Here is a 144179-nt window from a genome sequence, read left to right as displayed (position 1 = left end):
CATTCATTAAGGGCACTGTAGCATTGTAATAAATGCCCATTTTTTCAAAGATGCTTTTAATACATTTATTTGTTTCCACAACAAGATTAAAAGCCTAATCTTACGCTTAGAATCAGGAAACCTAAATGTGCTGTTCACCGTATTGCTGACCTGCTTTCTGACATTGGACAAATCACATCAAACTCTTTAATGAGCTCATATTTCTCAATAAAAACAGCAACAACCATAAAAGTTAAACATTTATTGCATGCGTATTCCACACCAGCTGCTCCATGTCTTAACTGATTTAATCTTCACTAAACTCTAATGAGGTCAGTAGCGTCGTAATCCCCATTTACCAATGAAGAGACTGTCACACAGGGAGGCCAAATGTCCCGGCTAATAAGTGATGGAGTCAGGATGTGAGCAGTTTGGCTTGAGAGCTGGTGCTTTCAACCGGACCCCTGAAAACGCAAGCCACGAATAAGCCATTGATGTACTTCCATCTCTTGCTTTAATCTTACTCTCCTCTTTCTTTCATCTTATTCTCTTCTCCTTCTGGTTCTCTCCTGGAATCTTTGGCTCTAGAAAAATGAAATCCATTCTGTTCCCCACATATCTTCTAATCTTTGCAGGCTGTGGATTTTCGCTAAGATTTGTCCCTCTGACTACAAAGGACACCGCTACTGCTCTTAGTGTCCTGCTTACCCATCAGGAGCTAGGCATCCCTAGCAACAATCAACTAGAAGATAAATGCTCTTTATAACAAGACCATAACTTTTAGCTACCAACTAAACAAAATCAGAATCATAGGAGGAATCTCAGAATCATAGGAGAAACCATAGGAGAAATATACACAATCATAGGAAAAATTTTGAATAAAAAATGATAAACTATATAGAGGAGGTAATATATCATGACGATGATGTCAGTTCTTCCCAAATTATTCTACAAATTCAAAGGAAACCATAAAAATCTTCAGTCATTGTTTTCAGAAAATTGATAAAATGCCTTCTAATGTTAACTAATGTATAATAATACATGTATAATATAACTAATGTATAATAATAATGGTCTGTATATAGTTATGTCAGTTTTGAAAAAAGAGAACCAAGGCTGAGTTAGGTTGAATTACTTCACCAAGTATTGAGATATACTATATTGCTATAATAAGATAACCAGTACAATGCAGGAACAAAACTGTCAATGACACAGAAAACATAGCTTATAAATAGCCCTATTTATACAAAAAAGCTGTGTCATACAATGAAATGTGTGATAAGGATGGTGTTTCAAAGCAAGGAGGACAGAATAGGCTGCTTAACACATGGTATTGTTAAAATAGTCTCCTTCGATGGAGAAAAACTAGATACAGTATTTTTACCTTACACAAAATGCAAAACCACACTCCATAAAGATTATAAACAATAAGGCAATGCTACTGTTATCAGAAGAAAATGTTCATAAATATCATTGTAAGTATTTCTCAACTTAGTAAAGATAAAAAAAAAATCTTAAGAATTTGTATCTAGTAAAAGACAAGGTAAACATTTAAGTTGACAGATGAGACTGGAAAAAGGTATGTGAACTATCTAAAATAAACACACTATTGCTATCTTTAATATAAAAAGAACCCCTCATTTTAATGAGAGACAGAAATCTAAATGTTTTAAAAATACCAAAATAGGAAATTCTCAAAAGAGCAAGTTCAAATACTATCTCTAAACAGAGAGATCCAAACACATTAGTAAGTCATCAGATAAATTAATATTATAATAAATAATGATGTTACTTTATATTCATTCAAACTACAAAATTGAGTAAGTATTGATAATATGTGTAGTGACACAGGGGTAGGTGCAGAAACCACAACAGCCAATCTGGAAAGCAGCCTATTAACACTTGACTAAATAAACTGAGCATACGCCCTATGAACTGAAGCCTCCCTGTTCCTTCCCAGAGGTCTGTAGAGGTATATATGTATGTATATTCTTTACGGCATTATTTGAGGTCATGATTTGGGAGACTTAACTAGGAAAATGAACATCAAAATGTCAAGGAAGCATGCTGTGGGTTATTATATATTGGAAATAATAAACAGACATCTATGCCAAATTTTTTGCCATTATCTTGTGTTTAGATTAAAATGACATCTGTACACATCTGCGTGTGTGTGTGTGTGTGTGTGTGTGTGTGTGTGTGTGTGTGTGCGCGCTCAGTCACTGAGGCATGTCCGACTCTTTGCAACCCCATGGACTGACCGCAACCTACTAGGCTTCTCTGTCCTTGAAATGTCCCAGGTGAGAATACTGGAGCAGGTTGTCATTTCCTATTCCACGGGACCTTCCTGAGCCGGGGATTGAACCCGCATCTCTTGCATCTCCTGCATTGGCAGGCAGTTTCTCTACCACTGTCCCTCCTGGGAAGTCGGTATTTCTGCAGGTACAAAATCAAATGAAAAGTGCCTTATTGTCAAAGCTCACTGATTGTCAAATGTCTGCCTGAATTTGGAGCGTCAAGTTAGAGGAGTAAAAAACATTTTTAGGCTTTATTCTTTTATACTTGATTTTAATCTTTCTTTTAAAATTACAAACTGCTTAATGCCTCTTGACCAATGTTTCCCCATTTGTGGATTGCAGACTCTCTAATGGATCTTAAGATTCTTTCTGGGTCCGATATGTATAATGTTAAACAAAGCCAATTGACATGGTGTCTATTGTCATTTTAATTAAATACCAGAAGCCCACATACAGAAGTGTACAGAAGTTCCCGTGTACGAATGCTCAGTCACTAAGTCCTGTCCAAATCTTTGCAACTCCATAGATTGTAGCCCACCAGGCTCCTCTGTCCATGGGATTTTCCAGACAAGAATACTGCAGTGGTTGTCATTTCCTCCTCCAGGTGATCTTTCCCACCCAGGGATCGAACCCTTGTCTCCTGAATCTTCTGCAATGGCAGGCAGATCCTTTACCACTGAGCCACCTGGGAAGCCACAGAAGTTCTTTGCATGTACCAATTTCCCCTGAATCAGCCAACTTTTTTTAAAAGCAGGAAGTCAAGTGAGAGAGGTTGCTGTCTAATTTCCAGCTCAATATTTGAGATTCATGATTCAGGAAGGAACCTGATTATTCAGATAAGTTTCATATAAAGAACCAAACGTTTGGATGTATTTGAACATCTTAAATTCATCCCCTGCATCTAAAGTGGGAGTTGGGTATTTGTGAATAAAGCATAGAAATTGCCGATGCAGATGAAGAATGTAGACAAACATCAAGGTTAATGATAAGTAATGTTGTTTAGAAATTTTTATAAATAAAATTACAAATAGAATCATCATTATTTTGCTTGGGGACAGCTAGAAAATTATAATCAATCTTGTTACGGAGCCAGGAAAATTAAAGGCAGAGAGTGCCAAAAGTAGCTTATACTCACTTACGAATCATCTCAGATTGGGAAGTGACTCAAAAAAAAAAAAAAAACCACTGTGGTGCAAATGCAGAAAGACGCCTGCATGCCAGGCTCAAATGCTTATAGATGACAGTTCAATGCAGACAAACAAAATGTAATTATGACTGTGATGAGTCTTCAAGTCACAAGACAACTCTTTGTAAGAAATAAAAGATGAGTTTTTTTTTTTTTTCCTTAAAGGATAAAAAAAAATAAAAACATCTCTGGAGACAAATCACGCTGTACCATTAATGAAAGAGAAACAGAAAGAAGACAAATCAGTGTAGTTAACGAGTCTCAATGGCTCAATTGTGTATTCACTTCACCAAATCTGAAGACATGTGAGAACAGAAAACAAAAGACAACTTCTGTATAACAAAATTCTAGATGCGAGAAACACACTTCCAAGGTCTGGGTAACCTTTGAACGGGAGAATCCATTCTGACGGCTCTCAGGTTAGACTGATTAATCTAAAATTAGAAAAGAATAATGCTCATAAGATTTCCCAAATAACAGCATGCTCTGAATGTCTTATTTACTTCTTTAAAAATGTTTTTTTTTTTTTTTCTTTTTTTCCCTGTCAACTACAATCAAACCCTCACGGGACAAGTAAGAACAATTCAATTAGGCTGAATTCAGAGGCTATTTGGTGACCATGGGACAGAGAACAGGGAAAGGAAAACACTTGATCTAGAACAGTGGTTCCTGACTTTAGGTGATTTTCCCTCCTGGAGATGTTTTTGACGCCATGACTAGGAGGAAGGTAAGGGTATTAAGGGTATCTAGTCGGTAAGAAGCCAGGGATGGTGACAAACATCGTACGATGCACGATGCAGGGAACAAACAGTCATCCAGCCCAGAACGTCAGTAGCACAATAGTGGTCTTTGAGCTATATTTTAAATAAGAATTTGAGGGACTTCCCTGGTTGTCCAGTCGTTAAGACTCCCTGCTCCCTATCGAGGGTGCATAGGTTCAATCCCTGGCCGGGGAACTAAGATCCCATATGCCACATGACTGGCTTAAAAATAAATATAGGTATTTTTTATAACAGAGATAAAGACAAAGGCTACCCTTGCCTGAGGGAATGAATTAATCCAAAGCAGAAATATGCAAACATGAATGAGAATGTCAGTGACTGCTGAATGACAACCAGGGAGACTGGGGGTGAGGAAAGGCAGATTCATCCTGCAGATGCCCAATGTTTGCAAAGTAATACTCTTTACCTTGCCACTACAACTGACAAAAATAAATTTCAGAGGAAACCTCAGGCTTTGAACTCAATAGTCAAGAGCTTGAATTTATTTTATAGTTACAGTAAAACCACTTAAGAGTTTTTGAACTCAGGGATGACATGATCAAACGTGTAATTTTAGAAAGACAGTTTTGGTGGCAGAAGAAAAGGTGTCTTGAAGGTAGAAGTTTGAGTAAGGAAACTGGCCAAGTAATTGGAGAATTTCCCAAAATGTGTTCTCAGGGTTTGTTAAAAAGTGTCATTGGTTTAAAGTTTTCCATGGTTAGATAATTTTTGGAAATGATTGGTTAAAATATATCAGACAGGATTCTCTACTATAGCACTTAGAATCTTTTCTTAGCTATTACACATCTTTGCTCTTCACAATGAGCTATAGTATGTAGAAATGCCCAAGTATATTTGCCTAAGGAATATTTTTCATGACATATACAACAGAAATCATATTCCAACTAGCACTTTATAGAAATGTAAGGTACTAAGGGCTTCCCTGGTGTCTCAGTTGATAAAGAATCACCTGAAATGTAGGAAACCTGGGTTTGATCCCTAGGTCGGGAAGATCCCCTGGAGAAGGAAATGGCAATCCACTCCAGTGTTTTTGCCTGAAAAATCCCATGGACAGAGGAACCTAGCAGGCTATTTAGTCAACGTGGTCACAAGAAATGGACATGACTTAACAACTAAACCACCACCACCAAAATCAGAAAAAAAAAAATTAAATCCAACAGATTCATCGAATTATCTATATTTTGATAATAGAATTAAATGTTCAGACTTTTGGCTCAAGATGTTGAGCACAGAATAAACATATTCTTACACATCAAGATAGGCCTGGAGTTAGGAAGTCAGGAACTCTAAGAGAGGGCTAGATTAGGGATGACAGTGCTTTGAATTAAACTAATGTGCTGAGACATCACTTTACCAACAAAGGTCCATATGGTCAAAAGTATGTTTTTTTCCAGTGGTCATGTATGGATGTGAGAGTTGGACTATAAAGAAAGCTGAGTGCTGAAGAATTGATGCTTTTGAGCTGTGGTGCTGGAGAAGACTCTTGAGAGTCCCTAGGACTGCAAGGAGATCCAACCAGTCCATCCTGAAGGAGATCAGTCCTGAATATTCACTGAAGGGACTGATGCTGAAGCTGAAGCTCCAATACCTTGGCCACCTGATGTGAAGAGCCGACTCACTGGAAACACCCTGATGCTGGGAAAGATTGAAGGCGGGAGGAGAAGGGGACGACAGAGGATGAGATGGTTGGATGGCATCACTGGCTCGATGGACGTGAGTTTGAGTAAACTCTGGGAGATGGTGAAGGACAGGAAAGTGTGGTGTGCTGAAGTCCGTGGGGTTGCAGAGTTGGACACGACTGAGCGACTGAACAAAAACAAGATGTGCAGAAGCTAACCAACAACTGTAGCTCTCTGAAATGTGGTCATAAGAAGGATTCTGAGGCTCATTGGGAATCAATGAGGATAGAATGAATGTAGTGAGAACTTCTGGAAGGAAGGGCATAATAAGCAGTCCCCATGTTGTGTTTGTCACATGTGAATCAGAAAGTAGTTAACTCAACATGATTTGTGTTATGGTTTAAAAAAATTTTAGCTTGTGAAAATATTCTTCAAAGGAAACCTCACCTAGAAATGTAAATAGACAGAATACCTAAGAGCAAAACTGTCTAAGGATTGTCTAGAAATTCCACCCACTCTCTTCTCCTTCTAGACCTTCCTCCCCATTGAGATCACTATGCACGAGAGTTTCTAGAGCTATTAACTAGTTGAGTAAGATAAGGCTAGCAGATGCTAAAGGAAGTTAGCTACTATAGACACAAATATTTCTGCCTTATCAAGGGAAATATTAATATTTCTCTCCTTTAATATTTCAAAGGAAATATTAAAATTTTCCTTTATTTTATACATTTAGTTCCTATTCGTTCTCTATTATGGAAAAGGAAATGGCAACCCACTCCAGTTCTCTATTAATACTCGGTAAAGATTTGAGAATTCCCAGACTAATTCAGTTTTACCAGTAGACAAGCAAAAAGAGGGCCTTTGGTTTATAAGGAGACATTAAGGTAAAAGGTCAGAGTTTACAGCTGAGGGACTCAATGGGTGTTAGGAAGTAAATTGGCAGCAGTAGCTGGAAGTGGGAAAACCCAGGTGAAAGATTTATCTGTGTCAGGCACAGTCAGCCTTCTCCTCTCTCCCTGACTATTACCCTTGCTGAACCCTAGAGGTTTTGAGATTTATTAAATTACTGGGAAATGAGTTCTTTGCAGCTTCCATTGTTAACTTAAAGGTATGTCATGTAAACTCACAGTGAAGCGCAAAGCACAGGGACAACATATTTTAAAATCATATTTTGTTCTGGAGTCAACAGAAAAGTTCTACACGAATAATGTGTCATTTTTACAAGTGTTAGATAGCTAATGAATTTAGGAGATACCTGTTTTTAAGAAAATTAGGTCTGGAACAGAAGCAAACTGATCATTTGAAGTTGGACACCCATTGATGGGCTTTATCTGATCTTTGCATAAGATTCTTGTTGACTAAAGCATCTTAATGTTGTCTCTTCCAGTTTCAAACTCTGAAGGGTCACAGCTAGGAGAGCCTCCTATTCAGCTTTGCATCCCCAATATCAATCACAGATGTCTGGTTCCTGTGGAGTAAATTCTCAGTTATTATTTGCTGAGGTTAAGTAATTGATTTATAAGTATCTCGATCATGTTCAATTGTAATAGGTGTGCCTCATCTGAGAGACTCAAAAAGGAAGAAGACTGACAAACTGCACTCTTGTTTTTGGAGACCTAGTAGATATCTCTGAGGGCATAAGCCCTGTGTTTAAGAAGGTGCAAGTCTGGGGCAAACCTGAAGACTATGCTTTCTGATGGCTTCTGAGCAATGGGTCTAGTGATAGCTATGCCTTTTCATTTATATATTAGTATAATTAGCAAAGCTGACATGAATGAGGTGATTTTTGCCGCATTAAAAATTCCAACCTATTGTAATGTCAGTTAATAAGCATACTTTAAGTAGTGAATCTCTGAACTTTATCCAATGCCTTTGGTCGTAACTTCCTGAGATAGGACTTAAAAAAAAAATTAGGCATTGATTTCTGCATTTTGAATTCTCTAAAATGTATTCCATGTACTGTGGCTATGAACTTTTGAAGAGTTACAATCTTGGTCACCTACTGTGGATTTGTTTCAGCCAAAGGTAATAAGTTTTTACAACTAATTGTAAATATCGCCTTTCAGTGGTTTTAATGAACCTAATAAAGAAATATGGTAATTTGCCTGCTCTCTGCAGACACTTAGCTGTGAGAAAATTAAATTAGGATTAAGCCATATTAACCTTCATTACTTAGTCAGAGTAATGGATATTTTACTATAACTTAAGACAATAAAACAATGCTATAGATGAATCTTTAGAAATTTTAAACTCAATGTATGTGATAGTCTTTACAGCTATATTTTAGATATGGTAGAATTGAAATATTCTTCACACTTTGAATACAATGAAGCACCATCAAGGATAGATCCACCCTCATTCTAACAATGTACTTGGTAGAAAGCTAGCACTTTTCCTTCCTTTAAAAAACAAAACAGCAACAAAACAAAAACCCTATTCCTTATTTTATTAACATGAAACACATCTTTAAAGAGAAAGACTCAAGAATGTGTTATGAGACCTGTGTACTTGTTTCCACATGACAGACAATATAACTAGGAGGGTCTTTCAGTTCCGTTCAGTTCAGTCACTCAGTCGTGTCCAACTCTTTGCGACCCCATGGATTGCAGCACACCAGGACTCCCTGTCCATCACCAACTCCCAGAGTCCACCCAAACTCATGTCCATTGAGTCGGGGATGCCATCCAACCATCTCATCCTCTGTCGTCCCCTTTTCCTCCTGCCCTCAGTCTTTCCCAGCATCAGGGTCTCTTCAAATGAGTCAGTTCTTCACATCAGGTGGCCAAAGTATCTTTAGAAGTTGATAAAAATTTTTGAAAAGGTAAGTCTTAGGATCTGCTTTTTGGAACATATATATATATATATAAGCATGTATACACACACACATATACCTATATACAAGTATACACTGAAGGTTTTTAAATAAGTCATGAGATCCAATTTGTGCCTTTGCTACTCAGCTGAGCCATAGAAAATGTGTAAACAAACAAACATGTGTGTTTCAATAAAGCTTTATTTACAAAACAAGGCAGCTGGCGGAAGTTGACCCACAGGCCACAGTTTGCAGAATTAGAGAGCCCCTGCTGAAGTAAAATTGCAAGAGTTGCTCACTGGCTACAAATAAGGGAGAGGCAGACGCCAATGAAACATTTCCTTTTCATGTACGTTGAGCCACGTCAATGTGCTTCTTAGATCTTGTACACAGGCTCTGAATAAACAGCTTTCAATTGTAATCCTCCAGGTTCTTTTTCTGGACAAGTTAAATGAAACCTTATCTGCAGACATCTGGATATAGTCAGGACTTGTTATGCTGGAATTAAGAACTTGGGATGGCATCAACCCTGCTGTCACTGGTTTTTGACATTTGTATCAATGCCTTCCTTTAAAATGGTGGCATTTAGACAGTTCTGGGAGGGGTTCTCCAGATCTAAAGCACACTGACGTGACTCAACGTACATGTAAAGGAAATGTTTCATTGCTTGGCGGTGGTTTCCATGCCAAAAGTCTCTAGACATTGAAGACACTGACACCCAGTTTCCAAAGAATGGGGATTGGGGAGGTGGCAAGGAGGAGGGGTCCAGGGTGGATATCTGGATCTTGGATGCTAACACCAATGAAAGGTTGACGTTCCCAGTTATATTTGCCAAGAGTTTAAAAGCTCCATCTTCTTGCATTGATGCTCTAACTGTGATTGCCCGAGAGGAGCATGCCAAAAAGGAGGGGTGAGGGGATTGCCTTTATTCATGATATATAATATCTCCCAAATGTCTTGCAGAACCAGCAATTAGGAGTTGCCAAAATATCTTAACTTCACATTATGGTGCAACCTCACTGACTTCATGCTTATCTGCAGAACATATAGGATGGAAGCAAAAATGGTGATGGAGAGGATAAGAAAAATAAAATGGCTTGAGAATCTTAAGTCTTTAAGGTAACATCGGTGACATTAGATGGGATACTGATAACATTCCAATCTTGAAGAAAGATGAATTACAGAGGAAATCACTCCCAAAAGAAAAGAAGTGGAATACAAAATATAAGTAATGTAACTTTTTAAGGAGAAAAGGCAGACTCCTCACTCCTCTTATCTCTTAAGAATGAGATATTGCACCATCTGCTCCCCAAACAGTTATTTCATTTCACTCTGGATTTCTCTTGGTCTCCTCCCTACGTTTTTCTGAATTTTCAGATTGGCTCTCTTCCTGTGAGTCACATCCTTTCTTTAACTGTTTCCATATTTATTCCACTCTCTGCAGCTTATGTATGACTCTTTGTTAAGCTTTTCAAAATATTGCATGTTCCTGCGTCATAATACTTTGCCTGTATCTAGCACCTATTATTCTTAGAACTCATTGGTGTTCAAATGCTGTCTTCCTAGCTCCTATGTTTAAAAATGATTATTCATTTTACAGGTATAAACTTGCATCACAGTTTTTTTTACAAAGATAGAATTACTACCTTACACTCAGGTTTTACAGTGCTTAATTTAACTCATGTTTGTATGACCATTGAATGATATCATCCAAGTTGTAATCACTTCTACTGCGTCATTGCCTTCTACAATATTCTACATGATATATAATTTTATACGCCTTTAACCAATTTTAGTGTCATCCACTGGTAGTTCTCTCTGATACATTGACCGAGCCAATAACTTGGCATCCCCCTATCCCTTATTTCTAGCCCGTGACCAAACTCTTGCAATTTTGCCTCAACAGGGGCCCTCTAGTTCTGCAAACTGTGGCCCGTGGGTCAATTCCTGCCAGCTTCCTTGTTTTGCAAATAAACCTTTATTGAAGCACACATGTTTATTTGTTGACATGTTGTCTATGGCAAGGTTGAATAGCAAAAGCACAAACTGGATCTTATTATTTATTTAAAAACCTTCAATGACTTCCTCTTTCCTTCAGTATAAAACTCAACTTTTTAAACACAAGTTGCAAGCCATGTTATTAAATTCTGTCTCTTCTGTTTTTCCTCTCCTTGACAATAGATACGCCAAGCAAAGTAAGCAGCTTCACATTTCTATCATATTTCATACCATATCAGAAAGGATGCTTGACTCCAAAAGACTGAGTTAGGTACTTACTTTTTCTATGCTCTTACACAGAACATCATGTTTCCCCTAGCTAGCACTGAACACAATTGCACTATAATTCCACTTACTTGTCTGAATCCTCTGCAATAATCTACTTCTTGACACTGTTGCCAGGATCAAATGAAGTGCCTGGCACACAGTAGGGCTTCAGACGTATTTAATAACCTAAGCAATAAAACAGGAACACCTTGCAGATACTTAGCAAAAGGAAAAAAAGAAAAAAAAAACTATGACAGGAAGCTTGTAAAAGTCAAACAGAACAACCAAATATAGAGCAATGTAGAAAAAGTCCAAGAGTGATAGAAGAATATAGACTTTTTTTTGTTGAGAAATTAGCTATATTTGTACAGGTAATATTCTATGAGAAACTATGATGGAATAACTCAACATATTTACTGGGTTATAAAATACAAGGACCAGGAGAAAATTCCGTAGTCGTAATTCACAATGCTTAGTCCATTATTCTAAGCATGTTGACATTATCACATCATTTATCTTGTTATTAATGATTCTAACTTACCTCTGCAAATTATTATTACTTTAATAATTGTTTATTTTGAATCTCACTATTTTGAAATAATGCAAAGTATTCATATGAAAGGGAAAAAGCATTTAGAAGTCAGAGAAGGAGAAATATTAGGAGCACTGATAACCTTGAAGAAACCCACTGTTATAGGGAAAGTAAACACATGCTTCATTTTTCATTAACGTTTTATTACTTACTGGAATATCTTCTGTCTTGAGCTGTGGTTATAGATTATCTTAGATCCAGACAAATGCTCTTTTCTTGTTCAAAATGTCACCCTACTGTAAGGCTTATAAAGTTTTCCATGTTACCTATAATGAGGGATAATATCTTGCTTATTATGTAGACTCCAGCATTTGCCTCATTAAACCAGTGTCCAATCACCATAGTCATGGCTTTTCCTGGGATATGAATGAACAGTGGGCGTCAAAGGCAAGAAAATGAGCCAGAACTGAGTGTTTTTACTCAATCTACTGTATTGGATCTCCAAAACAAGTTGGAAACTGGGACTTCAATGAATTCTTCTTCAACTAAATTGTAAAGTTAATAGTATTAAAATATGCATTTCTATGTATATCTATGGGTTTCCCTCGTGAATCAATGGTAAAGAATGCACCTGCCAATCCAGGAGATGCATGTTCAATCCTTGGGTACAAAAGATCCCCTAGAGAAGGAACTGTCAATCCACTCTAGTATTCTTGCCTGGGGAATCCCATGAACAGAGGAGCCTGGTGGGCTACAGTCCATGGGGTTGCAAATGGATCAGACACAACTTAGCATCTAAACAACAACAATGTCTCTGTACCAATTTCACACAAAGTACTATTTAAATGATCTTGTTTGCATTAATTCTGTTGGGTTTTTGCTTTCACAGCTAAAAAGAACTATATTCCAATGGATAGATATGCTTTAAAACATTTCTGTGAAGGAAATTATTAATAAAATATTAATTAATAAAGAAATAAGAAAATCTTTAGAAACAAGAAGACTTTACAGACTTTGGAAGCTAAGTGTAACCAAAATATAATAAGGAACTTGGAGTGGATGAGTCCTAGAACATACCCCAATGTTCTCTGATTCATAGTCCCAAAGGTGACCTGAGTTTCTATATTGTTTCATAGTCACTCATTTATTTGAAGAAAAGACTTTCCCAATAGACTAGATAAATCTGTAAGAAATGGCACTTGCCTTTTAATCTCACCCAGAGTATCCGTAAGAAGGATGGTCAGCATTCTTTCCCTAACTGTCACTTTGTGACATGGGTTTTCAAAGGCAGTAATAATGTGGAATATTATGGGATCCGCATAAATGATTTGACTCATCCCCAGGAAGGAAAGCCCCCTGCTGTTCCCAATGCTGATGTGAGGAGCACAAGCCCTGCTTGTGATGTTTGAATATGGATCCCCTTACCCCCGCCTGGCGGGGTTCAGAGGCAGCCTGCAGGCAGGTTAACTGATGACTGAAATGAAACCCAGCCATTTGAGGAAATCGCAAAGGCTTCCCGGAGCTAGGTTGGAAAGATGTCCCCTGTGAAGGGCTGTGCTTTATGCTTTTGCACTGTTTATAGAACTTGCAGCCCAATGGAGCATGATTAATGAGGCTCTCCAAACGCCAGGCCACGCATAGGACTTTGTACTTGTCACAGCTGAGGATCAGCCCTTTATCCCCCTCATAACCTAAGAAATGCAAACCAGAAACTGATCATTTCCTAGAGGAGTGACCCCGGCTGTCATCTTCAAGCTAACCAAGGGGTTAAAGAGAAGACATTCTCATTTTCTCATAAGAATGATGCCTTAACTTAGGGAAATGCTTTTTCTCTGAGATACTCTTACATTTATCATTTTATTCTATGCTTGCAAAATGATGTAAAGCAAGTTTGCCAGAAATTATTATCACCTATGAGATGAGACATCTGGGCCTTATGAAAATTGAGTGGTTTTCCTAAATACTCAGCTAGTTGGAAACATATTTGATACCAGAACTCAGCCTGGTTCTAATCCAAATATGCTGCAACCCACTTTTAGACTTAAACACCTCCTATGAAGCATTGGCAAAGAATCTGGACCATTAAGAAATATTCTTAATACCTTCAAAACCTAGGCTTTTCCTAGAGCCTGAGAGTGCAAAATGTGAAAAAAAAAAAAAAATGTGGTTCAGAGCCATGATAAAATATTTTAAATACTTCTCATTGCATCCATTCAAGAAGTCAATCTCAAAACCTTCAGACTTGTGTTTCTCTCTCCCTTCAAAGCTCAGACCTCATTAAACGTGCTCATCCCCACTTCCCTTCCAGCTGGGATACTGTTGTGAATGGGTGATGGATGGCCCACAGGTCCAGCAGATCTGGTCACAGTTCTAACCTCCTTCACTCTATCAACAGTTTCCTGAGGCCTGAAAAACAAGGTCTTCCTGGCTTTAAATAAAAGGCCACGAGAGCACACTCAAACTCGACTTCACCGCATCTGGTGTGGCAAACTCCTGGCTGAGAAAAATGAAGGCAGAACACCCCTCAGGGCCCGTTTTCAACTGAGAGCAGCTATGTCAGCCGTCCTGAAGCTCCTCACGTGAAGATTATCAGTCTGTCCTTTGAATCCTTTTATACTATTTGGGGTAGCTTATTCTTCCTGAGCATGATCATCAGTGGTACCCAGAAAAGCGTGATGACAGTTGATCCCAGTGTCATACACGTGGCGTGCTCCTGTTCCATTTTCTTCTTTTTCCTTTGTGTTTCCTTTCTTTCCTCTCCTATAGCTATTCCCCCCCCTCCCCTGACCCCAGGTAATCCTCCCAGTAAAATGACAGGTGTATCTATTCCAGACATTACAGTAGAAACCATGGAGAAACACTTTCAGTGGTTTGGCTTATTTATTTTCTGGTTATGCACAGGTCTGGATCTGTCACCATTTGAGAAAAGAGAGACTCTTGATCTGAGCTACTTGATGGACAAGATGTTGTCTTTATTTTATTTTATTTTTTTTCCCCTTGGCAGCCGATACTGTGTCTGACTTTCTTCTTAACCCATCTGTCTTATGCTTTCTTGTTTTGCCAGAAAAAAGAAAAATTTGACATCTCCACAAAATGATATTTATATTGCTGCAACTGGACAGAGAGAAACAAGATCCCTGACTGATGAATCTCTGAAGGAATTTAGCTGTTAAAGAGATACGTTAAACTAATTGGTAATTCTATTTTGAAAGATAGGTTTTTATTAATAGAAAATCATGTTTCCTTGAACCATAGTAAACAAACGTATTATGGGTTGTGAATATAGAATCTTTTGGCAGAGGAGTCTGGTAAGCAGAGAACTTAATACAAAGAAGAATATTTGTTTTTCCTTAGTGATTCATAGACATTTTTCAAATTTAGTTTTTGTTTTTTTTTTCCAGATAAGGGAGTGGAGAGGATATATCACTCAGTATTTTGTTTATTCTACTTTTGAATTTTACGGACCACATGCATAGATTTACTGATTGCAAATGACTTGCTGTTTTAAAGAAGGAAGGAGAATGAATTATTGAAGCTTGAATATTAGTTCGCTATTTCTAATACCATCATGTTCTTTATTTATCACTCGAGATAATTCAAGTCCTATTTACTGGTGATGTATGAGGATCTAACAAGAATATTTACAAGATTAAATATTCATGGATGTTGACATCAACCCTCTTAGCTTTTAAAAAATAATTTTATTGAGACATATTTGCATACCACATAATTCACTTTTTTCGAGTGTACGATTCATTGATTATTTTCAGTAAATTTACCAAGTTATGCATCTCTTAACCATGAATCAGTTGTACGTTTACTGCCAATCTCCATTTCTTCTTCTTTTTTTAAATCTTAATTTAATCTAATTTACTTGGCCGCACTGCACAGCAAGTGGGATCTTAGTTCCCTGACCAGAGGTTGAACCCACGCCCCCTGCGGTGGAAGGGCAGAGTCTTAAGCACTGGACCGCCAGTGAAGTCCCTAATTTCTCCCCTCTCCTCCAGTTTCTCTTCATTCTGGAAACTACTGATCTGCTCTCTGCATCCATCAAATTTGCCTCTTCTCTCTATTTACTATAAATTAAAACATGGAATAGGAGATCGCTTGAGTATGCCTTATTTTACTGAGCAAGATGTTTTTGAAGTTCACTCATGCCTTAGTATGTATCCCCACTGGGTTCTTTTTATTGCCAATTTGTGTTCTATGGCTTGGACGTGCCACAGTTGGGCTATCCATTCACCAGATGATGAACACGTTAGTTGTTCCCCATTTGGGGTTACTGCAAATAATGCTGCTAAGGACAGTCATGTGAAAGTATTTGTATGAATCTATGTTTTCGTTTCTCTTGGGTGAATATAAGTGAGAGTGGAACTTCTGGGTCACGTGGTAAATTTATGTTTAACTTTCTAAGAAACCTTCACACCAAACTGTTCTCCAAAATGGCTGTACTATTTTACATTCCCATCAGCAACATATGAGACTTCCAAATTATCTGCTTTTCCGCCAACTGGTTATTATGGGGTTTGCTTTTTAGGTCGCACCTTGAGGAGTGTGGGATTTTCGTTCCCCAAACAAGGATGAAATCTTTGCATTGGAAGAATGGAGTTTTAACTACTGGACTGACAGTGAAGAATTGGAGTGGGGGTGGGTGGCTTTTTTTTTTTTTGCTGTTATAGTGGGAGTGAAATGGTATCTCACTGTGGTTATGATTTGAAATTCCTTAATGATGTTGAGGATTCTTTAGCTTTTATAAGTTTACTCCTGCAATTTTAAGCCTGTCTGCTTAGGACAGATATGTGAGGAATACACTGTGTCTTTAAAGGAATCTGGCTTTTAAATCATAGGGGAATGTTTAAATAATCTTTGATTTTATCCAAAGTGACAAGAAAAAAAGTTTCCTGCTTACGAGAGAATATAACATACAGTTGGGCTGGGCTAGGGGCTAAACTCTGAACAGGCTTCTCGAGACCTGAAATATATCAATAGTACTAGGTACTTCTCTGGTTCTGTGACCTGGGACGTGGGCGGGAGGTAGGTAGTTCTCTTATAAAAATAATTAATTTAGAAATGCTGTGAGGGATAAAGGGCCCAGAAATGAAGGTATTCTTTATGTTGACTGCTTGACTTTCCACCAAGTCTGATCTGATAATCCTTATTCTTATATCTGTTGCACTTAATAATCCAACGCTCTAACATGTATAAAGCACTGAAGTGAAAGGGAAAAGAAATCCCACTATACAAATGTGAAAATACATCAGAATTCCTAAAAATAAAAATTAATACATTATCCAAGAACAGAAGAATTTAGGTCTTTCTGTGGTTTGACATCATGTCTGGGGTTTACTAAACAGCTCGTTAAAATGCCAAGGAATGGGAAGACCTTTCAAACTCAAGCTCTTAATGACTTCTTTGGAGAAACTAACCTCATGGCCTTTGAAGGCAGGAGAAGGGGATGACAGAGGATGAGATGGTGGGATGGCATCACCCACTCAATGCACATGGGTTTGGGTGGAATCTGGGAGCTGGTGATGGACAGGGAGGCCTGGCGTGCTGCGGTTCATGGGGTCGCAAAGAGTCGGACACGACTGAGCGACTGAACTGAACTGAACTGAGCTGAGCTGAGCTGAGCTGAACCGAACTTTGTGCTGTTGTTCCATTGCTACGTCCTGTCCGTCTCTGCAGCCCCACGGCCTGCAGCCGGCCAGCCTTCCCTCTCCTTCGCTATCTCCTGGAGTTTCTTCCGTTAGTCGGGGATGCCTCCAACCACCTCATCTTCTGTCACCCCCCTCTCCTTTCGCCTTCAATCTTTCCCAGCATCAGGGTCTTTTTAAGGCCTTTGTCAAAACCTACAAAACAGACTGATGAACCACGGTGGCTCTTCAGTTTTAAGGGAGTAGAATTTATCTTCTGTTCCGTACAATTACTGATAAATAGTGAAAACCAAATTCTGATAAACTTACTTACATTCATGATACATGATTTTTTAGCTTTATCTGTGACAAAGTATTTCTTTAAAATTTTTTATGATCAAGTTTTATTATTAATTTTATATTTCAAAAATGTTTTAAGTGGAAAAGTGGAAACATGAAATCCAAGTTGTTCCAACTGAATAAGCAAATGAGATGACTAAACCCAGAAAATCAAGAACTGAAATAATCCAACCATAAAATGAAGGAAAAAAATTTGACTAAATAAAAGAATCATTTGAAAAACTTTTAGTTTACCTCTATTAGTTAAGTGGAGAAACTAACAACTCTGAAAGAAAATTGGCCAACAGAATTTTATGGAAACATTTTAATGATACAATGGGAAGATAAGCTAAGAATTTCCTAAGCTGAGAAAGTTTATTTTTCGAGTAGTTCAACTCAGTAGCAAACAGTGGTACCAGAAAGTATTGTTTAGAACAACTTTACAAAAACTTAGCAGTTCTGTATGTTGAAGCTTGGAGACAAGGCTACCAGAAAAGCAAAAATTACAACACAAGTAAAACCCATGGCTGAAGGCTATACAGAGTAAAATATGAAGCATTAATTTTTGTCAGACTCTTTGCTACCCCATGGGTTATAGCCCACCAGGCTCCTCTCTCCATGGGATTCTCCAGCCCACTGGAGTGGGTTGCCATTTCCTCCTCCAGGGGATCTTCCCAACCCAGGGATCAAACTCCTGTTTCTTGCATCTCCTGAGTTGGCAGGTGGCTTCTTTACCACTGAGTCACCTGAGAAGTCTGGCGACTTAAAGTACCATCTTACAAACCCAAGTTCAGGGCTGTTGCAACTATACAAAAAACTTAAGTGATAAGATATTTGTTCTCATAAAGACTGTCTCTGACCTTCTAAAGAATGCAATTTTGTTTTTCTAATATGTTAACAGACCGTAGGAAGTATACATATATGTGCATGCATGTATATGTACAGTGTACTGAGAAATTATATATAAGTAAATATAAATGTATGCAAATATATATTCCAATCAGAATCCTATATACTCATTCAATTAAGTTTGTGTTCTCAGATTAAAATAGCACCTCTGCCTTCATCAATACTACCGTCAGATATGGAAGGCTGGGGAACATTTTCCACAATGGTTGTGACCAGGTTTGAATAAATCCCTGAGTAGGTCTTTCATCTCTTCTTAAAATGGCTTATATCTTTACATCACTCCTATAGCGTTGCTAAAAGGGCGTCTCCCTCACTTATTCTATACTAGTGTTGTTGGAAAGTGTTTGCTTCAGGGTTTTTGCCAGCTTCCCTTGGAACAGAGAGCAACTGCTTGACAAATGGCAGGTCTATGTAAGAGGAAATCTCCATGGTTTAATGTACTTTTGTTTCCTGTCAGTATGCACCTTCTGTTTTTGTTCACTTATAATCATCTTGTAACCCGCGTGGAAAGTCAAAGAAACCAAGGCTTGGAGAAATGGATATTCAAGCAATTACTTCCACACCGCTTTCTCAATTCTTGGCCCAAAGAGTTTTCCATGAGACATGAGAGTCGAGTTGGTACCTGGGACTGCAGTATGCAGACAGCTAGATATAAAAGAAAGACAGAGAATCCCCTCTAAAGTCAAGACCTTGTCAAAAGATCTTCCTCATCACTTCCATGAGGTCTTCCCTCTAGAGAGAATCTCTTTCAGGACACTGAAGTACTTTGCACATACCTCAGTTGTTATATTTACCTCGTGAGTATATAATTATTTGGCAATGTGTCTCTACCAGACTGAAAGTTTTGACAAGATTGGAACTGAGTCTACTCAGCACATACCTGCTATCTGTTTTGTGTTCTCTGTAGATGTCTGTTGGATGAATAGATGAACCACATACTGTAGCGTGGTGTTCCAAAGTCAGAAAGATGTTCATTTTATTAATGTCACTGAATCCCAGAAACCAAGCCACACTCATAAAACAAGCGTCACACACTGCTGTGCTGTTCTGGACTTAGTCGCTCAGTCGTGTCCGACTCTTTGCAACCCCGTGGGCTGTAGCCCACCAGGCTCCTCTGTCCATGGGGTTCTCCAGGCCAGAATGCTGGAGTGGGTAGCTGTTCTCTTCTCCAGGGGATCTTTCCAAACCAGGGATCAAACCCAGTTCTCCTACATTGCAGGCAGATTTTTTACCATCTGAGTCACCAGGGAAGCCCAAGAATACTGGAGTGGGTAGCCCATCCCTTCTCCAGGGGATCTTCCTGACCCAGGAATGGAACCAGGGTCTCCTGCATTGCAGGGAGATTCTTTACCAGGGGAGCCGTCACATGTTAGGAGTATTTTATACTTAATGAAAAAAGTGGAAAGTCACTTTTTTGCAGTATGTGAATCATGGATTTCCTTATGTTGGTTTTCAATGTAGGAGAAAGAAAGCATTTCTGTCTACCTACTGGAAGAACTAACTCATAAAGTCAACACAGGTGCTCTGAGTATTTACCGGGAAAATAGAAACCAACCCAATACTATCTCAAGTTTTTGAAACAACTAGATCTCGTCCAGAGACAAATGTGAAGACAGCTACTGTCACTTTAAGGGAGAATGAAATGAACACCATACTATCAGAAAACCATGAAAGAAAGATAAAAGTAAGAAGTCCTGAGTGTCATCTTTCCATAGGGAAGTTGGAATTCTGAACCAATCACACATGGCAGGAAGGATTGAAAAGGAAAGGGATGTTAGAAAAGAACAGGATTTGGAGAATGACTGAATTTGGAAAGATGGGTTAAAAATACGTTCCCAAGAGGAGATGGTTGAACACTTTTTTAAGGACATAGATACAGGAAGAATTTTTCCTGGGAGAGAATTTCTGGGTGAATTTGATATTTGGGGTGTTGATGAGCCCCCTGCACACTTATTTTGCCCTTTCAAAAATTCTAAATTCATGAGAGTGGGCAGGAAATCGTAACTCATTTCCAAACAACAGAGCATGGAAATGGACAAATAATCCTATCGTGGAGAAATCTTGCACATGATATCTTAAGGAGTAATGACTTTTGCATCAGTGATGTCATGCTGATATCTTCTCTCACCTGATAAGACGTGATGAGAATGACGTTCCACCTCCATGGTATTCATTCCCCAAGCCCATAATTAGAGACTGATCTGGGGTCTGGTCATGAGAAAATATCAAACAAACCCAAACTGCGAGACAAAATACCCGACTTACTCATTCAGAACTCTCAGGATCATGGAAAACAGTGAAAAACTGAGAACCCATCACAGCACAGGAGAGGTGATTGCTAAGGGCGGCTTGGTACCCTAGCTGAGATTCTGAGACAAAGGACGATAGCAGAAAAACTGATGAATAGGAATGAAGACTTGAATTTAGTTAGTCGCAATGCAACAGTGTTGGTTCTTCCTTTTGATAAACGTTCCATGGTGATCTAAGATGATACCATCAGAGGAAACTACCTTTAGGTTGACGTGACTTTCCTATGTTCTGAAGGCTAACACTGTACGATGTGATGATAGCACCATTACCAACAACAGCAACTGAAATTTCTGAAGCAGTTTCACAAACACTGACTCATGATTTGACAGTATTATAAGGCTGGTAGAATACGTATTGTGATGTCCATTTCATAAATGAGTGGACAGTGGCTTGAAGCTGAATTTACCCAGGATCAAAATTTGTAGTGCCTTTGGGCTTAAACCATGATCTTGCGAATCCAAATTCTATGTTATCTTTACTTTAACCAAGTAGTAGAAAGAAAAGTCAATGTACATGTGAGGGGGCGGTGGGTGGGTGGGGGGGGGATAAGAAGCATGGAGAGAAGGCCCTAGGGGATTTGAAACTATGAAGTTTCAATTGAAAACTCGACTGAAGATTGAAGTCCTAAGCACAGTTAACAGCCTTTCTGATTTTTGAAGCTCACAAATTTGCTTTTTGCTTCTCTCCTTCTCTATACCTACGTATTAGTGATAGTTTCTCTATAAAATAACCTAACTATCACAGTTTTGTGAGTCTGCAAAACTACTATACTCTGGAGCCCCTGAACCACATTAGCTATTTTTTTTTTTTTTTTGCTTCCTCTGGCCTCACCATCATACTTTTCTGGAGCTGACTCATGGGTCATGTGCCTAAGACATTTCTTACAGTGATTCGGCTCATACATTTGGTGTGGTATTTTCCATACTTCATTTTCCTTGTCCTGATTAAATAACAGCACCAGCAGTTTTAGTGGGGAGTATGTTCGCACCACAGTCTCTTCTTGTACTTTAGAAACAGCAATCATCGATATGCAAATTCTGGACATCTGCAAGCATCCCCTCTCTCTCTCTCTCAGTCTCATTCATTTTCCAGCAGCATACATCAGAAAGTAAAACCAGAACTGGGCTCCGTTTTGCATTTAAACAAAAATGCATCCTTAAAGATGAAATAATTATACTGCCATATCACACTGAGGTTTCCAAAGAACCACCTCGAGCGGATACTTATGTACACTCACACACACACACGAAGATGACTGTTTAAAATAAGTAGATGAATATTCGTCCTAAACTGTGGTCTCCCGAGTTGCTGCTGCAGCCTGAGGAGTTATTCCTATGCTTTGCTGCCACCTTGGCAAACTAGAAGGATTTACAACGGAATTCTGTACCCAGCGGGCTGGAAACAGCGTTCCCATTGACGAGGCGGGCTGGCCTGGCTCAGAGAGGCGGCTGAAACGGCTTTTATGCAGCGGAGAGAAACTGGGAACATCTATCCTCCGGTGGATTTCCTCTATTTAAAATAACTCGGGTTCGGCAAGATTCAAGTGTTCTTCTCTGAATGGCTTTAAAAGGCTCGGTTTCTCTTTAGTTCGAAATGGAGATGGGGAAGGAAGGAGTCGTTGGGGACGTCTGAGTGTGCGCTCTGAGTGGCCCTTTGGGGGCCGACGCTGACAGCGAGGCGCTCAGCTCTCCGTTTTCTCTCGTCTAACCTTCCATTCCTCCTCCACGGGATGCCTCGCCTCCAATTTCAGTTAACTTCTTGGGAGTCCGGAGCACTTACTGGAAGATGTTTACAAAATGCGAAGCATCTGGGTGGCCAAGGCGGAGGCTCATATTCTTTTTATCGCTTCCAAAGAAACTGGGGAAATAAGCATTAAAATCCAGGTTCTTAAATTTGACTGCTTTCCATGTCGGGTCTCATATATTTTTTGCATCGTCATTCTCTTCCGTGTTTGCCTTGTTGATTCCATTCTAAGGCGCGGGCTCTGTCTGTGTCTCCCCCCCCCCCCCCGTCCCTCACCTCTTCCCCATTCAGGTCTCAAAAATCCCTTACCCCCACCCCACCCCCATCTTCCGACCTCTTAATCATATTTGAATATGTTGTGGTCTCTGGGCTGCTGCAGACACTGGGTGGCTGGGAGACCCCTTTCCTTGCGGCTTCGTTTCAGTTTGGCGTGAGTGGGTGGGTGCCTTCTACAGTTCGTCTTGCACACGCCAAACAGTTAAAAATCCAGAGTCAGAAGGACCAGAGAGTTCCACACTTCAAAGCACCGTCTAGGAAAGGAAATAATCCGGGGGTCCCGAGTAGGAGGGGGAGGGGGCAGGAAAAAAAAAGGAATAAAACCCAACTTCGCTGGCAACTCCAATAAATCTAGTAACTGTTGGCAAAAAAAAAAAAAAAAAAAAAAAATTAGATTCCAAGGGAGGGCTGGGTCTGGTCCGGATGAAACGCTAGGGCTCCTTCCCATGCCGGAGACGGGCGCTGGAAGCCTGCCACTGGCGTCCTGCCACGCGAGTGCCCCCAGACAGGAACACGCCCACTGGAAACGCACGTGAACAAAGCTCGCAGCCCGGGAGCCGCCGCCTGCGGTTTCCTCGTGGCTCGCTGCTTCTCCAGGGAGGAGCGCAGGGCGCACACAGGGTTAAATTAGCGCCCTCCCCGGGAGGAGGGAGAGGCGGCGGCGGGGGAAGGCGGCTCTCAGTCTCGGGCTGGGTACCTGCGAGTTAGTTGTACGTTCGAAACCCTTCGCCGTCGCTTGCGAGTGTGGCACCTTCCAGCCTCACCGCGGAGGAACCGGGGCCTCGGAGATTATCCCAGCGGCCGCGCGGTCCCCGCCCCCGGGGGCATCTCTGGCCTGCGGTCCCGCGCGGCCAGGAGCCGAGACGCGCCAGCTCCGCGCCCGCCGCCGCGTCCACCCAGCCCGGGTGGCAGTTCTCAACGATGGGCAGGAGGGACCTTGGCGGCGACCCCTAAAATAATACCATGCCCCGGGAGCCCCGCTGCTGTGGAGCCAGCTCCTTCCCTTCCCACCTCCCTGACCCTGTCGGATTCGGATGAGCGCGGTGAGAGGAGCCGCGGCCGCCAGGTAAAGGGGCTGAGGTGCCAGGTGGACTTTGCCAGAACCGGCGGGGCTGCCGCTCGCGCACCCCACGCGGCCTCTTAAGGGGGACTGTTATTACTATTATTTAATCCGCTGGGGGTGATCCTTGGGGTAGGATGCTTTGGGCTTTATCTTTCATCCACCGAAAGAACAGACTGCTTAACTCCCGATTTCAGAGAAGGGAAATCTAGCTGCACCTAACCTCCCTCCTCTAAGGAGTTTCTTTAACAGCTCTGGGTCAAGACGCAAGTGAGCTAGTCCCCCCGGAGCATCGATCCTAAATTAGGGTTTCTAGATCCACTAAGCTTGCCTGAATCCAACCTCTCATTTTCCCCAGGATGAATGCTAACTTCAGAGAGAGCAACGCTCCTCTAGGCCCCCACCCCTGCGCACGCTCCATCTGCTGGTACTGTCACCAGCGTTACCATCAAGCGGTTGCATCTAAAACCACCAGCTTGTCCCCTGCCCGCACCCGGGGATCCATGAGTGGCTAATAAGATGCGGAGGGTGCTGGTTCGTTTTCCTTCGGGTTGGGCCATAAGTTACTCCCCCCGCCACCCCCCAACCCCAAAGTCTTTCTCCAGCCGTGCTGGACTCCAGCGGTCTGGCATTGAGTTCCCTCCAGCGCGTCTTCTAGGCGCGCCACTGGTGACGGCGAAGGCGGGAGGAGCCCACCAGGCTGAACTGGGATTGCGTTCCCGACTCCGGGGGCGCTGGGCGCGGGGAGGGGGGCGGTTAACGCCTCCCAGCACTGGGTTGAGAGGCGAGGCGGACAGCAAGGAGCTCGCGAGTGGAGCCTCGCCAGCTGCCACCGCGCCCCAGCCTGGAAAGATGCCTCCTCCGCCACGCCGACCGGTCTCGGGCTAGTCCCCGCGCTTTCAGGGCCGGCGCGGTCACTTCTCGTTTGTAATCAGGCCCAAGATCAAGGTTGCCGGTTGAGGTCGGGGCACTAACCAGGGAAAGGAAGTATCCAGAGAGGGCGCCTGGGCGGGCTGAACCCACACTTGAAGCCGGGTAAACTCCCGGAGCGCCTGGGGCTCCGGCCGGCGGCGGCGGCGGCGGGTGGAGGAGGAGGCCACCAATGCTGTGGTCCCTGAGGCTCTGATGCTGGCACCTCCCAGCAAGATGGCACTCACTGTCAGCCTTGGTCCTCTTAACTCCCCCAGCCAACCCCCAACCCGGGATGTGTATGAATCACACGCTGAGTTTAGGGGAGGAGGGCGGTTTTGTCATCTGTAAGGCAAACGCATTTTCCTGGGCCACCTTCTCAGAAGGCCACGCGGGAGCAGCGGCCCGCGGGCACGACCCCGGGTCGTGCGTGCGTGTGCGTGTGTGTGTGAGCGCGTGTGCCAGAGTGCGTCTCGAGCTTGCGTCTGGGTGGATCTCGGCGCGACTTGTGCTTGGGAGGCACTTTGGGCCTTCCTCCAAGTCTGCCTAACTCCATGGAGGCGCTCACAAAACGTGAAGGCGGTAGACACAACAGGGATGCGAAGGAAATAAAAACAATTAGGAAAGTGGTGCCAAGTGACTTAGACTCCGAACCGAGAACGGGGAAATCAAACCCGGATGGTCACCTCCCCCGCCTAACTCTTCTGCCGCGATAGCCGAGCGGGTCCCTCGGGAGTTGTTCCTAGGCCGCCTTCTAGCTCGCGGGCTGCTTCCCGCCCGGCCCCACCGACGGCGCGTCTCGGCGCAGCCCCGCGCTTGGCGCGAACTCGTTCTCCCTCTTCTGTTCAGCTTGAGCCTCTCTCCAGACTTGTTAAAACATGACAGCAACTTGCTGGAGGCAGGAGGAACAGTAATGAAGTGAGAGAAGAGAAGCAGAAGCTTCCTCCGCCCCCTCTTTTCCATGAGAGACGTGGACCTGGTTTTCTTACGTTCCTCTTTAACCTTTGCAAGAGATCGCCGAGTGGAAACGGAGCCTGTATGCAAATCAAGCTCCCCCCCCCCCCCGCTGTCAAACCTGTTTGCTAAACGAGGCGTCTGAAAGTGGTCGTTCCTTGTCATCTGCGGGGCAAATGAACGAGCTCTTTCCAGCGGCCAGGGTGCAAGGAGAAAATGGGGGTGTTTGAATTAATTATATTAAACTTTGGATTATTTCCCGGTTGAATTATTTAAGAAGATCCGGGATCAGGGAAGGAGGGGTGGGGTAGGGGGCAACTCACCAAGGTTGCCTGCATTTGAAATTACGCCATCTTGGTTGAAAGATGTATTTTTTACCCTCTAATCTCCCGTTTCGATCATCCCTCAGCGTCTAAATCCTAGATCAGCTGGTTAAGGACCACGCCGGGCGGGCAAAGGGGGGAATCAACTTTCGGCTGTTCCGACGGTGGCCGCATCCTTCAGAGCTGGGCTGGGAGGGTGCAGCGGAGAGAGTGAGCCGGGAGGGCGGGCGCCGTCCGGGCGGCACCCGCGGGGTTGGCCCCGGCGCTCGCCGTGGCCACGCGCTCCAGGGAGGACAGGGTTAACGGCCGCGGCTGACTTTGCCTCTTGGAAAGCTTGGGGTTGCAGCCGCGCCTCCCGAGCATTCTTTAAACCAGAAATGTGGGAGGGACTCCGAGAGGGAGGGCGGAGGGGAGGGAGGGAGGGAGAGAAAGAGGACTCGAGGAGGGGAGCGCGCCAGAGCGCTGGGGACCGAGGCAGAGGAGGAGCGCGGCAGCGGCGGAGGCGATCCCGCGAATTCCTTCCAGTAAACACCTCCCGGGGGTGTCCGGAGGGCTGGGGGTGGGCGCCGCGGCGCCTACATTAGCCCGGCCGGGCTGTGCCCAGGCGGCAGTCGGGTCTGAGCCGCAGCGGTACTCAGCGCCCCGCGCGCCCAGCGCTGCGCCCCGCGCCCGGCTCGGCGCGATCGGCTCCCCGGCGTCTGAGGCGCGCCCGCCCTCCCGCCCGTCTCTCCGGCTGCCTTCCCCCGGGCTCCTCCGTCTCCGAGGAGCCCCAGGCGCTGCGGGGCCGCTCTCCGCCGCCGTCCCCCGCTCCCCCGCCTGCTTGCGGGGCGCGTGGGCTCGGCGGAGGCGGAGAGGGGAGGCTGCAGGCGGGGAGAAGAGGCGGGGGCCGCGGCGGCCGGAGCCCAGAGGAAAGTGGCATGCCCGAGCCCTGGAGGCGGAGGTGGCGGAGGCGGCCGCGGGGAGACGATGCAGCGGCTCCGTAGGGGAGGAAGGCGAGAGCGAGCCAGGCGAGCCGGGCGCCCGGGCGCCCGCGGGCTGCGGGGAGGCGCGCGCCACTCCGAGGCTCTGGCCTCCGCACCCCCGCGCCCCGACGCTGCGGGAGATAGGGCCGGGCTCCGGCAGCCGCCGCCGTCGCCGCCGCCGCCGCCACCCGGAGAACGGAGCAAAAGTTTGGATCTGGGGGAGGACGCGGCGCCGAGCGGGATTTCTACTGGGGCCGCCAGGAGACCTCCAAAACCTTCGCAGGTAATGCGCACCCCCCTACCCTCCCCTTCCCGGCGGGTCCGCGGGGCTCCCGCTCCCTCCCCCAGCGCCTTTTCAGACGCTCGCCGGATCTGGCGGCAAGTCGGATCCAGGCGAAGTTCGAGATCCCCGGGAGTGGGCACCCAGCGCGGGGAGGTCTCCTGGAACGTGGGCGAGATCTCCGGCGCTTCTTCGCGCCGGGTGGGCAGCTGCACTGGGAGGCCAGCCTCCCCCGAGGACGGGTGGGAGCCCTCGGCCCCAGCTGGTGCCTCCTTTTGGAGCCCAGAGGACATTTAGAATCTTTCTTCAATGGCTTTTAGTATTCTCCAGTCCAAGGAAATGCTGCGTAGATTTCGCTCAGTCCCATCCTCGCCCTCCTACTCTCTCACCCCAATTTAGTGTCTTTCAAAAACGATACGAGCCCATCCTCATTCGCCTGCCCCGTTGAGCTTCTGCCAGAAAACTACTTGGCAGGGAGGGGGCGAGGTGCGACAATACGAAGCAAAGGGAACTTGTATTTTTCACCCTTTCGCATCCCCCGAGCCCTGCCTCCCTCCTTCCATTCACCTTCTGGCGTCATAAAATAGGAACTTTAGAAGTCTCATTTTGATTGAGGGAGGGTGAGAGGAACCACGCTAACCGCTGGTGGTGTGGATGTGCAGGGATCGTCTGTCTGCCCGGATGTGTGAGTGCGTGTGGAGGGTCAGTGGCGTTGCGGAGAGGCCGGTTTTCCTCGGTGGCCTGATGCACAGTGGCGTGGGGAGGTGGGGGGGTGGGTAGTGAGTGGTCGTGTGTGTGCTCCAAGCCGCGGGCCGCGGACTCACGTTTCCTGAGCAGCAACCTCTCTTATGCCCGTCAAATAGCTCCTGCGTCTCACCCGGAGAGCAAAAAGGGTCCAACCCCAACTCCCCGACGTCTTTTCCCCTAGTAGAGTTTCCAGCTTCCAAGCATCTCGGCGTTTGCTGCTCCATCATCTTTAGTGTGATCCTTATTTGTTCACCTGGAAAACTCCTCCTGCCTTCTCTTGTACATGGAAATCAGTCTCCGAGAGCTCTTGATGAATTTTAGTGGAGGGAATCTCTTGTAAAGCTTCCAGGAAGCTAATCAAGTGCAAGGCACAAATCCGTGTAAATGCTCGCGCAGAAGTGCAAGGTGCTGATTAGATTTCTTTACATGCAGCATTTGGTATGCAAAGCCTCTTCTAAATGGGAGCTGTTGCTCCCTACTCAGCTGGGAGACTCTTTAATCACCCAGGGTCAGGGAGCTTTGGGGCATGTCCACTGGCTCACGGGCTTCTTGCTAAATTTATTATGACTAACTTCTCCCAGTCAAAAGCTAATATGATGGTGACCTTCCTTCTCCCACCGATATTGTCTATGGACTTCAGCTGTATGACCTATTACATCTTCAGCGAAGAGATGACCCCCCCCCCCCGACCCCCGAACATTTTGAGGTAGATAGAATGCAGGTTGGCATGTGTCTGGGGATGTATTTGGTCATTGCAGTATGAATCAGTATGAATGCACAATTTTAGGTTAGTATCTGAAGTGTTAGCCCTGGACTTTTTTTTTTTTTTTTTTTTTATCACTGAGCAACATGCCAGATACATAGGATTGACAGGCCACCATATTAGATGAGAATCAGTCTTTGACTAAAGAGTCTTTCAGGCATGCCATGAAAAGTTGCTTGTTCGCCTACAAAGTCACTAGTCCCCCAGTACAACTTCTTTTCCTCCCCTCGTCAGAAGCCCCGCAGCAGAAGTGCAGGAGAGGGTTAAACCATTTCAGGATTATTAATAATCACATGGGTGACCGTGCAACGCCAGACTGTCATGTTGAATTGCAAGTGTCTGTGACTGGAGGAGGTTGGAAAATGCATTTTCAAACATCACTCCATGTCTCATGGCAGTAGGTACAAGAAATTGGAAAAAGAATTGAGCTATCTGCACTGTAGCAGACCTATTACAAACCTAGCATGGAAGGAATGCTGTTTTTTTTTTTTTTAAGATGCCTGTGTCTTAACACTTCAGTAGCTTCATTGCAGTTTTAGGAATTCCAGGGGAAGCTTTTAACACAAGAAAGTAGATTTCCAAATGATACCATGCTGGGCTGCCTCAGGTTCCCCCAAACAGGCATGTCTGATCCTGTATGCTGGGTTTCAGATACTACGATCTTATCCAGGTTTGCCTTTGACTGCCTGGATCTAATTTGAACCTCCTCTGATACCCGTTACATTTATATTCTGGCCTGCTGGAGAGTTTGATTTAGGGTTTAGACACATCTCCTGAAAGCAACCTTATATCTTCCAAGTCTGAAGCTTGGTTTCAAGAAAGGCTTAAGCAGGTAGAAGTGCAGAAGCCTTATTTTTTAGAGACCCCGTGTGAGCATCTCCTCTTCCTGACTCTTCAGTTCTGTGCTCTGCAGGGAAGAATTGCCACTTCCCCGGTCCCCAGTGTCTGAAGTTAAAAAACAGCGAGGGTGCCTGCGTCTGGCTCTCTGTTGGTTTTGCTCTGCTTAGAAGATGCAACAAAGGTCAAGGTGATGTAATTTCATTTCCATTCAGGTCAGACCTTTCTGGATAACCATCTTTCGGTATCTTTAATTTCTATTCAAGTTCATTTTTCACTAGATTACTTTAATAACTTTGTGGTTTCTGCCACAGCGATTCAAATCCAGGCCATTAGTGACCTCTATCTGTGAGAAGTGAAAACTCATTGTTTTTCTTTCTTCTCATCAGAATCTACAGATTAAGTGGGTGTGTTGGGGCAGGGGTGGGGGGTGGTGAGTAACAGCTCTGTAGTTCTGAGTATTTAGATTTTCCGACTTGATTTTTCTATTGCACAGTTCAGTATGGGTAATGATATTTAACAACAGTAATAAAAATGTTACAGGCTAATAGGCTACTAAATGGTTATTCCATATAGCATCGACTATGTGATCAACGTAAATAAAAGACCAGTGCTGTCGATTGCCAATAAAAGAATTGTAGTCAGGTAGACTGATGTTTTGAGACTTGCAAACTGCTGGATATAAGTGAAGCTTTATTGCCCCAGAGTGGTTACATAACGGGGGAAACGAGACAAGCTCAGAACATATATGTGGGAACTGGACTTCATAGTAGCAGTGTGTGTGTGTCTTTAAATTCAGCGGTGCTTCTGCTGTGAACTTATGGTCCAAATCAAGGGCGAGGTGGGGTGTGAGAAGGGTGTCTGTAAACAGATGGTCTTTCAAGGAGACTTTTAAAATCTGGTTCCTAATCCAGCTTTGTCTTCTGAGCATTTTCGAATCAAAATTTCCATTTGAGCTGATTATCCTAAACAGTAATTGAAGACAAAGTTTACTGACTTTCTTAGGTGGGTGGATACCATTATCTGACATTTTCCAGATGGTTTTTGATCTCTTGGTATTTGGGAATATAGAATTTTTAGGAGGCTTTCTTTCTTTTTCCCCTGGGCAGGTTTTATACCAAAGACATTTTTAAAGACCAATTATTATTATCATTATTATTTTTAAAGTTAGACAACTATTGTATTATCCTAGCTTTATTACTTTTCCCCACCCTCCAAATTGCTTTGCTTTTTTTAAAGTTACATTCTTTTTTTTTTTCCGAAACTGCACGTTGGGGATTGGAGTAAGGTTATCAGTATCTTTTTACTCCTTTCATTAACGTGACTTCCATTTAAATATCTGTTTATAGTAAAACATACACAGGTACACATCAAGGGCCATTTTAAGACAGAGATTCTTTTCAAAGTTTGAAATATGCTTCTTTTTCAAAGACTCTGACACAAATATTGTAATAAAAATATCCTGTGTTCTGATGAATACAGAGACTTATTTCAGTCTCACGGAACAGTAAAACACTGTATTAGTAAAATAATCAGTGTTATTTTCAGTACATGGTCAAATCTGTTAGAACCTTCTTGGTTTTTGTTGTTTTTTTTTTTCCTTTCCCCTTGGCGAATTTGGAATCTTTTTGGTTTACTTTGATTCTTTCTACTGTGGCTCTTTGAAGTGATTCAAAATTAAACAGTAGCTACTTTTTGGGGAAATTCATCATGTTATATTCAGGATTCCAGAGGAGTTAATGATGCAGAAAAAGTCCTGTAAAACATCTTTCTAAAAGAAGTCCTTCTCTTGCAGGCTCCCCACTTACTGGCCTCCTGTACCATTTGCAGTGAGTTGGAACTCCGATATTTATTTATTTTTCAAATACCACCTCTAACTTAATTTAATGGGGTGGGGTGTTTCTGCAGAAGAGTCCAGCGCCTTGCGTCCTTTGAACAAAGCTGTGTCATTTTCACGGACCTGTCATAAGGGAAGGTTCCAGAAAATATCCCTTTATAATGTGGGAGGTCAAAAGGCCACAACCGTGTTTCTCAAATACCTGTCAGTTATTCTGTGGATACTCAATAAGGGCACACGTTTTTCCAGCAGTTTAGCGGTGGGTTGAAAACCTCAGCCATTTTTTTTTTTTTTTTTTTGAGTCATTTACAAAATCAATCTGTGATGCCCTTATCTGTTCAGTGCTCATTAGATCTGGACAGTTTTTCTCACTTTCTTCCCAGGTTGCTTTTAAGGGAATGAATGAGCGAGAACTTTGGCAAAAGTTCCTGTGTTTCGGCTCAATGCACAGGTCACGTGCTGTATTTCGGTTCTCTTTATTAGAGCTTTCAAGACACAGATAAAAGGATGAACCTTTTAAGGACCTGAGCACTTTCCGATTTAAACCCACCGAAAAATATCAGGTCTCCAGGTTCATCAGGGCTATGAGGTCTCAGAACACTGACACCTCCTTCCACAGGGAACGACAGAACAGCGGCTCCTAAAATTGGTTCACAAATACACGGCCCATTGAAGTCAACAGAGGTCGTGCGGCTGAATGGAAAACATCAGACTCACATCGGTCCCAAAATAGGCCCACGTGCTGGCGTCGCTCAGCCCCAGCTGCCGGCGCCTGTCACTTTCAGGAAAGTCCGGTGTCAGGAGAGCCTGTGTGAGAGTTCTCCCCTCCACTTGGCCCCAGAGCTTGGACTCGCGTGTCTTGAAGATGGAGATCATGCAGGGGCTTTTAATATTCCTCATGGGCCTTAGGTCAAGAGGTGGTGAAGGTCAGGGGGTAGATGGATAAGCATTTGGTATGGAAGTTCCAAAAAATTCTGCTTAGACCCTGAAGCATGATATTGATTTTACTTTTTCTGTTTTTAAAATTTTTTTTTTTTTATGGCAGTGAACGTCGCATAATATAAAGCATGCTATTGTAACCATACTTAACTCTACAGTTCAGTGGCACTAGATGAAGTCACTGCCATGCATGCCTCGCCATCGCCCATCTCTGGGAGTTTTCACTTTCCTAAACTGAATCTCTGGGGCCATTCAACACTACCTCCCCCGGGGCCCCAGGTCCGTCATTTACTAATGTTCTTTCTGACACTATGAGTTTGAATATTCTAGGCACCTCTTCTAAGTGGAGTCAAGCAGTATTTATGGCACTGATTTTAAAACACATTCCTCCCAATCATTTATCCCCCTCCTCTGTTATGTTTACCAGTGCTCATATAGAGGATTTAATTTCTGACTTCCTCTTCTGTGAGTTGGTCCCAGAGAGCCCCACCCACCTGGCTTCCCATTGGGTAACAGGAGCCAGAAGGAAGTTGAAGGCCACCTAAGGTTGCACAGACTCCTCCCTTAAACTATTTGACTTTGTCCGGAATGATGAATATTACATTTAACTACCTAGATGTTGAACTCTCTGATACAGTTAAGAAACTTCCTTCTCTACAAACTCACCCAAAATGATCAGAGGTGGACTTTTTAAAAATTAAAACTGTTAAAAAAAAAAAAATCTTGCAATCGTGTAAATACTTAGATGTAAAAACAGCCTTTCACTGTCTCTCCTCCATCATGCTAGATATATGTTTGACCGTTAGCCCAGGGGTAATTTTATGATGTCAGCTTGGTGTTTTGGGACTCTTGTACTGTGATGAGGAATGAGAAATAGGGAGGTTGTTTTGGAAGAAAGAAAAGATGTATTAACAGAAAGAAAACCTGTGTTCTCATGTCAGCACACCGCTTTCTACAGTGATGACCTTGGACAAATTACTTCATCTTCTGGGGACTTAATTTCCTCTCTGCAGAGTTCAACAGGGTTGTTGTGGGGTCAGATAAGATTAATGAGTGTGAAAATACCCTACTAATAATTCAGTGTTATATTCCCATGAAGAGGCATTAGTCAAATTGATACCATTCATCACTGCGGAGTGTCAAGTGCTAGGATGGTTCTAGGTTTTATGTAAATAGACAGGTAACCAAGATAGAGGGCTTCCTAGGTGGCTCAGTGGTAAAGAATCTGCCTGCCAATGCAGGAGATGCCAGAGACACCAGTTCTATCCCTGAGTCAGGAAGATCCCCTGGAATAGGAAATGGCAAACCGCTCCGGTATTCTGGCCTGGAGAATCCCAAGTGCAGAGGAGCCTCACGGGCTACAGTCCAAGGGATGGCGAGGAGTCGGACACGACTTAGTGACTGAGCGTGCGCGCACACAGCCAGGTCAGAGCGCCCTGCCCTCCAGGAGCTTTTGCTGCTTGTGAGTTCTCTGAGATACTGCTCACCAATGAAGTGCCTGGGGGTCCTCCCCATCACTCCATCCCTTCGTTTAATGGTGCACCGTCTCCTTGGGTGAGTTTGATCTATTTTGATGCAAGTATTCTGGTTAGGGCAAGTTGGGCACAAGGGGCAAACTTTCCTTCTGTGACAGTTTGGCTTGCTGTTGGAAACTGAATTTATCACAAATGGATTCCACTGGGGGTCTTTTGGGGAAAACAAAAAAAAAATATCAACATTCCCTGAAGTAGGGTTGTTTCTTTTTGGCTGGCTTTATATATTAGCCATCCACGTTAACCTTTTGCAAAAACACAGTCTTTACTAGAATAATGATGCTTTTTTCAGACTTTGGTTTTGCACAATAAGGCTTATGCAGAGCATTTCCAGTCAACAACTTGTGACTGACTGCATCCCATGGGCTGTAGCCCACCAGGGGCCTCTGTCCATGGGATTCTCTAGGCAAGAATACTGGAGTGGGTTGCCATTTCCTCCTCCAGGGGATCTTCCATACCCAGGGATTGAACACATGTTTCCTGCATTTGCAGGCGTGTTCCTTACTACTGATCCCCCAGGGGAGCCCAGGGAAGCTCTACATGGATAAAAACACACACTGCAATGAGGGGTTCTGCTTTTGTGTGAATGGCATGATACTCATGAAGGAGGTATTATTTTTGTAGAGGCAAAGGTTTACATCTAATGATGAAGAAAGCTTTTTCATAGTTTCAGGAGAGATTATTTTTACAGACCCAGGTTCAATCCCTGGGTTGGGAAGATCTCCTGGAGAAGACAATGGCAACCCACTCCAGTACTCTTGCCTGGAAAATCCCATGGATGGAGGAGCCTGGTAGGCTACAGTCCATGGGGTCACAGAGTCGGACACGACTGAGCGACTTCACTTTCACTTTCACTTTCTATGGATCAGGCATGGAGTAAGACTGGAGACGTCTATGTAGGTAACGCAGGATCCCTCCACTGAGGCTACCCAGGCTGGCCAAAAGAGAGGAAGACATAAAGCCTAACGGCATGGCAGTTTCATGCATGATTGAAAACAGTGTCAGGAACCCAGAACATTAATGAAAAGGGTTTTATGTCTGGAGAGAACCTTGGGTTCTAATGCTGACTTTGTCCCTTGTGAATTTTGTAAACCATATTTTGGGGCTTCCCTGGTGACTCAGATGGTAAAGAGTCTGCCTGCAGTGGGGTAGACTGGGGTTCCATCCCTGGGTTGAGAAGATCCCCTGGAGAAGGGAAGGGCTACCCACCCCAGTATTCTGGCCTGGAGAATCCCATGGACAGAGGAGCCTGGCAGGCTACAGTCCATGTGGTCGCAAAGGGTCAGACACGACTGAGCGACGTAGCTCATGCACTTTGGGGGCACATTTTAAACATGCTTTTTAGTCTTCACCTCTTCAAGTCAAAAAATGGAAGGAAATTCTTTCTATTCCCAGAGCTGTTTTTCTGAGGACTGAGATAATTGTGTAAAACGTCTACCTGTCTGGCACACAGTAGAGGCTTAATAAATGCTGACTGCAGATCCTTCTCTCTGAAATGATAATGATTCCATTATGTTATTCTCCCCCTCTACAAATACCTTTGCATTTCCCTGGAATCCCAAAGAAGCCTTGTGACCCCTTGAACCTGTTCACTAACAGGTTACAGCTTCTTCTGCAAAAGAAAATTTCGTGATCCTTGCAGGTAACAGCGCGTGAGAGGGACGGCAGAGGAAAGGGCCCTCTGCTCAATGGCAGAGTGAGCTCATAGCTAGCAGGGCACAGTGTGGGCTGATGGTGTGAGAAGGCCCACAGAGAAGGAACAGGGACCAAAAAAAAAAAAAAAATTAAAAAAGAGGCTTGTCCAGTTTGGAGAATCAGAAGGTGACATCAGCAGGGTCTTGCCTAACTTGTAGTTTCTTTGGTTATTGAAAGCATCACCTTTGGCACGCCAACCCCGACTCACCTCCACGTACCTTTCCACGGGCACCGTACCTGCAGCTTGTAACACGTCCCACGTCTAGACGGTGACCCTGGACATAGTGAACCGTGGCTATGATGTCTCTGCTGGTCCAAAGATTTTTACCAGAAAGCATTTTAAACACTGGCTTCCCACAACTCATCTCACACATGACTCTTGGCAGAGTCAAGAAAATATTTTATTGCAGAATATTAACATGTAAATCATTGCTCTGCTTATATCATGCTTATTCTGTGCTTATAGAATGATTACGCCTTGCTTGTATAATGATGGATGTTCAAATCGGTATGATGCTCCTGGGTTAACACTTCCGGATGGAAATATTTCTTTCAGAAAGCCATTTTCAGTTAATTTAAGTAAAGGGGCTTCTTACTGTGCCTGTGTTGGACCCTCCTAACAGCACTCAGAAGTACTGGTCAAAATACACACTGCTGGGGTTATTTTGCATTTATCATTATGATTGCATGTATGTATAGTATAATTTCTGCATTCTACTGAACAATGGAGACTTGGTTCTTTTTTTTTTTTTTTTGACACTCTGAATCCGTAAATTAATGTAGGAAGGTTATACATTTAAGATGTTAGGAACCCCTAACTTCCAAGTTTGGAAACACAGAAGCTTTTCCTATTAAAATCACATACTATATATGTAATATGTATACATATAATCAATCATATTGGAGCAGAGAGAAGCAGGCACTAGACTGTACTTGGCAAGCTCTTCACGTCTTAGTAAGTAGCTTCTGAATCAACATTCCACCCAACATAAAACAATAAGACCCTGTTTTGCTACTTTAGAACGTATTAGAGAGATTAAAATTCTTTGGGAAATGGTTTAAAATATTTTTTCTTACCCAAATAGGTAAGGAACAAGTCCAATAGTGCTGAGAGCAATGGAATTTGAAGCTCAGTTCTCATAATCTCTGCGTCCTGAAGGAATGCAAAGCAGACATCCATTCAAGTCACAAGCCTGTATCTGGGGATTTGACAAAGGTTGATTTTTTTCTTTTCTTTTCTTTTTTTTTTCACCGTATGCCAGGCACCATGCTAAGTTTTGTGCTGAGCATTTGGGATACTCTTTCAGAGAAGACCTTGTCCTTCCTCACCAGGAGATCTGATGGACCTGACCTAGAGTTCCCCTTTCCCAAACTTGACTCAGCCATCTGAGTGACCTGAAGGAGGTGGTTAAAAATGCAGGTCCTCGACCTGAGACCTGGAGATGCTGATGTCCTCTGTCCGTGATGAAGCCTGGGAGTGTGGACGCCCACGGTACTGGAGATCACTAACTGATCATCTTTGGAATTTGTCCTGAGTCAGAGGCTCAGTGGTTTTATAGTCGTCTGGCTAGAGTCACTTGTGAATTTCTGAAAGTATTTTTTCCTACATATGTTGCCACCTAGGAAACGTTGCTCCATTTAACCCTGCTCTTCCAGGGGAACCTTCGAAGTGACCAGACATCAGGGCTGTTCCATTCTCGGAAGCCGCGGTCTCCTGTGTGGTGTCTCCACCTCTGTCTCCCACTCCTGGTGTTCTCAGAGTTAGTGCCCTAGAAAAGCAAATCCCACCATATTGTTGCGGTTGAGGTTTAGTCGCTCAGTCGTGTCTGACTCTTTGCGACCCCGTGGACTGCAGCACACCGGTCCTTCACTATCTCCCGGAGCTTGCTCAGACTTACTAGTCACCTGTGGCCGGATTTCCTGTGCCTCTGGATGAGGCTTATCCAAGCTTGTTATCATGACATGAGGTCCATGACAGTCTGAGTCTCAGATGATCACTCAGGCCTCATCCTCCAGCACCCGTTTTCAGCCCCGATGCTCCAAAGGTGGTAAGGCCAGGCCTGTCGATACACAGCCTCTCTCGTGCTGTTTATCCTTTACATAGCATATTACCTGCTCATTCTCCACCTGCCAAACTCTTTTCCTTTAAGACCCACAAGAATGTCACATTCCTTCCCAGTCAAAATTAGTCATTCCTTTCTTGGTGCTTCTAGAGTATTTTGCTTGTCCCATGTGAGTTCCCCGTTGAGGTTGTAAATTGTAATGCATCTGTTCCCCCTCTGGACTCCAAAACTGTGGCTCCTTCATCCCTTTGTCTAGCTGGTAATAATACTAACAATAGTGCTCAGCGCCCCAGGTTCTGCATAAATGTAACTGAATGAATAAGTATGTAATTATGCTGTACCCTCCTGGAAAACAAGAACATTCATCATCTAGTGATAGGGCCCTCTTCCTCAGAAGTGCCTTTCCATTCCTATAGATGTGGTAGCTCAATTGGGGAAAAAAGAAATGCAACCACCACTATTCTGCCTTACTCTAAACAGGTTTGTCAGGCAAAAGCTTTCTGGCTAACCCAACCTTGATCCACATCAAGTTTTCCGAACCTCACAGGAGGCGATTTCAGATGCCACACTGGAAGATCTGTTTAAAGAAGGAATACTTTTGCCTGATGAAACATCTTTCTTGGCACCGAATGGAACCATCAGTTAAGTCGATGTTCATGCAGATGTGGTTTCCATAAAATCAGACATTTAACTCACAGTGTTAACTTTGCGTCTCTTTTCTGGCAGAATTAAAGAGAGCAAAGAACTCGTGACAGTGTTTTGCATTTGTTCTTTTTCAGGTTCTTGCTCCTTGTTTTTATTTTGTTTATTTTGTCTTAGGCACATTATTTCCTGATGGTGCTATCTGAGGAGCAAGGGCCCTCCAGAGAGGAGAAGAGAAGACTAGAAATCATAGAACCTTAGTCACCCTACCTCCACAAAGTAGGAGCCTCCCTTGTCCTCACGATTCGCACACTCAGAGCAAGTGCGAAGGTTACAACACATTCTAAACTTGTGTGGTTTAATGTGATCATGGCGGTGACAGAAGCCGGACTTCAGGTCCTTCTTGTTGGCCAAGAGACAGCTCTAACACTTCTGCTTTCATGGTGAATAATCAGTTGATGACAGAGGGGACTTGCCTGCAGGTGAGGCGGGTATATGCACATAGAAACATACTCCGGTCCCTCTTCCCCCCTTTGTAAGCAAAATTTTCAGTGGCTCACAAGATTAGAAGATGGTGGAGCACATTTTGACATGCCCCCACTTTAATCTTTGTTCCCCCCTGGGCCATTTCTAGACCGGCAACACTTCCAATGCTAGTAGGAGATGTGTGAATGACCAGAGATGACTTTTGATAAAGCACTCTGCTTGAGTTTTATGGACTAATCATACCCTTGCCCAAGGATTTTACAGGGTTAATTTATGGGACTGTTTAGAAAAAATACCCTTTCCTGATTCTTGAATCACGCTGGGTGTCAATAAGGCGACATTCTCATCTAGGGGGATTAATAATAATATAATAAGGGCAATAGTTAACAATGGTAATTGTATAAATTGTACAATTCATTTAGGGTGCTGCTTATGTAGTTCATGTATATTATCATGTTTAAATATTCACAAAAATCCTGGATAAGTAGTTCTATTTTAGAAATTCCACTAGTAAGTCCATTTTATGAAGCTCTAATACTTTGGGCACCTGGTGCAAAAAGCTGACTCATTGGAAAAGACCCTGATGCTGGGAAAGATTGAGGACAGTAGGGGAAGGGGATGACAGAGGATGAGATGGTTGGATGGCATCACTGACTCACAGGACATGAGTTTGAGTAAACTCCGGGAAATTATGAAAGATAGGGAGGCCTGGTGTGCTGCAGACCATGGGGTCGCAAACAGTTGGACAGAGCTTAGAGTCTAAACAACGACAATACACAGGGAAGCTAAAGAAGAAAGAACTGTATCAGATTGCTTATTTTATTGTGTGTGTGTGTGAGTTGCTCAGTCATGTCTAATTTTTGCAGACCCATGGACTGTGGCCCGCCAGGCTCCTCTGTGAATGGAGTTCTCCAGGCTAGAATACTAGAGTGGGTAGACATTCCCTTCTCCAGGGGATCTTCCTGACCCAGGGATCGAAGCTGGGTCTCCTGCTTTGCAGGCAGATTCTTTACCATCTGAGCCACCAGGGAAGCCCATCTTATTTTGTAGTTGCTGTTAGTTAGTTTTATAGAATAGGTAAGACCTGGGTAATTTCCAAAATGCACCCCAAATTTATTTTCCCATGTCTTAAAATCAAATTCCCGGACGATTGCTCATTGTCCCCTGGGCGGCGTGTGGTCCATCTTTCCACAGTTAACTTTGTTACAGGTAATTACCTAAGAAGTCACTGTTTGTTCTTTGCCACTTTTGAATGAAAACACTTCTAGTGCCTGTCAGTATATTTCTATAAAATGAGAAAAGAGTCATTAATAAAAAAAATAGTGTGACAACTTCTAGCATATTTTCAGTAGTAATGAGTGTCTGTTAAGTATCTAGGAGTGAAGGAGTCAGTTATTGGAGAGCACGGTCTCCATTTCTTATCTTTACCCTTCTATCAACACTGCTAATACATAGTTAGATGGATTGATGTGAGATGCACCTCTTTTTTCCCTGTGGAAGGTGATAATGGGCCATAGAGTGACCAGAGGGCAGGTAATAGCATAGAGTCAGAGACTTCTGAGAGAGCCTGGAAATGATGAGCAATTGACTGTATTATAAATAGGTCAGATTCTTTCCTTTTCTAAATCTATGTGATTGCTCAGGTGGTCGACCCTGTTGGGTAAAAAAATGATCCAGAGATGGGCTGGAAAAGGCTGTCCCACACTGACAGTTTGAAATAAGCCCAGCACTTACAAGTCTTCACCCAGCTGAATTTGATTTTTGACCATCCGTCCCTTTCCACCCTTTCTGCTGAGTCCACATCTCTGCATGCATTCACGCTGTGTTTTATGAATTTGGGGACTGTAATCAAGACTCTCCAATTATTTGTCCTTCCTAGTTCTGTATATTGTTGTTTAGTTGCTAAGTCATGTCCTACTCTTTTGCGACCCCATGGACTGTATCTGCCAGGCTCCTCTGTCCATGGGATTCTCCAGGCAAGAGTACTGGAGTGGGTTTCCATTTCCTTCTCCAGGGGATCTTCCCACCCAGGAATTGAACGTGAGTCTCCTGCATTGCGGGCAGATTGTTTACTGCCGAGCCACCAAGGAAGCCCCTGTATATTCTTAACTCTGTCTAAATTAAGAGGCCCGGTGCTTAATCTAGACCATGGATCTTGCTGTTTGTAAGCTCTTTTGTCACCTCACGCCCATCATCTGTCATGAGACCACTGTGGATGGGGCAGCATAACAGGATTTCTGAGTCCGGTCAATCTGGATGGGCTTGTCGATGGGGTTGTTTTTAAATGCAGGCTCTGTCCACTTTGGCGAGTGGCCCCCAGTTTCAGGACTGCATGAAAACACCAGCTCTGTTTGGCCCTCTGGTGAATTCTGTGTTATTTCTGTCTGTGCCAGTGGGGGGTCTAGCTGAATCCAGTGGAAGCAAAACGTTTGCTCTCTGCAGTTGGCAACTGAGAAGTGATCAGGCCGCATGAAAGACGCTGAAACACACCTGTGTTAGTCTTGCTGAAAATGGCTGCCTGGCCCCTCTGGACCGCCTGCATCTCTAACGCATCCACCTGCAACCCGGGGTCCCTTTTCCCTCTCCACTCTGAGTGCTGAATCCACTTGGATTTTCTGTTAGACTTCAATATCAATATGTTTTACGGGGAGCCACTCACTTTCAACACGATTTCATTCTGTGTAATCCCTAGTTCTTTATTAAACAAGATGTGCTGTCTAGAACCAGGAGTTTGAATCATCTTTGATTACTCCCTTTCACTCATTTTCAGCTGTTCCATCACCAGTCTTAAGCATTTTTTAAAAACACTGTCCTTCTTGCCCTGACTGTGGCTCCATTGCAGTTGAACCCAGGTGTGTCTTTGCCCCACTGACCTGCACACCGTAGCTACTTTTGATCGTTCTCCTGCAGATGACACTACTTTTCATTACTCACGAGGTCAAGGCTAAACTTTTAAGCTTGACACTTAAGGCCATTCTTTCTGTGGCTTTCCTTTATTTTCCCAAAGAAAAGTTCATCTTCTCTTCTGAACTAAATTTAGGATGAGCTCTCACTTTTATCTTTATAATAGTCTCATTGCAGTGTGAAATCTTACCTAATGCTTTGTGTCCATTGTCTATGAACTCATTTAGGGAAAGGCTGTCCCCGATAAATGTTTGAGGAACTCAGTTGAACTCAGGTACCTGACTCCAACTTACCTCCAAAACTCACAGGACAAATCTCCTGTCTCCCTCTACATATACTGCTTTCCATCATTTTCAGTATCAAGCAGATTAACATTAGCAAAGTTTGCAGAAGTAACTCTTGCTTATTTGAATTGTAAAATTGCTGAATAGAAGCTTCCTTTGTTCCCTCTCTGGAACTCTCTGTCAAAGCAGTGCTCTCTTGCTTTGAAAACAGGAAGGTAGAACATTCCACCAGCATCACAAACCCTCTGTTGATATTTGTAAAATCCGTAGTCTTTCCAGGCCTCTAGGCAAGAGCAAATAGAAATAGTCAGAGGCATTAGACTTGATGATGTTGAAATGCATTCTTATAACTGAGACTTGATAGCCAAAGTGAGTGGTGTGCTGGTTTATACTGAAAGAGATGCTTGCAGCATTGTGAACCCATAGACTCCAGCTTGCTGGAATCTTTGGAGACATCTGGATGTTTTGGAAAAAAGACAACAATCACATGCATTTTATTATCTTCATAATTGTATTCTTTTAGAAAGGGAGCTGTGTAATGACAGAGGGTGGGGGTAGTATAAAGGCCATGGGTTTGGATTCAGATGGATGGATTTTTTGGTTTGTTTTTTCCAATGTTTTAGTATTTAAATTAATTTTTCTTGGAATGTATTTGCTTTACAGTGTTGTGCTAGTGTCTGCCATACAGGAAAATGAATCAGCCATAGGCATGCCTGTATCTCCGCCCTTTGGGGATTTCTTTCCCTTTCAGGTCACCTCAGTGCATTAAGTAGAGTTTCCTGTGCCACATGACCCGGCAGTTCCACTCCTGGGCACATACACAGAGAAAACCATAAGTCAAAAAGACGCAGATGCCCCAGCATTCATGGCAGCACTGTCCCCAACAGCCAGGACATGGGAGCAGCCCGAGCGTCCGCCAGCAGAGGGATGGGTAAAGAGGAGGTGGTACATACATGCGGTGGAATGTTACGCGGACGGGTGGATTTGAACCTGGTTCTGCTAGGGTAGCTTGAGTGTGTTTCTTCCTCCTTGTGTCTGCCTCCTTAGTTTTTAAATAGAGGACAAACAATACACATCTCATAGGATCCCTGCCATGAATAGATGAAGTGATGCTTGGCACACGTCAAGTGGGGCTTCCCTGGTGGTTCAGATGGTAAAGAATCCACCTGCAATGCAGGAGACTTGGGCTCAGTCCTTGGGTTGGGAAGATGCTCTGGAGAAGGAATGGCTACTTGCTCCAGTATTCTTGCCTGGAGAAGCCCATGGACAGAGGAGCCCGATGGGCTTCAGTCCATGGGGTCACAGAGTTGAACAGGACTGAATGATGGAGCATGACAGACATCAAGTACTAGTAAGCATTAGCTCTTCCCTTTTTGCACTCCAACCCAGAGTAACGTGAATGCTGTGGTTTATACATGGCTATTTGTGTCTTGCGTAGACAAGCCAGTTCTGTAAGACCATGTCACTGTTTCCTAAAGGGTGTCTCTATGCGGTCATAGTGCTTCTTGCCCAGTTTCTCCTTAGCAGTATTTATTTCTGGGATCCAGAAGAGGAAGTGATGTTTTAGAAATAGTTATCACTCTGTCTCAATTAGGACACTCACTGTCGAAGAACTCTTAAAAATCATTTTGCTTTCTGGGAAAGAAAGAAATCTTTCCAGCAGTCTTATCGCCTGAAAAACAGTGGGGATCATGAATTATTAGAGAAGAATTACCCAAAGAGAGTGCTCTTAAAAACAACTGCCCGCAGAGGACTCTGGCTTATCAACAGGCAAAAAGAAGAGAATCTTTGTACTAAATTTGATCTTGTCACTATAAACACGAAAATAGCAGTGCTCATAATGTATTCTGTGGGGATGATGCTGTGAGTGTTGCCACTGTGTAAAAATCTCAGGTAAAAGCTTCTAAGAATGAACGTTATTAACTCTTCAAGAACCCCAGGGATGGTCTATTAGAAAACAGGTAAACAGTGAAATGAAAGCTATTACAAAGAGGGACGCAATGAAGGCAAATCAAGTAAATAATTTTATTGTGGCCAGTCCACCTTGTGGAAAATATGATAGGATGCGAGGCATTTCATTTAGCACGAATGACCAGTGTAATTATAATTGGCTAATGAATACGTTTTCTTTTGCTGCATAATGTTAGGGCTTTCCAGAGTTACAAAGGTGCTTTTCATATCAAAACCCCGTAGCCATGTGAAATTATATTGGTAGACTTATTATCTGGTAAAATGTCAGTGTTGTTTCAGCTCTACTTAGATTTCACTTGAAAGGCTTGTCCACAGTCTGGAAACACATGTTAGCAGATAAAGAAGGATCTATACAACATGATATATATATATATATTTTTTTTTTTACCCTTAATAAACCAATATCTGAGCTTACCCTTCATTATATTTTTCTTTGTGTGGAAATCTTGATCTTCTTATGTAAAAGACTTTGGAAATTTGGAAGGGATTTTATGGGGAAACTGTAGTGTTTCCTTCATTAGCAATTTTTCAGATAGCACAAATAATTACCTTGATATCTGAGCTTAAATTTGATGTTCTTTGACAGGTATGCACACAAGCTGGCTTGTCACTGCCCCCTCTTGTTTTCGTAATTCTTTATTTCTAGAGCATTAATGGCATTTCTGTGAAGACACACAGCAAATGAATTCCAGAAGAAATGAGTATTCAGATGATTGTTCATCCTTACGTGACAGACAGACTTGTAAAGAATGAAATGAAGAGGGAAAACTCTAATTTCATTTAATGGTAGCTTGGGTGTGATCGAGGTTCCACCTTTTTATCAGAACCCCTAATAAGAAGATGAAAGGATTGAAGCTTCAAGTCCCATATCTCTCTTCAAGATTTAGAGCAGGTTGCTGATGGTGGAGAGCTAGTTGGCATCTGTGAAGTGTGGTGAACAGAACCATGAGGCTGCAGTGGAGGTGATATAAGGAATGGGACTGTTTGGGAACATTAGGATGTGGAGGTGGGCTGGAAGCTTTAGAAGAACATGGGCATGCCGCTGGTAGAGATGGTCTTCTAGACTCTCCTTTTCTGCCTGCAGTAGCTCTTAGCCTTCTCCAGCGGATAGTTATTGAGAACTGCATTAAAAAATGCAGTGTTGGCTTTTCTCATGTCACTCTGTGATTTAACTGTCTGGAGCCCACGTGATAGCAATAAACCTCCCGTGTCACCTCCACTAGTCTTGTTTACTTAGAAGGAGGTGGGAGGAGCTAGTTCTTTGTGGTCATGGGCACATCCACCCATGACTCCAGGTGGCGGGGATGTCCAGGATGACACAGTCGTTCAGTGTTGGAATCAGGTGACCCTGAGCTTGAATCCCAGCTCTACTACCACCTCACTGTGACACTTTGGGAAAATTATAAATTTTATCTCAACCTTTTGTATAAAATGGAGACATTAGTATTTTATAGAGTTCTTATAAAGATTAAATAAGTTATGCAAAATGTTATGCATAGTAGGATCTTATTGTTAGTTTTATGTGTGTAAGGTTAATCACCACTCTATCCTAAGTTCTTTAATGAATAGATGCTTGAGTGCATACATGGATGGATGCCTTTGTATACTGTGCCTTGAAATCTCTAAAGATTCATTTTATTTAGAATTGCAGTGGACCCTAATGGAATAACTAAAGATTTAATTTAATTATTGCCAGAAAGAAAGCATGCTGTGAAATGTAAAGTTGAAGATGGACATTTTTTTCTTAATACTTTCCATTTTTAGAACTCTTATTTCTTTAATTTCTTAAAGCCTTTGGTCTGGGCTGTCGTTTTCCTTTCTGGTGTCCTGCAGTAGGTGTGTGCATTTACTGCTGTCTCATAGATTCCTAGAGAGGAAGATGGTGTGGGAAACTCATGTCCATTTCTGCTTTGTATAGCTGTGTACCAAACAGTCATCAACAATTGGTGCCGTGAATTGGACTAGACAAGCAGTGTGAGATCATCAAAAGATCAGTAGGTTCATCTGGACCACTTTTCTAGATTTCACATGCATGTGTTAATATATGATACTTGGCTTTCTCTTTCTGACTTACCTCACTCTGTATGACAGACTCTATGAATTGGGAGGTTGGGATTGACATTTGTCACTGCCCTGTGTGAAAAAGATGGCTAGTGGGACTTGCTATGCATCCCAGGGAGCTCAGCTCAGGGCTCTGTGATGACCTGGAGGGGTGGAATTGAGGGGTGGGAGGGAGGTCCAAGAGAGAGGGGATGGATGCATGCATATAGCTGATTCGCTTCTTGAAAAACTAAGAGCAAAAACTAATACAACAGTGTAAAGTGACTCTGCCCCAGTTTAAAAAAATAAGATCAATAGACTGGTGGGCAGAAGGTCTGCATTCTAGTTTTTGTTCTCTTAAAAAAATCTTTGATCTCTGTCAAATTACTCAACCCTCTTGAGCCTCAGTTTCTTCATTTGATTAAGACTGGGTAGTTACATGAATCTCTAATTCTCAGATCTGGGAGCCAGCACTGGAGGTTAGGAGACAGGCTTTGCGTCTTGTCTGGTTGGGCTTGTAGTGGCTTCACTGCTTCACAGCTCTGGCACCTTGGCAAAGTACTTCATCTCTATAAGCTGCGCCTTTCTCATCTCTGCAGCAGGGAAACTAAAGCCTCCTTTAAAAAATCGCCATGAGGAGAAATAAGGCCCTACTGTATAGGACAGGGAACTATATTCAATATCCTGTGATATACCATAATGGAAAAGAATATGAAAAAAATGTATGTATAACTAAATTGCTTAGTTGCACAACAGAAATGAACGCCTTATGTATTCAGTAAAATAAACTGTAAAAAAAAGCCCAAATACAAAACAGACCAAAGAAAAAGCATGTCAATAAAATGCAAAATAAATATATAAGTAATTGAAATAAATGTGAGTAGATTTAATTTACACATTAGTCAGAGATTCCATGTTTGGTAAAGGAAAAAAGCAAGTATTATGCTATTTACAAGAGATATCTCAATCCCATTAAAAAACTACACCTGAAGTTCTAAAATAAAAGAACCAGAGGTTACGCTACACAAAGAGAAAGTAAATAAAGCAAATGAACAGCAACAGTAACCCCACCATCAACAACTGCAAAACAGCAGGATAACAAAGAAAAATAAATTGATATAGCAGTTGCAACATCCGATAATCCTGAAAACAGACTAAACACTAGGAATTATAGAAAGGAAAATATGTCATGTATAATCCTAACTACTGGTAACAATCACTAATATTATTTGCATGTGTTTTTTTTTTCAAATTTGCAATTCTATTAAATATGTCTATTAAAAAAACAAGTTTTCATGAGGATTAAATGAGATAATACACATGGATCATAGTATGGGGTAGAGTTAAGTGCTCAGTAAAGATTAGCAAGTCTTCCAACATGGCTTATTAAAAGAATAAGCCAAGTGTCACTTTGGGAGTGATACTTTGGAGGTTTTGGGAAAGCAGTAGACATTAATGTGTCTCTGTGTTACTGACCCAACAGACCAAGTCATCCTCTTCAAAGCTACCAAGTAATCAGAGGGTAATCTGAGAGGAACATCTCACAGCCTCTTCAGGAAGAGGTGTGGTCCCTCTCGCTCCCCCTAGGAGCTCAGCCGATGTTTCACAAAGATAACTGTTGATGATTCTGCCATAGCATGGGATTTCCTGGTGCACACAAGTAAGACACAGAGACACTGTGATTTGTGGAGCGATTTGGAGAAGGAAATGCAAACCCACTCCAGTATTCTTGCCTGGAGAACTCCATGGACAGAGGAGCCTGGTGGGCTACAGTCCATGGAGTTGCAAAGAGTCGGACACGACTGAGCAGCTAATACTTGGAGGGCTGATCATGAAACCTTTGATGTGAGGGAGCTATTCCAGAAATCCTTCCAAGAGGCCTGCACTGCTGTAAGTAATGAGTCTTGCTACCCATATATCTGATGCTCTTGCCACTACATTATGTCTGACAATTTTACCAGCCTAACCTCTAGGATCTCAGTTTAGAAGACCACAAGGGGAGTAGCATTTCTGGGTGCAGTGCTCAGGCTAAGACTCTCGCATTACTTTTTCAGTATGGAATTTTTTGTGAATTACTTTCAGGCACCACATGGTAAACAAGCCAGGGGATGCTGAGAGGGCATCCAGCTCCCACCTGTTAGCACATTCCTTTGATTCAGGTAAGAGTGGACAGGTACCTGTGCTGGTTACTGTTGTGACATGCACATCCACTCTCCTCTGCAGCATTCAGACAGAGCAAAAGGATGTGGTAGGTACTGCAGTGATAAAGGTTTCAGTTCAGTTCAGTCACTCAGTTGTGTCTGACTCTTTGTGACCCCATGAACCGCAGCACGCCAGGCCTCCCTGTCCATCACCAACTCCCGGAGTCCACCCAAACACGTGTCCATCGAGTCGGTGATGCCATCCAACCATCTCATCCTCTGTCTTCCCTTTCTCCTCCTGCCTTCAATCTTTCCCAACATCAGGTCTTTTCAAATGAGTCAGCTCTTTGCATCAGGTGGCCAAAGTATTGGAGTTTCAGCTTCAACATCAGTCCTTCCAATGAACACCCAGGACTGATCTCCTTTAGGATGGACTGGTTGGATCTCCTTGCAGTCCAAGGGACTCTCAAGAGTCTTTTCCAACACCACAGTTCAAAAGCATCCATTTTTTGGCACCCAGCTTTCTTCATAGTCCAACTCTCACATCCATATATGACTACTGGAAAAACCATAGCCTTGACTAGATGGACCTTTGTTGACAAAGTAATGTCTCTGCTTTTTAATATGCTGTCTAGGTTGGTCATAACTTTCCTTCCAAGGAGTAAGTGTCTTTTAATTTCATGGCTGCAATCACCACCTGCAGTGATGGCCACAAAACGTGAAACCAGGATGAGATGTGATGACACGATGTTAAGGATGCAGACACGGTATTCGGCAGAGTGGCTTGCCCCCAGGGATCCTTGTTCTGTCTCTTCTTCTCCCTCAGTGGGTTCTGCCAACAGGACCATCTCAGAGTCCTCTCCCTTACTGAATCCTTTGGGATGAAGGCTGTCTGAATCTCCCTTTTATCCTCAGGTTGCAGAACAGATCAGGGATATAGTAGGGATACAGCAAATATTCGTGGCAGAAAGGAGTGAGAGAGGGAGGAGGAAGGAATCAGGGAGACGGTAAAAATCAAGATGCTTTGAGCTTACCTTCAGTAAGTGATGATAAGAAGTTTTGTTGGCAGTGGTGGTGGTTCTGCATTGTAGTTTTGGAAAGTGGATAGTCGTTTTATCCTATTAAAGGCACAGAGTAATAGAGGATCTTTGGAGTGAATTAAAGTACAGCTCTGCCTATGCGCTTGACACAGTTCAAAAACCAGCATCGACTCAGTTTTCCATTCATCAGCTTATAAAGTAGGGCAGATAGTTTCAAATGTGATTGTGAGGGTTTCCATTGAAAGGAAAATCTCATCAAGAACAGAAACCCTAGCCTCCCTTCCTGTTTTCACTTTCTTCTGTAGAAGAAAGGGGAAAACATTTTCTTTTTTCTTTTTCTTTTTCAAAGGGATGAACTTATTAGGGGGCTTCATCATGCTCTGCATGGCACCGCATATTTTTAAGTTAAAAAAAAAACAACAAAGATTCGTGATGGAGACAGTGATCAATAAGTATTAATTGAAGTCCCAAATACTGGAACATTCTAAGTACTAGTTTTTAGTGTTCCTTCTGGGGTGATTTAATAAATTGTCATCTAGCAAAAAATACATCTACATCGTAGAAGATAAAACAGTCGTCAGTGGGCCATTGCAGGGTGAAAACGCCCTGGCTGCAGAGGAGAAGTATTACGTGCTTTATTTCCTGATACATTAATGCACCTAAGAAATACAGTCCAGGATGTACTACATTTTCATTTCTTTTTTCAAAGCTTGCCAGTGGCATACAGATAACTCAGGTTTATCAGACCCCTTCTATGTGGTTTGAATACCTATATTGGATCCTCCGCCTCTTTCCTTAAACTGAATCCTGACTTTCCAGTTAGAGCTGACAATGAATTCCACTCGCCTGATCAGTCTGAGACTCTCTGCCTCTCAAGATTGTGATATTTCTACTTGATCTATTATTTGTAAAATTTAATTCATTGGCTTTGACCAAACAATTAGCACAGCGAATATGAGTGTGGCGGTTAACTAATCCGAGGCATGGTTACGTTTCTTTAGCCATCCCTTTCTGAATTCAGAAATGGAGAGCTGCTGCTGTGAATTTCAATCAGCTCGGCCCAGTTAAAAGAACAGTTCTTCATCACTCCTGGATGCCTGCTGAGGTCTGATTCTGAGGTCCTTTTTCCCTGAAGGTGGTTTGCTGTCCTGCGGGCAGAGGTGGTCCTTGGTACCACATCAGCTTCACATGCCCTCACCCATCGGGTATACATCACCACCACGGAATGCACTGATGTGGATTAAAGACCTATAACATCATCTAATAATGCCTTTCTAATGGAGATAGGCATCATTCTGGTAATGCAATTTTGGTCCTTAGAGACGTGGTATGCTAGTTCGAAATTTGATTTTACTCTTTGTGTAAAAGCTATCTTTATTGAGAGGGAGGGAGGACAAGTCTGAGAGTGGCGAGGTATTGAAGTCTTTTCACGTCAGATTTCACAGTAGATTCAGATCTTGAGCTCAGGCCAAAGGAGGTTAGCAGTCCTAATAACCTTGCTGCACCTTCAGAAATGAACTAATCAGTATGTCAGAATCTGCCTGTACTCCTATGAGATGCTACAGGTCAGCAACATAATTATCTCTTCAATGTCTAAACTCTTAAAATGTATCTGGTAAGGAGAGACGCAAACAGGAAGAAACCCAGCTATTAAAACTTAGAAAGCTGATGACTATTAACACTTTTAATAATTAGCAGGAGAAATAAGCATAAAGATGTAAGCACTTTTTTTATTTTATAGTAGTGAGATGTTACTATAGTATAGATAGAAAGTATGTAATTAAAGAAATGAAGTTGCTAAATATAGTCTTGTGAACGTAGAGGACTTGTACTTCCGTAAAACTGTCTGGAATATACAGGTGATTTCCTTAAAATTAAAGCAATCAATCATAAGCAGCGCTCTCTGGATGTTTATAATTTTTTAAAAGTTTAGTATCCTAACAGGCTTCCCTGGTGTCTCAGAAGTAAAGAATCTGCCTGCAATGCAGGAGATGCAGGTTGAATATCTGGGTTGGGAAAATCTCCTGAAGAATGAAGTGGCTACCCACTCCAGTATTCTTGTCTGGGAAATCCTATGGATGGAGGAGCCTGGTGGCCTACAATCCATGGGCTCGGAAGAGTCAGACACAACTTAGCAACTAAACCACCACATCCTAGAGATGACCATATGAATTTCATCTGCATTATTCACCATTCAAAGAGAATGCCTACTGGCTGGTTGAAAATTAGGTGTACATGGGTGTGTGGATGGCATAGTAGTTTTATTGGTAAAGCTTAATTTTAGATATTTCATTTACTTTTTGATAAATCCTAGTCTAATATCCGTTATGGCAGAAAGTGAAGAAGAACTAAAGAGCCTCTTGATGAAAGTGAAAGAGGAGAGTGAAAAAGTTGGCTTAAAAGCTCAACATTCAGAAAACTAAGATCATGGCATCCAGTCCCATCACTTCATGGCAAATAGATGGGGAAACAGTGGAAACAGAGGCTGGCTTTATTTTTCTGGGCTCCAAAATCACTGCAGACGGTGATTGCAGCCATGAAATTAAGACACTTACTCCTTGGAAGGAAAGTTATGACCCACCTAGATAGCATATTAAAAAGCAGAGATACTACTTTGTCAACAAAGGTCCATCTAGTCAAGGCTGTGATTTTTCCAGTAGTCATGTATGGATGTGAGAGTTGGACTATAAAGAAAGCTGAGTGCCAAAGAATTGATGCTTTTGGACTGTGGTGTTGGAGAAGACTCTTGAGAGTCCCTTGGACTGCAAGGAGATCCAACCAGCCCATTCTAAAGGAAATCAGTCCTGAATATCCATTGGAAGGACTGATGTTGAAGCTGAAACTCCAATACTTTGGCCACCTGATACAAAGAGCTGACTCATTTGAAAAGACCCTGATGTTGGGGAAGATTGAAGGCAGGAGGAGAAGGGGACGACAGAAGATGAGATGGTTGGATAGCATCAGTGACTCAATGGGCATGATTTTGGGTAAACTCCGGGAGTTGGTGATGGCCAGGAAGGCCTGGCGTGCTGTGGTTCATGGGGTTGCGAACAGTCGGACATGACTGAGCAACTGAACTGAGACCCAGACTGTCTAATATCCCAGATACCTGCTATCGTTCCCTAAATTCACCTGCAAGTAGTGCTCTATTAATTTTAAAAAGCTAGTGATAAAATTCTATTGCTAAAATATGGTAGCTTTAAAAATGGAATCAGAGTTTGAGCTTGGTCTGGGGACCACACATGTTTCTTGGAGAAAATCCATTTTCAAACCAATATGTTGCGTGTGCTCTAGACTGCAGGGGGTCCACTGAGGCTTAGAGGCAGTTGTAGGAAATGATTAATCGAGTCCTGGAAGCACACTCCCTAGGGTTCAGATCCCCTCTCTTTCTTGTACTTGGTTGTCTTAGATAAGTTGCTTCTCTCTCTCTCTCGGCCTTAGTTTTCTCAACTTGAGCATGGAGATAAGGTTTACTGCATAAAGTTGTTGGGAGAATTAAAAGAATTGGTAGAGTATGCTCGCAACTGTACCTAGCATGTAGTTCATACCCATTAAAGTAATAAATATGATGATTACTTACAAATAATGCTTCACTAGCTCAATTCCTCTACCTTTTATAATTGACCTAGTAAATGACGGTGTGAACTCTGTCTTCTAAGTGATAAACCCCCTCAAAATACACAGACCCTCTTACTCAATGGGAAGCTTAAAGCCGTAAACTATTTTAAAGTGTTCTTTTTAAAGCATTTTTACAAGGAAGCTCCGTTACTAGTTTTCTGATTCTCTGAGAGCAAGGTTCATATCATATTCATCTTGAAATGTCTCCACATCTCCTAACAGAGTATTGAAGTGAGGAATAAATTTGCTTAAATGATTTCTTCTTCAAAGTTTATAGCCTTATGGATAGGAGATATTATTAGTAGGGTACCTCAATTTTGAAAAAGGAGATAGGCAAATTAATGTCCCTACACAGACCCAGAAAGCATAAAATAAAAGCAAAGTATGAAAGATACTTCTCAGAACTAGTATATAACACGAGCTCATATTAGAAGGAAAATGGTGATTATAGAAATAGTAAACTGGGAATCCTTTTGAGGAAATAAAGCGCATAATGGAATTTTATGGGAAAAAAAATCTCTTACTCTGTTATAAGCACAGATCAGAACAATAACGAAGCCTCTGTGGTCTCTTTGGCTCACTTTCTTAGAATGCGTATGTCCTCTGTGTGTGTGTTCACCTGGGTTATGACTTTGTCATTTTGTAAGCAGAGCAGGAGGCAAGAGGGTCTCCTTTGCCTTGAGAGTTACACTCTGATCTTTCAGGGAATTAGTGTTCACAGCCTGAAACATATATCCTCGCTTCAAAAATTAATTTAAAAAGTAAGTAAATGAGTACAAACAGAGAAAAGCAACCTGGTGGAGGTGGCGGGGGGCGGGGGGAGATGGGAATGGGCAGGTGCTTAGCTGATTAAAATGAAAAGTAAAGCCACGGCTGATGCTCCTGGATAAACGTCGATCTGCAGTATTAAATGAAACAGGGGTAAAATATAGACTGTCAGAAGCGCTTTTCTTCCAGTGACACGGGGAGAATTGAAATGCACTTTCAAAGGAGAAGTCTTTCTCAGTCATTTTCTGTTTGAAGCTTTAATTACAGGGCTGCTGGCTACCTAATGCTTTCAGTTTAGAATCACATCTCAAAGGACAGGGGGAGATGCAGCTGCTCAGAAGAACAGCGGCCGGAACTTTGGTGTCGAGGTGTTTATTCACTGGGGAGTTCCTGCGGCACGATTCCCTTCTAGATCAGCATTTTGATTTTTGAGTCCTTTTTCTCCTGATTTTGGACACCGTCTTCTTATAGAGTGATCACGATGACGCTGCAATAGCCAGAGCAGTCTAAGACCTTTTAGGAAATAAGGTGATCTGAAATAAAGGAACTGGTTATCCCCACTGCTTTCTCTGGACCTGGCAACATGGGTGGCTAGCAGCTTCCGAAGGGTTTCATGTCCTCATCAAAGAAACCTGTTTAAGAAATAGTCATGTGGCCAGATAAATACACATCTAAACACGTGTACACATGTAGATGTGTACACCTGCTTATGCACACACACATATACATATATACGTATATGTATACATATACATATGCACACGCATAACTGTTGGAGTTACTCTTGCTGAAGAATTTGTTATTCAGCCCAGCCACCACATACTTTCTGAACACTTGCTAAGCCTAATGGTACAGATGTGCCGGGGACTCAACTGCAGTCTCAAGCTGTCTGCACTCTGGTGGCCGATGGTCAGGAGGGCAGGCTGCGATGGTGGGGGAGGTACACAGAGGCCTGGGGGCAGAGGAGAAGTGGGGTGCATCTCCCCCCTGGCAGTCTGGGAAGGCTCCATGAGGAATAAACTTTGAGATGATCTTTGATGGACAAACAGGAATTTAGCTAAGCAGATAAGCAGTTTGAGGTCTACCAGGCAAAGTGAGTGAGCACTTTGGGGCTAAATTTGTGCCGAAATGAATATGAGTTCTTTTGTTTTTAAAACATTCAGCTGTCCTTTGAATGCACTGCCCCGAGGAAAGGGAGTCAGGGAGCTGAGCCATAGTTTCATGCTGTAAGGTTATATGTGCTGAGTCGTATGTGTATATGTACATATATGTGTAATGTATGTACACTTGAGTACATGTAATACAGATGTGGTTTATAAAGGCTCTTTACACTTTCTCCCCACCCCTCTTACCTCCTAGCAGCTCAACGAGTTAGAGGAACGGAGTCATTATTTTCCAGATGAGGGAAGGGAGGCTCATAGAAGTTCTGTGTCTTGCACAGGATCCCGTGGCCCAGTTTCCCTCCCAGGACGTTCTCGGGACTCGCCACCCTTCCCCAGATGCGTGCTGCCCGCTGCCACCCCGAGGTGGGATGGCAGGCTCCAGGTTCCCTCTTGGATCCCAGGCTTCCCCCAGCATCGGCACCATCCGATGGTTTTCCTGTCCCATCGCTCTCGCTTCGTGCTGGATCGACAGGATTGTTTGTCTGTCTCAAGAAGCCCACAGGATTTGAGCAGAAATGTTGACTCCTTGTAGCTCTGCCAAAGCGGCTCCCTTCTCCCCCCCAGGAATTTCACCAAATCTCTTCACGCTGCTCCTTCATTTCCGTACTTGAAAGTGTTTCTGCCAGACAGACAGCAGACCTTGTCCGTCCCGGCTCTGAGTCTGCGGGGATGGGCAGGTGTCTTTCTTTCTAAAGTTTGACTTGTCTCTCTTTGGATGTAGACCTGTACCTGCCTGGGTGAAACAAGTGTGTTTCTCCTCATTTTTATAGGTGAGACAGGGTGAACATACGATTGCTTGAAACTAAGTCCAGAATCGGGAAGCACGAAGGAGAATGACATCCTGACCCATCAGGTTTAGAAATGATATCACACAGCCCAAAACCCGACTCCCGATAAAGACAGTCTTCACACATAGAATCCATGCTATGTGACAAGTAATTTGTAAAGGCTAGAAAGAAAGAAAAAAAAAGTGGTTCAAGAGAAGAAAATTGAAAGGTGCTAGGTGCAGTGTTTCTAGACTCCCTGCTCTTGGGTTCTGAGATGCTCATGAGAAGTTTTAAAAAATGAATGAAGAATGTTCTTTTCTCTCCTTTATATTTCTACAGTATGATCTTTCTGACTGTGAAAAAAAAAATGCAGAAGAGCAATTACTCCTCTGCTTTAATTACTCACCTAATTATCACAATAACCTTGTCACATTATCACAAGTCCTCGAACAGAAAACGCCAGCCCCAGATCGCACCGATATTTGGTCATTTTACCTTGCTAACAGCTCGATGTCAGTGAGTGGAGCACTGAATTTTTTTCCTGTTACCTTTGCGGTTGCACAGGGGATATGTCTTTACCTCCAAAGCTGCTATTACATTCTGCCTCACATCCTTCTGCTCCGCCACTGTGTGATTTCAGTGTGGCTTTTTAACATCTCCTCCTCGTTTCAGAAGCCATCTCCTGAGCAGTATGTAATTCTCCCCTGGCTGTTGGATGGTAATGGGAGCTACACGTGTCTCGAGAGGGGAGCACACAGCCCAGGGTGAGAAAGTAGCTATTTATCAAGGTATCTTACAATCTCAGTTTATGTTGTTGTAAAACGTTACCATGCATGCTCTGCAAGATTATATCCGCCAGGAATTTGTCAGCCATTGTCAACATACCATAAGGAATAAAGATGCGGTTTCTTCAAGTCAACGGAATTTTATTCTGCATTTCTTTGCCCTCATTTTCGAAGAGCCTGACTGCGAGGGATGCTTGCTTAATGGTGCCATCTGTTAGATTATGAATTGTGCAGAATGGATGCTGGAAATATACTGGAATGCCCCGAGAGCCCCGGCAGGTAGAGGACAAGGCCTCCTGATACATGGCCCTTGCCTTCATGGAAATTCTCCTTCCATTATTACAGTGGATGACATTGTTGACAACGAGTAAAGTTGCAGAAAGGCTGCCTAGTATTCAGTGATAAAGTGGGAATAAGATCACATAGGATCACACCAGAACCTTTCCAAAGAGAATGGTAAATGTCCCCTGTTGTAAAAGGAATAGTAATGTAGCCCTGAGAATCATTAGTTCTTTATGACAGCCCCAGACTTGAGACTTGAGTAAAAGTACCAAGTTGTTTCCATCGTGGTTCTTGTTTTCTCTGTATTAGCAGTTGCTTGTTTGGCTTTAGTGCCCCTGTGATTACAGAGCTGAGCCTCACCTCTGCAGGACACTTCTGTCACCATATTTCTTTTCCGTCCTCAAGCTGTCTTACCGATAAAACCTCTCTCAAGAAAAGCTGGAACTCCCTCCCACTACAGTGAACATGACAGACACCGATGCTCAGCATTCATTTCCTGAAAGGATTTGCATTTTCAGACTATATGTAAAGCCTTGGACTAAATGCAGGTCGTTTCTGAAATGGAAGGGTTGGAGCAGCTACTGAACAACTGGGGAAGAGTGTTCATGGGAAGAAAGGTATCGTCTCCTTCTGAAAGTTCCACACACCTGGCCAGCTTGTAGAGTCCCACTGACTCAGGTCTCCAAAGGGATATTTCATTCTGCGTGCACAGGGATATTTCTGAAATACAAGCCAAAAGAAATTGGAATGTAATGTAAACGAAGTAAATATTTTATGTGATTCCTGGACTTGCCACGGAGGGTGTGTGGCAGTTGGCATCAACAGGACCAAGATTGAGTGCAATCTCTACCATTTTTTGGCTGGGAGGCAGATTATTGGCCTTCTGGAAATACAGTCTCCTCCTCTGTAAACTGACATCAATAATACCAAGTCACGCCTTGTCTTGAGAGTCAGATGAGGTGATACAAGGATCTGAGAGAGAGAGAGAGTAAATGGGTGTATAATGTCAGCTACTTGAGGCTAGTTCCCAACTCCCATCCTTCCTCCACTTTTTTTCTAAATCAACGTGCAGGCTCTCTAATTTATTTCACAATTATCATAATGATTGTGATACTTATGGGCATCAGTTATTTCCTGTTCTCTAGGACATTCTTTGGGCAACAACAGATCAATAACAGGAAAGAATGCCATCACATGATTGCATCATGTTCTTCAAAATGAAATCTATTGAAGGTTGAACAGTATAAACAACAAGGAACATAAGTGGTCAGAGTGACCCAGGGGAAATGGCCCAATGAAATTAAACAAAGGAAATTTTATACTGTGAGGAAAAATCAATGGATGGTAATAGAACCCGGCAAGAAGAGACAAAGCTCTTGAGTCTCAGAGACCCAGAGGTGATTGAGAAACTGTGTGGACTAGAATTCCGGCTTCTTGTTTTGCTTTTTGAAGGCTGTTTCCACTGTGTTAAGGATAAAGATAAATAATAAAGATGTGTATTTTTAAATTTGCTTTCTTTTTCTTAAGTGAGTTTCGATCTTGAAGCAGCTATAGGACATCTAGTCCTTAAGAGAAACACATGCCATTGTTTTTGAGAATTATGGTTTTCTGGACACTGTTGCCTTACTCAATGTATCTACCACAGAAGCTTCATGAAAAATGAATTATCACAGCTACACCCAAGTAATATCACAACAGTTACCTCTGTCACCAGGGCTACACAATCAGGAAGTCATGACATTGGAATGGGAACAGCTCTATGTGACTGCAGTCTACCCCCCTCCCTGCCAGGGGCAATTCTTTCATGACTGACATGATTCATATTTTCTGTTACCTCCAAACCCTGGTGCTCTATATGACCTTGAGAAAGAAAAATAACAGAGCAGTTTGGACTTCTCTCTCAAAAATATGAACTATTATATACATTTCTTCCTAGGTGGAGGATGCGTCTGCTCTTTGTATATAACCTCATAAATGATAGTTGACTCCATATCTCAGGGAAGATAGTAGAGTTAAAAGGAAGACAGTGTTGATGCAGGTGAAAGTCTGAGCATGATAAGGTCCTTAAAAAAGGTATTTCTACATTTGACACTTGAGTAGACAGCTGGAAGTCAGGCCATTGATTTCTTTCCTTCGACTGATTCGTAAGAGGATGTTATCCAGGGCAGTATCAGGTAGGCGGGGTTCAGTCTTCGGTGCACTGTTTTCAATTCGTACATGGTTGAAAACCAAAGTGGGACTTGACAATCTGCGCTTCTCTGCCTGTTTATGGAGAATATTGTAACCAAATGACTTTCTTTTCATGTCTCATGAATTGATTTGACTAATGACTATGCATTGCTTGAGTTGGATGGATAGGTTTAGAAGCTTTAGTGATTTTTTTTTTTAAACCTTTGGTGAGTACCGATTTGGGAGTGTTAGAAAGAGCACTGGTTTCCCTCATTTTCATACAAAATGATTATCTTAGAGGGATGCAGGATAATCAGAAATTCAGCAACGAAAACCATAACTAACGACCTGGGTTAGAAACATGCTTAGGTAATTAAGAGCCTAAATCATTACATGTCCATTAGGCCAACCATGACCATTTGAAATGTACTTATGAAAGATCTATGTGAAGATATTTTGACTTTGGAAAAAAGGGCTAGTTTTCTGAGTGTCCTGTTAGATTCACAGATAACACGAAAAGTATTTGTGAGTAAGATTCTGCAATATGAACCATTTTCTGAGTCTTTTGTAGGCATGATTAACACTATCACAGAAAAATATTACTGAACCTATTATGATTGAAACAAATGATATGTAATTTACTGTAACAGTTCTTAAACTGTGTAGGTCTGCAAATCAACTTCATCCATATGATGAGCATTATAATAGTGTTGATCTCAAAGGCTTTTGTTGTGATCAGGTATGAGATTCTATCAAAAAAATGATTTGCAAGTTGACGAGTATTATTCGTGCCTAAGTCCTAGTGGTGTTTGTTATTCAGATTCTATGGGGTAGTTTGTACATTAAGACATATTTCATGTGGCTTATCTTGTCCTGTCTTATGATTGCATAATAATCCCCATTTACATTTATTTCCTTTTGTTTCATGAAATTGTTCTCCTCATATTTCCTGTATAGTCATGAATTAGTTCTCGATTGCATTCCTGGTCTTACCAGAAAGCAAACAATTTAATTTTATGATTCAATCAAGTCTTTGGGAATTTAAAATATTACTTCCTCTATATGAAAGAGAATACAAATTCCTGAATCATGTGGTTCCAACCAATTTATATGATATTGAAAGGGAAATTGTTGAAGTTTCTCTGATTGTTTCATAGTATGAAGGAAATAAGATATTTATCATATGATCACTGGTTTTATCTTGTTTCTGTCTCACCATTTCTATGACAGCAGGAAAAGAGTTGTGGAGTTATGAACTATACCAGTCTTAGGAACAGAATTTATAAGATATTATACAGACTATTCAAGGTAAAATGCCACAGAAATCCTGAAGGCTTATTTTATACTAGATTTCCATTTCTGTCGTTTCCATTTCTTTCAGGAATCTTAGGAAAAATGAAATGAAATGCCCTACTTTAAAAACTGTTTGGTTTTTATTTTTATTGAGATGAAGATAACAAAATTCTGCCAGACCCAAATGACATGCTTTCCGCAGGGTCAGCTAGTTGTTTTTGCAAACGAGAAGTGATATTAATATTCCCAGGTTGTATGGAGTCATAAAAATAGCTTTTGTCATAATGTCACTTGCGTGCTATTACTTTTCTCATAAGAAATCTGTCATATCCATTTTCAGTTAAAATGTGGATATGAGACAAGGGAATCTGCAATTGTTTTAATGGGCTGGGTGTAAAAATAATGACCTTGATGGAGCTATTTACAGTATTATGTAATATCTGGAACCCCGATAGTTTCTTAATCTGATTAATAAGAATGTCAGCATTTCTCCTGTACATGCGCACTTAATGACCAAATTTATTTTTTAAATTTCCAAATGATTTCAGGAGCCAAACTCACAAGAGTTATATTAAGATGTGTGTGCTTGAGGGCCCTTGTGCTCAGGTTCTTAGTTTTAAAATACATGTTGTTAGCTTTAAAAAAAAAAAAAAGATTGCTATTTTGGGTTGTCATGCTTAAAAGACATTTGGAAATAGCATAAAAAGATCCTAGATTGAAAGAGCTGTTGCAAATCATGAGGGAAAATGTACTTGACGTGTGACACTGATGTAGTCCTACCTATTGAATCCATGGGGCCTTGGGAAGGTTTAGAACCTGTAATGGAATTTATTACAATATGCCTAGAGACAGGCCATGTCTTACGGGAGAAAAGCCATTGCTTTGTTAGTCTTCCAGACAGAAACTTCAATGCTTTCAGTAGAGAATGAGTAAGCAAAATGCATCAGTTCTTTTAAGATTATCCCATACCTCCAGTCATTAGAAGAAGAAAGATGGGTCTCTGCTTTCTGCTGGATCTAGGCCATACTGACAGATAAACCAGTAGAGGAAAACAACCAGTTTAGGGAAATTCGTTGCTATGCCAGCAGCAGTCTTATGAATTATCCTGATGATTCTTACAATGGAGATTGGATACAAAGTTGAATGTACCTGGACAGAGATCCACTTTCCTATTGGCAGTTGCCCAGGTCACTCTGGTTGAGGGCCCTAGTGAGAGCACATGAGTCAACAAACAATAGTCTCTAGGTGTATTAGAGGGAAAAAAAAAAATCAAAGGATTGTGGCCTTATGTACGCTTATGAGCCACTCACTCCTGGGTCAGGGAAGATGATATTCATTGAATGAATACCACACGTTGTTACTACATTCGAGACTGAAGTTGGGGCAATTTTCCAAGAATGAAATCGCTTTGTAGAGGTGTCTAGAGGATCGTTTTGATTTTTAAACCCATAAGATAGCACCTGGTAATTTCTCAAGTCTAATCCTAAAGAAACCATCCTTACTACTACCATGAATGTGTGTGTGTGTGTGTGTATGTGTATGTGTGTGTGTGTGTGTGTGTAAGACAGAGATTTCTGCTGCTATTTTGGTGAAAGCATTTGGGAAAATGCAATATTTAGAATTGTTCAGTAGCTGATTCAGATATGTATGGTAGACTCTTCAGGGTTTATATTCCTGGCTTTGTTGCAGGGAGAAAAAATGTCATCCGGTGGCTGAAAAATTGTTTCAGCGTTGCATCCTATCAAATCTTTGGCATGACTAAAAAGGAACAGACCCCTTCAGTGTATCAGCTTCCCAGGAATGAAGCAAGCATAAATATGTTTCAGTTTGGCCGCTTGTGAATTAGTCAGGATGAAAAAACAGTCTCTTTCTGCCAGATGAAGGGTAATACAGTACAGAAGTTTCAACAGCATTAATATTTGTATTGGTCTAAAAAGTAATGAAAATAGTTTCCACAGGTCACCAAAATTTCTCATGATTCAACCAGTGTCATTGAAAGTTGGAGGAAGGACACATCTCTTGGAATCTATTTAAATGAAAATTGTGTTGATGCCCTGCTCAGGGATAATTTTTTTTTTTTTTCAGAGGAACTGGGGAAGATGTGTGCTCACACTTGCATCAATCTGGAGCAGGGTAGTAGACGTGAGCTTTGCAGAAGTGGCTGCAACCAGCCCGGGTCAGCTGCCGTGTTTGATAACATCCCCTCAGAACCACTTGGGCATCTGGGCGATGTCTTGAACATCATGGTATCCCCGCCACTGGCATGCTGCCTGCGCATAATAGAAACGCCAGAGGTATTTGGCTCTTCTTTCCATATACTTCGTCTTAGACCGAAATGGAGCTTTCTAGGAAGAGATACACTGTGTCTATGTCATAAGTGTGTTTGCCTTGCTGCCATATTATATGGATTGAGAGCATGGATTCCAGAACCAGACTCACCATCTTGGATTATGCCTTGGCTCTGGCATTAATTAACCTGGGAGCTGGGCACAGCCCTTTGTCTCTCTGCCTCAGTACCTCTCTGCCTCAGTACCTTTGTCTCTCTGCCTCAGTACCTCTCTGCCTCAGTACCTCTCTCTGTATCACACGGACCTGCTCGCACGGTTGTTGGGAGAATTGAAGGCCATACTATCTGCAAAGTGCTTAGGATGGGCTCTACCCCTGGCACAGGACTTTGAAGTAAATTTTGTTTTCCTAAAGCGATCAAGGGAGCCTGATCAAGGGAACTGATCCAGTGACCAGTCATGTTCTATGAGCAGCGTGACCTAGCCTTCTTCTAGCAGGCGGGCTACAGAAGGCCGCACCGCTCCTCTGCAGACCGAGGAGTCTTCCTGCTCATTTGGAGAGTTGTCCGTTCTGTTCTCCTCAGGGTGGGTCCTTTGAGAATTTGCCCCTTTTCCTGTTTCATCAGGGGACAAAGAAAGCCGTGAGACGGCAGCAAACACTGTCTCTGTTCTCAGAACCTCGCTGACGTGGGGAAGGGGTGCTGCGGGAGGAAAGTGGGTCTTTGAGGCAGAGCACACGGTTCTTGTTCCAGGTTGTTCCTAGGCTGATCACTCAATTTCTTGTTGAACGGAATGAACTGCTTGGGCAATAGAAAGGGTTATCGTAAGGAGGATGAGCGCTGAAATTCAGATGTCTGAAGCTCGGGACTGACATACACTACTGCATGTGACACCGGAGAAGGCAAGGGCACCCCACTCCAGTGCTCTCGCCTGGAGAACCCCATGGACGGAGGAGCCTGGGGGGCTGCAGTCCATGGGGTCGCAAAGAGTCGGACACGACTGAGCGACTTCACTTTCACTTTCCACTTTCATGCATTGGAGAAGGAAATGGCAGTCCCCTCCAGTGTTCTTGCCTGGAGAACCCCATGGACAGAGGAGCCTGGTGGGCTGCAGTCCATGGGGTCGCAAAGAGTCGGACACCACTGAGCCACTTCACGTTCACTTTTCACTTTCATGCATTGGAGAAGGAAATGGCAATCCCCTCCAGTGTTCTTGCCTGGAGAATCCCAGGGACGGGGGAGCCTGGTGGGCTGCCGTCTATGGGGTCGCACAGAGTCGGACATGACTGAAGCGACTTAGCAGCAGCAGCAGCAGCGTGTGACACAGGTAACTAACCGGGACCTACTGTCTGGCACAGGAAACGCTGCTCAATATTCTGTGCTATCCTATTTGAGAAAAGACTCCGAAAAAGAATGAACGTGTATATACATATAACTGAATCACTTTACTGTACACCCTAAACTAACACAGCATTGGAAATCAACTGTGTGAAAGGCAACATGTTAGTCACTCAGTCCTGTCCGACTCTTCAAAACCCCGTGGACTATAGCCCGCCAGGCTCCTGTGTCCATGGAATTCTCCAGGCAAGAATACTGGAGTGGGTTGCCATTCCCTTCTCCAGGGGATCTTCCTGATCCAGAGATCGAACTCAGGTCTCCTGCATTGCAGGCAGATTCTTTACCATCTGAGCCACACTGGCTCTAAAAAATCAACTATATTCTAATAGAATTAAAAAAAAAATGATTGAAAAACTTTAACAACCACATGTGAAGGAGACCTTAGTACTGAGTAGTGGTCACTGGTAAGTATTATTTTCAACTGAATTTAATTTTCCTTCTTCTTATGATATAGACGGGGATTTTTCTTAAAAACGTTCTCAAGTATCAATTTACATTCCCACCGGCAATGCAAGAGGGTTTCCTTTTCTCCACATCTTCTCCAGCATTTATTACTTGTAGATTTTTTGATGAAGACCATTCTGACTGGGGTGAGGTGATACCTCCTTGTAGTTTTGATTTGCCTTTTTCTAATAATGAGTGATGTTGAGCGTCTTTTCATGTGTAAATTGGCCATCTGTAACACAGGTAGCTAGTGGTAAGTGGCTGTGTAACACTGGGAGCTCAACTTGGTCTCTGGTGACAACCTAAACTGTGGGATGGGGTGGGTGGGAGGCTCAAGACAGAGGGAGAGGCAGGGAAGTATACATATATATATATATATATGTTTGCTTATAGCTGATTCTCATTGTTGTATAGCAGAAACCAGCCAAACACTGTAAAGCAACTATCCCCAGATTAAATATAAAAAAAGAACAAGAAAAAAGAAATGTCCTCATGTTCAGGAAGCTTGGAGCAACTCTGGGTCAAATGGCTCACAAGATGATAACTGAGCTCCACACTTGGTTTGCCTGTCACCTCTTTTGTCCTTATTTCCACGAACTTCCTCAGGGATCCCAGTGTCCCGACCCTGCCATCCAACACCCCTCCCCACCGATCACTGAAGATGCCCCATTGCGGGCTCCACCATGGCTACTTCCTCCTCTTCTCTTTACCTCTCGCCTCTTAGTTACTTGACCTTTGAAACCCGTTTTCTTTGTCTGGAACATGGAGACGCCTCGAGTCACTTCTGAGGTCAGTGGACACGGTCTGGGTGTCTAGCACGGCGCCTGCTGTGTATTAACCACTTCTCTCTGCTTCTCCTTCTTTTCATCCCTTCCCGTCTCCTCTTAGCCTACTGTCGTATGGATTTGCAGTTCAACCTTTCATCTTAGAAATTCCAGCCATGACACCAACTGATGAGCAAACCCTATCATGATGAGTCGTGACCTGGTGATGTGAATTTCCTAGCAACCACAGCCCTTCACTGAAAAGAAGGGCTGTATTCACGAGGCACCTTTTGGAGACTGTGACAATCTACTGAGAGGTCCGCAAGGGGAGAAGGAAGGCACTTCAGCCACTAGGAGAGGTTATCGTTTTGCCTCTGGGCACGGTTCTTGAATTTCCCCTAGAAAAGAAAGAGGAGGTATGTCTAGCCAAAGCAGCTCCGCCGTTACCCCACTTCGCTGGCAGCTGAGCATCTATTGTGAAGGCGACCCTTGTTCACGCATGTTTCCTTTTACGAGCCTGGGGAGGAAGGCAGGACGCAACTGGGCTCCTCTCTTGAACTGAGTTAAGAAACGGTTCCAGGGGCACCAGGGAGCGTGGAGCCCAGACCTCTGTGCCGGGACTGTGGACTGGAACAGGCCGAGGTTAGCAGGAAGAAGGGACCATTTCCTGCGGCCAGCACCACCCTGGATGCGCTTAGCTCTGCCCTTAGAGATAAATGTTGGGGACAAGGAACCAGTAGGAACCAGGACAATAGTGAGCGCGCTTTAGAGTTCTCATAAAATTCTGCAGATAGCCACAATCAGGAGTGTGTTTTGAGAATTTCCGATGAGGTTTGTTTAGTCTCTGAGCCCTTTGGTTGTAGCAGTTTATTTTGGTCTTATCGGAGCTACTGAAAAATACATTTATCTTGCTGAACACCAATGAGACAATGGCAGGATACCAATCCTGAAATAAGGTTATTTAAAGCATCTTTTTTTTTTTCCTGTCTCTTTGGAAGGATTTTGCATTAGCGATAAAAATCATCACAAGTGCTGCCATTACCAAGATGTTTTCTTTGAAAAGTTTTGGCCAGTTCAGTTCGGGGATCATGCTAATGAAATGTGACAGAGAGTCTTAGTGGCATTGATGGGATGTTGGTATGTCCATTTCATCTATACTTTTCAAATAGGCTTTCTCCAAATGGGCATATCATCTTTCAACCTTAGGAAAAAATCAAGAAAGAGAAAGTGACAAGCTTTCACACTATGTAAGACTGTGTATCACCTCCTTCCTCATTCTCTAGTTTCAGGTATTACCAGTCATCACCCAGGAGAGTCAAGTTACCGTTTTTGTCCCAGATTATACCTTGGCTCCTTCAAAGATTTTCTCTCATTCCAAAGCCAAGTTTGTGTTGAATATTGAAGGTGAAAGCCTTTGGTTTTGTAGGTTTCAAATTCCAAGTCCAGGTTGTAATCTATGTGAGGATATTGTGATAGCTAAGTGGATCCATACAAAAATTGAACGTGTAATAACTGAACTCTTTTCATGTTAGGCATTAGAATTCATAGTGGTACTTTCTTACCTCAGCCTGACCACAGTATTGGAAGCAGCTAAATGAATTTGCATTTAGAGGTTTTGTGTGTGTGTGTGTGTTTTTTTTTAAGCATTGTATAGATGTGCTTTAATTTATCCACTTAATGAAAGAGCTAAGAGTGAAGTGCATGGTTTAAAGGAATTCTTTATGCATGTGTTTTCCTTTAATTTTTTATCATTTCCTTGAAAACAGTCCCAGTGTCTTAATATATACCATTATACTTCTTGCAATCTGCAATGAATCAAGAGTTTATAGACTTTCAAGTGTTTGTAAGACCTATCTCTTAAGAAAATACCTGTTTATGGTTCTCAGTGGTCCTGGGTTTGGGTGATGTAAGGTGATTGCAGTGTATCTTTGGCCCTGCTGACATCCTAAGGATTTGGATTTCAGGACTTTTCTTTATCTGATCTCAAGGCTGAAATTTAAAATGGATAGACTCTTATTTTATCACAGAATGCTCTCTGCTAAGGTTTTTTCTCTAGAACAGTGCATGATTTTAAGAGCCAATTATGTTAGCTTTAGGGTTGGCTATAATGTGTTTGGGCTTCCCAGGTGTGGTAAAGAACTTGCCTGCCAATGTAGGAGACATGGGTTTGACCCCTGGGTCTGGAAGACTCCCTGGAGGAGGGCATGGCAGACCACTCCAGTACTCTTGCCTGGAGAATCTCATGGACAGAGGAGTCTGGTGGGCTACAGTCTGTAAGGCTGCAAAGAGTTGACACAACTGAGCAACTTAGCATGCATAAGCATATAATGTGTTTATATTTGGACCTGCTGTAACATTTTTATGTTCTAAAATTTCTTTTAGAATGGAAATTATCACCCTCCTAAATATTAGTTTCAGGAACTTTAACAAACTATAAAGAACCCTATGGGGCAAAGAGGATATTGAAATATGATGGCCAAATAGTGCCTATTATGACATTTTAATTCAAGGATTCACAGTTCACAGTTTAAAAAGTATAACCTAATGGCTGGGGTGATTGATCTGGGCCTAGGAAAGAAGAAATGGCTTATCTAATCTCTGGGCTCTTCTCTTTCACTGAAATTTGTAAAACTTCCATCAAATTGTTAATTCCAAAAAAGAGAATTAAGTGTTTTCAGTTGTGTCTGGCTCTTTGTGATCGCATGGACTGTAGGCCGCCAGTCTCCTCTGTCCATGGGATTCCCCAGGCAGGAATGCTGGAGGGGATTGCCATTTCCTATTCCAGGGGATCTTCCTGACACAGAATAGATGGACCCTGACCCGTCTCCTATGTCTCCTGCATTGGCAGGCGGATTCTTTATGACTAGCGCCACGTGGGAAGCCCACTCATCATTCATCTGGTATTATTTCTGGAACTCTCTTACCATTGCGGAATGAAAGGAATTGTAACAAGGTACTGGGGTGAAGCCACGGGTGCAGAGCCGTAGAAGGACCCTCTTCTGACTCAGAGCACTTGGGGTTTGAAGAGCCAAGCATCTCTTATTTTTTGTTCCACTTTCATTAGACATTTTTGTTAATAACTTTAAAACAAAAATTTCCATTACTCTTTTCAGGCTTCTGGGTCATTGTTTTATTAGTAAGATGTGATATGTACATTGTTAAGGATACAGATCTTCCCTCTTTTAATTAAAAAAAACTTTTAATTTAATACTGGAGTAAAGTTGATTAATAATACTGTGAGAGCTGGTAGCTCAGGTGCTCAGTAGAGTGATTCAACTATATATATACATTTCTCTATTCTTTTAGATTCTTTTCCCCTGTAGGTTGTTACATAATATTGAGCAGAGTTCCCTGTACTATGTGGTACATCCTTGTTGATTAACCATTTTCAACACAGCAGCGTGTACATAGCAGTCCCGAGCACCTTCTTTCCATATCAAGTGTCTCTTGATCTGGCTTAGCAAAGCTCTTAGAGGCTCCTATCTTAAGACAGCCAGGAAACTATGTGTTGAGAGGCCATTGTTTTACTTTCAGTGAAATGGAAATGTGTGTGTGTGTGTTTGGAATGGGGAGGATACTAGTGCCGGTATGCTAAGACTTTATTTAATTTGTAATCGGTCTTATCTATGCCACCAAAATATTTTTGGAGGGAGTGCTGAGAATGTAGAGTGGTAAGACAAACAATAAAATGTTGAAAACCACAGGCCTACATAGCAATGGTCCAACTTTTGTGTCTTGCAAACAGCATGGGTAATGGACTGCATGTCAGTAAGGCGTCACTTTCAGTTCAGTTCAGTTGCTCAGTCATGTCCAACTCTTTGCAACCCCATGGACTGCAGCACGCCAGGCCTCCCTGTCCATCACCAGCTCCTGGAATTTACTCACTCATGTCCATTGAGTCGGTGATGCCATCCATCCATCTCATCCTGTGTCGTCCCCTTCTCCTCCCACCTTCAATCTTTCCCAGCATCAGGGTCTTTCCCAGTGAGTCAGTTCTTTGCATCAGGTCGCCAAAGTATTGGAGCTTCAGCTTCAGCATCAGTCCTTCCAATGAATATTCAGGACTGATTTCCTTTAGGATGGACTGGTTGGATCACCTATCACTCAGCCCTGTGTTTTCCCATTTCTGTGACTTTCCCTGTATCATGCACATGTGTGTGCTCAGCCACTTCAGTCGTATCTGACTCTGTGAGACCCTATGGACGGTAGCCCTCCAGACTCTTCTGTCCATGGGCTTCTCCGGCAAGACTGCTGGAGTGGGCTGCCATGCCCTCCTCTTCCCTGTGTTGTAAACCTAGGATTTCCTCTTCTCCGCTGATCTAAATCCTACTCTTCTTTCAAGGCCAGTCTCAAATGGCTTATCTTCCATGAAGAATTCCCAGACCGTTTTATCTCATAGCAGATTTCTTTTTCTCTGAGGTCATCAGGGGCCTTATCAGTTACACCACTTGTCTGACTGCTCATCAGAGATTCAGCTACTGCCTTCTGTACTTTTATGTTTATTATTCGACCGTCATTTTTATTAACTTCTTCAGGAGATGTATGTTATCTCCTCAACCAAGACACGGGTGGCAGGGCAGTGGGTCTTAGGATGTTTTGTATTATCTACATCAGTTGATCGGATCCCAAGTTCAGGGCAGGTGTTGTTATTAAGCATATATTGGTTCATTGATCATAAGACAATGCAGACATGTAAGTAGGTTGAATGTAAGTCTGTGCAGACAGGAAGTAGGTTCTGATGTTCTTTTGTTGCTCATCTGTCCTGTATGTGGCTACGCTGAGTCTGTGCCTAAATGCTGGTGAATACATGGTTATGGGCCGACCGCTTGGCCCACAGAGACGCACATTCTTGCTTCGCGTTCTTCCCATTTAATGAGAAAGTGCCCTGCCCTGTGGTAGGTGCTTCACAAACACTCGTGTATTTAATCCTCATAGGAGCTCCCTGAACTAGCTGCTGCTTCCATTTTCTAGAGGCCGAAGGGGCACAGAGAGTTTGAGTAACCTGCCCAAGGTCTCAGGGCCAGTCAGGACGGAACTCAGACTTAAATGCAGACCTGAAAAGCTCTCAAGACAGAGCTTTAATCCCTACATTTCAGCCTACTGAATTTCTCCTGCATACAGACCCAGGCTTCATTCTAGCTTTCCAGTTCTTGACCATCCTAGTCATTGATGCACCAGAGTTTCTCTGTTAGCATCTTTCTGTAGCTGAGTCATCCTTTTGGTCATTTGGACCTCACAGTTAGCAACCCAGGATTTTCAAACATAGCTTCCCTGGAAGGGAAGTTTTTATGTATTGTAAATAGAAGGTTGGCAAGCGAGCTAGTGTAAATGACCAGTATATCCCCGGAGAAGGTTTCCCTGCTATCTCAGATGGTAAAGGATCTGCCTGCAATGTGGCAGACCCAAGTTCAATCCCAAGGTCAGGAAGATCCCTTGGAGAAAGGAATGATTACCCACTCTGGTATGCTTGCCTGGAGAATTCCGTGGACAGAGAAGCCTGGTGGGCTACACTCCATGGGATCACAAAGAGTCAGACACACGCATACGCATGTATCTCAGAGGAAAAAATTCTGATGCTAAGAGAAGGAAACGCTCCTTCCATCACTTCTGTCCCTTCATAGGCAACACGCACACATACACACAAATGGCATACCCTCGGAAACAGAATGTAAGTAATGGAACTTTATTTTCAGCAAAGAACAATTTGATTTTTCTTTACTCACTGTTAACATTATGTTAGTATTTACTGATACAGTGAAAACGCAGCTCACATCTATTGAGCTAGTTCCTGATTCTTATGTGGATATCATTCTGTTATACTGCGATTGGACGTATTACACGGGGGCGAAGGAGTTCACACGTTAGCTCAGGGGAGAAGAATGTCGCAGCGCCTTCTGTTGGGTGTGCCAGCTCTTTCAGCTGTCTGAGAGAGACGATTCAGGAGGAACTGTTTAGAGATGACAGCATGGGGTGAATTCTGGCATCAAGTGTCAAAGATGCTATTTTGGGTTGCGCTTCTGGGTTGCTAATTTAGTGAGTGATTTTCCCTCAGTGTCCTCATGTGGCTAAGGAAGAAGTGGTTTGTGACAGTATTTTCTTAACCAGTGTTTGATTTTACATTATATCCTTTCGCTATTCTCAAGTTCATACCATCTTAAGATTTAGGATGTCTGAGCCACCTCTAAAGCCCTAGTGGAGTGATTTGACCCATCAAAGAAAAAAAAAAAGGCGTAGTGTGTCTTCCTCATTTATTTTTATTAGTCTGGGTTAAAACAGTCATTCTCAACCCATAGGAGAACGCATCTCTAGGGCGAGGTCCCAGGAGTCTGCATTCTCCAAGAGCTTCCCAGGAAAGCATGAAGCATGCCACTGATTAAGGACTTCTGGTTGCACCATTAACCAGCTTGAAAATCGTTCATTCACAATTTGCTCATGACTTCTTGATTGTTCTTTTATAGGGTTGTGCGCTCAGTCGCTCATTTGTGTCTGACTCTTTGCAACCCCATGGACTGTAGCCCGCCAGGCTCCTCTGTCCGAAGGATTCTCCGGGCCAGAGTACCAGAGCAGGTGACATTTCCTCCTCCAGGGGATCTTCCTGACCCAGGGATCGAACCTGCATCTGTTCCACGGAAGGTGGATTCTTTAGCACTGAGCCATCTGGGAAGCCCTGTGTGTGTCAGTCACTCAGTTGTGTCCGATTCTTTGTGACTCCATGGACTGTAGCCCGCCAGGCTCCTCTGTCCCTGGAATTCTCCAGGAAAGAAGACTGGAGTGGGTTGCCATTTCCTTATGACAGGGTTAATAGACATGATAACAATACAGGATGCCCAGTTAAATTTGAATTTCTGATAAGCAGTGAATATTTGTTTGCATGTCTAAGTCCCATGCTGTATTCATATCTTATTTTACCTGGCAACTTTTCATGCCGTAGAAAGCCAGAAGAGTCTCGACTCTTTCACAAGTGTTAATACCAAGGGGTCAAAATGGTTCCCTATACAAAAATAGGTTTGTGGAGGCTTTGGTACAGCCTGCAAACTTGCATCTTAAACCTTTGGAGGATCGTTGTATTAGAAAGAAATTTGAAGGTGACTCTAAAATCGTCTATTTGCTTCCTTCCCTTTTTGCTGCATTTTGCCGGTGCTGCATTCACTTTTACTCCTGACATAAATTGCAGAGTTTCTTTTCGAGTGCCAAGGAATCTATCCACACAGCTCCTATTAAGCCATCTCTTCATGTGGAAATCTGTTTCAATGTTTCTCATATGGATACGGCTACCATCTCCTAAATTTCAGAACTTTATTTTGATGAGACTTGTGAGGAATCTGAGACTTCCCCATTGACCAATTTGTCGTCTCTCCAAATAGTTATTCTTCCAAGTAGAATATTTTTCCACTGTTTGTAAATTGCATCTCTTTAGTCTCCTTTGGAAAAAAAAAAAATTTACCCAGGACATATTGGGTAAGGTAGGAAACAAAGGCCTTGGCCATTGTTTTAAGAGCAGATCAGGTCATGGTCAACACCACCAGAATTCATTTCCCCTGAAATTGATCTCTGGGTATCATCCATGTTTAGTATAGACTGACTCAGCAAAAACAAAAAATGAGAAACAAAAAAAAAACGCTGTCGTCATTAGGTGAGCAGATATTTTCACTTTGGCTTTTATTTGATAAGTTTTCAGGCACAGTTAATGGGCATACCTGTCTATGAGTGAGGAAGTACCAGCACAGAGACTTTAACTGTTGTGATTTTCGAGGCAGTAGTTCAGCTGTGTGGACGCAGCCTTCGCCATCTGAAGGTTGTTCATCCCCAGCCTTTGCTCCTGGACTTTTATCATTTCGCTGAGATTTTGAAACCTCGACCCAGATCATCCTACACATTCCTTAATCTAAAGGAGGCTCAAGGTAAATATTGAATGTGTATATCTGATACTTCTGGGTAACTTTGAGTGGAGTGAATGTGAGTGAAACAAGGGACTCTGTGACTTAGGACTCCATTTCCCACTTTCTGGAGCTGAGGACAGTTTGTTCTTAATGAAATGTTTCTTGATACTCAGTAAATACCCACCAGTACCTCTATTTCCTCCTCAAAAAAACTTATTTTAGAATTGATTAAGGGGTTCTGTGGGCTTCCTCGGTGGCTCAGCAGTAAAGAATCCTCCTGCAATGCAGGAGACACAAGAGATGTAGGTTCAATCCCTGGGTTGGGAAGATCCACTGGAGAAGGTAACGGCAGCCCACTCCAGTATTCTTGCCGGGGAAATCCCATGGACAAGAGAGCTACAGCCCATAGGGTTGCAAAGGAGTCAGACACGCCTGAGCGAGTGAACAGCAAGGGCAACAAGCTGTTCTGCAGCTCAAGAAAGAAAGATGGCCTCACATTGGCGCTCCTTGTTTGTAAGTATATATAAGTTAGGTTGGAAGTGGGGAAACGAGAGTTCTCTCTCTCGAATGGGCTCCTCGGGCCCCACGAGGGTAATCTGCTGTCGCTGTGCTCAGCCGTGTCTGACTCTTTTGCAACCCCTGGACTGTAGCCCACCAGGCTCCTCTGTCCATGGGATTCTCCAGGCAAGAATACTGGAGTGGGTTGCCGTTTCCTCCGTGAGGGGATCTTTCCGACTCAGGGAATCAAACCCACATCTCTTGTGGCTCCTGCACTGACAGGTGGATTCTTTACCACTGAGCCACCTGGGTAGCTAAACGGAGTAAGGAGACAGGAACAGAATGAATGCCCGAGGCTCCGAATCAAAGCTGTTTAGAGCTCGTGTTGGAAACCCTGCCCTAGACTGTGCTTCTTCCCATGGGGCGGAAGGGCTAATGAACAACCTGCAGCAGCAATTTCAAGCCTCTCTAAAGGCTGCTGAGAGCAGGAGGGAAGACAGACCGGGCCCCTTTGTTCCAGGGAACCGCCTTCCAGCCATGGCTCCGCTGCTAAGCGCCTTCACTTCTGAGTGTCAATTTGTTCATCTGTAAAGAAGGGATAATACCGCCTCCTTGGCTGGGCTATCCAGAAGATTAAAGCGAGGAATATATGTTAAGTGCTTAGCACAGTGTCTGGGAGGGACATGGCTTTTAAGGAGTTCAGTAAACCTTCATTCTCTCTTGCCTGTAAAACTCTGTTTGGGAGGGCATCTTCTAGAATTGGGAAGGAGGCTTATTGCACTAAGGCTTTAAGAGATTATTCACAGCCTTTTATGTTCATACTCTGTACTTCCTCTGATTAATAATCTGCCATCGAGTTCACCAGTGACCAATCTAGAGGTAAAGCTATCTTTCTTTTCTTGCAGTCTATGCTGTAATTGAAACTCTGACTGTCAGAGACAGTCAGTTATTCAGATTGCCTTCAGGTTTGCTACTATTTTAATTATGCTTGGTGCTTTTGTATTTTCCTTTTGAAACAACAGCTATGTATTTTCATCCTCATGGTTATTTTCTGATGCCTCAAAGTATTTGGTTGTTTTCCTCTATCTGGGCATAGAAACGGGGATGTTATAATTTGTCTACGAGTATCTGCTGTCTCCAAACAGTAGAGAGAGTTCCTTACACTTATAAAGTGCTAAAGCATTACATTGTTTTGTGTTCGGTGCTTACAAATTCAGAATTGTACATGTTATTAAAAGCTTTCATCACTTCCTTTTCCTTCTTTGAAAAATAATCAGCATATTGCTTCTAGCATTCTTTCAAGGAAAGTCAAAGACTATGCTTTCCAACTTCTGAAAATGTAATTCCTAAAGCAGGAGCAGTGCAAGCGGCTTGTACCTTTCCTGAGTAGCCTAACAAGTCATTTGTTGATTTCGTTTTCAAACGCATTTCAGACTTGCAGTTTGCCATATTAAAACGATTGCTTGCTTGATGGTGGAAATATTCTATTGCATCAGAGAAAAGACATTACAGACACCCCTCGAAAGCCCTTCAATATACCCCAAGAGCACTGACAAACTGCACTCAGAGGAGAGCAGAAATTCTGATAACTAATCCAAATCCTTGACATGAAACTCACACAATGCCCGCATGTTGTATATTTCTGTTTAGAAAAGTGAAAAGCTGAATCTGTCCATGTGAGCTCCTGATCTTAAATACTATTATTCTTCTAAATATAGCTCAGGACATTTGTCAGCGAACTGTGAAGTTCTTGTTAAAAATAAAATGGAAATTCAAATCTCGAAATAAGATGCGATTTGTAATGCCCTGCCTGTTTTTTGTTTGGGGTTGGCCCATCTGAGGCCCTCGGAATGTCCGTTGTGGGTGACCCCATTTAAATAATTATTCAGAGACTATCGAGTGTTATAATTCTGATGTCTGCTTTTGCTGTTGGTGTAGAAAACGACAAAGCCGAATCGATTTTTTAAAATGTATTTTTATATTTTGTCAATATGTATAAAAATGGAGGAGAGGAAGTGAAATGATTCATTTTAAATGACGTATGAATCCATTTTCTCCCGCAGTGCTCTTACAGAACTCCTGTCCATATCGAGGGGAGGCGAGTGTATGACTGAAGAGGTGAATTCCAGTCACAGCCCACTGCTGCTGACTTTAAAAAGACAGGCATGGAGTTTTATTAATTTCCTGCAGCCTCACTCCCTTTTGAGACTCTGCTTTCTGGCCAGTATACCCGTTTTCAGTTTATTAGCCTCTGAGGACCATGCTCTGCCTTTATCATGCCTGTTCTAAGTCCCCATCTGTCAGTAGGACTTGAGGGAGAGGGTCAAGGGCAGACCTGGGCCTTGATGCAGCAAGTGGCAGTCACTGCCGTGAGAGTCTGTCGTACTAAGCTGACGAGGAAAGGGCCAATATTTTTAATGTTGCGTGTGGTCCTGCCTTTCTCATTGTTACATAATTCATTGTTTAAAATGTTTATGTGTATGCATATACATATCTCTCTATCTATAGATATACAAATATAGATACACAGGTGTCTATAGATAGATAGATAGGTACATAGGCACCTGTTGGTTTTTTTTTTTTTCTCCACCAGTTTTACAGGTAACCATTCTGAAGGCTACAAACCATTCCACTGCAGCAGCTTTTGCGACTTGTGCCGGAACAAAAATCACAGGCACGCCGTGTTAACTAGGCAGTGTGAACGCATATTGCAAACATTATTGTCAGAGGAGAGCATCTTTATAAGTCCATAATCATTTTGAATAAATGGCAGCAGTAACAATGATAACTGATGGATGATAAACCAAGAATAGATGGCTAAGCGGCTGTCTCTGAGAAGTCACCTTGTAAGTCAGAGACCAAGCAAAGGGAAGGATGCGCTGGCCTGACCTGCAGGCACGGCCTCCAACCCGGATCACGGGACAAAGAAGATGACTGCAGCAGAGTGAGGGGAGGTGGGGGTCGAGGCATGTTACAGATCATCCTAAGGAACTTTTTTATTTCAAGTGTTTATCTAGCTCAGTTCAGGAGCATTCTTGTAAAAAGCATATTGGTCTAACTCACAGAAATGATCAAGAATCACAGACAGCTTTATTGGTGGGTGAAATTCTGCTGCCTTGTGGTGCTGGGGATGAAATGAGTCTGATGGACACCTTGATGGCCACCCCTGCTCCTGAAATCCAGCCCGACACTCAGAAACCTGGGATCCCCTCGCAAACCTGGCATCTGAGCAGCAGAAACACATCCTTCCCAGTTGGAACCTCATACCTTCTGATCTGCCCTGGCAGTCCTGATAGAAATCAGCTTTTGGAAACCCTTTGAATTCTTGTCTTTGAGCTGACTGGCCTCTGCGGTGAATCTCCGCTCCTCTTCCACCCTTCCCGAGGGGTGCGGTCCCCCTGCCAGCTGGCCCTCTGAACCTGGGGCTTCTGTTCCCCCTGGAGCTGCCTCTGAAGCCAGAGGGCACCGTGCAGCGGCGGATGGCAGCTGGGAGGTGGGTGGAGGGGAGGACAGGAGGCCAGCTGAGAGCCCTGTGTTGCTCTGTGGGATTGCAGGTTTCTCCTTTGCCTCTTTTTCAAGATAGATACTCACTTTTATTTTGAAATGCATGTCTTCCCTTGGTTAAAGTAAAGAAATTATTCTGGTTTTAAAGAACACCACCAGAGCCAGCCTGTTTATGCAAAGTTGACTGTAACGAGCAGCTGCCACCGAAGCCACGAGCGCCAGGACTGGGAAATTGGACATACACCCATTCCATTCAGGCTGAGGTTATTTCAGGAGTGGAGGGAGGCTGGGGAGGTGCCAGAAACTTTGTAAATGAATCCTGATGCCCTCTCTTTAGTCTCTCATTTTTTCAGTCACTTGGAGAAAATTACCTCTCAGAACCTCAGCTTTCCTTATCTGTAAAATGGCAATAAAGCTCTTAGCCCATGGGGCTGTTCTGAAGATTAAAGTATGCAGTATTCTTAAGCACTGTAAGTGGTCTCTGGTTCTTCTGAACGGCTTCAGAACCTTTGCTGTGATCAGGATCCTATGGACGGTACAGCAAGTTTCTAGTGAAGACTCACAGGGCTCCGGCGGGCAGAAATTGGCAATCCTCTTTGAAAGCAACACCTGTGGAGTAGTAATGAAATGCTTTGTGGGTAGTGATAGTGCAGATTCGTCGAGGGTGGGTGTTTGGTTGCTCAGTCATGTCTGACTGTTTGCAAGCCTATGGACTATAGCCCGCCAGTCTCCTCTGTCCATGGAAGTCTCCCAGCAAGAATACTGAAGCGGGCTGCCATTTCTTACTCCAGGGGATCTTCCCGACCCAAGGATCGAACCCAAGTCTCTTGCATCTCCTGCATTCTCAGCTGAATTCTTTACCAGAGCCACCTGGGAATTCCCATTCAATGCGTTGGTCATTGGAATGTCCTAAAATCTGTAGTTGTCGAAAGGGGAAGCCGGTCCTTTGTTGATTTGTCCTTGAGCTTCTACCAGGCTGGTTTGGGTTCTCAATTTTGTCACTCAGATTTGCATCTTGTCTTTCTTTCTGTTTTTAGTTGTTTGGATTTCTCCCAAAGTATTTGCGGCTAAAATTCCTTTTGGACTCTGAGCTGCTTTTTTTTACATAAGCTTTGGATTGGAATCAATAGAATGTCAAGACGCCAGGCACCTTCAGCCTAATAGCAGGTGGGTGTCTGCCGGACGGCGTGCCTGATTCGCCTGACAGTAGCAAATTTAGGCCAGGATTAATGAGCCAGCGAAGATACTGTTTGTGTTGCAGGATTTTTGCAGAGTTTTCACAAGTAGTTGTGTTTTCTCCTAATGGGACTGTGTTTGCTCAAGAAATTATGTGTTCATATATGTATGTGTGTATGTGTTTATTACAACATTAAGCAGATTTATTCTTGGAAACCAGTAATCACACACACTCTGAAAATCTGACTCATAAACCTAGAGTTTAGTTTAATAGTTTGTCCTTTTAATGTTCAAGGAGAAGAAAACACTCAAATACTGAATGAATCACTGGTTTTTGTTTACCTTTATTAGGATACTTTTCTGGCCTAATGTCAGAAATCCAAGGGTCAGTGGAAGAGAGGGGAGCTGGGGTGGTGTGTGAAGGAATGAGGTTATAGCCAGACACTAGTTTGAATATTGCTTCTTCTGCTTTAGAGGATGTTTAACGTTGAGAAAACCTCCTGCCTTTGGGTTGTCATTTTCCTCCGGATCTTTCCTTATATATTTGGGAGTTAAAAAATGGTTAAATGTGGACTTGCTAGCTCATCAGTAGAAATGGGTGACCTTAGCAGCGGTTTCTGGTTTCTGCCACGTTTATCCTTTAGCTGGTCCGTTTGTTTTCCATGCTCTGTATCTGGCAACACACGTTCTCTTGTTTCTGCTTTTAATTTCAAGTATAAACCCACATCTGGGAATCCAGGCCTTCTCGTTGTTGACCACGAATGGCCTTTGAATTCACGAGACCTCCCACAGTGGGGATGATATTAAACATACTGATCTAGATTTGGGCAGGGGATGAATAAAATGGAAATGGGGTTTATGCAAATCAGCCTCCCATTTGTTTGGAGATGGTCAGGAGGCGGCGGCAGGCAGGGGTGTCCCAGGATTCTAGAACAGAGCCGGCAATGCCCTGAATGACAAGCCGGTGGGTTCTCTTGGCTCCTTACAGGATGCCACGTACCCCAGAGAGGACCGGCCTCTATGCTTGGTGGTCACAGAGAGGAAAGCGATAGTTCCACAGGACCATGCAGTCCTAGTTCAAACTGTTTAGTAGGACATTCCACCACTTCTCCTCTTCCTGGGACAAAATGGTGGCTGTTCCCTTCCTTTGGTTCAAAGGCCCAGTCAGTCCTCCTGGGCGTTCACTGAAGTCACAAATCCAGTCCTGTTAGCGCTGAAGACTTCCATTGTCAAATGGAGCGAAAGGCTGACGATTCTCCTTCCGCAGTGGCGACATGATGTGTATTTTATAATGTTTGGCTTACAGCATCCATGGTTTTTAATTTATAAAAATAGATTTTAAATAATAAAATTCTTTATCTTTATTCAGAAAACATGAGGGTTTTTTGTTGGGAGAGTGGGCTTGAGGTGAGAAGATAGGGTCCAAAAATTCATTTGCCACATTTGATTTGAGTGAAAAAAAGTCTGATATTTGCGGTCTTTCTGCAGTGTTATTTTTCCATATCATCTTGTCCACAATTAGGATGTGTGATGAATATGATTCTGTTATTTTGTTTCAACTCGAGCCACAGTTTTTGAAGGGATGAAGACTTGGTTCTAGATGACAGCCGTACCTGTGACCACTGAGGCAGTTGGTGTCAACTTAGGTACTGACTGTAGTGGCCTTTCTGCTCACGGAGTTTATCGTTTACACTGGCTGCTTTTTCTTGGAGGGGGTGACAAGTGGGGAGCTGACCCTGTCTGTTCGTGGAAAGAGTACCAGCTTTGGAGGAAGAACTAATCTTAAATATTTGTGATTCATTATTTTTCTGTGTTTAAGTTTTCATGTCTCTAAATTGTGCAAAAGAAATCTTTCTGCCATGTTCTCATGAAGCTTAAAGAAGAAGCTACTTATAGGAACCAGTAACTCTAACAGTGGAAGATATTTACTTAATCACCTACCATCCCATTTTGTGTGGGATCTGCCTGTTTAAGGTGACTTAGGTCCTACCTACTCTTAGATCTACAGGCTGGTGGTAAGGCAAGATAAAATAAAGTTTTTATATTCTTATCAACAGCAAGATGAGGGTTATTTTGATACATTTGCCTTATGACTATGTGGTGTGTGTGTGTGTGTGTGTGTAATGGGTAATCATAGTTTTCATAGTTTCATAGTTTCACAGAGTTTAGGAACCTCTGTGAAAGTGACAAAGTGCCTGAAACTGAAATCACTCTAGACTTCTTAACCACTTTGAACTACTGCCTCAAACAAAAACTCATAGAGATGTTCCTCAATCCCACTTATTGATTCTCATTGTACTTTGTGTTTGTTTGAGGCAATAGATCAAAGTGATTAAGAAGTCTAGAATGATTTCAATCTAGGTTGAAAGGCTGGCATTCGTTGTAATGATCTTGGTTAGTTCCTTAACCTCTGTGAGTTCAATGTCTTCGTTTGAACAATGGAAGCAACTAGAGAAGTAGGTTCATGATGCTACCGTATGGATTAAATGAAGACGATTAAGTAAGGTGTCACTCAGTCATGTCTGACTCTTTGCGACCCCGTGGGCTGTAGCCTGCCAAGTTCCTCTGTCCATGGGGATCCTCCAGGACATGCAGTGGGTTGACGTGCCCTCCTTCAGGGGATCTTCCCAACCCAGGGATCGAACCCAGGTCTCCTGCATTGCAGGTGGGTTCTTTACCATCTGAGCCACCAGGGAAGCCCCAAAATACTGGAGTGGGTAGCCTATCCATTCCCCAGGGGAATTTTCCCAGCCAGGAATCAAACCGGAGTCTCCTGCATTGCAGGTGGATTCCTTACCAGCTGAGCTACCCGGAAGGTGTCTAGCATATAGTTAAGCACTAAGTAGATAAATCCTAGCTATTGTTGCTGTTACAATCATTATTATGATATATGTAATGGGGATAAGAGTTAGTCCTATCTTATGCACTCATTGTGGGGATTACATACCATAGTTATGCATTAATTTGTCTTGCAAAGAAAGTGCCCAGTAAAGTCTAGCTGCTTTTATTATTAACTTAGAATGAAAGCACCCAATTTTGAGAGATGTTAAGTAGTAACTATGAAAAAAGGGCACCCTTCCACAGGATTCTGTCTCTTAGATCAATTTTATTGTCTTGTTCTATATTTCCATTGTATTCTGTATAATTTTTCGGAGTAAGAGTTGCACATTGTTTCACTGCTCATCTTTGGAGGTTAAGCTAAGCTTCCTCCACATTCCTCTCCTACCACTTATCTAGAATAGAAAATCATCTGATAAAAAAAAAAATGGACCTAGAGAAAATTCCCATGTGAGGAATGAAATTGCCCTTGTGAAGGTAAGTTAGGGCTCTAGAAACTGTGTGCAGAAAATCATTGAAAGATAATCTCTATAAGACTCTGAAAATTATTGCGAGGGATCAACTCTGAATGTTAGAATGTCCCAGTCCTTCTGGTAGTAAATACTTTGGGGGCATTTATTTGTTTTTAATTTTGATTCATTTAATTTTTTTATGCTGTCATACTCCTGAAAGAACTAGAAAGAAAAAGTGTTAGTTGTTCAACAGTGTCTGAGTCTTTGTGACCCCATGGACTGTAGCCTGCCAGGCTTCTCTGTCCATGGGATTCTCCAGGCAGGGATATAGGAGTTGGTTGCCATTCGCTTCTCCAGGAGATCTTCCCGACGTGGGGATCAAATCCGAGTCTCCTGTGTCCCCTGCTTTGGCAGATGGATTCTTTACCACTGAGCCACCAGGGAAGTCCTCAAAGCCAAGGACCAGTTTTGGTTAGCACAGAAGTAACGCCACACGAGAACTTGAGTTCCAGCTGGAGGTGCCAAGGATCGAACCTGGGGCCTCGTGCATGTGAAGCCTGAAATCCTTGCTGCCGGTCAACTGGCGTGGGCAGAGTTCCCCAGGGGTAACAGTCAAGGAGCTAATCTATGGAGCAACTGAACGGCACTGTGTCCCATGAACAGGATTCAGATATGGGTGAAAACAATGAATTCTGGGAGCAGAGCACTCCTCTTTTGGCAACAGTGGCTTGAAGCCCTGGGTACCCCCAGAATCAGGCAGTATATGCCATGAGGAGAGCCTCCCAGCACATCCCAGGGCTCCTAGGGATACAGTCTAGATCAGCGCTCCTGGCTTACTTAAAGACTATTTCCTCAAGGCACTGTATAAGGGAGAAGATACAACTTACTTTATATAACAGAGGCGCTGCCTGTTGATGGTACTGTGCTGAGTCCTGAAAATCAGTGAAACGGAGGAGAGAAATGCGCCTTTCTTAAGCTAAGCAGAATCTGACAATGGGCACGTGGAGGTTTTAAGAATGGGAGGAGATTGGCACTAGGTTTTTGTTATTGATGGGCTCTGTGGTGCCCTGGATTGTCTTTTTCGCTGTAATAGGATTTATTTATTTATCCCTCAGGGTGTATGGGCTTCCCTGTCTCCTAGCTGTGAGCTTTCAGGCCGAGGAAGCCTCCGCAATTACATTGCTCTCTTGTCCTAACCCCTGTTTAAGCACTGATGAACTGGGACTTCTTCTTTACTTGCCTCACAAAATGCAAGAGTTGATTAATATTTGTACAGGACTGGGAAATGCCTTTTAGGAATGGCGTGAGCACGTACCAGGACTTATAGTATTGACTTGGGCATTGCACTCCTTTCTTCTTTAAATAATTAGCAGGAAAAATTACATGGGGGGGGGGGGCTGAAAGGTATACATGAAAAAAAAATGTGGCAGTCAATTAAAATCATAAAAGGTACTTTTTTTATGAGGTCTTGATTCTGCATTTCTGTCAAGCAGTAGACTTTCCATGCGAGATCGGGTGGCCGGGTGCAGGCAGGCTTGGAGTTTTGTCCTAAGACATCTCTGCAGCCTTCTCTCCCCTTCAGGGCTTTCGGGTCAGGATGGTGTGCCCCCCAGAGCCACAGAGGACGGATGTCCTCCTCTGGGGTCCATGCAGGCCTGCCTGACTTCAGCAGAGACCCACTTCCTGTGCGGGACCTAGCCTCCTCCTCGGATGCCCGCTGACGGAGGGTTCTAGATGGCGCCGAAAGATGCTTTCCGAAGCTTCACGGAGTCAGTGTGCATGCATGCGGCCGCTCATCCGTGAGGATGCTGGTGGGTGCGGACACCTCTGGCCATACCTTAGTCAGGCCTTCTGCGTGGGAGCAACATGAGGCTTTTTCCTCCTGCGGGCTCTTCACTGCAAGTGGAGCAACGTCCCAAAAGCCAGGAACAGGGTGGGCTTGAAGGGGGAGTGTGGTAGGGGCAACGAAGAAAGGCCTCAGGGCTGAGGAAAGGCAGGAGGCAGACGAGGGCCTCTGTGGTATCCTGAAAGGGTGTGTAACAGAGCTGGGGATGTGAGTGGTCTTTTGTCATGGCCGCTGATGGTCGATGTGACCTTGACCTCTGGTTTCCATATTTGTAAAATGGTCCAAATAACGACCTACCAGGTGGAGGTAAGACTGAGGGAGATAATGCCTGTCAGGTTATCCGTCATCAGCATTCAATAAGGTCTCCAGGGCCCAAGTGTTTCCAAGCCACCCCTCCTCAGGGGTGTCCTCTGCATTCAAAGAGCAAGACATGGCTCAAATGTTTTATTTCTCTTACTGTTCTTTTTCCCACCTGCTTCACGCCAGATGACTCTGTTTTCAGGGCAGTCTTTGTAGTATCAGTCTGCTAACCTTGCCTCCCTTATGCAAACGGGCCTTGGTCTTATTCAGTTGTAATGAGAATTCCACAACTATCCTCCTTTGAAAAATGTGAACCTCTTTACTTCTAATTGCAGAGGTGAGGTGAGCTTATTTGTAGATAGTTTGGAAAATCCAAAGTTAAAAGAGTGAAATCACCAACAATTATAATCTCAGTACACAGAATCATTGCACATGTGTGTGTGTGTGTGTGTGTTATATAGGTATGAGAGTGTATATGTGGTGGGTATTTTATTCAGTGTTCTGGATTCTGCAATGTAAAGTTTGTTGAGATCGAGGATGCATGGATCTTATTCATTTTAGAATGAGAATACAAAGGCGTATACATTTTCCTTTCTTGATGTTCTTGTCGTACCAGTGCTTCAACTTGCTGATAGTGATAATGATTGCAAATATTTTTATGTTATCTCTCTTCTTGGCATTAGTCCTACATGCCACACACACATACTAATATATAATATATATAGCATATACACATATATGATTTATTTCTTTTTATAGAGGAGGAAAATGGGGCACAGAGAGGTTAGTAACTCGCCCACACACCACACAGCTTCTAACAACAGAGGCCAGCTTCAGCCCCAGGTGCTGTGGAGCGTGAGCTTTTTACCTGTTCTGCTCACTGCACTGATAATGCTGGTGTAGGAAATAGTGATCGAGGAGCATGAAGTTTCAGTTATGCAAAGATGAGTAAGGTTTAGTGATCTGTTTTACAGCGTTGTGTCTATATGAACAATTGCTGCATTTTGCACTTTATTTGTTGAGGGTCACCTTGCTAAATGCTCTTACCACAATAAAATAAAAAAATCAGTGATATGAAATAATGTCCCAAAGCAGCATTTTACAGTCTTGGTAAAACTCATCTTTATGTGTCAATCTTTCCACAGTTTCAGTTCAGTTCAGTTCAGTTCAGTCGCTCAGTCGTGTCTGACTCTTTGCGACCCCATGAATCACAGCACGCCAGGCCTCCCTGTCCATCACCAACTCCCGGAGTTTACTCAAACTCATGTCCATTGAGTCTGTGATGCCATCCAGCCATCTCATCCTCTGTCATCCCCTTCTCCTCCTGCCCCAAATTCCTCCCAGCATCAGGGTCTTTTCCAAAGAGTCAGCTCTTCGCATCAGGTGGCCAAAGTATTGGAGTTTCAACTTCAGCATCAGTCCTTCCAATGAACACCCAGGACTGATCTCCTTTAGGATGGACTGGTTGGATGTCCTTGCAGTCCAAGGGACTCTCAAGAGTTTTCTCCAACACCACAGTTCAAAAGCATCAATTCTTTGGCACTCAGCTCTCCTTATAGTCCAACTCTCACATCCATACATGACCACTGGAAAAACCATAGCCTTGACTAGATGGACCTTTATTGGCAAAGTAATGTCTCTGCTTTTTAATATGCTGTCTAGGTTAGCCATAACTTTCCTTCCAAAGAGTAAGTGTCTTTTAATTTCATGGCTGCAATCACCATCTGCAGTGATTTTGGAGGCCAGAAAAATAAAGTTAGCCACTGTTTCCACTGTTTCCCCATATATTTGCCATGAAGTGATTCCACAGTTTAGGAATTGGAAATGTGATGTTCATTATATATATCTATATATTTATATCTATGTGTGTGTATCAAAGTAAAAGGAGGATTTTGTTTAATTAAAAAAAGGAAAAAACATTTGAAGCTAGAACACCAACACCAGTCAGGCAAATTCTCATGGGCATGGTAGACATGGCATCAGTTTAGTAATGATCCCAACATTTATATAATGGGGCCATGATATGTCTCAAAATCAGAAGAAAAATGTTCAAATCCAAGAGATCAATGCAGAAAGGTAAGCCGGTTCTCATGGAATTTAGATATGTCAAAGACATTCCCAGGTAGCATATGAATGTTAAAGATAGTACAGGTTTTTATTTTTGAGTTGACTTTCCTTTATAGATCAGTATTCTCCAGTTTGGCTACAGGCAAACCTACACTATGTTATATAAGCAATAGCTTATTTGATTTTTGACCCTTGGTTATGTGTTCGAAAAGGTAACCATCAAATGAGGAAGCTCACTTTTACTTTGTTTTCAAAATGATATTAAGAAAAAACACGTTTACATTCGTTCATCATTTCAGGACATGGGCCCAAGTAGATTTCAGCCTTGAAACTGCTTTGTCATCTAGTTTGTAGCTGGCTAAGGAACGAAAAATAACAGAGCTTATTTTGGTCACTCTAATTGTCACTGACAGCAGACAGCAGTGTGCCAACAGCCCCAAAGAATTCCCAAGGAAGAGCTACTTCTGCTGTCCGAGATTTCCCAGATTTGTTTTGTTTGCTCATTTGATATATAATCTTGTGGTTCCTGGCCCCTTTCACCACCTAAAGCAGAAAAACATATTCGATTCTTAGTTCATTTTAACTAGAACTCGCCCAGCTTCTAACTGTTTCAACAAATTAAAGGACTTGACTGTGGAATTTTTTTTTTTAAGTGAACACTTTGCTGTTACTCAAACCCTACCATGGGTTCAGCAGACAAATGCAAACTGTCTCTTTAGATGTGGTCACAGCTGACAGTTCAAAAGAATGAAATCAAAACCCTGAAGACTTGAAATAAAAAATCATTCTTGGAATAAAAGCTCGGATTTCAAAGATGATATTAAAATGATAATAATTTTAAACATCCCCTTTTAGCATAAATTTCTCCCGATGAAACACTCCCCACAAAACTGTAAGGCTGTATTGTCTGAATCATCCTTTTAGGGAAATCTCTAGAACTCTCACAGGGTAAATGATGAGGAATGTTCTGGGGGGTTGACTCCATTATAGTTTTTCTTATTGGTGGGAATGGGATTAAATTAAAATGGTCTAGACTGAACCAAATGAGACTGATTCTGAATTTTATTTTTTAATACTATCATAAGCTTAAACTGTTGCATTATTCTGGTGTCCATATATTTTCCTTTCTTCACGTGCTGTTATGTGAAGTGACATGGGCTTTATTATTAACAAAAAATAATTTAAAAATACTTCCAGCTCTCTAAACATTCCAATAACAGAATGAAGGGCTTCCCTTGAATTATCTCTTGCAGTAGCTCACCCACCCATCAAGGTAGGGACGGCTATATTAATAGTATTATACAGATAAAGAGACTTGCGTTTCCCGAAGTTCAGTAACTTATTCGAGGTCATGTCACTGGTTCAGGGTTTCTCACTGCAGCACTGTCCACAGTTTGAACTGAAATTAGCTCCTTGTTGTGGGAAGCTGCACTCTGCCTTCTTGGAGACTGAGCAACATCCATGGTCTCATCCACCGTCCCTTCCCTCTAAATGCCAGCTGCAGCCCTAACCATGACTAGTAAAAAGTCTCCAGTATTGCCCAACGTCCCCTGGGAGGGGGGCAGAATGGCCAGACTGAGAATCACTGTGCCAGTTACGTGGCAGAGCTTGTGGATGTTTTGGACGGATTCCCTTCCTCTTAACTCTTCTTGGGCCTCCCTGAAAGCTCAGCTGGTAAAGAACCCGCCTGCAATGTAGGAGACCCCAGTTTGATCCCTGGGTTGGGAAGATCCCCTGGAGAAAGGATAGGCTACCCACTCCAGTGTTCTTGGCCTTCCCTTGTGGCTCAGCTAGCAAAGAATCTGCCTACAATGCAGGAGACCTGGGTTCGATCCCTGGGTTGGGAAGATCCCCTGGCGAAGGGAAAGGCTACCCACTCCAGCATTCTGGCCTGGAGAATTCCATGAACTGTCCATGGGGTCGCCCAGAGTTGGACACGACTGAGTGACTTTCACTTTCACTCTTCCTACTGTCTCGCCACTCCCGGTTCATACAGGACATAGCAACAGTGACCAGCTTCTCTTCTCTCTCCTTTCTGTCTTCTGAACACAGAGATTTAGTCCTTAGCAAGTGATGGTTAGCGTCTGCTTGTTCATCTTGAGGATGGACCGAGTTCTTTGACAAACACCTTCCTGTTCTCACTGTGGGTGTGGTCAGTGTAAAATGGTGACGGGTCTGTGCCTTATACAGGCAATATCATACGCATAGCAGCGCGCATGAAGAGCCAGACAGTAAATTAAAGTGTTCATCTCTCTTGCTTGCTGAATGTGTGTTTGCTGAGTCAGACCTCTATCACTGTTTTCTCTGAATCACTAAGTGGCCTTCAGCAAGTCACTGAATCATTTGTGCTTCCTCTTTTTTTTTTTTTTTTTTTTGTCTTTTTGAGAAAATGAGAACCATCCTTCCATCACCATGCCTTTTACCTTTCACTTTGGAGAGTGGTGTGTTTACTCCTAAACATTTTGGAAGGAACTCTAAGACATCCAGTTTAGTGAAAAGTAAATACAATTTTTGAAAAGGAAAAGGATATGCGTTCACTGAGATAACTGACTTTCCAGATGAAATAGTCCATTGATCAGCCATCAGTACATAAAATACTTTAAGAAGAAAGCTAAGAGGTCGCCACACACACCTTTCCCAAGTCCTCGTTGGTTTCGGTTTTCTCAGCGGTAGACACTTCCTCAGGCCTTCTCGTAGCTGAGGATTTGGGTATAAATACAAAACCATTTTGGAAAAAGGTAGTGAAGGCACACATCGTCGGTGTCATCCGTTCATTTCACAGGAGCGGAGGGCGCGTCTCGCCCTCTTTCAGGGTCTGTGCATTTGAAGTGCATGGTCCCGTGGGAATTTATTCTCGAGGTTAGAAAGTCTGCGGAGAGAAAGTGCTTTCGGATGCCCCTGGTGGGTCAGGGGTAAAGAATCCGCCTGCCAATGCATCAGACATAGGTTCGATCCCTGATCCAGGAAGACCCTATGTACTGCAGAGCATCTAAGCCCAGGCACCGCAACTACTGAAGCCCGAGCGTCCTAAAGCCCCGGCTCTGCAAGGACAGAAGCCTCCGCCTGGAGAAGCCCACGCCCCGCAACTGGAGAGATGCCCCCGCTCTCCACAACCAGAGAAAAGCAGGAGCAACAAGGAAGACCCAGCGAGGAGGAAAATAAATAAATCAATAAAATTATAAAAAGAAAAATGCCTGCACCCTGAGGGTCTGAAGATACACAGGCAGAGGACAGACCAGACCCCTGCCTCGGTCTTGAGGAATGTATGGGGCGGGTTCCAATAGCTCCTAAAAGGTAACCTAGGTGAACGCTTAGGTGATGAGAAATCCTATCACCTCAGGCTTCCAAAACAGCCATCAAATTGTTTTTGCCAGTGAGCACATAAAATAGTTAGGTAAGAGTAAAGTAAATCTTTATAAATATAGATTAGCAGGCAACTCAATGTAATTCTTTTTAATTGCTTTTGATTTATTGTGTGACAAGTATACATGGGTATCTAATTTATAAATGAGGTGGAGTTTTGTTTGCTGAATATATAGCATTTTTATTGCTTAATAAATATTTCATGAGCTAAACCCTGACTCTTATGGATGTGGAAAGTAAAGGGGCATTAGACTTACATAGAATGCTATATAAACTTAATATGCATTTATCTTAGCTTTTTAAACACATGTAACAGTCAAGACATGAATGAGTCACTCCAGTAAACTGAAACAGCAAAATAAACTGCAAATTGACTTTTAAGTGTCAAATTAAATATTTCTCTACCTCTGCGTAGTAGTTTTCACCTTGTCTGAGATGTTTAGTTGCTAAGTCGTGTCCCAGTCTTTTGCGACCCCATGGATTGTAGCCCTTCAGGCTCCTTGTCCATGGGATTCTGCAGGCAAGAATACTGGAGTGGGTTGCCATTCCCTTCTCCAGGGGATCTTCCCGACCCAGGGATCATGCTTGGGTCTCCTGCTTGGCAGGTAGATTCTTGACCGCTGAACTCTGTTTGAGATGGGTCGTTAAAAACAGATGTAATTAAAAAAAAAAAAAAAAGAGATGTGATGCAAAGAAAGCAAAAATATTTTATAAGACTCTTTTTAACAGCAATAACAAAGTGGTAGGATAAAGATGACTTTCTGGTTTCTTAGTGTTAATCAATATATTCTGTGATGATGGAGGACAAGATAGAAAAGGAAGGAGTGAGCTCTAGAGAAAAGCAGAGGCGGCTCCTGTCTTCTGCGCTGATCATCCTGGTAGCGGCATCCCTGGTTTCCCACCCAATTGTATAGGACATTGGGCTGCAAATTGTGGGACACATAGCAGATGGAGACTTCCTCCTTCCCTTGCTTCTTTATCAGATAAGAAGGACTGGTACATCCTTTAACCTTTGGGGATAAAAGTGCATCAACTCTGAAAGTAAGTGGAATCTGGTGTGTACAATGAAGGACTGGTATCACCTGCTCAATCAGAAACTGTACCCACATTAATTCTGCACCTGTTCTGCAGGTTGCCCTGCTGAGTGCTCTGGGGGCTCCAGACGCGCAGAACATGCTCCATTGGCTGTTTACAAGCGCAGGGCTCTCTTTGTAGGCATGCCATACTGTTTGCAAATTACGTAAATATTTTGCATAATATTTTCAAATCCGTGGGTGGAAAATACACAAAATTCATCTTCATCTACCCTACACTAAATCTCAGTATACATCTGGATAAGGGTAACATTTTCTTTTCCTCTTATGTTTAAGAATGTAAGAAGTGATGCTGCTTCCGAAGAAAGGAGAAGAGGGGTACTTGTCTCGATGTATGTATGCTAACTCTAGATTAATGCTTAATTGATGAGTTACTAGACTTTTCCTGTTTATATTGGCGTATAATTGCTTCCCGATGTTCTGCTGTACCACGAAGTGAACCAGCTACCTGTGTATATGGACCCCCTCCCTCTCGAGTCTCCCTCCCACCCCCACCTTCTTCCTACCCATCTAGGTCACCACAGAGCATGGGGCTGGGCTCCCTGCCCTACAGCAGGCTCCCAGGAGCTAGTTATTTACAACATGTCCAAGTTTTTCTGTGATGTCTGTGTGGCCCCATTCTGTGCTGCACATTCCATGAAACTCAAAGCTGATTCTTCCTGTGATGTTCAAGCTCTTTTTTTCTGTAGCCCATCTCCTGACTGCATGGCCACTAGGTTAATTTAAGGCTTGTCGCGCCTTTCACATAATGTCTTTTTAAGTACAGTTGAAACCCTGTTGATTTGATAAGGTTAAACGTGTTCAGTCAAAATCAGTAGGTGCCAGTAGGATTTTAAATGTGTCATGTATTTTCTGGGGATTGGAACTAAGGGATATTGTTGGATCTTTATAGTCTATCTGGAAACCAATTAATAATGTTTTATAGATTGTGAACTCTTTATAGCCCTGCCAACCCTTCCTTAACTGTGCTTTTTGGTTGTTTAGCATTGTTTACAGGGCTCTTAGTTACCTGTGTGGTTTTTTTTTCTTGATTTGAAATTATTTTATGCCTGGTTCTGAACGTTAAAACATCTCAATATCTGATTTCTAGAAATAGTATTTTAAAAGTTTCTATCCCTCTTATATACTATAGATCCTAACATCGGTTTGCTTGTTTATAACATGCCAGTCACAAGTATCTGCTACTAATTTGTTTTCGAGTTCATCTAAAAACAGTATTTAATATTAAGTATATACTACTTACACTGATGCTGGGAAAGATTGAAGGCAGGAGCAGAAGGGGACGACAGAGGATGAGATGGTTTGATGGCATCGCTGACTCGATGGACATGAGTCTGAGCAAGCTCCAGGAGAATGTGAAAGATAGGGAAAGCTGGCACATTGCAGTCCATGGGGTCACAAAGAGTCGGACAGGACTGAGCAACTGAGCAACAATATACTACTTAAATGTGACTACTTGAATAATATTAAACAAACTAACAATGAAACTTTTATCAGTAGATGAATGACTAATGTTCTTTAACCGAAAATAATTTATCTAAGCTAAAATTCAGATTTTCAACAGAAATGAGATTTTCAGTCTGCTCCAATTGTGGCTTTCTGAATATTTTAATGAGCCAATACTAGGTTTAAGCTCCTCAGGGCAGTCTCTCTAGAAAATTCAAATTGCAGTTGGTTGGCCTAGGTAATTCCACAGCCACATGAACAACAGCTAGATTCTGCCTCGATGTGACTGAGATGAGCCTCTTCCTATGGCTGAGAACGTGAATCGTGGACCGGAGGCAGGAGACACAGCGGGCTGGATGCCCTGCGTCTGTTACCCGTCAGCGTGCCCTCCTTCCTGTGAACCCTTCCAGAGCTTTTCTTCAGATAAGAATGCATTTTGCAATAAAAGTTTATCTTGATTGGAGGGTGGTCTTAAACCCTTACAACAGGATGAGATTTCTTTCTTTTTTTTTTTTTTTTTTTTGAGGTTGATTTCTAACTTAGAATAAGAATAAGCCCATGGAGGTGATTTTAGAAAGGAAAAGACAGAGGGAACAAACCATCTGACTGAAGGAAACAGCAACGGAATAAAAGGAGAAAAAAATCCCGCAAACACGCCCCATGTATGTCAAGAAGCAGGGCTTAACCCTAAGGCTAGTTGCAGATCTGTATGAGGAAGTCACACATTTGGCTGGGGATTGGAAATGTGGTTTGTGTGGTGGAGTGACTTTTTAAATGGGTGCAAGAGTTTTGCTCAGGTTCCATCTGTGTTTCTAGCTTGTCCTCAGTAGAAGGAAAGCCGGAGAAATGCAGGCACAATCACTACTCTGGGGAGGACGGAGGATTTGTTGCCTCTGGAATGGAGTGTGTGTGTGAATGTGTGACTTCAGAGTGTGGCTTTGTGTGTGTGTCTGTGTGTGTGACGGCAGAACTTCCTTGAATCGCTCCTCTCAGGTGGCTGTGTGTCCAACTCCTTCCCTCCTGCAAGCCTCAGCTCAAACGCCTTATTTAAAATTGTACCCACTCGGCCCTTCACCACACACCCAAGTCCCTCTCCCCTTAGCAGGTGCTTGATAAGCAGTGAGGCGTGTTCGTCCTGAGCTCTGGAAGAATGTGGACCCTAGAAGCTGTCCCTGGGACTTCCCTGGCCATCCAGTGGTGCAGACTCTGCTTCTGCTGCAGGGGATCGTGGGTTTGATCCCTGGTCAGGGAACTAAGATCCGACATGCTGTGAGGCATGGCCAAAAAATTAATTAAAACTAATTTGCTTCTGGTAGAGATATTACACTGAATTTGTACCAAAAAAAAAGAAAAATGTTGTCCTCATCTCTGTCATTTTCAGTCTGTAAACATACAAGAGGCTTTTATCTTCTGGGACACTGGATTCGAAGTCCTCCCACTCCATTTTCATATAATCTGGCTAAGAACTCAACCGTTTTCTCCACAGCTTCATACACAGCCCTGGTCATGACCTAACAGGAAACCTGTGATGTGTCTGAATGACCCTGGGATCTGATGTTCACATCATCCTAGGTTCAAAACCGGTGTGTATAATCTGTGTGAATTTGATCAAATTATTTCACTTTAATTAAGTTTAGATTTTAAAAAGATCTCAGTAATGAGGTACCTGCATGGGTTTTCTGAGGATTAGTGATAAGACGTAAAGAAATGCCCGACAAGGTGCTTGGCCTGAGAGTCCATAGTTCCTAGACACATTTTGAATGTATATTCATGCCTATTTATTTCTGTATGTGGATACGCACAGAGCTAGGAGAACTCATGGATTCCTTTCAAAGATAGGGAAGAAAGAACCTTTTGAAGTCTGTATGAAAAGAGCTTAGGAATTAATGTCCTGCTGCTATCCAAGGTATAAGTGCCTACCATGTTCAAATAGCGTCAATAGGATTAATATTCCGAATTTTCTTTGAAGTCTTATTGCAGAAAGGCCTGGAAGTGAAACCCGTAGCTATTTCTAAGGGGGATAAGTTCTCAATATCAAGTAACAGGCCCCGTGGGACAACTGGGCCATATCTGTCTTGCTGAATTTTCCTGTCTTCACGTATATATTCTCCTGGTGCCTTAGAACGGCTCAGTTGACTGGCAAAAGGCGAGCATGTTCCTTGCTTGGTCTGTCGCTTGGAGTCAACTTCTGCGGGTCTCCTGGGAAGGATGTGGAGGGTTTTGAGATTTCTGCTCTTGGAGCTGGGAGTTTTTTTTCATTCATCTTCGGACAGGCTTGTGGCTGCCTCTCTCAGGAAATTACAGTTCATTTTTGACTGTTCAGGAAGGGCCTTTGAAAATACTGACGTCCAACAAACAAACAGCCTCTCCCTGCACGGGGCAGGGAGGCCACATCTCACCCAGGGGCCAGGAAACGCGCTCCTCTGAACTTTTGCCGCGGTTTGTTTTCACAGGTTATCTTCTCTTCCAGATCTGCAGACTGACACAGAATCTATCCTCTCAGATTTGGGTGGGGTCAGTTCAATAACCACCAGCCCTCATCTTCACAAGAATCCTCACAGGAGTCAGACATTACTGCAAATATTAAAGCTGTCCGACACGCACTTTTCATGTAGTTTTTTGTTTTCCCTTTTTTCAGAAGCTCCCTTACATTTGTTTGCTGTTTGTCATGTTTATGCCTTTCGAGCCATGGACCAAACTAGAGATTAGATAGGAACACAAGGCGGGCTTTTTTTTGAAGTAACTTTTTCTTTTCTTAAGGGGAAAAGGACTTTCATGTGAGAATTAATTTTCCGGATTTGTCCAAGGTGCAAGAAGATAAAAGAACTTCAGATTTAGAATTTCTAAAGTAACTGAACCCATCATCTTTTGGGAGATTTTCTTTCTTTCTTTTTTTTTTTTTTTGCTTCTCTTTTAAACATTTTCACTGTTTAAGCTCTTTCTGCCTCTCACCACGATACCTGGGAGAATTCAGATGTTTCATAGGCAAGCAGTTACTGTGCAGCTACACAGATCAGAACATGTTAGCTGGGCCTTGTTATGTGATGTGTTGACTTTCAATTGATTTTAAGCACACTTTAAATGGTAATGAGGATGCCAGGCTGGGAGATAGCATATGGTTTTAACGATTTGATTCTCAGAAAGCAGGCAAACATTTTAAAATGATAGAGCTTCACTAGTGTGAAACTCAAGGTGAAATCGGAGGGGTTGAATGACAGAAACTACTTCTTCCATCTTTATGATTATTAGCTCTGCCTTTATCATATTGTAGTGTGTGGAGAAGAAGAACACAGAAAGAGGAAAACCAGAATTTGCTATCAAAGTTTGGATCAAATTAAACACAGCATAAGGCTTTGCTCCAAAGATACAGGGCTTGGTGCTTTTGAACTCAGATCTGCCTTTCCAGCAAGATATAATATGAAAAGTCAATTAAAATATAATAAGGAAAAATGTAATTTAAGGAGTTGGAAAATGAGGGAAAATGTGGCAGGGTGTGAAAGAGAAATGAAGAGGAATAGTAGGCATTTAGGCATGACCTACATGTGTGTATGTAGTACTCACTACACGGTCTCCTATGAAGTGAGAGATGTGTGGGCCAACGAGGTGAGTCTTTTGGAGACATTTGATCTCTTTATGGGAAGAGACTTGGAGGTCCCACTGTAGGTTTGCTTTCTTCATCTGTTCTGTTAGATTTTGCCGACTGTCGTCCCCAGGTGAATGACGGAAGCCTATGGGGCAGTATTCCGTTGTGCTCACGTGTGCCCCAGCTTCTGGCCATTCCTGTCAGTGGACATCTCGGTTGCTCCTGTGTCCTGAGTATTGTAAACAGTGCTTCAGCAGTGGGCATCTCTTTGAATTACTCTTTCTCAAGGTGCTCTGTGACGACCTGGGGGTGAGGGGGTGGGAGGGAGGCTCGTGAGGGAGGGGACATACCGGCACTTATGGCTGATCCACAGGAGAAATGAATACAACACAGCATAGCAGTTATCCCCCAATTTATTTTTTAAAAGCCTATGGGGTGATATTTTTCTTAAATTGCACTGTTTTCATTGTTAGAACGGAATGCCGGAGATGCTAAGATGCAGTCAACTTAAGGATACTTAGGGGTTTAAACAACCTGTGAGAAGTCTGGTCTGTTCACAGAGATACTGTGTGTCTCTATGCTTCCGTCACTGGTGAATTACACGGTAAAGTGTGTGACTTAAAATTACATACTGATAGAGTGTGACCGCTGAGTGGGACTCTAGAGATAATATGCTCTGGTGGCATATTTTGTTTTTATAGCAACAAAACGACTTATTTACAGTCATAAGCATAATTGTCTACAGTTGGAAAATAAACCTTTGATCTCCTGAGTTTTAGACTCTCTTTAATGGCTTCTCTACACGTGTCACTATTTCAGTGTAATTGTTTCATTCAAAACTGTTAATTTGGTTCCTTCATATAGACACAGTCTAAGTCAAATGATGAAAATCATGAGTGCCATTTATTGAGCACTTATTCCATCCAGGCCATTTACTAAGTAAAAGCTTTGCATAAATGCCCTCATTTAATCTTTACAACCATGTTGTAAGGAAATTTTGGATTAGAGAAGCTGAATGATTTGCTGAATATTTGCCTACAGCTCGTTAATGACAGGGAAAGTGTTCGGACACACAAGTCTCTCTGACTGTGTATATTCCTCCTGGAGCTAAGCAGGTTTCTCAACCGAGTAAAGATATTTTACTGGCATTCTAAACCTCCTTAGATTTTTCATGTGATTTTTGGTTGCAGTACACAGATGATGCTTACTAGAAACAGAATTAAGAAATCAAGTCTTCTTTGTCATCCTCCTCAATGCTTTATGTCCACTCTATTCATCCTAAGCCCTGATTTCTTCTGGGGATATTCAGGTGCTCAGAGAAGTCCTTCAAATCTTAAAACCATTTCCCAGTTGCCAATGGGTAGCACTCCATCGAAGAGACTTGTGTGGTTTTCAACCTGAAAGAGACTTTAGGCAATAGAAAAACCCCCTTCCCCTTGCGGTTTTAATACTCAAGCCTAGAAAATGAAGTGACTTTCCCCAAGGCCACACATCTAGTGAGTGACAAAACTATGACAAAGAGCCAGGTTTCTGGAATCCATGACTTTACGTCTTTTGACTGTTTAGACAGCCTCTCGTTATAAAGTACTGTTGAGTAATAGATTTAGTCATATACATCACATTTTACAAAGCAATGCATTAGGATAAAATGCAGACATGGGTTTGTTTGCTTTAAATTCAAATGACAAATGCAGGTAGCTTTTGACTTCATGAAAGATTCTCGAATCTATGGATGAAAAATACTTTCCAGTGCTATAGATGGCCATGTTCTAAATTCCCCTCCTTATACCATTCTTGAACTAGCCTTAGTAGCTACCATCGAATTGGTGGCTACTATAGTTATAACGTGATGCTATTCCTAATTCTGGAAGTAATTCTGTAGGGTTAGTATTGTTATTCCTATTTACTAGGAAAAAACCATGACTCATGACTTTCACAATGTCATACAGATACTCAATAGAATATTTAGTTGAGCAGTGGTTTCTCTAACCGTAAAGTTTATATGTTTCCCTCTGTACCACAATGGACCAACAAAATTAAAGTATTAATTAAAAATTAAAAAAAATATCAAGTAAGTCTAACGGTGCCATGCACAACAAAATGAATTTCTCCTTCTTAATTTGACCTTAGACATTCAGTTTGATCATTCATCCTTGCTTTCTTTTATCAGTGAGTTAAACGCATAAGCATTTTACAGATGAGGCAACCACAGGAAGTTTAAGTAACTTCCCCAAGGCCATACAGCCAGGAAGTGATACATCTGGGCCTCCAAGCCAAGACCCAAATATAAAAACTGCATCCAGTGACAGAAAAGTTTAAATTACAGTATCTGCACAGGCAGTAGATATAAAGTTTTGAGTAGAGCAGTACAGTGATACTTTTAGGATATTCATCTGTAACTAGTTGAGGGTGAATAAAAAAGAGAAACTGGTGAGGAGAAGATATGAGGCAACTTCAGTTTAGCTTATTTATGGAGTTAGCAGTATCAGAAGAGGGAGATTTAAAGTTACTCACCAGTGACTCATTTGCCTGGTAAGTTAGGAGGAAGCAGGAGGCAGTGGTGATCTCTTCACTGTGGGTAGCTAAGAGAATGCTGATGCCATGGTCCAAATGAAGAAGTCAAAGGAAGATCCTGATTTGATGTATGGCTGTTGATGTCTATGGACATGGAAATGTAGGGACTGGATTTCCTATGGGGTGTTGGAACTGTTTTGGAGATTTGGGATCGAGACTCATACGATTAAAGCAGTAACATTGTATTTATTTTTTAATCATGCACCGAATAGCAGGTGAATGAGGACAGGACTGTAAGGACTGTCCACAGTTAGAGACTGGGACAAAAGCAAATGGGTTCAGCAAAGTGAAAGGAAAGCTGAGGGATATCAGGGAAGCTGGAGAAGGGGAGAGTTTAGGGAAAGGAAAGGTGGTCAGGATTGCTCCTTGCAGAAAAGTCAGGGTGAAGGAAGATTGAAAGAGACTTTTGGGTTCTATATTATGAAATCATAATGTGGACTTCTGAGAAAGAAGTTTCAAAAGTATTTAAGGATAGTGTGAACTGAATTATAAAGATCCAGATGGTAGGAAATAGACATAATGTCATGTACAAGAAGGCAAGGAGAAAGATGGACTGGAAGTTTGACAGACTCCCAGTGCTGAGAACGAGTTTTTGGAATCATGGAGACCTGATCATCTTTGTCATCACCGAAGACCTAGTTCGAGACGCTATCCACGGCCTCATCCAGTTTGTTGAATGACTAATTTGACCTTTTATCCAATCAGAAAGATAGACATTGCCCTCATTTTATACATTTAAAAATTCATGATCTCAAAGAAGCAACTGGAAACTATGTCCAATGGTAGGCAGGGTGATGGGGATGAAGGACACGGGTTAACGTCAGAAAGGAGCAGGTTCAGACGACGGCCAGGTGGGGATGATGCTCAGAAAGGCAGTGAGGCTGCAGGGACAGAACAGAAGTACTGGAAAGAGGATACGATGAGCCTGGAGGGAAGACAAATGTGGAAGAGACTCCCTGACCGAGTATGGCCCCGGGCGGGCAGGGAACCGGCAGCCCAGATCTGTCAGGACCGGGTGGAACTTGCGTGGACTCAGAGACCATCGGAGAGCCATTTTGTCAGCATTGCTCACAAGCCCTATTGAACTTTGAAGGACACAGTGTGATCCTAATAAAGAGGTCCTGGAGCACAGCCAGGCATCCAGGGCTAAAATCATGCCCCACATCACCAATTCTCCAGGGAGACTGCAGGTCTCCGGATAATGGAAGGCAGCAGGCTGCTCTAGCAGCTGCGGAATGGCAGGCTGCAGTGGATTAATGGCCTGGGGAGAAAATCTCTAAAGCTCTTCCCACCCCAAAGCAAAGAGCACAACTCTGGAAGCAAACACTTGGACTTAAACCCCAGCCTTGCTACCCACTACCTAGATGTGCTTAGTCGCTCAGTCATGTCCAACTCTTTGTGACCCCCTGGACTGTAGTCCGCCAGGCTCCTCTGTCCATGAGGATTCTCCAGGCAAGAATACTGGAGTGAGTTGCCATGCTATGCTCTCCTTCAGAGGATCTTCCCAACCCAGGGACTGAAGCCAGGTCTCCTGCATTGCAAGTGGATTCTTTACCATCTGAGCCACCATGGATGCCCCCACTACCTAGATAAGTTTAAGCAAATCTCTGAAACTGCCTGAGCCTCACTTCTGCATTTACAAGATGGGACCAATGACAGACTTGCCTTATAGAGTTGTTGTGAAGATCAGATGAGACATATGGGAGGGTCTTTTGTAAATTTTAAGTTACATGCAAATGTTACTTTTTTTAAACAACCATCATTATTGTTGGAAAAGCCACAGAGATGTGAATGGCTAAGAAATATGGCTAGCAAAAGGCTTGCCCCATATCTGACATCCAGTACTCACATTTGGGAGTGATATCCTCGAGTCTACTGCGGAGTGTTCTGATCACCAGGCTATACAGATGGTTGCTCTGGAAGTTCAGGTAGAGAATCTCTTTGTCCACAAAAAAGAAGATCTCTTTGTCTGTATAGAGGAAGGCCCTTTCTGCAGTAAACACTATTTTAAAAGCCATATCTGAAATTTGCCATGAAATATTTACAGGAAAGGGTAGGGAAGTTGATTTTGAGGGTATAAATGTATTTTGTGAATAAATACATATACACACTCATCTTTCTGTTCAGTCACTAAATCGTGTTTAACTCTTGTGACCCCACGGACTGCAGCGTGCCAGGCTTCCATGCCCTTCACTATCTCCCGGAGAGTGCTCAAATTCATGTCCACTGAGTTGGTGATACTATCTAACCATCTCTTCCTCCACCACCCCCTTCTCCTTTTATCTACAGTATTTCCCAGAATCAAGTTTTTTTTGTTGTTGTTGTTGTTTTGTTTTGTTTTCCCCCAATAGGTCAGCTCTTCCCATCATGTGGCCAAAGTATTGGAGCTTCAGCTTCAGCATCAGTCCTTCCAGTGAATGTTCAGGATTCATTTCCTTTAGGATTCACTGGTTTGATCTCCTTGCTGTCCAAGAGACCCACAAGAGCCTTCTCCAATGCCATAATTCAAAAGCATCAGTTCTTCGGCACTCCACCTTCTTTATGGTCCAACTCTCACATCCGTACGTGGCTACTGGAAAAACCACAGCTTTGACTATATGGACCTTTGTCGGCAAAGTGATGTCTCTGCTTTATAATATGCTGTCTAGGTTTGTCATAGCTTTCCTTCCAAGGAGCAAGCGTCTTTTAATTTCATGGCTGCAGTCACCATCCACAGTAAAACATAAAATCTCTCACTGCTTCTGCTTTTTCTTCCCTCTATTAGCCATGGGACTTGATGCCATGACTTCTTTTTTAGAGTGTTAAATTTTAAGCCAGCTTTTTCACTCTCCTGTTTCACCCTCATCAAGAGACTCCTTAACTCCTCTTCACTTTCTGCCTTTAGAGTGGTATCATCTGCATATCTGAGGTTATTGACATTTCTCCCAGCAATCTTGGTTCCAGCCCGGCATTTCCCATTATACTGCATGTAAGTTAAAACAGCACTGTGACAATGTACTGTCTTGATGTACTCCTTTCCATGTTCCATGTCCAGTTCTAACTGTTTCTTCTTGACCTGCATGCAGGTTTCTCAGGAGGCAGGTCAGGTGGTTTGGGACTCCCATTTCTTTAAGAATTCTCCACAGTGTGTTGTGATCACACACTGAAAGGTTTTAATGTAGACCAGAAAGCAGAAGCAGATTTTTTTCTGGAACTCCCTTGCTTTCTCTATGATCCAACGAATGTTGACAGTTTGATCTCATTTTACAAAAAGCATATAAAAATGTATATGTCTGTTGCATGAACATATATACATAACAACCTTATTTTCTTTGCTCTATCCTACAACGTTGTCTTTTCAAATAATGATACATTCGTTCCGGTTTCTCAAAGTTAACCATCTTGCTAAAACAACCTTGAAATAGTCTCTGGGCTCAGATTTGTTGTTATCATTCAAGAATCATCCCTGGGCCACTCTTGGCTCTTCTTTCTGTCTACCTTCCTCACTGCAGGGAGTTGGCATTTCCGCCTTCATTGCAGCACCCTGTAGCTCAGGGAACAAATGGGAGAAATCAGGATTGATTGTTTTCTGTGCTCTCTTTGTCTTTGCCAGTGTTTGTTCAAAGCCAACTTCGAGTTCTCAAAGCCAGAGTAGCTTAATGGAGTGCTACGTTCAGTACAGAAAACTGTGATTTCACAAAACCTCTGATTATTATAGAGAGTCAAATAGAAAGAGTGGGCATAATTTTGCTTTAGGAACTTTAGCTTCACATCACATTATTTGCCCTTTAGCTGAATATATCTGGCAAATTATTTATTAGGAAACAAGTTACTTGAATATTCTGAGTTTATAGCATATCCTTTGATGCATGTGAATTCTGTGTGGGGACTCTTCATTCCTGCTTAAAACAAATTAATAACTGTATTTCAGATACACTGCAGAGAAAAATCTGTTTAGCCCCATATTAATGATTATCTCTGTGCTCAGGTTTATTTAGGGAGTTTGGGGGTTGTGAAGTGGTTTTCTTCTTTACAGCTCAGTAAGGAGTTAGAACTAGAGCTAATCTCAAATGCCACTTACTTTCCAAGTCTTTCAGATACTCCCAATCAAATATTCCCTTTCTTTTCTGCCTGTATATAATTGTGTTGATACCTCCAGTTATGGCATTTATGACCTTCTGCCTTCAATTATTCATTTATCCTTCTTCCTTGTCTTCCGGTCTCCTAAGGAACATGCGGGCAAGGACTTGGACTCATTCGTTTCTGAATTCCCTGAAGCTGTAGTCTCGAGCCCCATGCTTCATACGGGCTCACTTGGTAACTGCTGTTGCTCCAGTGAGGGGAGCTCCAGGCAAGAGTCGATGGAGACCCCTCTGCTTGTATCCATAGAGGAGAGGAAAGCTGAGGATCTGGGCCTTGATTATTAAGGAAGGAAGAAAAAAAAAGGCGTGTCATAATTCTTTCTATAAAAAACAGCATTGACCGAATAACTGATAAGCTTAAAACTGGCATATTAAAAAATGCCCCTGTCTTATTGTTCGTTGATGAGTGATGCTTTCTGCTGAGGACAAGATAAGGACAGATAACTTCTGATAGAAGATGAAAGGGTTCCCTCTTTACTTTTCCTTCTTTTTCTTTTTTGTCAAATCTTGGCAGGTATTTGAGTCCTGAATGAAGAAGGGAGAAGGGATCAGAGATTAAAACTGTATAGGTTTCTGGATAGCAAAAGGTGACTTTTCATTGTGTCTTAATGGGACCATTTTAACAATGTCAAAATGTGCTGCTTTGGTTAAAACCCCCATCTGTTGCTTTCTATAATGTATTTCTATGAACTCAAGAATGTCAAAGCTGGTCCCACCTAAATTAACCCTACCTCGTTTTATGAGTTTTTGAAAACATTTTTGTGAAGTATTTTGTTGATTTTTTTTTGGGGGGGGAGGGTGGGATGGACAGAAAGAAAGGAGCTTAGATATGGGGAGTCCATCCTTTTCCATAAAGATGTCTGATTGGATGCCCAGGGAAACTAAGTGGCTTGCCTGTATCAGTGGAACGTTTAGGAGTTAAGTCATGATTTATTTCCTACCACTTATCCGGATCCTCCTTCACTTATACCTTATTTCGTTTGTATTTCACATGTTTATCTGCTGCTTCGTAATCTCCTCTAATGTGTATATTTTGTTTATGGAACTATAATGTACACGGTTTAGGGACTCGGATCATATCTTGACTTCTTTTGGCCTCTTACAACCAAGCCCAAGTCTTTGAACATTATTATTCACAGTAGGCCCTCCTTTCAGGATTAATGATTGCTGGAGGCAGCATTTGTTTGCCCAAATTACTGTGGATGAAGAAATTGAGTGAGAGGTGGAAAGCTCCACCAAAATGAAAAAGAAGAAAAATCAGAAGCACCGCAAATAAGCCTAAAGATTGTTTTTAAAACTGAGAAGATTTTTTTGTGTTGTTCTTACTGTTTTTGAAATTGGACTAATGGTAGCAGGAATAAAAGGATGCAGATAAACTAAATTGCTCTAAATAGCTGCAGTTCAGAGCAGTCCTAGGGAAATGCCTTCAAAGAGTGCTTAGAAACTGGGAAGAAATTAGTCTTTCCTGCTGCTTCTGCCCAGAGGGGTGGGATGGGGGGATTAGGAAAGAAAATGGGAAGACCACAGTGGCCCTCGAGCCTCTTCCGCTGTACTGCTGTTTAGCAAAGGCGTGACTCTTAGCAAAATTTCAGAATCATCACAGGTTACAAAGAAGACACCACTAAGAATTCACAGCCCTTTGGGGGCCTAACTGCAGTGAACCTGATAAATAATTGAGGTAGTCAGAAGTGCCTGGGTATCGGAGACTCTGAGCGTTTTCATCTTTTCCTTTAATATTATCCCTGGCCTCCTTTCCATCTGATTAAAATCTCCCCCCTCACCTGCTTCCCTCTCTGTCTCTCTCCATCTCTTCTCTGTCTCTGTCTCTATTTTGCTGCCTCTGTCTCTAGCTCTCTTCTGTCAAGAAACTCCCTTGTTTTATCTCTCTTGGCCACATTACTCTTTCAATAACTTACAAATATAACTGGAAGTAAGGAGCATCATTTATTTCGGTGATGGTTAAGTCTCTCCATTGGATGGTGCTCAGCACCACTGCTTAAGTTTTGCCTCAATAATAAGTCACAGGTCTTCCCCCCCTCCCCCCACATTTTAGGGCTAATAGAACCATGTTATATATTTGAAAACGAATGTAGTGTACAAGTAATCTAATGTCAGACATAATTTTGATAGTAATTTCAGTTAAATTAAGAAGTCATAAAAATATTTGCTCAGTGAAACACAAAACTGTCTGAATGGACACTACCTTGCCAATATTCTGATGTAGGGTCCAAGTTATTGCCTGCCTGTGGACCCACTCACTGGATTAATCTTGTTTTCCTTCCCCTAATGCATCAACTCTGATTTCTAGTTTCTTATATTGAAATAAAAGCATTAGGCGTGTGGGGAATAACCTGAGTGTAGAATCATTTCAGATTCTTAAGATTCTATCCTCACCTTACTTCCATGAGCCCTAATTTGCTAGAAACTTTGACTAACTTGTCTTTCAGGAATGTTTCTAAGCCACTTAAGTAGTTTTACATACAATGAATAGCTCTTTTTTGCTTCCCTATTTTATTGCATTGTACATTTTTTTCTAATTAATTATAATGCAGAGTTTGCATAATCCCTAATTATTAGAGAAATGCAAATTAAAACTCATTCCAGTCAGAATGGTTGCCATCAAAAAGCCTATAAATAAATGCTGGAGAGGGGATAGAGAGAAGGGAACCCTCCTGCACTGTGGGCGGGAATGTAAATTGGTGCAGCCACTGTGAAGAACTCTAGGCAATTCCTTAAAAATCTGAAAACAAACCTACTATACGATCCAGCAATCCCATTCCTGGACATGTGTCCAGAAAAGACGAAAACGGTGATTCATAAAGATACACGCCCCACAGTGTTCATAGCAACACTGTTTATAATGGAAGCTGCTTAAATATTAATCAACAGATGAATGGATAAAGAAGTTGTGCTATAAACATACAATAGAATATTACTTAGCCGTGTAAAAGAATGAAATAATGGCATTTGTAGCAACATGGATGGGCCTAGAGATTATCATACTAAAGTGTGATAAGTAAAGTAAGTCAAATAGAGGACAAATATATATTGCTTACATGTGGAACCTGAAAATAGATACAAATGAACTTATTTACAAAACAGAAGTAGGCTCACAGACTTAGAAAACAAATTTATGGCTGCCAAAGGGGAAGTGGGAGTATAAATTAGGAGGATGGGATCAACATATGCACACTACTATATTTAAAATAGATAACTAACAAGGGCCTACTATATAGCACAGGGAACTACACTCACTGTGTTTTAATAACCTTGAGGGAAAATAATCTGATGGGTGGATTCTTGGAACTGCTGGGGACATGACCATGGCACCTGGGAAAAGAACATTTTCAGTTCCAAGAGTGAGAAATCCTTTTGGGGAGTTCTAGAAGCTGAAATTAGGTTTAAAGTGGATGTCGAGAAGAAAAACCTTCCTTCAGTTTACAAACAAGTCTGCTTTGCAGTCTTGCTCTAAGAGTTGGATGTAAGTGAGCTGTTTTTAATCACCTTGTCTTACGATTAGTTTGGGCATATATTTCTTTTCCACTGTGTTATGAATCATCAAACTGAGCGTATCTCTGTATTAGTTTGCTTGGACTGATGCTACGAAGTACCACATACTGGGTGGCTTAAACAACAGAAATTTATTTTTTCATCACTCTGGAGGTTAGAAATCCAAATTCAAGGCAGGGTTCTGAGGCTTCCCTTCCTGGCTTGTAGGTGGTCGTTTTCTCCCTGTGTCCTCCTGGCCTTCCTTCTGGGTGTGTCCATGTCCTATAATCTCTTCTTACAAGGATACCAGTCATATTGGATTAGGGCCCACTGTAATGACCTCATTTTAACTCAGTGCCTCTTTAAGGTCCTCATGTCACATTCTGAGGTCCTAGGAATTAGAACTTTGACATTTGAGTTTCAAAGGACACAGTTCAGTTCATAACAATCCATTACCAGTTGGGTAGTGAGCATTTGACGATGAATGAATGAATGGATTTTTGTTTTGTTCTTTGGTTTTGGCAACATGAGGGATCCTAGTTCCCTGACCAGGGATAGAAACCATGCCCCTGCAATGAAGCACAGAGTCTTAACCACTGGACCGCCAGGGAGGTCCTACAAATGAATTATTTATTCATATTTCTGCTGCTTGAAGAATTAGCAATTCTAGCAATACATGTGAGTTATTGATAAATTTCTTAAATTTGTTATGTTTCTGTTACCCTGAAGATACGCTTAGGAAGTAAAGTCCCAAGGTGACGTTCATATTTATTCAGTAACTCTTCACCAGTCTTCACGGAGGAAGGTTCTCTCATCATGTGAAGAGGCCCTGCCATCAGCGGGTATGTCCCAAACATTCGCAGGCCCCTGAGCAAGGGTTGGATAGAGGCCTGCCACAGATCTCATCTTTGAAAAGTTATCTCGTATTAAGGTTGTTCATAAAGTCTGTACAGTCCTCCTACCTCGGACCTGTGATTGATCTGTCTTTCAGAATGTCCTGGAAGGCCAGGCAGGTTTGACTTTAGAAGTCTGACTCCACCAGTGCTGCGTGGAAAGGAGCAGAAGAGAGAGTTGGTCCCAAGCCTCTTCTGTTCCCACAGGGGTCCCATCCTGAACCACAGGGGGCTTGGCCCCCGCCTACCAGCTCTGCACTCTCCTCCCCCAGGGCAGCAAGCCACAGCTGGAGGTGTCAGAACCTCGAGAGGACAGACCCCTGAGCGAATCACCCAGCCCGGGGAGAAGGCCTGGGGCAGGGAGTTCTGGACCTCGGCTACAAAGAGCGCGGCTTGGCAGGTGCCGCCCAGCCTTCAGGCGGGCATGGTGTTTGGCCCCTGCGCTCCTTGCCCTGATGGTCGTGGTCTGAGCGTGGTTCTCTGATCAGCTTCAGCGCCTTCAGGACCTCACAGTAGCTTTGAGATTATCCTCATACTCTGGCTTCCTTGAAGCGTGAGCAGGAGAGTCCGGCAATCAGAACTTTCTGAGAAAACACCAGGGTCAGAGCTTGTGTGTTATTCGCTGAGTCGTGTGTGACTCTTTTCCACCCCATGGACTGTAGCCCGCCCACCAGGCTCCCTGTCCCTGGAATTCCTCAGGCAAGAATACTGGAGTGGGTAGCCTATCCCTTATCCAGGGGATCTTCTCGACCCAGGGATCGAACCCAGGTTTCCTGCAGGGCAGGTGGATTCTTTACCCTCTGAGCCACCAGGCAAGCCCAGGGTCAAGGCTTAGCCACGTTCAAAGGAAGCAGACAGAGGTGGTTGTTTCACGTGGGAATTCACTTCATTACATCCTGACGCTAAACACCCACAGTTTCTGCACCTGTGAAGTCTCCCCCAAAGACCGGTTCGCTCCTTGTGAGGAGATTCAGGTCTGGACACGTGTGACAGATTTTGGGTAAAGGCAGGAAGCGGGGTGCCCCCCTCGCCTGCAGGGAGCCGGGGCAGAGGTGCACACCTGCACCCTCGTGAGATGGCCTGACCCCTCGTGGATGCCAAACCTGACCATAGGAGCCACTCGTGGGGCACCGGGTCATGAAAAGCCGTGTTTTCAGAATTACCTATGGTGACTTACCGGGCTATGTTCATAAGCTTCAGGAAAAAATGTTAAAAAGCCAATGCTTTTCTTCACCACACAGAATACTTTATAGCGAGGGACCCATTGACTTGCTTGGGAACAGTGGGTGGTCTGCACCTTTCCCGGTGGAAGGGACAGCCTCCCAAGCAGGGTGACAGGCTTCAGGGCTCGCGATAAAAGTCGGGGGGAGCTTTCTAATGAATGACGGGGGAGAGCTTTCTAATGAATGGCGTGGTATCTTTATGCCGCATGAGTACCTCGCTTTGTCTTCCAGATTCTTCAGGGAGAGCCGTGTTGCTTTTATTTATTCATTATGTATGCAGCGTCTATTTCCAAAGAGAATTGGAGACATGATAAAATGGAAGCGGGGCAGTCTTGGGGGTTTCTCTGAAACAGGACGTTTGCGGCAACAATTCAGACATTTGCAGGTTGGAGGTGTTTTTCTCCCCCTGGCTCATCCTGTTGATAAAACTGCCTCTTTTGCTTCATCCTTACTTCCCCTCCCCCCAGACTTCTTTCCCTTCCAGGCTGTACAGCGTCAGGTCCTCCGTTTTCATCTTTACTTTCCTTCTCCCTGCCTGTGCTAGTGCATTTAGTTGCAGTCTTTCCATTGCCCTTAGAATAAAAATCCAAGTAGTTTATCAAAGCCTCAAGGCCTTGTGTGTCCAGGCCCTTCAGAACCCTTGGCCCCCTTACGCACCCCATTCTTCCCCAAAGCGTCCCCAGCTACACTGGTCTTGGACTTTCCGGGAAAGAGCAGTCTTCTTCCCTTCTGACTTTGCCCCTGCTCACACTCAGAGCTGCCTGCTGGGTTAGCCTCTGCTCTGCCTGGCCCCAGGTCCCCCGCGGGTATCGACTGCTCATTTTGGGAAATCCCGTCCTCCAAGATGCCACCCACGTGCGCCATATTTAAGTCCCCACTCACAGCCCCCCAGTATTATCATACTTCTTTATGTCCTTCAGGACATCGCTTGTAATTTTATTATTTCCAGTCTCAGGTTTGTAGTTGTTATTTGATATTTCTTTTCCGTCTTGCTTTTGAAATATATCACCTTTCTCACTGTAGGGACTTTATCTGTTGTGTTCATCTTTGTATCCCAAGGACCTTGAGCTGTGTCTGGCACAGAATAGCCACTCAACACTTGTTTGATGAATGAATGAATGAGAAACACTAGCTTTAGGAGAAAGTCTGTACACTCCACTTGATTTAGAATGTCTGCCAAGGATATTTGGATTTCTAGAGAGGGTAACATTCTAGTCCAAAGAAAGTGGCTTATAATTGTGAAATTGTGTCAGGAAGCTGGTGTAAAAAGGTTTTTAAGGAAACAGGGGTCCATTGGGAAACCATGTCACATTAAGTGGCTGCCCACCCACGAGTCTTCTTCCTTGATCTGTTTCTTGAGTGTTTTGTCTAAGAGAACAGACCTGCCATTTAGATGTAATACTTTAGGAGTTAAAACTTGTTAGACCCACCACAATACTCCCAAGGACCAGGGGCCCCTGCATTTCAGTCAAGTGTGAAAGTGTAGCTAAGGAAGGAATAAGTAATACGATCTGATTTCAAACACGTGATGCTCTGCTTCCCATTCATGGTCTTTAAAATCTGCTTTATCATCCCAAACTTCACAGTACTCTCCAGTATATGGGATTTTAGTTTTATTTGCAAGGGAAGATAGGAACTCTTTTCTGAACAACTATAAAGTAGCTGAGACAAAGATGAAAAGCCAGTCAAAACTTTCTTTTCATGTGACTCGTGTGTGTGTGTGTGTGTCTGTGTGTGTTTTACTGAGATCATCTTACAGCTTTGTTGCCTCTCTCTGGTGCCAGCTCTGTGCTCATGGGCCTGGGTGACATGGACTAAGTCAGACTGTGGCTTGCTTTCCTTAAAAAAAGAAAAGAAATGTTACCAGGTTTTCCTATTTTTTTTTTCTTTCCTCTTCTTTTGGTGGAAGCTCTTTTATTTTTATTTATTTATTTATTTAAACAAAGACTAAAGTGTTTGAAATTGTTTGGCAGCATATACTTTAGAGAATACAAGCTTTTTGCATGTGGGGTAAAGTTGGAAACCTGCAGAGTTTATAAATGAAAGCAGGACTCTGACTGTGTGTAAACCTATAAAAGGATCTGCTTGTATGTTTCAATTGCTAAGAACTGGGGGGGGGGGGGGGGGGGCATATTTCAAAATTCATTCAGATGAGAAAGGCCACCAGTATAGATTTTTTATAAGTAGCTTTCAAAATTTGTTGTGTAGGTTTTTTATTATTGTTGCTTTTTTATGAACTGTTTCTTATCTGAATTCTGTAGCCATAATGAACATGGTATTGATGCCTCTCATCTGAGGTTTTATTTTATGTCTCAGAAATCCCTTGATTTAATCTTAGCCCCTCTCTGAATGTGATCCAGGGTCAGGGCAAGGTAGACTGTCCTTGAGAGAAGGAGAGGGTCAAGGATAAGAAATAATCGTCTTTCTTCTGTTTCTTGTCCCTTCTCATCTCCCAAATCCAGAAACAGTCTCCTGAACATAGCCTGACACTTCTGCATGACAGGTATTCTGAAGATGAGAAAGTGCATTGTAAAGCCTATTTATTCAGTGAGGGAATTTTACGCCATTTACATTCAGAGTCATTCCTTTCATACGGAAATAGGCTTAAGCAATGAATGTTTCATTTTTTTAGGCTCAAAAAAAGATAACTTACCTGGAAATACACACTATGTAATTTCATTTCACGTGCCTAATTGATATCATGCCTGAAATCTGCATTCTCCTTGTGAAGGAGACATGAGATTTTGTCTCATTATATCTATCACATATGGGGTGCAGTATGTTGGTGTGAAAATAGGCCATGTTTATATTTTTGGATTCAGCTTATTTTTTCCATAAGTGTTTTTATAGCTCTCAAACTGGCCTATTTCGTGGTGATTCTAACTATGTGAAGTGGTAAAGTGATGCACAATTAAAACACAGTTGAACTGTCACACCGAATGTATGTAAATATTTATAAGCTGTTGGTATATATGTGCACAAACACATATTTGCTATAGACTGTAAAGACTTACCTGCATTCAGATCATCACCATTTTAGAACTGAGGTGTTAAGTAGCTAGCGTGCTCAAACATGCCTTTCATCAAACAGAGTTTGTAGTTATAGATCACACTGATCTTATGTGAGTGGTACTCTTGCTGAAGAAGAGCAGAGAATTTGATGTCATTTTGTAAAACAAGTACAGTGCTGTAGTAATTACAATTATTTTCCACTTGCGTGGTCTGTGTCTTTTCCTAAAGTCATTTAGTTCTTTTGTGTTTGGGGACTATTTATCCATCAATCTCTCCAGCTAGGTTAGTGTAGCGTAAAACTCTTGAAGCCAGTTCTGAAATATTATCTCCACGATTCCTTACGGGACCTCAGATTGAAGATGTGGAAGAGTTTTTACAGACTGCTTCTTCAAACAAAGTAGTCATCTGAAGGTCACCCTTTGATATGTCCATTTATTCTGCAGACACTTCTTGAATGCCTGCACGTGCTGCTGTAGACTCTGGGGAGGCAATAGTGAGCATGAGCAGACCATCCTGCAACTGTGTGGAGTTTACAGGGAGACAGAACACAGCTTAGGAGCAAGGCCTTGCAGACCACGCCTGAGGTCAAGTCCATCCGTGTCTCTTTTCTGCTGATCTGCGTTGGAGAAGCTACTTATTAATAGCTTGCAGCCACTCCCTCTGTGGGGATCATAGCAGTAGAAAATGCATTGTTTTATTGCGAGTGGAGGTGTAAAGAGACTGAAGGTTAATGCCATCTTTGAGGAGAATGGGAGAGGGTGCCTTCCAGAGAAGTATGAATACAGTAAAATTGCTAGATGGGGCCATGGGCTTCTCTCAAGTTGCAGCACATGGGCTTTTTGAGCTGTGGCATGCGGGCTTTGTTGCTCCACGGCATATGGGATCTTAGTTCTCCTACCAGGAATCGAACCTGACTCTCTTGCATTGAAAGTCAGATTCTTAGCCACTGGATGACCAGGAAAGTCCCTGGGATTTCTTCTTTAAGATAGACATAGCCTCTGGTGTTAAGTGACTTTCTTGGATGGGAATCTGAAAGTCAGGGCAGACATGGGAGTCAAGTGTTTGCTTGATTGGTGTCATGAAAGAATCGAGGACAAGAGAACCTGGGGTGTTGGCAGAGGAGGTTTTTAAATGAGAGATTGTATATCCTAAACTGGGAAGGAGAGAAATGTGGTGTCGTGGGTGGGGCACTGATGTATTTTAGCCAGGAAAACTGAGTTGCATATCCCAGTTCTATTTCTGGGATATGCTATTATTTGAATGGGTAGAAGTCACCGATTTCTCCAAGCTTGTTTCCTCATTTGTAAATTAGTGATGACTTATTTCTCAGGCCTCTGTAAGGTATTTCACGAGACTAGTAGTAGGTAGCTATCAGTAGGTATTAGAATATTTAGCTGAATCTGAACTCAAGTTGGCTATATACGGGAGCCTAGTGGTGAATAATGTGGGTAGAGTTATTTGCTTATTCCTTCTTTTGAACTATCAGGAACTGTTTAAAATTGAAGCCCGAATCTTTTGTTCTAGCACTGCACAGCTTGCCTTCGGAAAAAGAGAGAGGCAGGACTGAGGAAAACAGGCAAATTCTCATTCTCATCCGCTCCTCCAGGTCAATGCTGGCAGATTGCACTTGGGGGACAGTATGGGAAGGAGCACACATATTCAGAAGGAGCGCTGCGTGCTGAGTTCCCCGGGGGACGGAGGGGGAAGCCTTTTAGATTCCCTGGTGTCCGGTGCTTTTATGGGATTGTCTGAACACAGCCTCTTGTAGAGTAAAGGAAGACAGAGCAAGGATTTTCCCTAAAAGTACTGTTTGGTAGCTTACATTTCCCACTTTCTACAGATGTTTTCACTTGGAATTCAAGGAACTCAGGACACCTACAACATTTCATTTGCAGAGTGTACATAATGTGGCTGTATGACAGACAGTTGTCAATTACTTTATCATTTCAATGGCTTTTCCTGCAGCACGTGCGTGCATGTGCGCTAAGTCACTTCAGTCATGTGAGACTCTTTGCGACCCCGTGGACTGTAGCCCACCAGGCTTCTCGGTCCATGGGATTCTCCAGGCAAGGATACTGGGGTCGGTGGCCATGCCTTCCTCCAGGGGATCTTCCTGACCTAGGGATCAAATCCACGTCTCTTACGTTTCCTATAGTGATCCCACATAAAGATTTTCCCAAACTGTAGAATGTAGTGGGGACAAATTTAGGACTCTTGGATATGAAGGGGGCAAGGAGCTTCCCTGCTTGCTCAAACAGGAAAGAATCTGCAATGCAGGAGACTCGGGTTTGATCCCCGGATGGGGAAGGTCCCCTGGAGGAGGAAATGGCAAGCCACTCCAATATTCTTGCCTGGAGAATTCCATGGGCAGAGGAGCCTTGTGGGCTGCAGTCCATGGGGTCGCAAAGAGTCAGACACGACTGAGCAACTAACACACAAGGAGACTTTGCTGTCTGTCTTGCTGCCAACTTATCAGTAGCCACTTGTCCTTCAGTGCCTCCAATCCTTGGCTCCTTGCTGCTGCTCATCAGCTGGGCAGCCCTTGATTTCCCATTCCTGCTAAGCACTGAAGTCAGGTAGGGAGAGCAGTAATGGGCCCCCTGGTGTAATTATCCTTTACTTATGTACCAGTGCTGCTAGCAAGTGGTACCCACTTAAATGCCAGGCTGCTGCTAGCTTTGTAAATTTCAGCACTGAGGAGGGGCTTTAGATTTGCAGGAAGGTGGGTCCTGGTTTCAACACCACTGTAACACCATTCATAAATACCTGAAGCTTGCATTTTCATGTAAAAAATTGATCATACTGATTTTCTGTGCTGTCTGTGTGGCTTCAGGCAAGTTATGTCATCTCCGTGGACTTTATTTGAGGTTGATAAAAATATCTCTGATGGGTTGTTGTGGGATTAGATAAAATGAAACATATTAAAATGCATTGGCTATTAAAGAGTCTATGTTTTGTTTTTAGTCGCTAGGTAGTATCTGACTCCTTTGCAACCCCATGGACTGTATGTAGCCTGCCAGGCTGCTCTGTCCATGGGATTCTCCAGACAAGAACACTGAAGTGGGGCACCATGCCCTCCTCCAGGGGGTCTTCCTGACCCAGAGATGGAACCTGTGTCTCCTGCATTGGTAGGCAGATTCCTTACCACTGAGCCACCTGGGAAGCCCCATAAAGAGCCTACACAAAGAGTTATTTGATCTGACATGAACCTTTACTCACTCAATAGCCAAGGGGCATGTCATAGCTATCTGGTAACCAGCTCCATGCCTGGCAGGGAATGGATGTTTCCTGAGTATTTCCTAAGCTGTACTTGCTGCTGGTCAGAGCATGATGAGCCTTATCTTCCATTCCGAGCAATGCATATCAAGAAAGGCATTACCAATGAAGGCATCAGCATTGCTGAGATCCTGGAACACATGAAATAGAAGTGACATTTACACGGGGAAAGGAGACAAGCTCAGAGACACAATAAAAGTCTTCACATATTTGTAAGGTTAATGTATGGAACGGTGTATGTGTAGATAGGAAAGAACTATGGTAAAAATAGGGAATGAAAGCCAGAGGAAGATAAAACTTGAATTCAAAAGAAGCTCCTCTCTACTAAATTAGGGACAAAAGCTCCCTGAAACAAGGGTTTTTTGTTAGTTTTCAAAATGTTTATAATAGAAATGGTACACTGAAGGCATGTTTTCCATATGTTAGATAAAATCCTCTGATTTATAGTCCTACAGCCACCATAAGATTAGCATCATCGCTTTCCCCATCTTGCATGTGAGTCAACGAGGGCATAGGGAAATGAAGTAATGTGCCCAAGTTAGCACAGCTGGTCTGGAAAAGCTGTCCAAGTCAGCTGCCCCCAGAGACAGGCTCTCTCTCTTACATTGGGTTGGCCAAGAAGTTTGTTCAAGCTCTTCCATAGGATATAACAAACTTTTTGGTCAACCCAATGCAATCTCTACCTTTCTGAATCACTGTGTGCTTTTGGTTTACTTCATATGCATTACATTTAGTGTTCTCAGCAATTCCCATCGCTTATTATCTCCTTATGACATAAAAAAGCCATGTTGAAACAGGTTAAGTGTCCACTGTCCTTCCCTTAATAGAAGTGGCTGAGCTGTTGTTTCTTGTTGTCCAGTCACTAACTTCTATCTGACTCTTTTTGACCTGATGGAATGAACCTCACCAGGTTCCTCCGTCCTCCACTGTCCCTGGGAGTCTGCCCCAGTTCGTGTCCATTGCGTTGGTGATGCCATCCAATCATCTCATCCTCTGTCGTCCCCTTCTCCTCCTGCCCTCAATCCTTCCCAGCATCAGGATCTTTTCCAATGAGTCAACTCTTCGTATCAGGTGGCCAAAGTATCGGGGTTTCAGCTTCAGCACCAGTCCTTCCAATGAACACTCAGAACTGATCTCTTTTAGGATGGACTGGTTGGATCGCCTTGCAGTCCAAGGGACTCTCGAGAGTCTTCTCCAACACCACAGTTCAAAGGCATCAATTCTTCAGTGTTTTACCCTTCTTTATGTTTCAATTTACCCTTCTTTATGGTTCAAGTCTCACATTTCTGCATGACTCCTGGAAGAACCATAGCTTTGACTATATGGACCATCGTCAGCAAACTGATAGCTCTGCTTTTTAATATGCCATCTAGGTTTGTCTTAGCTTTCCTTCCAGGGAGCAAGCATCTTTTAATTTCATGCTTGCAGTCACCATCCACAGTGATCTTGGAGCCCAAGAAAACAAAATCTGTCACTGCTTCCACTTTTCCCCCATCTATTTGCCATGAAGTGATGGAACTGGGTGCCATGATCTTTGTTTTATGAATGCTGAGTTTCAAGCCAGCATTTTCACTCTCCTCTTTCACCCTCAACTAGAGGATCTTTAATTCCTCTTCACTTTCTGCCATTAGAGTGGTATCATCTGCATATCTGAGGTTATTTATATTTCTCCTGGCTATTTTGATTCCAGCTTGTGATTCATCCAGCCTGCTGGCATTTCACATGATATACTTTGCATAGAAGTTAAGTAAGCAGGGTGACCATATACAGCCTTGTCATACTCCTTTCCCAATCTGGAACCAGACTGTTTTTCCATGTCCGGTTCTAACTTGCTTCTTAGTTGCTTCTTGACCTGCATACAGGTTTCACAGGAGGCAGGTAAGGTGGTCTGGTATTCCCATCTCTTTAAGAATTTTCCACAGTTTGTTGTGATCCACACAGTCAAAGGCTTTAGTGTAGTCACTGAAACAGAAGTAGATGTTTTTTTCTGGAATTCTGTTGCTTTTTCTATGATCCAATGGATGTTGGAAATATGGTCTCTGGTTTCTCTACCTTTTCTAAATCCAGCTTGTAAGTCTGAAAGTTCTCAGTTCATGTACTGTTGAAGCCTGACTTGAAGGATTTTGAGTATAAACTTACCAGCATGTGGGATGAGCACAATTGTACTGTAGTCTAGACATTCTTTGACATTGCCTTTCTTTGGGATTGGAATGAAAAACTGACCTTTTCCAGTTCTGTGGCCCCTGCTGTTTTCCAAATTTCCTGACGTATTGAGGGCATCAGTTTCACAGCATCATCTTTCAGGATTATAAATAGCTCTTCTGGAATTCTGTCCTCTAAGTTTGTTCACAGAAATGCTAGTCCTAAGACCCACTTGACTTCACACTTCAGGTTGTCTGGCTCTAGGTGAGTGACCACACCCAGATAACACCCAGTTATCTGGGTCACGAAGACTCTTTTTATATGGTTCTTCTGTGTATTCTTTCCATCTCTTCTTAATCTCTTCTGCTTCTATTAGGTCCTTATCTTTTCTTTATCGTACCCATCCTTCCACAGAATGTTCCCTTGATATCTCCAACTTTCTGGAAATCTCTAGCCTTTCCCATTCTAGAATGGGAATTTTCCTATGTTTCTCTGCATTTTTCATTTAAGAAGGCCTTCTTATCGCTCCTTGCTATTCTCTGGAATTCTGAGCTGAGGTCAGATTAAGTTCTGGCTCCACTCAATCCTGACATCCTTTGGTCTTCCCAGGCCCCCACCTCACTTCTACCTCTCACTTGTTGGTTTGGTCTAGACACAAGAAAGACCAGTTGTCTCAACTTCCTGAAAGCAGTTTCTGATCAGTGCATGTCCGGGTGGTAGGACCCTGAAGTGATTGATCATCGGACCCATCTGGGGAAAGTTGACAAATGTCCCTGCCCAGACTTCGTTGAAGACCAGTCAAACCAGAATCTACAGGGGTAGGACCCAGAAACCTTAATGGTTCATCATCTTCCCCAAGTGTTTTTGATGACCCCTGGTGATGGGAAATCACTGGATCAGATGATGGGAAAATCTCTCCAAAAGATGAGTCTAAAAAATACCAGGTTTTTTTGTTTTTCCTGCCTGAACTATGAGATGCTTAGTATCTGAGCAAATGAATGAATGACTGAACTACCTCCCTTTAAAATGGGTTGAAAAGTGTATATTCATGAGCTATGGCAAGTTCCATCCTTTATGGACCATATGCTTTTTTTCCTCTTTTTTTTTCCCTATTGGTGATGCCTCAATGAAATTCTTCTCTGTTAGTGTCTGTTCACCACTGGGCTTATGAAATATCCTAAAGACTCAGTCTTGTAGCCCTCGATTATGCAGATTTATATGAACCCCGGCGATGGTCAGTGGGAGCTCCCCAGTGGATCGAGAGCAGCTAAATGGCAGTAATAAATGTGTCCTCAAAGTTTATGCATTTGAGCTTGTAACGTTGTAACTAGTTCTAAACTTATCCCTATTATTTAAACCAACTGCATTGAAATCCATGTGAGAACAACTCTTCAAATGTGTTAGAGAATTTTATGCTTGTCAGGAGAATAGTTTTCCTTCTTCTTTTTTTTTGGTCCAATTTTAATGTTTTCAATTCTAGACTGGCTGGAGCCAGAAAATTGTCAACTGTTTAAATAAAGTGTTTCCTTTCTTTCCTTCCCTCCTTTCACCCATTTTCCCTTCTTTCTCTCTCTTTGTTTTAGCGAAGAAAAATATTTGTCTAATGAGAAAAACTTCAAGGGGCTTGATTAAGCTTCAGTGAATGAGATGGAAAAATGGTTTCAAGTTAGGGGGTAGCTATTGTTGTATTTTTCTTCAAATTCCTCTGCTAATCCCTACATCTTGGCCAGCTAAGTATAGAACTCTCCTGATTGTTGTAGGGACAGTATTTATAACCTATCTAGAGGAATGTGGAAATGTGCACAAGATCTATAAATTGCTTTAGTGTTTCCAGATTGCAACAAAGACATTTGCAGTGTAGTTGGGCCTATGGATTCTGCACCTGTGTGTGTCTGATTTTTAAGCACAAACATAACTCCAGAAGCTCTAAATCCGATGTGCCCAGGGACACTTTTCTAGGAGAACTCCTTGTCAAGTTAGCTTTTTCACTGGTAGCATCACTTCAGGCACTGTGTTGTCTCTTGGCATGATCCATTCAGTGCCGAACCATTTAAGATTTCATTAGGTTTGGCCTGATGTCATTATACTGTGCAATCGGTGGTGCTTATTGACAATCCCTATTTTCTGTACTATGATTTTTATAGTCTGAGTTTATTGAGGGCTCCTGGAATACAAGCTCCTGGAATTAATTAAAAAAGGAAGAAAAAAAAAAAAAACCTTTGTAGGTAGCACTAGGAGAGAAACACTGTACAGAAAGCTTTGACCTGATTTATGTCTTTTAAACCTCAGTTTCTATGGAAAGAGTTAAATTAAAGGCGCCTGGGATAACTGCTGTTACTGTCATCTTTAACAGACAGTCAGGGCCAGGTTCTTGCTGTCTCCAAAGAGAACGGGTTGCATGTTGATTTATACTTAGGCTTTTGAAACTGTGTTTTCTGATTTAAATGAAAAGTTCTGTTTTTACCTAGCATCTTCCATTAAGTCTTTCTTCATAATCTCTCCTTTCTTGGAGAGGAGACACAGTCAGTGCAATATTCAAACAAACAGGAAAGATGAAAGAAGAAAAAGAAAAAGAACAAAAACCCACAACTTTTGCTCTCAGTATTTTAAAGTCATCTTGTAAAGCAGAATCTTTTCATATCCAACCATTATGAAGTGGCTAATGATTTTGAAACACAGGTTTGTTGCTTAGCTTCTAGAAATAGCACGGTCTCAGCGGGAAGCAGTCGGAGTTGGAGGAAAGTGGTGTGTGGTCCCAGCTCCGTTCCTCCTCTGAGCGGGCCTGGCTTCCCCCTCTGCATCCACGTTATGGCTGTCCCCGGGCAGAACTTCTGAAATCTCTTCTCCGGCTTGCACCCTCCTATCCTTCAGATCTTCACAAAGGCAATCCTCCTGCTGATACCTTCTTCCTGTTACCCCATGGACTAGATTAGAGCTTTTTATAAGGTCCCATAGTTCCCTGATGCCCTGAGGTTGGAAATCTTTACACAGCACCGTAATTCCTTGCTTATTCACCTCTCTCCCCTCATTATGTTTTTAAGACTCACAAAGTCAAAAACCGTATCAGCTCTGCGTGATGGTACACTCATTCCAGTGCTCCCCCCCTACCAAATATACTGGCTGAATAAATAAATGAAAAACATATTGTGTTTCTATGCTTTTTGGTATCCATGGCATGAAGCACTTTTAGGCTCTGTTTGTTAGAAAGTTGTCTTTAATTTACTCTATAAAACCAGAATAAAAATACTAAACTTTTAAGGTACTTGAAAGGTGGGCTAGGTCAGTGACTCTTAACTGAAGGCATTTTGCCTCCCCGGGGGACATACCTATACCTGGAGACGTCTCTGGACATTCCCAGCAGCTCCAGAGCAGAAGAATTATCTGGCTCAAAATTTGAATAGTGCTAATGTTGAGAAATCATGGAATAGCTGTCAGTACGGAGAACCTGGATGGTCAAAGCTGATTTTTATTTTACTCTACATTTTGGAGTTCACCTCTTTGGATATCACGAATCATAACAAGTACACCGAGAATAACAGTTTTATGTATTATGTCCTTGTCACATGTCTGGCCCCATACAGCTTTTCACAAATATTATCCTATTTAATCCTCTCAACAGTGCTGTTGAGTTAGGAACTATTTTATCCTCATTTTTCAAATAAGGAAACTAAGATTTAAAAGGTTTAAGTAATTTATCCAGCTCCTCGGGACCAGAGGTGGAGTGAGGACTCAGAGGCTATGCTTTTGACCATTATACTCTGCTACTGTCTCTATAAATTTAGTCTCTATCTTAGGATTTCTCTTAAGAAGTTTCCAAAACAGACTTCTCCGAAGAAGGATTTCGCCCCTTAGTATTTAGTAGGAGTTACAGCTGAAAATATGGAGATTTCAGCCTGCTTGACTTAAAAATCATTATTGCCTAGGTGGCTGCGATTTTACACATGCACTGATTTGAACAAAGATACAGTCTACTGGCTGACATAATGTATAGACTGTCGTTGATCCAAGAATTAGAACAAGTCTACCATGCACAGTTATTTTGTGGGATTCCCAAGAAGCACAAAGGAAGCCCTGAGAGTTTGTTTTCATTCAACATTGAACTTGTCATAGCTGATCAAGACAGTGTGATCTAGATGGGGTTTTTCTCCTGTTGAGGGGGATAAACAGTGACAGTTTGCCCCATGTAATCCCATTAGGAGCTTTCTTCAGGACCACATCCTCTTCTTATGTAATTATCCAAGAACCACTGATAAGTAAAGCACACCTGCCAGAGACCAAGACCTGGGGCAAAGGGTTGGCTGCTAGGGTTTTTCTTCTCCCCTTTCAGGGAACACGATTATAGCAAGTGGAATATTTGCCATTTGGATGCACAGTGAGGGCCCCCAGCTCCATTCCTGAATACTTTGTTGGCGCCCAATCATTATCACGGCTGTTGTTCAGTCGCTAAGTCATGTCCCACTCTTTGCGACCCCATGGACTGCAGCACGCCGGGCTCCTCTGTCCTGCCCTGTCTCCCAGAGTTTGCTCAAATTCACGTCCATGGAGTCAGTGAGGCTCTCTAGCCAACTCATCTTTTGTCGTCCCCTTCTCCTTTTGCCTTCAATCTTTCCCAGTATCAGGGTCTTTTCCAGTGAGTTGATGCTTCAATCATTGGTGCCTTGAGGCTATTCACGGATAAAGTTTCTAAACAAATCCTACCGTCTTCAGACATTGGTTTGCTGTTTCTAGGACCTTAAAACTGGGCTTGCAAATGCAGTGAAGAAGCATCTGTTATTTTTACATAAGAATTTGAAGACCCTGGGGAAGTTATATTTTTCTCCCTTGGAAAATTCTGTTCCTTGTGCATTACTTTCACACTTGGAAGGTTCCTGTGGAATCCTCAAAAATGTGTTAGATTCTATTCTTTTAGTCTCACTTTCCTACCTCTTTTGAAGAGGAAATGCTAATAGCACCAAACAGATTTTTGTTCTTAAATAAATCACACTTTATGAGAGTGTGTTCCTCTGATTACAAATAACTCTTTCAGCTCCTACTGGGTATTAGTGTCTTTCATTCAGACATACATCTCCAAGGATCTGTTGAAGCCAAGTGATATATTTGGTCATCGTGCTACTCTCCTTATAAGATGTCATTTACATATAAGATGTAATTTGAGACCATCTCCCCGGGACCAAAGTGATTAGTATGCCTTACGCTTTTACTCTTCTCAAATCACTTGACATGCTCTTGCATTTATTTTACATTTAATAAATTAAAGCATTTGGATGATTAAGAAAGACGGCACTGTGTTTAGAGCAGTGTTTCCCAAATTTCATTGTGCATGCCCTAGGCTCTTGCTAATGCAACACATTCTGTGTTTCCAGCCACTTCCCAGGTCAGGTTCATGTTGTTGGACCAAAGGCCACACTTGAGTAGCAGCTATGAGGGAATGTTGGGATGGTTTGATAATTTGAAACCTGAGCTAGGGATGGCATCAAGCTGATGGCATTGAATTCACTTTTCCCACACTACCCTTAGTTTTTTCTTTTTTTAGTTATTCAGTAAGCTTATAGGAAAATTTTTGCTAGAGGGGATTGCTCATGTTTCCTGTGACAAAACACATATTTGTAAATTTTAACAACTTAAATAATTCTTGATTTTTAATAAAGTATCACACCCATCCTTTTTGCCTGGAAAAAGACTCCCTCGACCAACCTCCTTTTTTTTTTAAGTTTTCTGAACAACTGAAAATGTATATTACCACTTCTGGTCAGCAAAGGCATTTTTCAGATGGCTCACAATCTTTTTAATGGTAGATCAAATTTAACATTCTGGACACTTGAATAGAGGTTACATTTTTTTTTTTTTCTTTTTCAACTATGGTTAAAAACATAAACAGCGGACTTCCCAAGTGGTGCTAATAGTAAAGAACCTGCCTACAATGCAGGAGACGTAAGACACGAGAGTTCGATCCCTGAGTCCGGACAATCCCCAGGAGAAGGACGTGGCAACCCACTCCAGTTTTCCTCCCTGGAGAATCCTGCCTGGACAGAGGAACCTGGCGGGCTACCGTCTATGGGCTTGCGAAGAGTTGAACACAACTGAAGTGACTTAGTTCTCATGCACATAAAGATAGCCAAGGAAACAGTTTCAAATGGTTCCTCTGTGCATTAGATACAAGCTGTCTCAATTACTGCACATTGGTGAGAATTAAACGACTTCGAGCCTGCCGTGTCCTGTCATGTTAGCTTATTTTATAGGGAAATCAAACCTGACACCTTTCAATTAACATCTCTACCTCTCTAATATAAAAATAGATGGAAGAGTTCTGGAGCAAGAAGGTTTGATTAGTATCTGCAGATTGCCTTTACTTCCCCAACTGTGTCTCCTGTCATTTCAAAGTTTGCTGAAAGTCCTTTTCTAGAAGCAGGAAAACACTCACAGATGGGAGGAAGGTTGCGTTGTTGAAAGATAATTTATTCCTAGTCATGAGCTTGTCAGCTCTCAAAGGAATCACAGTGGTGAGTTTCATCTGTACCTAGAGGCCTCAAAAGAGGGGATAAGTGGAAATGTGTCATGGACTGGAGTTTGGTCATTCTAGGTGGTAACTCAAGTGTGAGCTCTTTGGGAGGCAGACAGAGATGAGAGGAGGCAGGGAGTGGGGAGGGAAAGAGAAGTCCTCCATCTGCCTTCACACGTGCATCTGTAGTCACCTTTCAGCTGCCTCATCACAGTGTCAGATCAAAAGGATGCATCTTTATGTTTTACGTATAGTTGATACATATTCACGTGCTTAGTCGCTCAGTTGTGTCCAACTCTTTGCGACCCCATGGACTGTAGCCAGCCAGGCTGCTCTGTCCATGGTATTGTCCAAGCAAGAATACTGGAGTGGGTAGCCATTCCCTTCTCCAGGAGATCTCTCCCCCCACCCAGGGATAGAACTCGGTCTCCTGAATTGCAAGTGGATCCTTTACCGTAAGAGCCACCAAGGAAACCAGATGCAAAATGGGGACAAAATTGTCTAGAAAGATGCATCTTTTTCATTTATCACTTTTTTACTTGATAATTTTTTATTGAAACGTAAGTGATTTACAGTGTTTTAATTTCAGGTGTACCAATTCAGTTTTTTATATCTTAAAAAATGGCAAATGAAAAAGATGCATCTTTCCAAATAACTTTATCAGTCTCCATTTTGCATTTATTCATAACTGGAAAGGGTTTCACATTTTTCCACTTAAATTGTATTTTTTGCTCAGTCAGTCGTTTCATGGTGAAATATGACTGTGACCAGTTGCATTTATAAATAGTCATCCTTGATTCAGTAGATTCAGCCTCAGGCCTCTTATGCCTCTCTGTTTGGATATGCAAATAGATCTCTGAGAGAAGATGCTGACTGTGATGTAAAATTCACTGCATGATCATTGATAATGAGAGGCAACAATATGATTTTCTTTTGATGATGAAGACAAATCGTTTTCATTTCTTGAATACCTTTTCAAGTGAATTATTATTACTTAACACATCACTTAATGCCAAGTCCTGGCCTCTGGGTGTTTAGTCCCAATCACAGCATTTTTGAAAAGCCTACAGTCAGATCAGCACTTAAGCCATTGTCTACCCTTCACTGACTCTTTTCTCTCTTCTTTCCTACAACAGATTGCAGATTGAGCTTAACCAAGAAGCTCGTGGGCTGATCCACACTGACCTGACTGACCACAGAAGAAATTCTGCCGGCCTGGTTGGGCCCCTCTTGGCCGTAGATAACTTGGCTTCACTTGTTGCCTGGGTGGAAAATTCTTCCTATTGAAATATTTTTGCACATGGAGGACAGCAGCAAAGAGGCCAACACAGGCTGAGAAGACCAGAGACCTCAAGAAGATTCTTTGACCTTGGCCTTCAGGACATTTCGTCTAGTTGGAGTTCTGGACTTGAGAACCCTGTTCAATTATTTTGGTTTGGCTGTGTGCTTCTATTTTTTATTTTTATTTTTATTTTTTTACTTTTCTTTTCCCTACAGCAGTGTGTTTAATTTCTGTACTTCAGAAATGGGCCTCCAGATCACACAGGGGCCCGGCCAGGGGGCTTTTTTCCTGAAATCGTGGCTTCTCATTTCCCTGGGGCTCTCCTCCCAAGTGTCAAAATTCCTGGCGTGCCCCAGCGTGTGCCGCTGTGACAGGAACTTCGTCTACTGCAACGAGCGAAGCTTGACCTCAGTGCCTCTTGGGATCCCGGAGGGCGTCACGGTACTCTACCTCCATAACAACCAAATTAATAATGCTGGGTTTCCTGCAGAATTACACAGCATTCAGTCTGTGCACACCGTCTACCTTTACGGCAACCAGCTGGACGAGTTCCCCATGAACCTCCCCAAGAACGTCCGCGTCCTCCACCTGCAGGAAAACAATATTCAGACCATTTCACGGGCGGCCCTGGCCCAGCTCCTGAAGCTGGAAGAGCTGCACCTGGACGACAACTCCATCTCCACCGTGGGCGTGGAAGACGGGGCCTTCCGCGAGGCCCTGAGCCTCAGGCTGCTGTTCCTGTCCAAGAACCACTTGAGCAGCGTCCCGGTGGGCCTTCCCGTGGACCTGCAGGAGCTGCGCGTGGACGAGAACCGCATCGCCGTCATCTCAGACATGGCCTTCCAGAACCTCACGAGCCTGGAGCGTCTGATCGTGGACGGGAACCTCCTGACCAACAAGGGCATCGCCGAGGGCACCTTCGGCCACCTCACCAAGCTCAAGGAATTCTCCATCGTCCGGAACTCGCTCTCCCGCCCGCCTCCTGACCTCCCGGGTGCGCACCTGGTCAGGCTCTACCTGCAGGACAACCAGATCAGCCACATCCCTTTGACGGCCTTCTCCAACCTCCGGAAGCTGGAACGGCTGGACATCTCCAACAACCAGCTGCGCGTGTTGACTCAAGGGGTCTTTGACAACCTCTCCAATCTGAAGCAGCTCACCGCTCGGAACAACCCTTGGTTCTGTGACTGCAGCATTAAATGGGTCACGGAGTGGCTCAGACACATCCCCGCCTCGCTCAACGTGCGAGGTTTCATGTGCCAAGGTCCCGAGCAAGTCAGGGGCATGGCCGTGCGGGAGCTGAATATGAATCTGTTGTCCTGCCCCACCACGACCCCCGGCCTGCCTCCCCTCACCCCAGCCCCGAGTTCAGCTCCTCCCGTGACTCAGCCCCCCACGTTCTCCGCCCCGATCCCCAGCAGAAGCTACACACCCCTGAGCCCCACAGCATCCAAGCCTCCCACGATTCCCGACTGGGACGGCAGAGAAAGGGTGACCCCGCCGCTTTCCGAACGGATCCAGCTCTCCATCCATTTCGTGAATGACACGTCCATCCAAGTCAGCTGGCTGTCCCTCTTCACTGTGATGGCTTACAAGCTCACGTGGGTGAAAATGGGCCACAGTCTGGTGGGGGGCATCGTTCAGGAGCGCATCGTCAGCGGGGAGAAGCAGCATCTGAGCCTGGTGAATCTGGAGCCCAGATCCACCTACCGGATTTGTTTGGTACCCCTGGATGCGTTCAACTACCGGGCTGTGGAAGACACGGTGTGCTCGGAGGCCACCACCCACGACGCCTATGTGAACAACGGCAGCAACACGGCCTCCAGCCACGAGCAGACGACTTCGCACAGCATGGGCTCCCCGTTCCTGCTGGCCGGCCTGATAGGGGGCGCCGTGATATTTGTGCTCGTGGTCCTGCTCGGCGTGTTCTGTTGGCACATGCACAGAAGGGGGCGCTACACCTCCCAGAAGTGGAAATACAACCGAGGCCGGCGGAAAGACGACTACTGCGAGGCGGGCACCAAGAAGGACAATTCCATCCTGGAGATGACGGAGACCAGCTTCCAGATCGTCTCCTTAAATAACGATCAGCTCCTTAAAGGAGATTTCAGACTGCAGCCCATCTACACCCCGAATGGGGGCATTAACTACACAGACTGCCACATCCCCAACAACATGCGATACTGCAATAGCAGCGTGCCAGACCTGGAGCACTGCCATACGTGACGGACAGACGCCCAGCGCCGCCGAAGCGGACGGACACGGAGACCCTCGAGAACACACACGTGTGTGCACATAGAGACACGCGGATTACATTTGATAAATGTTACACAGATGCATTTGTGCATTTGCATACTCTGTAATTTATACGGTGTACTATATAATGGGATTTAAAAAAAAAAAGTGCTATCTTTTCTATTCCAAGTTAATTACAAGCAGTTTTGTAACTCTTTGCTTTTTAAATCTTAAAAAAAAAAAAAAAATAATAGTTGCTGAAGTACTGTGCAGGGTTGTACAATGAGAACCCAATGCCAGGGTGAAAGAATGAGTGATTCTTCCTCCTGATGCGATTCGCCACTTCACTGTGGATGCTTCAGAACAAATTCGTTTCCTAGAGTTGGTGGTCAGATAAAAGGGCAGGTTAAAGTGGACTCATCAGAGTAGGGCAGATAATAGTCTTAAAACAAGAAATGCACCCCAGATATCTTCATACAATTTCTATACTTCTGGGTCTGGAAGAAAAGCGAAAGCTTGTAGAATCTAAGAAAGGAGGTAGTCACCCTGTTTTGACCCAAAGGAGGAAATGCAGAAGGCATCTCTGGAGGAAGTCAGTTCCTATGAGATAAGTTAACCCATCCTGGCAGAATCCAGAAAATGAGACAAGATTTGAAAAGACCTTTGAATCCAGGGGTTGGCTTTCTGACTGGGAACTTGAAAAATCACACTTCAGGCTCCCCTGGCCCTATGTGAAACAGAAACCTGAGTCTGATTTCAGTCATCTTCGGGGCAGGTAGGATATTCCAGCAAGAAAACTCCCTTTAAAAGTGTTACTATTCAAATTGTACATCAGGTTGAATCACATTCAACAGAGATATATTCTAGAATACTTTTTTAGAAGAGGCTAATAAAATAATGGGAAGAATTATATTGAATGGAATTATTTTTGATAATGAGAATTATTTGGGTAGATTCACTGCAGCTATGTCAACATGATATTTAGACCAACAAGGGATCAATGTTTGGAACTGGTTATTTTAGAACTGAACTGGTACTGAACTGGTTATTTTAAAACTATTGATACCCTTTAGACAAAAGCACGTAATCAGTGGTCCCATTATACTATATCAACTAATTTTGTTAGTATCATGTTGAAATAGCTTGAATTAATACCTTTATCCCCTCGGAAATTCTTGTCTTCCAATCACCTCACGTATATTTTCATAATTAGCTGTTGATGATGCATTTGTTGGTCACCCCTCTACTAAAAAAATTGAAAGAAAACTATGGATGCCAGTCTTGGTTGCACAAAATATCCATACTCACTTTAAAATGTATACTAATTTTCCCTGCTAATAATTCTGTAAAGACACATCAAAGCTGGCAAAATACCATATATTTTTTTTAAAGCAATACTGTGTTTCCACCTTGAACTGACTTTGATCCGCTTCCATTTTTTAAAATTTCATTTATTCTTTTTAAATTGTGGATGTTCCTCTTCTTTGGGAATTGTGAGGGATGATCAATCTTATATTAACCGGATAACAGATGAAAAATGAACAAGTCTGGGAGGGAAGGCTTGTTCCCCTAATCTTGGCAGCGCAGGGCATTGAGCAGAGGGCATAGAGAAGAGAAGGATGTCCAGGCTTAATTCTAGATACTTTTTGAAGCAACGTCCATCTTCAGAAAGCATGTATAATGTCCTCCTCTCCATCCCTTAGATGTAGAAGGGCTATCGATCACATACACACCTTATCTAAAAAGTACACCCTTGGAAAATTCTTTTGAAAAGCAAATTTAGGCATTTCACTGTGTTGCATATTTCCTTGATCACTGGTCATTATTTTAGGAGCCTATGATGTTAACGTCACAATCATGTTGCTTTGGCTTTCTCTGTCCCTCTTACTTTTAACAAAATAGAACTGTGATGTGTCTTCTTTGTAAAAGTTTAGGTATAAAATGCTATGCAAGTTTTTCTTTATAGTAAGAGCTTTATTTTCTTTAATAATATATCCCCAAGTAGTATGTTTTAATCTCCCTTGTCCCTCAGAATAAGCCGAAAATATAACTGAAGTTATAGTGTTGCAGACACAAGAATCGAAACTGTGCAGTCAAGCTGAAATTAACTATGAATTAATTTGAATTAATTCTAACGTGACTTTGGTTTTCATTTTAGTCTATTAGCTAGCTCATTTTGACTGTTGCCTTTTTAAAGCTAGGTCCACACAGTGAAGGGAAAAGACAATCTGTGAAAACGATTAGTGTAGCAGTAAGCCATCCGAAATGCAGGACCATGACACGGGGCTTTGTGTATTTAACTGGATAATTCCCTTCCACTGTCCTTTTCTCCTTGGCTGTGTAGATAAAAATATGTGTTCAAATGATGGTACTTTGATTTTTGAAGTTTTTTTTTTTTCCTTTTATCTACAGAATAATCATTCTCATTTATTTGTATTGTGTGTATAACCTCCAGTCGGGTATGTGGCTGCTGAAACAAATGTCTTTGCTTTGAGCCAAGAAGACCAAGGTTAGGGAGGTTTCTATAATGTCTTATGAGATCCACAGAATTATCTGGGGCTTAAGTCCTATGATGGAGACCTGGTCATGTGAAAAGATTAGGATGATCTGAAATGGTTCTTTTGCTAGAAGGCATTCCTAGGAGGAGATAGAATCTAGTTAGAGGCTTAATTCTAAGCTTGTGTACAACATGATAGAGCCTGCTCAAACCAAGATTGGTCTCCCATTTGTAACAGCATACCTGGGCCTCTCACCCGCATCATAATAGAAAAGCACATCACGGAATCTGCACTGTCTTACATGTCTTAGGAAAACCACTGAAGGACCATCAGTGGCAGATTCTGCTTTGATTGGCACTTTTGTCATGGGAATGTTTTGCTGATACATCTGTATGTTGGACCTCTCTTGTGCTCCTCATTATTATGCATTTTGAGGTTACCAAGAGTCAAAATTAAAGGAGCAGGACAAGACCACGAACAAAGCCATACTTTCCAGTTGATAAAGAGCTTGATGCTTGTCTGACCCAATGGGAGTGATGTCAGATACAATGTGTCTACTTTTAGAGCTAGTAACTGTTATTGTGCAGAAGAAATTCCAAAAGGAAAAGGCATAACCGGGAGCACACAGATATTGCTGACCATTATTCATACCCAGGGTTGTCATGGATACCTACTCATTTAGGGAGACGTGTTTGAACGTGGAGAGGCCCCTAGCTTCCTTCAAACTGCCAAATGCATCAGCAGCTCATCACATGGGACGAGCAAAAGCAGAGAGAAAAAAGGGTTCCCCTGCCTATTTTTCTTGTGTGAAAAGTGCAAAAAAGTCTACCGTGAGAAATCATGCAATTTCTAGTTATCTGGATGTTTGTTGAATATTTATTGGATGTTTTCCCTGAGATTTAAAAAAAAAAAAAAAAAAGGTATAATGTGACCAGTCTGGTAAAAAGGATGAATAAAATAGCTAATATTATGGCTCCATTTCCTACTGGATCATAATGGTCCTAGTCATTCCACAGGAATCAGAACTTCTTTCCCACTGAGAAGGACAAAGTCTGGGTGTTGTGAGCAAAGTATCCATTCCAGACACAAGGTGATACACTTGCTCCCCACAGGAAGCAGATGGCTTGGTCAGCTAATCTCACTTGCAGCATCCATTGCAACCTTAGACCTAGAAGTCATCAATTTCCATTAGTTCTTTGCTTGTAACATTTTTCTCACTACCTTATGAAAAGGAGACAGTGTTTCACTTTAGAACAGGAGAATCATGGTTTTGTTCATGATTTACCTTTCCAACTGCATGGGATAGCAGAACAGAAAAGAGCTTCCCAAAGAGGAAGAGATACGCAAAGCAAGCCCCAGACCTCCTTCTTTATTAGTCTTGTCCAGCCTTGCCTGAGGCACTTTCTTTAAGTCATGTAGGGAGCAGTAGTTTACCCCCCTTCTCTAATTTCTTCCCGAGCGAGGGTGAAAAGAGAGTTCACAAACGGGGTGCTTGTCCCTGATTATGGAAGACAGTTTTGTACACATGGGATCCTGTTGTTATAACAAAAAATCACCTTCTCTTGCTATAGTTTTAGTTTTTCTAGCAGCACAGTCACCAGAAGAGCACAAAGCAAGGCCATCACGACAGGCATTTTGAAGCTAGTATCACACACACACTTGCATACATGCACACGCACACCACGCACCGGGGTGTTCACAGTTACATCCTCGGGATGGAAGATGTATAACCCTTTCTGAGGCAAGGTGAAGGCGCCGCCCCCGTGTCTGTCCTAGGACCAGTATATAGCCACTGACGGTGAATCCTCATGATGGGTTTTCGTTTGAGCCACAGCCGATTCGCTCCTGGTTTTTGTGGTGTGTTCTCGCTGACGAGGGGCTGCAAGGGGGCTGGGAGAGCGCATCACACGTCCTCTGAGGCCGACCGCGCCGCACACTTTGTTAACTAGATGCTTCACTCTACACGATACAGTACCTTGTTGATATATTCAGTAAAGGCTTATTTTAAAAAGAAACCTCATTGTGTTTATCTGAGTAAGTTCATTGGGTTACTGCCCATCTTTTCTGGGTTCAAGTCAAAGAGAAATGAGAGACGCTTCCGGATGCTGGAGGTTGAGAAGGCTGGAGGAGGTAATAGGGTTTTTCACTTTCTCTTACCTTGAACACAACTTCTGTGTGTTAAGGCCATTTGACTCCTGTTTTGTGTGAGGGGTTTATATGAAATTGTCATGCTGTTTTCTACTTCCTGACTAAACTGTTATATTCCTATGAATATCTTTTGAATATACACACCTACCTGAGCATATTATTTTATGTTTGTGAAATCTGTGTTTAGAATATAGATAAATACCAATGTAGTCACCTCATCAGAATAGTCATTTTCCCTATTTCATAATATATCAATTTAAAATATCATTTCACTTAAGAATCTTCATGGTACTTTCTTCTTCAGAATTGTTTATGGCTCATCCACCCATCCATTCACTGAGCACTCATGAAAACGTGTTTATTCCTATGCTCAAGTTCAACTCGGGATTAATCTCCTGATTTTTCCTGAACCCCCTTTCTCTGATCCCTCTTGGCCTTTTACTAATAGTGTATTTGACAGAGACAGAACTAGGAAATAAAATGATGACACTCCAGTTACTAGTATTAATGATTTGCAGAATCTCTGTTGGGGAATTAACTATGAAAGCGCAAGCAGGTGATCCATATTACATTTGGGAGATTTTACATACAACATTTACATATTCTTGGTTACTTTTGCCAAGAGGTGCAGACTTTACTCTGTGGAGACTAGCTCCTTAATCAAGGAATACTGCTCATTCAGAAAGGTTTATGAGACATCGACCTTGTTTGAGGTGCTGGCCTGAGTTCAGAGATTTGATAGAATAATCAAATACAGGCATGGCCAAGTCAAGAATATCTTCCCCTCCACCATGTCTCTAAAGAACTTCATTTGTTCATCCCATATATTTACTTCTCATCTACTTTTTACAGAGCATTTTGTTAGGTTCTACTGGGGATTCAGAGAAAAACATGACTCTGCTGCTAAGAAGCCCACAGACTGTGTAATAAACTTTTTTTAACACATCCAAGTGTCTCAGAGCTCATGTAATAACTTGACACTCTCTCATTAAAAACTCAATGGGATAGCTAAGATACGAAAAGAGGTGTACATACGTGTTGATAAATGTGATCATGCATCAAATTCATATGTTAGGTAGAAAAATGATAGATGACCTTGGTGTTTAGTAGATGAAGCAAAGTGACCGTGCCTTAATAAAATCAGACTTCAATTGAGTTAACTTTTCAAGTTTACACCAAGTCATTGAAAATTTCAGAGTTGTTTTTGGTGATTACAGACAGCAACCTCTTAAATTCCCGTTAAGCACCAGAATGGAAATCAATCCAAAATAATAATAACAACGGTGCCTGACTCCATGGACCCTTCTTAACTGTTTTCTTGCCTCTTAATTTTTTGACTAGCCTTAAGACTGACTAGTCTTCAGGACAAATTCTTAGTGTTTAAGATTTTTAATGATGGAGATACCACAACTTCACCCAGTGCACACATTTACTAATTATATTTTTTTGTGACAAATCAAAGGAATATTTTTACAAACCTCCAAATATCTTTGAATTTTCTTGGTCATCCACTCCTAGATTTTAACAGTAGTTCTGTTTTTGTGATTATTTGATGTCTGCACACTGATGTGACTTGAAAGCTTCAGATAGAATCAAGCTCTGTGTATATCCACAGGGTGAGCTGAGAGAAGTATTAAAAGGACTTGAGTCAGGTTATTTTGGGTAATGAATTTGTTTCATACTTGAGAGATTGCTTTAAATATTTTGTAAATCCTGCTGAAGATGCTCATATGTCAGAATCTATTAGGGTGTTAGCAAACTGGCTTCTGGAGTTAGACTTTTTTTTTCATAGCACAAATATAGAATGTTTGCTTTAGAGGCTATTATACAAGCTTTATTTCATTAGCTTTACAGAAAGTCAAGGGTAAAGAATTTTTAATGTTTAGCTACAAACCTGGTGTCACTGGAACATACACAGCTACTGATGGTCTCATTTGTCCATGTTCTTGGTATGAGGTCTCAACTAGATGAACATTTCAATGTACCCTTTAGGGGAATTCTTATCCTTTGCCATAACAAGCCTCCATCATGGGTCTATCTTTTCCCAATCACATATAAAACTGTGCTGGATCAGAGAGTCTATTAAACTCCCTGCTTTGGGTTCGTATGGGTCTTTATTGTTTTGTTTTCATTCAGCAAATATTCGCTGAGACCAGGTAAGTTTTGGTGCTGAGTAAGACAGTTTTCCAGGAGGCTTAACTTTGCATCATCAAAAATCTTTCCTGGAAGCCACTAGTGTTCAACTCACAGCCTACACTCTTTCCCTCTCTTTGCCTTCTTGGAGAGCTCCCCTCCTCTGTCCATGGAATTCTCTAGGCAAGAATCCTGGAGTGGGTAGACCTTCCCTTCTCCAGGGGATCTTCTCTCAACCCAGGGATCAGACCTGGATCTCCTGCATTGCAGGTAGATTCTTTACCATCTGAGCTACCAGGGAAACGCTTGGAGAGTTCAGGCACCTATAAAACAATCAGCTAACAATCCTAGTTCCAGTACTTAATCTCTCAAATGTTTGACATGCTTAAGACCCTTCCTCTCCTCTCTTTCCACTTCAGCCTTGCCAGAGGGACAAAGGGTAATCTATAAAGAATACCTGGTGTGACACTGTCTGAATTTCAAAATGTTTCATTAATATGACCTTAAGAGAGAAATCAAACTCTGTGTAACATACATGTCCTGCCACACATTTCTGCCTGGCACTCCTTACCGTATTTCTTCCTCATGTGTTATGGACGGTGGATCAGATATATACTTTAAATGAGTAAATGAATTAAAATCTTAAAGTCTAACTCCAAAGATCTCAAGCATCTTGTCTGATGACATTTTTGTCCTTCAAGATACAATTCAAATGTACCACCACCCCCAACAAGTGTTGACTTGGAAAGCTTCTTGGGCCACACCTCTCCAAGATGTGACTTCTCTGTGCAGTTACTCTAACTTTAGTACCCTTTTTCTTGTGCCACTGATAGCTTGGAACTTCTCATGGGTCTGCTTCATGCCTATGCTCTGGGTTTTCCATCGATAGTTGTCTCATCCAGTGCTGAGGATGGTGTCCAGTCCCTAGCACGTGCCCCATACATGCTTCTGGAGAATATGTGACTGGAGGACAGGGGCCCCTGTGGTGACATCAGGCTCTCTGTGGAATCAGCTGTTCACACACAACAGCATCTCAGAAAGCAGATACCCAGTCGATCTACTGTGGCTGGATTTTTTTTTTTTTAAGCCTCAGAAAGAGCTGTAGAATTGTGAATTATGTAGAATAAGTTTTGCTCAAAAGCAAAACATATATTTTCTTTAATATTTTTTGGTAACCCAATGCTATTTTTTGCAGAATTTTGTTTTTGTGACTATACGATAGTCACACATTAACTGATATGAAAGCTTGAAATGGACTCAGGATATGTTTAAGAGAACTATTAAAATGATTCGAAGAATATTTTACACACAATCTCAAAACTGAGCCAGCTTGCAAAAGGCATACAAAGAGCTATCTTAAAGAATCTTCTTGCAACAAAATGTCACCGTTGTGAAAAATATGCAAAGCATTGGGCAACACAGAGTCAAAGAAAAACATTTTGACAGTTTGCTAGTCAGAATGAATTCTTCACATATAAAAAACAGAGTTAGACTTTTTTTTCCATCAGCAATATCAAAGGGGACAGTCATTATTCACTGTGTCACATCCTATACCAAAAATACAGCATATATCATTTAAAGGTTCACATTGCATTATCTTGGTTATTACCATGAGAATAAATAGTCTCTCCTAGAAATGATATTTCCATAAAGAAGGAAGCAGTGGAGAGTGATAGTTATTCAAATTTGTATCAGGCTGATTTTTTTTTTTTTTTTGAAACCTGCCTCTGTCACTGACCTGCCAATTGGCCTTGCTAGTAACTTACACTTTAGGGTTATCAGTTTCTTTTACCTTAGATGGAGATAGTGAAGACTAACACGTGTGGTGGCTGACAGAACTGAAGGCATGTATAGCAGCTGGTGGTCTTCCCTAGCGACTCAGCTGGTAAAGAATCCGCCTCATTGCAGGAGACCTGGGTTCAATCCCTGGGTTGGAAAGATCCCCTGGAGGAGGGCATGGCAACCCACTCCAGTACTCTTGCCTGGAGAATCCCCATGGACAGAGGAGCCTGGTGGGCTACAGTCCAAAGGATCGCAAAGAGTCGGACAAGACTGAAGTGACTTAGCACCCAAGCATAGTAGTTAATGCATCATCTGGGATTGAAATAAATGACATTCAGCCTCTGTATTTTCTAGACAGACCCAATTCACAAGCACAGGGTGACATGTAGCCAACTTTACATGGTGAAACGAAGCTTCTTGAGAATTAAGATCAGAATAGTTATCAGAATTATTAAAATCAGATTGTTAGGAATCATCTATTTAGAGGTAGTTAGCATTCAAAATCCCACATCACTGTGTATAACCATTCTCAATACAAGTTTGACAGGCAGTTTTTTATTTTCTCTATTCTTTTTTCATGTACTGGACTTTCCAGGTGGTACAGTGGTAAATAATCTACCTGCCATTGAAGGAGACACAAGAGACTTGGCTTTGATCCCTGGGCAGGAAGATGCCCTTAGTAGGAATTGGCAACCCACTCCAATATCCTTGCCTGGAAAATTCCATGGACAGTGGAGCCTGGTGGGCTATAGTCCATGTGGTCTCAAAGAGTCAGATGTGACGGAGCACACACACACACATTCTTTTCTCTTGAACAGTTGGGGAAAAGGAGATTCCCTACCGTAACACAAAGCAACACCGGGTCTTCTGTCTCATTGGTGAGTGGGATACATTGAACAGGATAGAACACTCTCCTACAGAGAGGATTGACTTCTGTGTAGTGTGGCTATCCCCTCTCTGATCCGCAGAGGACAGGTCAGAATGGTTATCCTGAAATTAATTCAGGAACTGTTTCACATGGGTGAGTATCAGAACGAGCGTTTCAAAGACATCAAGAAATTGAGACACTTAACAAAAAAATCAAGGTAATAACTTTCTGTTTCAGAAATCTATAATGGTAAGTGACATAGGTGCATTTCATTCTGCTACACCACAGACTATGGCAGGGTGCATCCACGCTTGATTGAGAGTGAAGGAAGAGGGTTATAATGGCTCTGCAGTGAAGATGCGATGGTCTACCAGCTGTCACACAGTTCCTTTCTGCAATCAATACCATTCTTGGTTTCCTAATCTAGTTGTAATTAAGAAACATGCATCCTCCTCAGCTGTTTTTTGTTTTTTTTTTCTTTCCCTTCTGTATACTCTCTGCTCATGGTTGTTAAAATAGTCTCAAAGCAGCTCCCTCACCGGGGTTTATATTAACCTTATTTTCTTTTTAATCCCATCTTTCCTTGATCAATAAATGCAGAAGGTCAAATATTCTGATGCTGAGGGAAGAAAAAAAAAACACCTTTCTATTCTAGTCCTGGACCGCAGAGTGTAATTGGTTTCAGGCCAATTCTTTGGTAGTTGTAAGATGATGCTACCAATCCCTTGGTCCAGAGCCAATTTCTCTTCTGTTTGGGCCAGTGTCTGTTTTGATAGATTGGCCCACAGCTCTTTCTATTGTTAAATATTTCACACAGTGGCGGCCCTGGTTAGTTGGAATATAGGATGCTCCTGAAGTGTATCTGAAGTAAGGGAAAAACAATTGCTTTGTAATAGAGGCCAATTACACCCGATAGAGACCAGCAGCTTCTATACTGCCTGTTGGGTGGGAAGCTAAATTACTGAAAGATGGTGAATTGCTTTCATTCCGAGTTCAAAGCTTTCGAGAGCTGGATTCATCCTTACTGCAACCCATACTAATGCTTGGGCCTTGGATACATTTATGCTTCAATTCTCTCAAATGTACAAAGGGTAATTGCAAAATTTACCTCAGCAACAATACAGCACCATGCTTGACACATACCAAGTGCTCAATAATTGTCACTTACTTTCTGGAACTACATGGAATTAATGTTCAAACTTTGGGCTACATAGCTCAAGTCTCTCTTGCATTTTGGGTGAGACCATTCACTTCTCAGGCTTCTTTTTTGTACTTGAAAGCATTTGAGTTTGGTTGATTTTTTAAGTTCTTTAAATTCCGTTTCATCCTTGTTAGTTTTTCCTTGAAGTTTAGGTTTATTTAATTGGACTGCTTTATGTCCTATGTTCTTATCAATTTTAGAAAAATGTGTATGGAGTGGAAATCAGGGAGCATTCATTAATGCTCATTCATTAATCAGGGAGTTTCATTAATTTTTATCATAAAGACTGGCATGTCTCCCATTAGCGATAACAAGAGTAAACTCAGCATGTCTGGGAAGCAACATGTACAGTCATTAAAATAACAAGTTGTGGGATACAACTCCCACTTGGTACCTGTATGACATTATTTACAGTTCCTGAGCCTCAGTCTCCTCACATGTGAAATGGGGTACTAAAACGTTTGAGGACTCAGTGAGATAATTCATTTCAAGAGCTCAGTGCAGTGACAGGGATTCATTCATAACCACTACTGCTGAAATGTTCCAAATGAATAGAAAGAGAAGAAAGAGCAACAACCCTCTTTCTGATCAATACAATTACCTTCCCTTCAAAACAGGAAAATTCAAGCAATATTACTAAGTAGACACATTTATGAAATACCTTGTCTCAATGAAAAGAACAAAGGTAGATTTCCCTACAACTGTAAAAGGCAAAATTGTTTCTTAAAATATTAAATTCATCTGTATCTTTGCTGGCCTTTTATACAGTAACTATTAAACTAAATATCCAACAGAAAATTATGAGAAGAATATCCAGGAAAATGATGATTGATAAATGTTTATTTTAGATTAAATGAAACAGATTCTATCCCTGACTCTGCCGTTTCTTATCTTTAAACCTTCAAAAAGTATACAGTTGTGGTCTAAAAAAAATAAAGGACAAGCATTTCAAGTAATTAGAAAATGCTTCTTTTCAAGACCTTCAATATATTTATAAAACCACTGCTTATATAACAGTGGGATATTAATTTCAAAATGTTTAGCCTCAATATCGTTACCTAAGAATCCCTGCAGTAAACAGTATCTTTATTTGATTATGTCATACATCTGAACTTAGTAATGAGATATTGTTTTATTAAATATGTTCCCTAATGCAGACTTTCTAATAGCTGATAGCAGACTGATTGATACTTTAAATGAATAACTTTATAATTTTTATTGGAGCATTTAGGTGATTTCTCCTGGGGTAGGAAATAGCAGCCCACTCCAGTGTTCTTTCCTGGACAAGTCCATGAACAGAGGAGCGTGGCCAGCACAGTCCGTGAGTTGCAATGTCGAGCCTGCGGCACAGACACGCACGCATGCGCAGCTGATCACAATGCTGGGTCACAGCACCTCAAGCTTCGCAGAAGGGGGAATCAGCCATACGAATGCAAATAGCCACTCTTCCTTTAGGTCATTTTCCCATAAAGACAGGCATCACGTGTTACCAGTTATATGCGGAATTTAAATGAATGACTTTTAGTGGTATGTTTGGAAAGTCATCCTTGGAGCTCAGGTGAAGCATCTCTCTGTTTAGCTTTTTACAAGCTGTTATTTATGATTCTTATTCATTAGCTCTTTGTTATCAAGTTTTTAAAGTCCATTAATTCTAGAAAGGGAATTTAATCAAATGAAACCAAATTAGTAAAATAATTATTTTTTAATGTTAGTTAAGTAAATATTGTTCTGCCTTTATAAAAGACCAAAATAGCATTAAAAAAAATGATTTATCAAAGTAGACTTTATGCAATTATTTAATAGTATTTTTTCAAACATTGAAATTCTACCTAGCAGTTTAGAAACATCTTTAATACTTAAATATAAATAAATTTATTTATACTTAAATATAAATAAATATAAATAAATTAAATACTTAAATATAAATAAATGAAAGATGGAGTCACCTCAAGGAAAAACATATTCTTTTTTTATCTTAACTAATTTTCCATAGTGAGAGAAATTCAAAACTTCATAGACATGTTTTGGAAATCATTTATTTTAATAAAGATAGAATTTATTAATGAAAGCATTACTATAGTGAGTCCATTTTAAAGAGCTAAGAGTCACCTCAAGGAAAAACATATTCTTTTTTTATCTTAACTAATTTTCCATAGTGAGAGAAATTCAAAACTTCATAGACATGTTTTGGAAATCATTTATTTTAATAAAGATAGAATTTATTAATGAAAGCATTACTATAGTGAGTCCATTTTAAAGAGCTAAGATGATCTGAAAAGTAAACCAAAACAAACCAACAAAAGCAGCATAATGAAAAAAGAAAGAAAAACAAAATGACTGTACATTGCTACTATTTTAACAGGCAAACACACACACACAAATAAAAAACATAAACATATATACTTTACAGCAGAGTGATCAAAGTAGAGACCAGGAAATAATGGTGTTGTGCTTTTTTTTTTTTTAACAGAAAAAGAGGCAGCGTGTATTATGGACATAAGAGTAAATGTATTTAAATACATAAATCATTTATGGCATAGGTACAAGTTAAAATAACCAGGGTTCATTTAGAAAATATGAGAATATTTACCTCTCAGCCAGGAAGTTATTAAAAAATATTAACAAGCAGTTTAAAATACTAATCCTCTAAGTACTAGAAAATTGAACTGCTGTCATTGAAACTTGTTTAAGAGACTTCCCTGGGGGTCCGCTGGTTAAGAGTCCCACTTCCAGAGAAGGGAACACGAATTCCATCCCTGCTCTGGGAATAAGATCCTACGGGCCACTGGGCAACTAAGTCTACATGTCACAACTAGACAAACCACGCAGTGCAATGAAGACCCAGCATTGCCAAAATTTAAAAAAAAAAAAAAAAAGTTGGTTAAGAATCCCCATGGCTTAAGACATATGAGGGTGTGAGATGATGGGAGAAGCCTTGGTTTTGGAGTCCAAATGCTTGGTTCATTCACTTACCAGCTGTTTTCCCTAGTCAATAACTAACTTCTTTAATACTTGGTGTATATATATATTTAAAGATGTGATAAAAAAAATCTCCCATAGTGTTGCTGCGAGAATTCATTGAAAGTTACTAGAGGCGCACCTAGTTCAGAGCAGTCACTTCACTATATTAACCGCATCCAACCTCTTCCTGTAATTTCTGGTCTCTTTCCTTTTCCTTGCTATCCCTTCTGGTAGAACTAAGTGCCTTCCTGAACTCCTGACATGGGTCTCACCGTATGCCCTTCCCTGAGATCCTCAACTAGAGAGAGATGCTGTCTCATGAGTCCAGGAGTGATGCAGCTTTGAGCAAGGACCCATCAATGCTGCCATAGTTTAGGTATACTCATCTATTGCTGGAATTATTACTTTAAGATTTAAAACATAGTCATTTCCTTCGGCATTTCTGTGGATATCTCTGGGAGAGCTGGTGAGGCACGTTTGCAAATCTCATGTGATGTAATCTCTCAACAGTGTATCAGTAAGGTTAACTCTATGCAGCTCATAAAAGAAAGAAAGAATAGTGAAGTCACTCAGTCGTGTCTGACTCTTTGTGACCCCGTGGACTATAGCTTCCCAGCCTCCTCTGTCCATGGGATTTACCAGGCAAGAGTACTGGAGTGGGTTGCTATTTCCTTCTCCAGGGGATCTTCCCAACCCAGGGATCAAACCCAGGTCTCCCGCACTGCAGGCAGACGCTTTACCATCTGAGCCACCAGGGAAGCTGTGTGTAACCCATAGTTATGTCACACAAAAGGAGTTTAAATTCCCTGTTGTTTTCACTTTGTTCCGTCATCCTCCACTCTGCTTGGAGTTGCCACCAGTGTCTTCATGCCCTTGATACCAGGCATCATTACCAAAAGGAGTCCATGTTACCAAAATTTTCAAGAAGTGGAGCATTTACTAGCTATTATGGTAGAAGTTGGAGATATGTGTCTTATCCCAACAATTAGCAGTAGAGGATGGAACAAGACAATTGAGTATAGATGGAAAGAGGAGAGATGGAGAAGTTTGGAGCAGAGGCCACTAAGATAGCCACCAGAAGGGATGCCAAATTTGGGAGCAACATTAAGGAGAGCAAGATATGCCTGTGTGGCTGGCAGTCCAGAAACATCTCCAGTGCTATTGGTGGAAAGCTTGAGTCTTAAGAGAGAGTGGGGCTTCCTTGGTGGCTCAGTGCTAAAGAATCTGCCTGCCAGTGCAGGAGATGTGGGTTTGATCCCTGGGTTGGAAAGATCCCTGGAGAAGGAAATGGCAACCCGCTCAAGTATCCTTGCCTGGGAAATCCCATGGACAGAGGAGCCTGGTGGGCTACAGTCCAGACGGTGGCAGACAGAGTTGGACATGACTTAGTGACTAAACAACAGCAAAGAGAATATTCACCTAGATCCTCTTCTCCAGGTCACCATCACCATTGCCTGGTGACGGTTGTCTTGGTCTGGGCATTTTACTGCAACTTGGATCAGCTCAGAGGGGTCAAGTCTTCTTACAAATGGGCTGCAGGTTCAGTTTAGGCTTCATTTAAGATTTCATAGCAGCTTCACTTCTCTCCCTACCCTGAACTTCCCTCTTATTCATCCCTTTCACAGCTGTGGATTGCAAGAGTCCTTGCAATTAAGTCTTTTGCATGCTAATCATGCAGCCTTCCCTGGAAGCCTCCTTCTTGAGCCTACTGCTCAAGGTTTAAATTTCACTGCAGATCCAACTATCATTTTATGAAAGGGTGAGGCTGAACTTAAAGGCATTCCTTACTTGTTGAAAAACGTAAAGTATAACTAACTTCATGTTATAACTTCTGACTGCTTAATTCTATGTATTTAAATGGTGTCCATGAACCTATGCATGGCCCAAATTTTGCTTTATTTTTACAGCAACCCTATTTTGATTAATCAGTATTTGGCATTTTCCCTTCTCTGATGACTGTCAAATTTCTAAGAAACTCACCCTAATGTACCCTGAGTGAAAATTTAAAAACACAAAGTACAAGAAACAAAAATAGTCAGCATTCAATTATTTGAAGCCATGTGAAACCAAGTTTATCAATTCTATATGAAAATAAAAATATCTATGAAAAAGATAATCAAAATGATTGTTATGTTAAGAGAAGTGCCTCCCATGGATAGATGAAAACTCAAATGAAATCAAAAGAGTTCCCGAGGCAGGCAGCTGCTACTTTGTAACAATTTTCTCTTATGTTTCTCCTGTATTATGTAGAATAGCAATGTTCTCTTATTTTAACTATCCTTGCAGGATCCCCTGATTTTCTCAATCAATGTCTGGAAACTGAGAAAATGACCCTTCCATTCACCATTGTCCTGCCTGCTTCTTCCAGCCTCAATACTCCTTGGCAAATTCAGTTCACCAGCTGGCTAAGTTGTTTATGAACATACCTTCTCATTAGGTCGACAAAATCTTGACAGGAGTAAGAGTGACTTGAATTTTCTATCTGAAATGATTTATACTTTTAAAATAAGCAGCTCCTCTTGATAGCAGTTTACCCACATGGGCGGAAAGATGAATATTAAAGGCCATCAGGTATTCAAGGTACCACTTTTACTTTCTATAACACAAACAGAAGATGGGGCCCCACCAATAATTCTGAAACTTGAGATTTACTTCTGGCTACTTGTTTTTTAAGGCACCCAAAGAATGTTAGCAGTGAATGGTTTGCCTCCACCCCTGTTGGAGAGCTTTTGAGTTTTCTCGTGATTATTGCTAGAATTAGAGTGGATATTGAGAATCCATATTTACAGACTGTTGCTATCATCAAGGGCATCACCCATTTTAAAGATGAGATAACTGAAGCCCACTGTAAGGGGCTGGTGGTGGACCATTCTGCAGATAAAACCAAGGAAATCTAAAATGACCAACCTGAGCTCTTCATTTCCAAAACTATATACTTTATCAGGATAGCAAGGCACTCCAAGGATTAATGACCCAACCATTCTGCTGACAACATGCAGTCATGCAATTACCAGCTTTTAATGAAGATCATGACCCAGATTCCCCTGGAAAGTAAAATTTAGTCACCAAAGTGTATGTGTAGCAAGTATTAGATACCTTGAGATTTTGTTTTATTTAATCCTTGGGAAAGCCACCGACAGATTTCTCAACAGAAGCAAATTAGAAGAGGCAGAATTCATTAATAATGATAATAAAGACTAAGTTGTCTCATTAAGGTCTTTGCCATTACAGAACCACTGTGCTGTGTTGAGCTAAGCCGCTTCAGTCATGTCTGACTCCTTGCAACCCTATGGACCATAGCCCACCAGGGTCCTCTGCCCATGGGATTTCTCCAGGCAAGGATGCTGGGGTGGGTTGCCATGTCCTCCTCCAGGAGATCTTCCCAACTCAGGGGTTGATTCTGCCACCTTAGGACTCCTGCTTTGGCAGGCGAGTTCTTTATCACTAGGGCCACCTGGGAAGCCCAGAACCACTGGCTGCCATAAATTTCCTACTTTTAAATAATATATCTTGTGAGTATTACTACTTCTTTATACATGTTCTGGAATCTCAATGATCAGGCTCAGTCCTTTCTATTAGAGTCTAGATTCTTTGCAAAGAAATTGAAGCCCCTTGATTAGAACATAGCAAGCAACCAGAATGACCTGGCAAATACTTCATGAGAAGCTGCCTCCTCGTTTTTCTCACAAAGAGCATGGGATAATTAGTGTGAATATTTCTAAAGTGTAGAGATCACCTTAGGGTTTCTGCAGCACAGCTGAGGTGTGGGAATCCTGACCTGGCTTCTTACTAATCATGTGACTTTGGGCAAGTTGTTTAAACTGTAGCCAACATTCTTAGTAGATTTGGTGCAAGGGATAAATGAGTTTAAATGCACATAAAGCTCATTCGATATCTAGTGCAATTCTCTATCACGTGGGTGGCAATATTCTAATTCCCTCCCACGATGTATTTAGTCTATGATTTATTTCTGCTAAAACCCACTAAAGTAAAAAAAAAAAAAAAAAAAACTAGAAATAGAGAAGGCTTTTAAAATACATAAGAGCCTCAAAGGATAAAAGAAGGGAATACAGTGATTACTGTTGGCACGGCAAGTTCTGAGAGTCAAGTCTTTTAGACAAGTCCTAAATACAGGCAGTTGGTGTGGTATTCATCATTCTCAAGTTATTATGTACCTTTCAAGCCTGAAGTGAAGTCAAAGCGAAGTCTGCCTTTGGATGTTTGGGCTTAGGTAGAGGTCAGGCATGATTGGCATACTCAGGGTTCCAGTGTCTCGTCACAAACTTCACTGAGGTCAAGACGCAGTCGCAGGAGGGCCTGCTCTCGAGATAAAGGCTACAGCAGAGTGTTCTTGGATATATCAGGTTGGTGCAAAAGTAATTGCGGTTTTGCATTATTGAAATTTGCCATTTGATTTTGGAATACATTCTTAAATAAATGTGGCTGTGTTATACACCATTTTAATGTGCTTTTTTTTTTTTTTTTGCTTTATGCTTTTTGCTAATGACTTACTGTGTGTGTGTGTGCTTAGTCACTCAGTGGTGTCTGGCTCTTTGTGACCCCATGGACTGTAGCCCACCAGGCCTCTCTGTCCATGGGGATTCTCCAGGCAAGAACACTGGAGTGGGTTGCATGTCCTCCTCCAGGGGAACTTCCCAACCCAGGGATCAAACCCAGGTCTCATGCATTGCAGGCAGATTTTTTAGCTGTCTGAGACACCAGGAAAGCCCCTGGAGTAGGTAGCCTGTCCCTTCTCCAGGGAATCTTCCCAACCTAGGAATTAAACCGGAGTCTCCTGCATTGCAGGTGGATTTTTTACCAGCTGAGCTACCAGGGAAGCCCAATGACTTACTACACGCTGTTTAGTTTATATGTGTATTTTAGACTATGGAAATGTTAGACAAAAAGCAAATTTGAGCAATTTTCTTATTTGACTTCAAAATGGGTAGTAAAGCAGTGGAGACAACTC

The 144179-nt window shown here is 42.4% G+C and overlaps 2 protein-coding genes across 2 annotated transcripts; both read left to right on the top strand.

Moving 5' to 3' along the window:
* Positions 1-25781: 25781 nt before the first annotated feature.
* Positions 25782-123389, top strand: LOC122705049 (collagen alpha-1(I) chain-like). Its single transcript, XM_043920258.1, has 4 exons — positions 25782-25827; positions 26029-26226; positions 26327-27173; positions 123239-123389. Exons 1-4 carry the CDS (start codon positions 25782-25784, stop codon positions 123387-123389), a joined length of 1242 nt encoding a protein of 413 aa, XP_043776193.1.
* Positions 123390-123622: 233 nt separating this feature from the next.
* FLRT2 (fibronectin leucine rich transmembrane protein 2) lies at positions 123623-130132 on the top strand. Its single transcript, XM_043920962.1, has one exon. It carries the CDS (start codon positions 123628-123630, stop codon positions 125608-125610), a length of 1983 nt encoding a protein of 660 aa, XP_043776897.1. The 5' UTR covers positions 123623-123627; the 3' UTR covers positions 125611-130132.
* The last annotated feature ends 14047 nt before the right edge of the window (positions 130133-144179 follow it).

This window comes from Cervus elaphus, chromosome 12, assembly GCF_910594005.1.
Source record: "Cervus elaphus chromosome 12, mCerEla1.1, whole genome shotgun sequence".
NCBI classification, from domain to species: Eukaryota; Metazoa; Chordata; class Mammalia; order Artiodactyla; family Cervidae; genus Cervus; species Cervus elaphus.
This window is presented reverse-complemented; position numbering and strand designations above follow the sequence as displayed.

Coding starts and splice junctions, on each gene's coding strand:
- LOC122705049 (XM_043920258.1), top strand. CDS start 25,782: ATGAACGAGCTCTTTCCAGCGGCCAGGGTGCAAGGAGAAAATGGGG. Junction 25,828..26,028: donor GGTGCAAGGAGAAAATGGGG/GTGTTTGAATTA, acceptor TCTAAATCCTAG/ATCAGCTGGTTAAGGACCAC. Junction 27,174..123,238: donor GACCTCCAAAACCTTCGCAG/GTAATGCGCACC, acceptor TTCCTACAACAG/ATTGCAGATTGAGCTTAACC.
- FLRT2 (XM_043920962.1), top strand. CDS start 123,628: ATGGGCCTCCAGATCACACAGGGGCCCGGCCAGGGGGCTTTTTTCCTG.